This window comes from Marmota flaviventris, chromosome X (assembly GCF_047511675.1).
Source record: "Marmota flaviventris isolate mMarFla1 chromosome X, mMarFla1.hap1, whole genome shotgun sequence".
Lineage (NCBI taxonomy): Eukaryota > Metazoa > Chordata > Mammalia > Rodentia > Sciuridae > Marmota > Marmota flaviventris.
In genome coordinates, this window is record NC_092518.1 from 17,605,427 (window position 1) to 17,749,605 (window position 144,179).

At 38.0% G+C, this 144,179-nt stretch overlaps 2 protein-coding genes, 1 non-coding gene and 3 pseudogenes across 5 annotated transcripts; 4 read left to right on the forward strand and 2 right to left on the reverse strand.

Moving 5' to 3' along the window:
• The first annotated feature begins 27,998 nt into the window (after positions 1-27,998).
• On the forward strand, positions 27,999-42,647 carry Prdx4 (peroxiredoxin 4). 2 transcript variants are annotated; one of them, XM_027927352.3, is made up of 8 exons: positions 27,999-28,329; positions 31,632-31,749; positions 34,581-34,697; positions 36,530-36,652; positions 38,475-38,605; positions 40,162-40,196; positions 42,253-42,299; positions 42,535-42,647. In XM_027927352.3, exons 1-8 carry the CDS (start codon positions 28,086-28,088, stop codon positions 42,536-42,538), a joined length of 819 nt encoding a protein of 272 aa, XP_027783153.1. In that variant the 5' UTR covers positions 27,999-28,085; the 3' UTR covers positions 42,539-42,647. The 2 variants fall into 2 exon arrangements, with proteins under 2 accessions (XP_027783153.1, XP_027783152.1); XM_027927351.2 differs by lacking the exon at positions 42,253-42,299.
• Positions 42,648-62,119: 19,472 nt separating this feature from the next.
• On the forward strand, positions 62,120-63,574 carry LOC114086005 (E3 ubiquitin-protein ligase RNF168 pseudogene; annotated as a pseudogene).
• A 4,021-nt stretch (positions 63,575-67,595) lies between these two features.
• Positions 67,596-115,417, reverse strand: Acot9 (acyl-CoA thioesterase 9). 2 transcript variants are annotated; one of them, XM_027927347.2, is made up of 16 exons: positions 115,226-115,417; positions 106,493-106,590; positions 105,434-105,460; positions 104,572-104,617; positions 102,843-103,013; positions 102,589-102,626; positions 89,841-89,924; positions 89,362-89,465; positions 77,154-77,227; positions 72,208-72,275; positions 71,458-71,569; positions 71,210-71,300; positions 70,947-71,032; positions 68,705-68,792; positions 68,411-68,561; positions 67,596-67,899 (listed from the first exon to the last, which is right to left on the reverse strand). In XM_027927347.2, exons 1-16 carry the CDS (start codon positions 115,246-115,248, stop codon positions 67,811-67,813), a joined length of 1,350 nt encoding a protein of 449 aa, XP_027783148.1. In that variant the 5' UTR covers positions 115,249-115,417; the 3' UTR covers positions 67,596-67,810. The 2 variants fall into 2 exon arrangements, with proteins under 2 accessions (XP_027783148.1, XP_027783149.1); XM_027927348.2 differs by lacking the exon at positions 105,434-105,460.
• On the forward strand, positions 100,656-101,217 carry LOC114085983 (protein phosphatase 1B pseudogene; annotated as a pseudogene).
• LOC114085984 (mitochondrial ornithine transporter 1 pseudogene) lies at positions 107,077-108,302 on the forward strand (annotated as a pseudogene).
• Positions 115,418-134,802: 19,385 nt separating the features above from the next.
• Positions 134,803-134,874, reverse strand: Trnat-ugu (transfer RNA threonine (anticodon UGU)). The gene has a single exon. It is a non-coding gene; the product is annotated as a tRNA-Thr (tRNA).
• Positions 134,875-144,179: the final 9,305 nt, after the last annotated feature.

Below are 144,179 nucleotides of genomic sequence, written 5' to 3' on the forward strand. Positions count from 1 at the left end.
AAAAGTCATGGCAATAAAAGGACCATCAATCCTATTGAAAAGAAGGTGGCCTGGGAAAGGACATGTACCACCATGCCTGGTTTAAACCTACATTTCAATGTCACTTCCTTCCTGCTCCTTATCAGAATGGTCCTCAATGCATAATTAACCAACTATGATCAGGAGGGATTATTTTATCTATGGACATGACCACCAATCAAAATAATCAAACTCCAATCCCAGTGACACAGAAAGGAGGGAAAAAACAAATGAATGCTTTTCTTGGATGTATGGGTTTCTCTTCCTTTGAAACACCTACACCAGTCAAAAGAGATCTCAAGGACAAAGGCCAAAAATACCTTCTTGTCACCAAAGACTTTATCAATATGGTCTGTGACTGTACATCAATATTTTAGATGCTACAATGTTTTCTATTCAGCAGCTCTATTCTGGGGACAGGGGAACAGCAAAAAAAGGCCACAGAGAGGAAGGGAAAGTGCTTCATGACAACCTTTCAAGGGAGAGTTGGACATGGTCTTTGAGAAAATCTTTCACAGACCTCACATCCTCTCTTGTTCCAGAATGTTACGTAGACCTTTTGCCATGCTCAGATGAGCTGTGCTATAAGATTGCCCCTATATGGTCTATATGGATATGTGCAAGGTCATCAAGGCAAAATGTGTACGCAATGCTGTACACGTGGAAATATCAGGACTTTCTACACTGGGGACACCCATAAGTCAAAAGATCTTCCATTGTAGAGGAATCTGGTACTGCCCATCAGCCACCATGTATTTCTCTGCAAAATCTTACTTGTATGACTGGAGACTCACAATGGATATGGGGATGAGGGATGAGATGCAAGACTAACAGCTTCAGTAAGTTTCAATCATGGCCCAAAGTTAGAAGAATATAAAGACTAATGCATGAAAAGGAACAGAGACTAGACCTACCCCCATCGGAATATACAAAAGGAAGCTGACCAGGGAATGAACTGCCATTCTGCCTCCTACAGAAGGAGATTTTGTTTTCTCCATGTGGATCCTGAGAAAATGAGTGAATATCACAAAGCAATAAAACAGTGTGGTACTGGTATTAAAATAGACATAAATATCAATGAACTAAAATAAAGATCCTAGAAATAAACCTACACATATGTGGTCAACTAATCTTCAACAAATGTGTCACGAATACACAATGGGGCAAGGATAGTCTCTTCAATAAGCAATGTTGGGAAAACTGAATATATACACACACACACAAAGAATGAAATAGACCTTTATCTTATATAATACACAAAAACTGACATAAAATAAATGTAAGACTCAAAACCATAAAACTGCTAGAAGAAAAACATAGGGGGGAAACTATTTGACACTGGTTTTAGAAGTGATTTTTAGGATATAATGCCAAAAGCACAGGCAACAAAAGCAATAAAAAAGTGACACTGTGTCACACTAAAAAACATCCTGAAATAAAAAAGTGACTCCGTGTCAAACTAAAAAAACATTCAACAAAATGAAAGTGTAACCTTCAGAATGGGAGAAAATATTTGAAAACCATGTCTTATAAGGGGTAATATCCAAAATATATAAGGAACTACTACAACTTAACAGCAAAAAAAAAAAAAAACTCTTGTGGCTCAGCGGTACAGCGTTCACCTAGCATGTGAGAGGCCCTGGGTTCGATCCTCAGCACCCATATTAAATATTAAATAAATAAATAAAATAAAGGCATTGTGTCCAACTATAACTAAAAAAATTTAATAAAAACTCTTGAATTAAAAAAATAAGAAAAGGACCTAAACAAACATTAAAAAAAAAAGAAGATATATGAAAGATATACGAAAAGGTGACAGCATCTCTAATCATCATGGAAATGCAAATTAATATCACAAAATCTCAATGAGATATCACTTCACACCTATTATAATAGCCGTTAACAAAGAATCAAAAGTTAACAAATGTTGTCAATGATATGGAAAAAAATATTTTCTCCCATTCTGAAGGTTACACTTTCATTTTGTACACTGTTGGTGAGAATGTAAACTGGTACAGCTATTATGGAAAATAGTATGGAAGTTCCTCAAAAAATCAAAAATAGGACTACAATCTAATTCAGCAATCCCACTTCTGGGTATATAACCAAAGAAATTTAAAAAACAAAATAACAAAACAAAAAATATTAAAAAACAAAAATAAAAAACAAAGGAATTGAAATCAGTATCACACAAAGAGAGTTACATTCTCATGTCCACTGAAGCATTATTCATAATAGTCAAAATACAAAAATAAAATATAAGTGTTCATTAATGGACAAATAGATAAAGAAAATGTAATGCATATTACAATGGAAGATTCAGCCTTAAAAAAGAAATAAATCCTACCATTTGCAATAACATGAATAACATTATGCTAAATGAAAGAAGACAGATAAAGAAAGACAAATACTGAATGATCTCACTTCTATGTGGAATCTAAAAAAAATGAACTCACAGAAACAGAATAGAAGGATGGCTACCACAGGTTGCAGGCAGGGAGAAGAAGGTGATGGTTGGTCAAAAGGTACAAATTTTCAGTCAGTCGAAATGAATAATTTCTGGAGATCTAATGTATAGCATGGTGACAAAAGGTAACAATATTGTACCATATACTTATTATTTGCTAAGATGATAGATTTTAAATCTTCTCAATACATACACACAGGTAACTGTAAAGGTAGTGGTTATGTTATTTGGATCTATCATGATCATTTCACAACATCAAGTTGTACCCCTTAAATATATTTAATTTTATATGTCAATGGTAACTCAACAAAGCTACTTTTAAAAGTTTGTCTTATATCCCATGGAATCAGCAAAAAACAGGGATTAACAAATGAACGGGGGCTAGAATGCTCATGCTAGAAAATATAATAAGAGAATGACTTGAGAGTGAACTGTACCTCTACCACATGCACAAGAAAGAACTGTTTTCCAATGTCCAAATGTGGAGTTATGAAGTTGAGTAACTGTATTAAAATCACAGCACCCAAGAGAAACCCTTGCAAAGAAAAGAAGCATGACAAAGAGATGAGTCACAAAATGCTAGTGTGAAATAAATGGGAAGTCCTACACATGCTCTCTCAGGAAAAGAGATTTTTCAGAGGCTTTACCATGGGTTGAACTGTGTTCTCTGAAAATTTATATGTCCCAACACACAGTGTCCCAGAATGTTACCTTATTTGGAGATAGGAACTTCGCAGAGATAATCAAGTTCAAATGAGGACATTAGAGTGGCCCTGTTCCAATATGACTAGTTTCCTTATAAGAGGAAATTTGGACACAAATACAAAGAAAGAATGCCCTGTTAATGGGAAGATAGCCATCTATAAGCCAGAGAGGGGCATGGAAAAGATTCTTCTCTCACAGCCCTCAGAAGGAACCAACCAACTCTGCCAGCCCATTGATCTTTGACTTCTAGCCACCAAAACCATGAAAAAAAAAATTCTGTTGTTTAAAATACTGGGTTTGTGAAACTTTATTACAACAACCTTATAAGAGAAATATAGGCTTTGAAGGTCAAGACAATAAATGTCAAATACTGCCATAATTTAAAATGAGGTACTAGGATAGCTTGCAAAGAAATGGAAACAATGATATGCTGGCATTATCATTTATATGTGATAAATGAAAAAGTGGAACTCTTTAAACAGAGATGTGTGGTTACTAGGGTGGAATTAATCAGAAGATATTGGTCAAAGGGGACAAACTTTCAGTCATAAGATGAATAAATGATGAATAAGTTCTGGGGAGCTAAAGTACAGCATGGTGTCTAAAGTTGATAATAATGTATTGCATATTTGAAATTGCCAACAGGGTAGATTTTTTCATTTTTATGTTTTAGTTGTAGATGGACACAATGCATTTATTTTGTTTACTTATTTTGATGTGGTGCTGAGGATCAAACTCAGTGCTTCACATATGCTAGGTAAGCACTCTACCACTGAGCTACAACCCCAGCCTCACAGGGTAAATCTTAAGTGTTCTTACTACAAAAAAAGTACTACATGAGGTAATAGAGATATGAATTAGCTTGGGTAATAATTTCACAATGTATACCAAATAATCACATTGTATGCCTTAAATATTTACATTTTTTACTCATCGATCATAATTCAATGATGATCAAATTTTCCAAAGAAATGGTTCTCTGACTTAGGTTAGGACCCTAATATAACAAAGAAGCTGTGATATTTAATATCAGAAGCTATGCTAAAGTTTCACATTTATCATTTCATTTCAATTTCATACATAATAAGGTTATGAAATGTCTCTCATGGATATTTGAAAAAATGAGCCTCAGAGAGAATAAATACCCATCCCAATGACACAGGCATGATAAATGGCAGGCATCTACTGTAAGGAAGAATAATTTTTTCAATATTTGTATTGAAATTATTTGGATTGTATTATTCTGGGTTTTTTTTTTCTTTTTTAATATTTTTTAGTTGTAGTTGAACACAATACCTTTATTTTATTTATTTATTTTTATTTGGTGCTGAGGATCAAACCCAGTGCCTCGCACGTGCTAGGCGAGCACTCTACCACTGAGTCACAACCCCATCCCCTTTTCTTGTTTTTTTTTTCTTGTTTTTTTTTTTTTTTAGTTATACATAACATCAGGGCTTATTTTGACAAAATTATAAAGGGTTGGATTTCTACCTGCTTGAAAGTGACCATAGTACACTGTTGGGGTATTTTTGCTGATGGTGTCATCGGTGGTACAATTTTTCCAAAAGGAGCCATCACTGAACTACTTACAGAACTTGCCTGGACTATGTATCACTTGTATGCATTGTGAACTCACTTGTATGCATTGTGAACTATCAGTTGGAACTATCTGCAACTATCTGTTGCAGCGACTTGTGGTAGTGTTGGGGTATTTTTGCTGATGGTGTCATCTGTGGTACAATTTTTCCAAAAGGAGCCATCAATTGGCTTGGTGTATCCTCCTCCCTTCTGCTTGTGATGGTCGTTCAGCTAAAATTTGGGGGCCAACAGAGGTGAGGCAAAGAACCTCACCCCCCCGCTGGTACAAAGACCTATCCACAGGTGTGGCTGTATGCTGGACCGGTAGTCAATGATGGGTAATATCCAATTGCAATGGTACCAACCTAAGACAGGAGGCTGACGCCTTGAGGTCAGCTCATCCGATGACGGATAAGGACCATATGTACTATTGGACAACCTAAGGCAGGCATGGTCCCTAAGCCACATGCTTGTTGTTTAAACAGAGAGGGGGAGATGTTGAGAGCCACAGCCAAAAGGGACCCCAGCAAACTTCCAGCTGCCAGCAAACTTCCATCTGCCAGCAAACTTCCAGCTGCCAGCTGATGATTGGCTCACAGCAGCCCCAGCAAACTTCTAGCTGCCAACTGATTGGCTCCTCTGCGGTGATGCTCATTGGGCTGTTTCCCTGCCCTTTCAGACCACGGAGCTGCTCATTGGGGGACTTTTTTTGGCTCCGCCCACGCGACCCAGCCAATGGGCCTCAAGAGCAGGAGGAGGGAGGGAGGTTGAGAGGCTTGTGGGAAGCCGGTGGTGGCAGTTGGGCTCTGAGGGTTTTTCCTGAGGAGCTGTGTGGTGTGGTGTGTGTGTTCTAAAAATAAAGTTCGTTTCTTTTGACAAGTGGCTCCTGAATTGTGCCCAGCCAGACTGCAGCAGTACACTTTGTTGACAGTAACCAAATCACTATGGGAACTCCTGAGATTTCTTCCCATACCTGGGAAGAATAGATTCCTAAGCTAATTATTATACATAAAGAGAAGAAAGTTACTTTATCTTTATTCCTGTGAAAGCAGTTCAACAATAACACAATTACAAGCATGGTGAACAAATTTCCATTTGAATACACTACAAAAAAACTGGACAGCAAAGAGGTTATGAAGACTGCAAGACAGATACCATGTTTGTATAACTATGTCAAAATATACTCTACTGTCATATATAACTAAAAAGAACAAATAAAAAACAAAGACATTTCACAAGAAATTAAAGATATTTCTGCTCCTACCCTTTTCACTATCAACTGTTTTATTTTAGCCTATAGAACCAAATATATTCTTTTTCCAAACTGCATTGTGACCTTAGCAGCCTCTTAAATTAAGAAGTTAAAAATTCCATCAAGTAAATTTTTCAAAAGCACTTGCGGCCTGGAAAGCCCATTATATGCTGGAGCTGAGGCCAGAAGTCAATAAGGAGATAGCGCCCTCTGGGGGTTGCCATCACCTCTTTGCAAATGGGATTGTACTTACTAGCCTAGTATATCATGGTCCGAAAGGCAGAGTATAAAGAGAGGAAATTATTTTTTGCAAAGTTGGAGAACTACACATATGAATTATCTAGATATCAGAAAGTACAGTGAATTCAAAAGCTAACAAACACCAAGTCTTTTCAGGGTACCATTAAAATACAAAAGAGGTTCCCAGAAAATAACTACTCATTTAAATATCCCTTCTTGAATATATGGAGATAATTCAGTATAAAAAGTATTTCTAGGAACAATCAAAAAGGCTTCAAGTCTAAAAAGCATAAGTCTATCAACATGTGGCAAGGTTTGCATGTAACTTGACAAGTTGTCTGCTTGATACTTTAAATTGTCAAAACTAACACCAAGTCTTGATTTAGGGACAGGTCCTGAATGGTAGGCGAATTTCCATAGCTTGTATAGTCTATCAAGATGAACATGGGCAGGACATTTCTGATGAACTTATTGATTCCATTGATTTTCATCCCCCATGCATGAACAATTGTGCCTCTTGTTCAATAACCTGATTATATTTGCCACCAGAGAAACTGAGATTATACAGTCTTTCTATTGCCCAGCACCAGTACACATTGTCAGCCCATGGGCACCTCCCCTGAGGTGAATTAAAATGTATGAAGGTAATTGTGCTATTAGCTGGTAAATGTATCCAACTGGAGAACATCATGCTGAGAAAAATAAGCCAGGCTTAGAAAGTCATGGGAGAATGGCAGAGTAGAAGTCAGGGACCCAAGAGTGAGAGAGGAAGGGAGGCAAAGGGGAAGAAATGGGGAATAAATTTGACCAAATTATGCCATGTGTGTATGAATATATCATAATGCATTCCAATTTTATGAATAACTATAATGCACCAATTAAAAAAATAAATAAATAGAAGAAAGACCATTAAAGGAGAAAGGAGTATGGTAGGAAAGAGAACAGTACTAGGAATTGAAATGGAGAAAACTATATTATATGCATTTATGAATATGTCAAAATGAATGACACTGTTATGGACAGCTACAATGTACTAAAAATAAAAATAATATTTTTTAAAAATGTATGAATGTGAATTTAGAGAACCATTTCCAAGGCAAGCACCACAGCCCATATCTAAACCAAAAGAGTAGCATTCCCTTTTCACGCACCTATGCAAGCATGTTTTGAGAAAATTGTACAGTTTCCAGAGCCCACTACCCACCCAACCTACCTTTAATGGAGGATGCATCCATGAACAAGATTCAGGTATGCTCAGAAACCTGGATGCACCAAAGCCACAAGGAACATCTGGGTGCTGGCAGTCTCTACATCTGAGACAGCTATGCCTATAGGGTGACTGGACACTTTTTCCTGCACCTCTATGACATCTTTACTACCTGATATAATTCTGCCCTAGAAACACCAGTTTCCATTAAAAAATAGATTTTTTTGGCCAAAACTCACTTTGTTAGTGTTCTCATTTGGGACTCAATCCATAATTAAGAACTCGGGGTGCATCAATACCTGTCTGCCTCTGTCACCAATTTATCAATGAGGAATGCTATTTCCCATCCAGATCAGCTACTGCCACTTTCTTTAAAAGGACCTCCAGGTGACTTGACTCTATTGTAAAAATGTCTACATGGCTTGCTGAAGAGTTTATAAGGCAGGCCACTGGTCAATTTGAATGCCTTTCAAGTAATCTTATATAAAGGGCCAACAGGATTCCTATATAAGGTATGAAGTATGTGCAGCACTGAACAAGATATCATGTTCAGTGCCAAACTTGGTATTATAGAAATTTAAGATCGTTATTTTTTCCTGAATAGGCTCTGAGATTATACTCTGGGCATCAGCACACACAGTTCAACAGAATCATATCAAAATAACTGATTATTGATTCATGTCAGTGTTCATTTTCCAGTGCTAGTCACTTAAATATTTGACTGACAATTGAAAACAGACAATATGGTTGTCTTTGGCCTTTCCAATCAGAATAATGTCACAACTTAAAGGTAGCAGAACACCTCTGGTTACATTTCAGTCTTCTGTAGGTCAAATTCTATCCACTGATAGGAAATGACATGAAGGTTTAGGTCACTGTGAGGAAGCAAGGTGAATGTGTGTTGTAATCTGAGCACTATGAAGCCAAATGGGTTTTGAATAAAGGATGAAGTGGTACCTGAAGAAAGCATTAATATGTCCACCATCACAAGCCAGCCATTGTTACTCAACAATGGACTTTGGGAGCATTTTGATATCTTCAAGTAGAGCAATAAAAATGCTGTTTCCATATTGAGCTTGTGATATAGCACAGAGAGGCATCATATTACCATATGGGATTTTTGATCAACTAAGGAAACTCCTTTCATAAGACCCCAATATGGAATCCTATATTATTTTATGTATACCACATGGCTGGCAGGTTCGGGGTTACCTAATAATCCAACTACCACTATTCTGACATTTTCCCATTAGGAATATCCCTTACCATCAAGAGAGAAATTATACATACTGAACACAACTTTTCTCAAAATACAATCAGCAATATCAGCTATAATATGTTGCCTGCCTATTGGCCCCAAAGGACCAATAAACTTATATCAGTCTGTGATCCAATTAAACAGTTTCTTATACAACCAAAGTATTTTTATCATCTCCACTGGAACTTCTTAGACCCATAGTAACTTGTGCCCCCATGTCCATAAGGGCTGAATAGGTTTGACTACTTTAAGTCCCCAAAACACCTTGATGAATACATAAAGCATCCAATTCTAGTCAAAGGAGAAGGGGACACAACCTCTGCCCTAGACCTGATTGTTTTTATAAAGAGAAAGATCTGAATAGAAAGGTGGTGCCAAATGTGCTGAGATAAACAGCCATTTAGAAAGCACACATCTTAGCAAGGAGGTCTAAGTCTCTAGATCCTCCTTCTGTGATTAGCAATGTAGTTGTGGTCAGATTGGCTTGGAACATGGGATTGAACATTGACAACCTGGAGATCCTCACTCCTTATCTTCTAACACAAATAGAAGGACTCCCCTATCTGCTAGCCCAATGAACCAAGTGCCTAATAGTCTCACTGGATATTTGCCCATGCACATCCTTAATATCACTTCTTTATGATTCAACATAGGACTGTATCTCAGTATATTTCTGCATAAGTGTCTGCCTCTGTCACCAATTTATCAATGAGGAATGCTATTTCCCATCCAGATCCTATTCCCTACTTGTCTAATTGACCTACAGGATCTTGACTATATTTTTCCAAAAAGACACTATAACCTCATCAGACTCCAGGAAAAGGAGGTTTAAAATACCACATAATCAATCCATGAAAAGCAGGTGAGGCAGAGCCCCATACAGCTTACTCTTACTTTAAGACAACTGGGCCAACTTTGCAGCTGTTTTATAGTAACAACTGTTCTTTGAAGAACACAGAACACTTTAGTTGATGAAAAACAAGTTTCTATTCTTTGACAATGCATAGAAATAATAATCTGAGTAAAAGAACTTACATTATTTCAAGTATTATAATTTGCAGGTAATCCCTGAATTGTATAGGGAATCCTAAATCCCCTTGTTGATGTAGAGTCAAAGCCATAGGGAATGATACCTTCAACTTGCCAATCAATAAGACATCATAATACAGTGACAGCATTGAGCGTTAACATTTTTCACAGGATACAATATTTACATTCATAATTCTTCATCTAACACATTTCAAAACTAATTGCACATTACTACATGGTGCATACAATGAATTAGCTCACAAGCCTCTTAATGAAAAAAACACATTTAACTTTTTCTTTTTACTACTTGTTTTATCCAGCTGCCTTCAGACAATTTATAGAAACACAAACCATGAATATTTTTACACAGTCACTATAATACCAGATTCCAGAAGACCATCTAGTCTCCTTGGCTGGAAGCCCAGAAAATAAGGAAGAGGGGAACACACAGGGGGAACAACTGGCTCCAGTAAGCATGAGTGAGTTCACACATGCTTTTAGCTTTTTTCTGGGGTGACAAAAAATGTACTTTCAATTTGGAACTGGATTGGAACAAATTAAATTCCATATGTCAAAATGAACCCCAGTATTATGTATGACTATAATACACTAATAAAATTTTTAATATACTTTTTAAATTTTTTTAAAATGTTTATTTCATTTATTTATATGTGGTGCTGAGGATTGAACCCAGGGCCTCACACGTGCAAGGCGAGTATTCTACCGCTAAGCCACAATCCTAGTCCAAATTTTTAATATACTTTTAACAACAATTAGGCACCAACTGAACAGGTGATTTGTCTTCTTGCTGCCTAACTCTCCAAATTTTTCCAGCAAAAAGTATACATACTTGGATCACAGAGTATCTATTTTATCTTACCCCTAGCCTAGTCCACACATCTTGGAAGAGATTTGGATGTAGGAAAATGTTATGTTCCCCATTCGTCCACCTTATAGATAAGGAATGTGCTATCAGATCCTAAGGAGCCTTGATCTCTCCTAACATGACCTTTTTGTGCTACCTAACCACAAGAATCTCATCTCACCCAATGATACCACCATGGTAAACCCAGTGCCATGGATCCCTGATGAATGCTTTCTAACATGGAATACATAATCTCGTAGTGGGGAGACGTTATTGCCCCTCTTGCCTACCACTTAGGTGATAGGATGTCCTACCAGATGATGGAGAACCTATCTTACAAATAAATTTGGCCAGTGTGACCTCTTCCCTAATAAAAGCCAGATATGTCATCTCATGCACAAAGACATGGAAGGCTGAGGACAATGCCCAAATAATTATTCCACTAAAATTCTAAAAATAACTTGTGTGTATTAACACTTTAATTCTAATGAAGGGAATAAAAATAAGAATGATGTAAAAGTGCCATCTCCCTATGACCCTTGTTCCATATGCCAAAAGTACAACAGGTTAACAAAAGAGGATGAATGACCTCTGTGTGAACTGAAGGATCTCTCCTTGTGGAAGAGACACTTCTGGACTGCAACAAGAGGGTAGGCCACTACACTCAAGGGTAGGCAGGACAGAAATCTCCATATCCCAATAGACCCCAGAGAGGATGAGAAAACTGCTGTGTCCAAATGAGGACTATAATGACTGCCCTAAATGCAACATTTCAAAAAATTTCATTCATGCTCCCTGAACTCAGAGCAAAATAGCACCTAGTGTCTGATTCCTGTAGAGAGAAAAGTGGGGCTATAGATGCCCCAGACAGTAGAGACAGAAAGGGGCTGACGTAGGAAAGAACTGTACTTTCCCTAGCTGAAGAAGAAAGTGTGACTTATATGACCTGGAGTTAGAGGGATACTTGGACTAATGTGTAATTCATGTAAATTAAGTCAAGAACCTGGAGCTGGAACTGACTGCATCTGAAGGTACAAGAGAAGGTTAGCATGGAGCAAATGGCATTTCTACCATCTTCCGAAAGAACTGATTCTATGGCCCTGTGAAAATGAGTGGAATAACTGTCTTAACCATTGGATTAGACAGAGGGGAATGAAGGGAAGGGAGAGGAAGGGGAATAGGAAGGACAGTAGAATTAATCAGACATAATTTTCCTATCCTTGTATTTGAATACATGACCAGGGTAACTCTGTATCATATACAACCACAAGAATAGGGTCCTAATTAGAATAAGTTATACTCCATGTATGTGTAATATGCCAAAATACATTCTGCTGTCATGTATATTTTAAAAGAACAAATAAAATTTTTAAAAAGACTGTCTTATAGGGAGAGTAGTAAAAAAAAAAAAAACATATAGAAAGACAAAAACCTCAACAGAAGTCAGGGACACAAAAGTCTGAGTATTCAGAATGAGTCTAATTTCTCAACAGAATTTGGACTCATGGAGCCTTCAACTAAAGGGAGACAGGCACTAATATCAGACTCACATAGGAAGATAAGATACAAATAGAGCTTCTCTGCATAGGAAAGGCCCGTTTTTCTCAGGTTAATAGGTACACCTTTAGAAAGGAACAATGGTAGGTATCCCCCCCCCTCATAAGGGTGGGACAAACATACTCACACAGAAACATCCTCAAATATTTTTAGCGGTATTACTCAAATAGTCAAAAAGTAGAAACAGGAGCTGGGACTGTGGCTCAGTGGCAGAGCACTTGCCTCACATGTATAAGGCACTGGGTTGGATCTTCAGCACCACACAAAAATAAATAAGTAAAATAAAGGTATTGTGTCCATCTACAAATAAAATTTTTTTTAAAGTAGAAACAATCCAAATGTCCACCAGGTAGGGGCAGAGCAGAGCCGCCGCCCGCGCCTGCAAGGTAGGCAGACCTGCAACCAACCGGCAGAACAGACCCAGCGGCCTGTCGGCATGGTAGGCAGACCGCACGTCCCGGAGAAGGGGCCCAGTGGCCTGCTGGCCTAGTTGAATGATCACCCCATTTGGAGGAGGGGCACAGCCACCACCCGCGCCTGCAAGGTAGGCAGACCTGCAACCTGAAGAACAGGCCCAGCGGCCCGCCAGCATGGTAGACAGATCACCCCTATTGGAGGAGGGGCCCAGCAATTGCCCGCAAGGTAGGCAGACCACGCGACATGGAGAAGGGGCCCAGCGGTCAGCCAGCGTGATAGACAGATCACCCCAATGGGAGGAGGAACACAGCCACCGCCCACCCCTGCAAGGGAGACTTTGCAACTATACAAGAGCAATATAAATATATAGGGGGAAAATTCAATAACACAACAGTTTCACCAAGCAGAAAGAAACGCGAGCAGTATGAAAAGACAAGGAAAGAAAGGAACACAAGCAATGCAGGTCAACTCAACTTTAGAAGAGGTAATAGCTGCAGCAGATGGAATGTCAGATAAAGAATTCAGGATTTACATGCTTCAGATGATCTGGAGTCTCAAGGAAGACATTAGACAGCAAAATCAGACAATGAAAGATCACTTCGACAATGAATTACATAAACAAATCCAAGAAGCAAAAGATCAACTATACAGGGAGATAGAGGTTATAAAAAACAAACAAACAGAAATCCTAGAAATGCAGGAAGCAATAAACCAACTTAAAAACTCAAATGAGAATACTACCAGCAGAGTAGAACACTTAGAAGATAGAACATCAGACAATGAAGACAAAGTATTTCAACTTGAAAAGAACATAGACAGCTCAGCGAGACTCTTAAGAAACCACGAGGGGAACATCCAAGAAATATGGGATAACATAAAGAGACCAAACTTAAGGATACAGGAAGGTATAGAGGTCCAAACCAAAGGAATGAGCAATCTATTCAATGAAATAATATGAGAAAACTTCCCAGACTTGAAGAATGAGACAGAATCCCAAATCCTAGAAGCCTACAGGATGCCGAATGTGCAAAATCATAAGAGATCCACACCTAGACACATTATAATGAAGATGGCCAACATACAGAATAAGGAGAGAATTTTAAAAGCTACAAGAGAAAGGAAGCAGATTACATTTAGGGGTAAACCAATCAGGATAACAGCTGATCTTTCAACACAGACTCTGAAAGCTAGAAGATCCTGGAATAACATATTTCAAACACTGAAAGAAAATGGGTTCCAACCAAGAATTGTGTATCCAGTGAAAATAAGCTTCAGGATGGAAGATGAAATTAAAACCTTCCACGATAAACAAAAGTTAAAAGAATTTGCAGCTAGAAAACCATCTCTTCAAAACATCCTTGGCAAAACATTACAGGAAGAGGAAATGGAAAATAACAATGAAAACCAACAGTGGGAGGTAGGACAGTAAAGGGGGGGAAATAATCAAAGAGGAAAACAAACCATGTTTAGTAACAGAAATAAACAAATATGGCTGGAAGAACAACCCATATCTCAATAATAACCCTAAATGTTAATGGCTTAAACTCACCAATTAAGAGACACAGGCTAGTAGAATGGATCACAAAACAAGACCCAACAATATGCTGCCTACAGGAGACGCATTTGATAGGAAAAGACATACATAGGCTGAAGGTGAAAGGTTGGGAAAAATCATATCACTCATATGGACTTCGGAAACAAGCAGGAGTGTCCATACTCATATCAAATAAAATAGATTTCAAGCCAAAGTTAATCAAAAGGGATAAAGAGGGACACTACATACTGCTCAAGGGAACCATACACCAACAAGACATAACAGTCATAAATATATATGCCCCAAACAATGGTGCAGCTATGTTCATCAAACAAACTCTTCTCAAGTTCAAGAGTCTAATAGACCACCATACAATAATCATGGGAGACTTCAACACACCTCTCTCACCACTGGACAGATCTTCCAAACAAAAGTTGAATAAGGAAACTATAGAACTCAATAACACAATTAATAACCTAGACTTAATTGACATATATAGAACATACCACCCAACATCAAGCAGTTACACTTTTTTCTCAGCAGCACATGGATCCTTCTCAAAAATAGATCATATATTATGTCACAGGGCAACTCTTAGACAATATAAAGGAGTAGAGATAATACCATGCATCTTATCTGATCATAATGGAATGAAACTGAAAATCAACGAAAAAAGAAGGAAGGAAAAATCATGCATCACTTGGAGAATGAACAATAGGTTACTGAATGATCAATGGGTTATAGAAGACATCAAGGAGGAAATTAAAAAATTCTTAGAGATAAATGAAAACACAGACACAACATATCGGAATATATGGGACACATTGAAAGCAGTTCTAAGAGGAAAATTCATTGCTTGGAGTTCATTCCTTAAAAAAAGAAAAAACCAACAAATAAATGATCTCATACTTCATCTCAAAATCCTAGAAAAAGAAGAGCAAAACACCAGCAAAAGAAGTAGAAGGCAAGAAATAATTAAAATCAGAGCTGAAATTAATGAAATTGAAACAAAAAAACAATTGAAAAAACTGACAAAACTAAAAGTTGGTTCTTTGAAAAAATAAATAAAATCGACAGACCCTGAGCCATGCTAACGAAGAGAAGAAGAGAGAGAACTCAAATTACTAGCATACGGGATGAAAAAGGCAATATCACAACAGACACTTCAGAAATACAGAAGATAATTAGAAATTATTTTGAATCCTTATACTCCAATAAAATAGAAGATAGTGAAGGCATCGATAAATTTCTTAAGTCATATGATCTGCCCAGATTGAGTCAGGAGGATATAGACAACCTAAACAGACCAATATCAATTGAGGAAATAGAAGAAACCATCAAAAGACTACCAACTAAGAAAAGCCCAGGACCGGATGGGTATATAACACAGTTTTACAAAACCTTTAAAGAGGAACTAATACCAATACTTTTCAAGCTATTTCAGGAAATAGAAAAAGAGGGAGAACTTCCAAATTCATTCTACGAGGCCAACATCACCCTGATTCCTAAACCAGACAAAGACACTTCAAAGAAAGAAAACTACAGACCAATATCTCTAATGAACGTAGATGCAAAAATCCTCAATAAAATTCTGGCGAATCGGATACAAAAACATATCAAAAAAACAGTGCACCATGATCAAGTAGGATTCATCCCTGGGATGCAAGGCTGGTTCAATATACGGAAATCAATAAATGTTATTCACCACATCAATAGACTTAAAAATAAGAGCCATATGATCATCTCGATAGATGCGGAAAAAGCATTCGACAAAGTACAGCATCCCTTTATGTTCAAAACTCTAGAAAAACTAGGGATAACAGGAACATACCTCAATATTGTAAAAGCAATTTATGCTAAGCCTCAGGCTAGCATCATTCTGAATGGAGAAAAATTGAAGGCATTCCCTCTAAAATCTGGAACAAGACAGGGATGCCCTCTCTCACCACTTCTGTTCAACATAGTTCTCGAAACACTGGCCAGAGCAATTAGACAGACGAAAGAAATTAAAGGCATAAAAATAGGAAAAGAAGAACTTAAATTATCACTATTTGCAGATGATATGATTCTATACCTAGCAGACCCAAAAGGCTCTACAAAGAAACTATTAGAGCTAATAAATGAATTCAGCAAAGTGGCAGAATATAAAATCAACACGCATAAATCAAAGGCATTCCTGTATATCAGCGACAAATCCTCTGAAATGGAAATGAGGACAACCACTCCATTCACAATATCTTCAAAAAAAATAAAATACTTGGGAATCAACCTAACAAAAGAGGTGAAAGACTTATACAATGAAAACTACAGAACCCTAAAGAGAGAAATAGAAGAAGATCTTAGAAGATGGAAAAATATACGCTGTTCATGGATAGGCAGAACTAACATCATCAAAATGGCGATATTACCAAAAGTTCTCTATAGGTTTAATGCAATGCCAATCAAAATCCCAACGGCATTTCTTGTAGAAATAGAGAAAGCAATCATGAAATTCATATGGAAAAATAAAAGACCCAGAATAGCAAAAACAATGCTAAGCAGGAAGTGTGAATCAGGCGGTATAGCGATACCAGACTTCAAACTATACTACAGAGCAATAGTAACAAAAACAGCATGGTACTGGTACCAAAACAGGCAGGTGGACCAATGGTACAGAATAGAGGACACAGAAACCAATCCACAAAACTACAACTATCTTATATTTGATAAAGGGGCTAAAAGCATGCAATGGAGGAAGGATAGCATCTTCAACAAATGGTGCTGGGAAAACTGGAAATCCATATGCAACAAAATGAAGCTGAACCCCTTTCTCTCGCCATGCACAAAAGTTAATTCAAAATGGATCAAGGAGCTTGATATCAAATCAGAGACACGCCGTCTGATAGAAGAAAAAGTTGGCTACGATCTACATACTGTGGGGTCGGGCTCCAAATTCCTCAATAGGACACCCATAGCACAAAAGTTAATAACTAGAATCAACAAATGGGACTTACTCAAACTAAAAAGTTTTTTCTCAGCAAAAGAAACAATAAGAGAGGTAAATAGGGAGCCTACACCCTGGGAACAAATCTTTACTCCTCACACTTCAGATAGAGCCCTAATATCCAGAGTATACAAAGAACTCCAAAAATTAGACAATAAGATAACAAACAACCCAATCAACAAAGGGGCCAAGGACCTGAACAGACACTTCTCAGAGGAGGACATACAATCAATCAACAAGTACATGAAAAAATGCTCACCATCTCTAGCAGTCAGAGAAATGCAAATCAAAACCACCCTAAGATACCATCTCACTCCAGTAAGATTGGCAGCCATTATGAAGTCAAACAACAACAAGTGCTGGCGAGGATGTGGGGAAAAGGGTACACTTGTACATTGCTGGTGGGACTGCAGATTGGTGCAGCCAATTTGGAAAGCAGTTTGGAGATTTCTTGGAAAGCTGGGAATGGAACCACCATTTGACCCAGCTATTCCCCTTCTCGGTCTATTCCCTAAAGACCTAAAAAGAGCATACTACAGGGACACTGCTACATCGATGTTCATAGCAGCACAATTCACAATAGCAAGACTGTGGAACCAACCTAGATGCCCTTCAATAGACGAATGGATAAAAAAAAAATGTGGCATTTATACACAATGGAGTATTACTCTGCATTAAAAAATGACAAAATCATAGAATTTGCAGGGAAATGGATGGCATTAGAGCAGATTATGCTAAGTGAAGCTAGCCAATCCCTAAAAAACAAATGCCAAATGTCTTCTTTGATATAAGGAGAGTAACTAAGAACAGAGTAGGGAGGAAGAGCATGAGACGATGATTAACATTAAACAGGGATGAGAGGTGGGAGGGAAAGGGAGAGAGAAGGGAAATTGCATGGAAATGGAAGGAGACCCTCAGGGTTATACAAAATTACATACAAGAGGAAGTGAGGAGAAAGGGGAAAAAAACAAGGGGGAGAAATGAATGACACTAGAGGGGGTAGAGAGAGAAGAGGGGAGGGGAGGGGAGGAGAGGGGGGATAGTAGAGGATAGGAAAGGCAGCAGATTACAACAGACACTAGTATGGCAATATGTAAAACAGTGGATGTGTAACAGATGTGATTCTGCAATCTGTATACGGGGTAAAAATGGGAGTTCATAACCCACTAGAATCAAAGTGTGAAATATGATATATCAAGAACTATGTAATGTTTTGAACAACCAACAATAAAAATTAAAAAAAAAACAAACAAAAACAAATGTCCACCAGCTGATGAATTCACATATAAGATGTGGAATATCTTTATAAACTATTATTCACCCATAAAAAATACTGAAGTATTGACATGTGCTACAATATGGATGAATCTTGAAACATTGTGCTGCATGAAAGAAGCCATCCTCAAAACACCATATATTTATGATTCCATTTATAGGAAATATCTAGAATAGACAGATCCATATAATCAGTACATTACTAGTTGTCAAATGACAGGAAGTAGGAGGAACAGAGTGACTGCTAAGAGGTAGGGGCTATCATTTTGGGATGATAGAGATGTTCTCAAATGAGTTAGTGGTAATCACCAAACAATAGTGAAAATACTAAAAACCACTGAACTATACACTTTAAAATAGTAGTTTATGTATATTAATTATAATTCAAAAGTACAATAATAAATGTATACGAAACTCATGATTTGTGTGAGCAATTAATCAGGAACAGCTGAGCTAGGAGGTTCTGGCTTAGGGCTTCTCATGGGGCAGCAGTCAAGATGTCAGCTATAGCAGTCATCAGAATCAACAGGAGCTGAGATATCTGCTTACAAAGTCGTACAGTCACAAATCTGGCAAAGTGAAGCTGGTAGTTCATAGGAGGCCTCAGTAGCCACATGAGCCTCTCCAAAAGAGGCTGGAGTGTCTTTATGACTTTGTAGATGACTTCTAGAATAAGAGAGGGACAAATCTTTCTTTGTCACTACCTCAAGCAATTAACAAAATCTTCAGAAAGCTAGACTATTTGAGAGTCCATGGCAGGAAATCATAACACATGGTAACTTTTTAGGTAGACAGAACCTATTTCTAGCCCTTTAAATATGAAAGAAAAGAGGCTCCTTTAAAATCCCACTAGTTTAAAGACCCTGCTTGAAGGGTGGCAAAGAAGCTCATACTGGAGGTGATCCTCCAAGAACAACAAGGAGATGACTAACTCAAGAGACAGCTGAAGGCAGGTACATATGGTGGGACCTGCATGTATCTAACATCTCAGAGAAGAATAGGATAAAGAGATACTGGCTTTCTCTCTTCTTTATTGCTCCCCACCTTCCTGATTTTTACTCCTGGCTCTCTTTTTCTTCCATGTTTCTTGATTTTCTTCTGTTTTGTTGGTTCTCTCCCTTCCTTCTTTATCTTCTTCCTCCTATTCTTAACCACTTTCCCCAAGGAATATCCATTAAGAATGCAATAGGGGACTGGGGTTGTAGCTTAGTGGTAGATCACTTGCTTTGCATGCATGAGGCACTGGGTTCGAATCTCAACATCACATAAAAATAAATAAATAAAGATACTGTGTCCATCTACAACTAAAAAAAAATTAAAAAAAAAAAAGAAGAATGCAATGGTCCTCTGACTCAGGTTGTGGCCCTACTGGCAAAAGGAGGCTTTCTGAGGAAAAACTGGCCTCATAGAGTCCTTTTGTATACCATTTCCCCATTTTTATTCCTCATGTATAGCTTCATGCAATACATACATATACCTGCAAATGACCTATGCCTTAACAAGGATCTCCTACTTCCCTTTAATAACCAATTTCTCATCAATATTCTTATTAGTTATTTACCAGGAATAACGTGTGTGCCAGACACTCTTAATTATGGCTGGGAATACTATTGTGAGTAAAACAGACAGGGTCCCTTCCATTATTGTGTCCATAGCACAGAAATGTATAATAATCAACTTTGATATATATTAGAAAGGAAAAAGGCCAAAAATGATCTGGCTCTCATACTGACAAAAGAAACACAAAATTCTCATCCACCCCCAGACTGAAGACAGTACATTACAAAAAGGGTAGCCCACTGGAGCAACAATGAATTTGAACATCTAAATTTTAAGCCAGGTGCTGATTTCTAGCTTAGTACCCTTTCTTAGGTTCAAGTTTCTTTTTAAATAAAGAGGATACTTCATGTTACATGGTCCCAAAATTTCACCCATATCATAGGGTTCACCTTATCCCTACCAGTATCAAGATCTCCATCTTATTGTTTTTGAACATCTGAGATAATCATCTCCCTTCCTTAAACTACACATCTCTACTCAGGATATTTCTTTACCTAGTTACACCCACCTCATCTTCAGGGACTCAAACATCAACTTCCTCAGAAAAACCTACCCTAACCACTAAGTCACCCACCTTTATGCTACCCCAGACTAACTCTTGTGTTCTATTTCATAGGTCCTCAGCAGCCTATAAGTTCCCTTTGTTGTACTTAGTTTATATTTAAACATTTATTTGACTACTAACTTCACATCCATGAGTGTCACTACAATTTTAGCTTGATAATTGTTGTGATGTGTTTGTTTTATTATTGTTGGTTCCCAATGACTGTATGGCACATAGCAAATGCTTAAGAAGTAGTCCCAAAAGTAATTAATCTAGGATCCTTTTTAGCAATTATATCTCTAAGAATATGGCCAGGATATACTATGAAGGGATGGTGTCTCGATCCAAGAATAAATGAGGTGATGACAATGTTAGGCAATAGGTCAGGTGTGTGAGGAAGACATGTGGGAATGGATGGGCCTCTCAGGACCCCTGGTATCACATCCCCTCTTTGCCAGTATAAATATGAATACCTACCTTATGGCTATACCCTTCACTGTATGTATGTATGTATGTATGTATATATATATATATATATATATATATATGTTGTAGATTAACATAATACATTTATTTTGTTGATATGTGGTATCGAGGATTGAACCTAGTGCTTTATACATACAAGGCGAGCACTCTCACACTGAGCTACAACCCCAGCCCTATACCCTTCACTTTAAAAAAAATATGATTTTTTGCAAGATTTAAGTTTTTTATAGATTTTTTTAAAAGATTATTGTAAAACAAAAAAACATGTCCCTGGCTTATGAGACATGCTTGAAAGAGCCTTCTGGTCACTGGGCTCTCACTAACTCTAAGAAATGTAAATTGAGGTGAAAATCATGTTCGAAATTTCCCTTTCTCCTGTCCTCTGCCACTACCAAATCCCACTTACATATATAAATAATAAAGCAGCAAAACTCGTCCACATTGGTCTCTGAGTAACCTTCAATGTTCAAACAGTCTAGGACAACCATTCATTATTCTCTGCTTTATGGGCTTTTGCTGATCATACTACACTATCCTTACTCTTTTAAACTCCTATTTTTTAAACTGACTCTGATATTGTTTAATATGAATAAGAATAATAATGTTTTTACCAGAAACTTTATGAAGGCTTTACTTTTTATCTAAAACAGTAATGAATATTCATTAAACTCACAGTTTTTGTGTGTCACAAATTCAGGAGTGGCTGAGCTGGGGATTCTGGCCCACAGTCTCTCATGAAGCTGGCTGCAGTCAAGATGCCAACCAAGGCTAGAGTCATCAGAATCAACTGGATCAGAGGAAGCCTCAGTTTCATCCCAATGGGCCTCTCAAGGGGCTATTTAAATGTCCTCACAATCTGGTGTATGACTTCTTCTAGAATGAGAGAAGGACAACTGTTGCTTCCCCATTACCTCGAAAAAAAAAAAGAAAGCTTCTTAAAGGCTGATATATCCTGTAAGTTAAGGATTATAGGAACTAATGCCTGGTTCACACAAGAAAAACCTGAAGGCTGTGGCTAAGCTGCTCCTAGCAGAAGGGACAATAAAATAACATAAATTGAAGTATCAGAAAAATCTGTTTCCAGGGAACTAATATGAACCTTATAAAGAAAGTGACCCAAGATGGTCTTAAAAGGAAAAATAACTAAGTTTGCCACCCAGAGGGGTAAAAAGACTCCAACACAGGGGAAGGCCACAAAAGGCCTCGGGACTAAGGAAGAGTCTAAGTGGACAGTCAGAAGAAAGATGTTGGATGTGGCCAGAGCCTGAACTCTGAAGTCTCTAAAGGAGGCTGCAAATGTTCCCATAACAGTTTCAGATGAGGATTTCCTCCATAATATCAAGCCCAGGACCATACTGCAACTTTGCCACCCATACAAGGGTATGCCTTTCTCCCACAATGTCTGTGCTATCTGGGCCCCCATTAGAGGTCAGAAACAGTAGGTAAGCAAGTCAAGTTTACACATTGACACTTATGTGACTTGACTAACATTTGTGAGCACCTCTAGAATTTTAGCTATACAATAGCAGGAATGTGCCTATTTTTGTTACTACTGCTTCCAACGGCAGTGTCTAACACATAGTAGGTGTTCAAAAGAGTATTCCTGATCCCTCACACTATACACAAAAAGTACTCCAAATATAGTCAAACACCTAAATATAAAAACTATAACTATAAAATTCCTAAAAAGGAAACAAAGAGGGGCCAGGGACATAGCTCAGCTGGTAAAGTGCTTGCCTCACATGCACTGAGCCCAGGGTTCAAATCCCCAGCACCACCACCAAAAAAAAAAGCACTAAAAAGTAAACACAGGTATTTATTATCTTGTATTAAGCAATGACAACATATAAATGGAAATAAACACATAAAAAGATGCTTAAATATGGCACCAAAAGAACAAGCAACAAAAAATAGATGAATAAGGCTTCCTCAAAACTGAACTCTTACATCAAAGGACATTGTCAAGAAAGTGAAAAGATAACCTACAGAATTAAAGAAAATATTTGTAAATCATACATTTGACAAGGATTTAGTATCCAGAATATGTAAAAATTCTTATAGGCTAGGGGTAGAGCTCAGTGGTAGAGTGCTTCCCTAGCATGCAGGAAGCACTAGGTTGGATCCCCAGCACTGAAAAAAAAAAGAATAATTTTTTACAACTCAACAACAGAAAGAAAAACAACCCAATTATTAAATGGACAAAAGAATTGGGTAGACAGTCCTCCAAAGATAACATACAAATGGACAATAAACACATAAAAAGATGCTCAACATCATTAATCATTTAGGAAATGCAAGTCAAAATTACAATGAGATACAACCTTACACCCATGCAGATGACTTCAACCAAAAAAAAAAAAAAATGAACAATGACAAGCACTGAAGAGGATAAGGAGATATATATATATATATATATATATATATATATATATATATATATATACACACACACACATACATATACATATATATACACACACACACACACACACACACACACACACACACACACATACACACACATATAGTACTGGTGTGAATGAGAAAATGGTGCAACTGCTGTGGAAAACACTTTGGGAGAACCTCAAAAAGTTAACCATATGGTAGGTATATACCCAACAGAACAGAAAACATGTATTCACATACTTACACATCAATGTTCATAGCATCATCATTATTCATAAAAAATCTAATAGTATAAATAACTCAAATATATATCAATTTATGAATGAATAAAAATTGGTATATCCAACAATGGGATATCATTCAGTCATAAAAATGAGTGGAGGACTAATACAGGCTATAAAAATGAACCTTGAAAACATTAAGCTTAAGTGAAAGAAGCCACACACAAAAGGACAAATATCGTATTAACCTCCTTACATGAGGTACATAGAGTAGTCAAATTCAGAGACGGAAAGTAGAATGTTGTTTTCGAGGGCCAGAAGGGAGGAATAATTAGGAATTTTTGTTTGACAGGTACAGTTGTAGTTTGGGAAGATGAAAATTTTCTGGAGGATGGATGGTGGTGAAAAATGCATAATAGTGCAAATGTACTTAATGCCACTCATCTGAACATTTAAAAATGGTTAAAGTGGCAATACCTATATCTATATATCTATTATCTATATCTATATCCATATCCTTTATAAAAGGAATAAGTCCCAATACATGACACAACTTAGGCAAACATCGAAAGCATTATGCTTAAGTAAAAGAAACCAGACACAAAAGGCTACATATTGTATGACTCTATATGAAATGTCCAGGTAAAGCAATTAGAAAAAGAGAGGAGTTTAGTTGTTGCCAAGAGATGAGGGAAGGAGAGAATTGGGACTGAGTAATAAGCAAGTAGATTTTTCTTGGCAGGGGCGGGGGGCAAAAGATATGTTCTACAATCAGATTCTAGTGATATACAAAGAACACTGTGATTATACTAATAACCACTTAATTTTCCTCTAAAGAGGAAAAACCTGTTTTGTTAATTTTATCTCAATAAAAATTTGGACAAAAAGTCTTCCTCCAGAAAGAGTGACCTAAGCATAAGTTATGACCTAGTCTCAGAAGTCAAAAAACATTACTTCTGCCATATTCATTAGAAGTGAATCTCTAAATCTGGCCTGCATTCAAAGTTAGGCTTTTACATTTATCCTATCATTTCAGTTTCACAACATGGGGGGAAAGTATTAATGCCTTCCCTCTGCGGATAAAGAAACTGAGGTTCAGGGAGGTTAAATACATTTCACAAGGCCAACAAGTGATAGAACTCAGATTTGAACCTAGAAATGCTGACCTCACAACCTATGCTCATAACTGCCATCAGTGATGGTTCTTAACCAGATATGCCCATTTGTGAAACCAAAGATGCTTGAGGGCCCCCCAAGTATCTGTTAAATTACATTTCTGGGGCTATAAGTTCCAGCATTTGACTATTTTTAAACTCCTCAGGTGTGTCTGAGGTATACCCTGGGTTTACAGCCACCCCTGTGTCTAAAGGGTTTGTATTATTATTATTATGGGTAACTGACTCCAGCTAGATGGTAAGTGCCTTGAAGGCAAGGCCCCTACCTCAAGCTTCCTATAGATGTTCCTGTGACAGCACAATGCCTGCACAAATTTTATTGGATGAAAGGGTTCAGAGCAACTGCCACTCAGAATGTTGGCTTCCAAGGGGTTCCAATGGGATATGGAGTAGGTACCAGGGAGCTGGCCAACCTGGTCACTCTCCCCAGTGGGCAGAGGGTTCACTGGGGCCCACTTGGTGGGTAGTTCCTGCTACCAATTGGGGCATCTCAGCTGAGCCCAGGGCAAAGAGGTATAGGGAGATAACGTTCTCCCCAAGTGTTCCAAGGAATTCCCAGGTGCAAACTCAGGGGCTTGTGACTGTCCAACAGTCACCATGGATCACCGGGGCCGACCACGGAGCATAGGCCTGAACCGAATTGCTGGGACCCAGGTCCGAGCCCCCCGGGCACCACTTCCCTTGTATGTGGAACAGGAGGCCAGGGAAGGAGAAGAATGGGAGCGTGAGCTACCTCGTCAGAGGGCTCCTATCTGTGCACCCCCAGAAAGCGAAGAATTGCCAGAAAATGTTATGAGTAAGTACATCCTCTCCCTCCCCCAGCACCAGGGGCCCTGCCTTCATCTTTTACATCCTTTGCTGGCGGGAAACAGGGCCTTGAAGCAGAAAGCAGAGCATACCAGGGGCAGAAACTGGGCAAGGGATGAATTTGGAAAGGGCAGATTTTCCATCTGCCTCAAAGGACTGTCAATATATTTGAAAGCAAGTTGAAACTAATACAGACTGTTTGGAATATTAGAAGTTATTTGCAAAATAAGTGCTTACAATATCAAATGCTTACTCTGTACCAGTCCTTTGGGAAACAATGACCAAATCAATGTTGACTTTGGCCTCAAGGAGCTCATACTTTAATAGAAGACAAACTCTTTTGTGGGTTTCAGAAAGATGACAAGAACTCCCAGAAAGACAAATGGAGCCCTAAAGACATAAATGTTGCTGATGGCTCCCCTCCTTCTGGTATATGCTGTTTCTTTTCCCCTGTCCTCACCTTCCATCCCAGCCAACTGTTGGCTGATGGATTAAATGCTAGAAGATGTAACCAAGGAGTCCTGGGAACTTTTCTGGAACTTTTCAAGTTTTACTTTTGTTTTGCTGCTGGACACTGAACCTACTTCTTGGTGGGAATGCTCTCTACCACTGAGCTACACCCCCCAGCCCAAGTTTTAATGTTAAAAAAAAAAATACACACCTGAGACAGCTTAGGTCGCGAAACTGCCTGTTTGCCCTGTAGTTTCTTTGCTTCCAGAAGAGAAGAAATGGTCTAGAGATACTGCTTTTCAGGTTAGCCCTTTTTTCCTCCAAGTTTTCCCTGGATTGAAAAGGGCTATGACTAGAGAGGACAATCATGGCACTGCTTAGTCAGATCACTGCAAAGTAAAGAAGAAGAAATATCTATTAGAGGAATACAATGCAAGCCATTCAAGATCCATGATGCATGGAGTGGAACGGTGTTGCAATGGGGAGGCTTTGTGAAAGAATGAGAGGGTCTAACACAGTACTGAGGGCCTGACACTGGAGGTGGATCACCTTAAAGGTGGGAAGCCAGTCACCGGCCAAGTCTGGTAGGAAGAGAAAGGTGTAGAAGAGTAAATGTGACTAACAGTGCGGATAGTGGGAGGCCAGTCACAACAATGACTCACCAGCAAATTTTTGTGGAAAAGACGGGCCTAGAAAGTGCTGAGGGTGGGAGAATGGGAGAGTGAGATGGTGGGAGAGCGAGATGGTGGGAGAGCTCTCACAAGGTGACGCAACAAATCTGCAGAGCCTGTGCCTGCCCCCAGAGCACAGACGCAAACATTAGGTGGAGGGTGGAGCTTGCAGCGGGGAATCGTTGGTGGGTGAGGAGGGCGGGAGAGAGGCCAAGGGTGGGTAATGGGGTAATTGTCAGAAGCTGTGCTGGGAAAAGGGCTGTTCTGGGAAATTTTCCAGTCTTGATTTTAAAAAGAAAGACATTTTTGAGACAAGATTAAGTCATCAAAAACTGCCTGTCCTTATCTGCTGAAGGAGAGTAAATGGTTAGATTTATCTCCTTCAAGTTTTCCCAGGATTTAAAAGAGCTGCAGGGGAGAGTTATGACACTGTTCACACAAATCACTTCAAGGAAAACAAGAAAATGTCTATTAGATCTCAAAACTTTTTCTTCCTATCTGAAACTTTGTACTCTTTCACCTGTATGCCCTTACATCCTTCACCCACCCAAGTCTCTGGTAACCAGCATGATAAACACAAACAATAATAATGTATACTTCAAAGCAGCAGAGTATGCGGGGCTCAGTGGTGAATTCCTGTAATCCCAGCGACTCTCGGGAGGCTGACAGAGGATCGCGAGTTCTAAGCCAGCCTCAACAACTTAGCGAGGCCCTAAACAACTCAGGAAGACCTTGTCTCTAAAATATTAAAAAGCGCTGGGGATGTGGCTCAGTACTTAAGCACCCTTGGATTCAATCCCCAGTACCTCGGAGCGGGGGACAGTAAATTTTAAATGTTTCACCACAAAACTAAAAGGTAAATGAGGGGATGAATATGTGCATTTGTGCATTTGTTTAATTCAGTCATTCCAAATTAAACCCAATTTCAATTTGTCAATTGAAATTATAAGTGACTTTTTTAAAAGTCCATTAGAAATATAAAATGCAAGCCGTTTACAGGCATGTAGCTTCGTTTCAACCTTTGAATGGACAGTGTGCAGTGGTGAGGACCTGTGGAAGAGATTGGCGTGGAAGTATGTCTAAAATAATGCTAACAGCGGGACCCTGGTAATGCGAGTCAACCGCCGCCTAGAGGCAGCCATAACACAATTGACAACGCTCTCCTGGGCCCGCCCCAAAGCGCGTGCACAAAGGCTAGGGGGCGAGAGGGCGGGGTCAGCGCCCACGTGGCTGGGGGGGCGGAGTGGGGCGGAGTGGGGCGGAGCAAGTCTCGCGAGGCCGCGCCCTAACTCGCGCTGGTGCTGTGCACGCGGTTGTAACTGCCAGCGGCGGGAGAAGTGGCACTCCAGCTGAGAGACGTGATTTTTCGCTCGCTTGGTTATGGAGGTGCTGCCGCCGCGGCTTGTAGCCGCGAGGTCTCCGGCTCCTGGATGGAGCCGCAAGCTGCTTCTGCTGCCAGTGGTGCTGTTCCTGCTGCCGATCGGGGCTCTGAGGGGCTTGGAGACGGAGAGGCCCCGGACCCGCGAAAAAGAGTGCCACTTCTACGCTGGTGGACAAGTGTATCCCGGGGAGGCGTCCCGGGTATCAGTCGCAGACCACTCCCTGCACCTAACCAAAGCCAAGAGTAGGTGGTGCTTTCGAGGGTAGGAGTGGGGATGGGGAGAGCCCAAAGACACGTGTACCCTGCCTACAGATGCTACCCCGTGGTTGGGGGGGGGGGCGGTCTAAAGTTGGGCGGCACCCCCTGGACAGTGTCAGGGCCCTGGATCCTGGATCTGCCTGTTCCTCTCCTTGGGCAGGAAGTTGGAGGGGTGTGCCAGTTGTGGAGAAAGGGATTTTTTCCACCGATGAGATTTTGGAAGAGATAATGGTTACCCCAAAAGCCGCAGATGAGGGAAAGAGGGTGGCCCAAAGGGGGACTTGAGGATATTGTGCAAACTAAAACACTTCCTCAAACATCGTAAAGTGCCTGCAGCATGTCCAGTCTCTTTTCAAGTACTGTTTCAGGGGAAAAGTACATTGATAGGCTGAATAATGATTCACAGAAAGTTTAGTCAGACAGAAAAGTGGCTAAACAAAGTGTTCAGAAGGTCAAATATTTCATTTTTCTTCCTTTATCTTTTGCTGTTGTATCTTACAAAGAAGATTATTAAAAACCATCTTCCCCGAAAGCCACGTAGTCAGTTCATGGGTATTGTTCGTGTTTCTCAGAAAAGAACTGTTATAGTTTGTACTTAGGAGGGGGAAGGAGGGAAAAGAAGGTTGGAAGTAACACATCTGAGTTCATGATAAATCTCGAGGCAAATTTGTGTCCTGCCAATTTGGCTTTTGATTATTTGCATTTCTGTCCTGTGTACAAAGCTAATGGACACTTTCAGGAAGGACACGTCAGACTAAGTAGATAACTCAGAAAGCTGGGGCCTGCTGCATCTGGACATTAAGATTAGCCAAAAAGAAGTATCCTGGGAATACTGATATCTTTTACTTGCTTTTCAAGTAACCTCCTTTTCCTACGGATCATTTGACATTCTGTAGGTGTGTATTTGGTTTTTGTGGTTGCTACAGTATGTTCTTTGGCAGCATTTAGTGAAAAAAAGTAATGCTTCACAGTTGTGAATCCCGGAGATAAATGGGATGTTTTTAGGACTTAGGATGGAGTGGGAGTAATTGATAAATGAGAAAAACTGTTTTGCCTTCTTAAACATTTGTTCTTCTTTCATACTGAAAGTTAAATACTTTGGGATTTTTGTTTCTAGAAAGCCAGTCTTGCACTTTTAAAATCATATTTTCAAGTCCCATTGGTGTCACTTGCCTGGGAAGACATTTTGAAATATGTCAGGCAATTAAGTGTTTACTTACAGTACATATATTGTCCATAGAAAACAAATCCAAATCCACTCTAAAGCCACTTATGGAAGCAAAAAAAAAAAAATAGTAGTAATAGCTTTCCCTTTACCAGCAAACATTTTCAAATTATATGTATTTTTATATTTCTGGGTCCTGTGTAGAATTATCTAGAATTAGAGATAAAGGACTTTTATTCATAAAAAGGGATATATTATGGATATTTTTAAGGTCATATTTTAATATTACTTTTAGTAACAAAAACTTCATAACTTACTGTTTCCTTTCATGAACAAGGGGAAAAGGGGGTACAACACAACATGAACCAAATTTGTTTTTAAAAATACTGGAAGGTAAGACATCAAAATGTTAACAATAGTTAGGTTGATAGGGTTATGGAGAGAGGGAATTTAAATATTTTTTGGTTTTGTTACCAGGGATTGAACCCAGGGGCACATAACAACTGAGCCATATCCCCCAGCCCTTTTTATTTTTTTATTTTGAGACGGGATCTCACTAGGTTGTTTAAAACCTTGCTAAATTGCTGAGGCTGACTTTGAATTCATCCTCCTGCCTTAGCCTCTCGAGCTTCTGGGATTACATGAATGCATCACCATGCCTGGTTATATATTCTTTATACTTCTCTGCATTTAACTAAAATACTTGTAAATTATATAATTTATATTCAGGATATGTTAATTGTTTTTAATAGATGCAAAGAGTTACTCTGGAAATTCCATTTGTAGATTTTAGTAAAAAAGCAAAATTTCCAAAATCAATTTTCAGACAAAAAACATTTTCCCAATATGGTTTTCCTAATATTCTAAAATCATTAAGGAGTGTCACTGTGGTACATCATTAGAATTATCATAACCTCTCACTTGAGTGGTAATTTAAGTAATGTATATAAGCAAATATAGTTATAGCTAATTCTCTCTTCTGGCCTTTACCTAATCAGATCAGGATTATTAAATAAGGTAGGCTGCTGGCTCAAGGTAAGTAATCGCATGTTATATGTTAACTTCACAGAGACATTAATCTTCAGTTTGTCTCATTTCAGAGTAACCATAAATGCTCAGTGTTATACAAAAGTCTAAGCCTTATTTCTAGAAATTTTAGTCAAACTTGGAAAATCAAATATTGACTTCATTGTATGTGTTGGTTCTCAAAGTATAAGTGCTATCCATATGAAGGTACATTATTATCAAAGGGTGTTGGCTAGGGTTACAGTATGCTGTTACAAGAGAGTAGCACTAACCAGTTTCCATCAGGCCACTTGAAACCTGTTCAAGGGTGTCTTTTTTTCCAAAGTCCTCTAGGAAAATTATCCCGTTGTCTGGGGTTGTCCACTTCTGGCCTGATATATTTGCACATTTCTCCTCCTTGAGTGTAGCCCTGCCTGCAGCAGATCCTCCCTGTGTATCTGAGAAGCTGGACAAACTAAATTAGTACATCTGAAAGACTGCCATTATAGGAAAGAAAATCTAATGATTTGAATTTAGGAAGTTGATAACGTTGTGGGGGGAAGTTATAGTGAAATATCCAGTAAGATATAGTGCAGGGATGAAATGTAGAAAAAAAGGGTTTATTTTCATTAACCCCCCAACTAAAATTTAGCATTTCCTCCCATTATGGATGTCAGCAACAAACCACATTACCATCAGCAGTACTTGCTTGTAACCGCTGCCAATGTAATCAGATATTTTCATGCTATATTATGGTTATTACAGGAATCCTAAAACATTTACATTCATTATTTTATCATTAGATAGTCATTAGAACTCTTTCAGATCTTGCAGCTTAAGATAAAATAGCACATGTATTACTATATCACCAATTTTTAAATATTTTGATAGTTGCATTTCACTGTAATTCGTTTTCTTTACAATTCTATGTATTTTATATAGTCAGTAACTCTAAGTTGTAAGAAGTCTGTAAGCTTCACCAGACTGTCAATGAAGTCCAAAGGTTTAGAAGCTCTAATTTTTAAGGATTTTTCTAAAGACATCCATTTGCTATTCTGTCAGCTTCCTGTTTTATAAAATACCATGTTTTTTTTTTCTTTCTTTCTTTCTTTCTTAGTTTCCAAGCCAGCACCTTATTGGGAAGGAACAGCAGTGATAAATGGAGAATTTAAGGAGCTCAAATTAACAGATTATCGTGGAAAATACTTGGTCTTTTTCTTCTACCCACTTGATTTGTAAGTAATAACTTGTAAATAGCAACTAGTAAAAATAGTCAACCATTCATCATTCAAGAACATCAACTAAGAATTTTTTTAGCTGTTGGTTCTTTTAAAAATAAGCCAATTGAGGAATTTATTCAAAAAGATAACATCTACATTTCAGTCATAATCCATTTTCCTAAATAAATTTTTACTCACATATACCTATATAGTATTTTCATAATGGAATAATTAGAGAAAAGCTGCAATATATTCATTAAGCTACACATACTATGGCAAGAAAGTGGACTGATAATATTTTAGAATGCAGTTAGTAGCAAGATTCATGCCATAATTCTGCTTAATGGTTTTACCATTTTTATTCGTTGCTGTATCTGTTCCCTTCCTGTGATTTGAACACTTGCCTGAAAATATTAATATAATAGCTATTAATATGTTATGGTTCTTATAGGATTTTTTTCTTTAACTCTATGGTAATGTTTGTGAATGATCAGAAAATTGACTTCAAGTAAATACTCTTGTAGTTCTATCCTCATCAAGATCTTTAATTTGAAAACTACTACTCTTGAGTATTTTTCAAATCCCATGGAAGTCAAAAGAAACCAGAGAGTTATCCTATCCTCGATCGTTTTTTTAACCTGAATTTATTTTTTGGTTACAAAAAGTAAAATACTCCTCTATCTTTGCCACTGTGCCTTTTTCCATTAGGACTAATATGAATTATGTAAATGAAAATTAAACTTGGGTTGGGGGTGTAGTTCAGTGGTAGAGCACTTACCTCATAAGCACAGAGCCCCAGCACCACAAAAAAATTACTTTCAGAGAGAGTACACTTAAACTCATTTCTACAGATTTTTTTCTAGCCAAAGTCCAGCAAATTTTTCTTTAAATTTTAAATAGTAAATATTTTAGCCTTTTGATAATCCCAGTGCTCAACTTTACCACTGTAGCTCACAAGCAACTATAAACAAAACATAAATGCAGAACTGTTGCTCTGCTGCATTGAAAAAAGCTGGATTTGGCCTGTGGACCAGTTTCCCAACCCCTACACAAAGCCAAATCGGAAGAATTCTCATAAAAATTAGTACATTATGACTAAAATGAGTTATCTTTCTAATCAATTTGTACAACTAGCTAAAAAGAATAAGGTAATTTTCCACAGAGACCAGAATTAGAAATATTAATAAATATAAAAAATGATAGACCTTCTAAATTTAAGTTGTTATAAAGCCAGAAAGCTAATATACATGTTAAATGTATAAAATATTAACCCTGAATTTTGAGATTAGTCTTATATATGCTTTGTTTCCCTAGTGTTATTTAAAACTCCATAATAAATAAAGCATACCTCATTACAGCATAATATTCACAATGGTCTTCTGGGGTAAGGAGCTAAGATAGGTTCTTCCTGTTGTTTCTGTGTAATGCCAGTCTGGATCTAGTAAGAAAAGGAAGCTTTCTGGGGCATTTGCCATGGTCTGTATGGCAGGAGGAAAGTCACATGTAACCCTTCAGTCTGTACCAGGGTGTTTTTTGTTTTGTTTTTGTTGTTGTTGTTGTTGTTGTTTTATTTGTTTGTTTGGTTTTTGTTTTTGTTTTTTTGCTGTCTTCACTAAGAACTAAGGAAAATGTGTTTCTAGGTAGTATTTCTTGGGATGATAGGAAGGAAGGCGAAGAGGGGTTACCTTTTAGATAATATTAAAAATACATAATACTGCCCAGGTTTCCAGGGACATAATCCTAGATTAGAACTGACTTCTTTCACATGGAAGCACTATGCCTAAACAACTGAAACATTTTAAAATCCCGTACTGGGTTCAGTTAGGAACTTGTCCTGAGTCTGTGTTTTCCAAACTTTTGGCCATGACACAACAGCAATATATTTTTCATTACCACCAAATACATACATATATAGAGTAACACTCAGTCTATATACACCAGCATAGCCATGCTTGTTGTTAAAACATTGAAAGACTTCCATACTAAGTGGTAAATAGCCACTTGCCCAACCTCCTTCCCAAGTTGACCCTTCCACCTGATCTCGTTCAGAAAATTTCAAAGCTAAAGCCAGCTCCAAGTTAAGGTTGTTAAATATTTTGAATGTCACTGCTGAACACAGACATATTTATGCATTTATATAAACATGTATGTGTTTTCTAACTTACCCTTACTGTGTATGATGTATTCCCATATTTACTGTTTTATTTCACTTTTTTTAATGTTTATTGGAACTCACTAAATTAGATTAAGGAGTCCCTACCACAGTTGGAAAAATACTACCTTAGGTAATATTCTCTAATCATGCACTTCTCACCCATGACAGAATTAAGGTGTAAAATCCCTGGCTCTGCAGAACTGGGAGACAAGGTGGAAGAAGACCTGTCTCAAAGGGATCAGGGAAACTGGAGAACATTGCCTCATCTACAGAATACAGTAGATGCATCTGACTCACAGTTTGGGTTTAGGAATGTAAAAAAAACAATAATGAAATGATGTAAAATTTGTATAGATACCTTGGAAGCTATAATAAATACAAATTATTATTAAATAAAAGGTAATGAAATAGGGGTGCTGCTATAAGTGAGAATGGAATATTGGTTGATCACTGAGCCATTGAGTTATAAGAAGAAAGTTTGAGATGTAATTATGAACCCTGTAATATATATTTATTAAATATTTGATGAAATGGAAAATCTTTTGGACTATTTCATCTTGAGAAGACCCATGTATGAAATTGTTCTTAAAGTGCATTTTTATTTAGTAAAGGTGTTTGTAGAAATTGTCATGTGAAAATTCAGGTATATGGTTATTTTGAGAATACTAAATTATATTTTTTTAACTTTCAGCACATTTGTGTGTCCAACTGAAATCATCGCCTTTGGTGCTAGAATTGATGAATTTAGAGCTATAAATACTGAAGTGGTGGCATGTTCTGTTGATTCGCAGTTTACCCATTTGGCCTGGTCAGTATTTTGCATTTATATTTGTAGGAAGAGAGAATGGATTTAAATCATGGGCAGATAAATACTAACATGATATCATGCCATTTATCAGATATGGATAAATACTTATTAGGTATTATAGATATATGATAAATATTTATCAGATTTTTTCAGGAATAGATTTATCTGCATAATACAATGAGTTACTAGTTCCATGAAGTTCTTGTAAAAATGCTTAAGAATTGTATAGGACACTTCAAAATTGGGGAGAAGTTAAATGTAATAGTTATGATTTCCACAGCAAAAACTACTAGATTGTATAATTACTTTGTTTTGATCAATTGGGTAACCTTAATCTAGAGAAATAAAATCTTTAAAATATGCCACTTTTCTGTTAACAGTCCTCTGTTATGGTAGGTCAAACTCCCAATAGCTTTTTATAATTTTTAAGAAGCAATAATTTGGGACTGTGGCTCAGTGTAAGGCACTGGGTTCAATCCTCAGCACTTCATAAAAATAAAATAAAGGTATGTGTCCACCTACAACTAAAAAATATATTTAAAAAAAGAAGCAATAATTTTTAAAAATTTTATAAAGTAATTTTTAAAATGCATTAATCATGAAAGGATGTTCTACCTAACTAACTGCAAAGAACTGCAAATTAAAATAACAAGTGATGACATTTCTTTCGGTCTGACTGGCCAGTATTTAACAGATTGAAAAAAATTCATGCATTGTTGACAAAGGTGTGCAGAAATGGCACTCACACAGTCAATTCATTTCTGGAGAGCAGTTTGGCAACATGTCTCAAATTTGAAACATGATGTGGGTTTTTAAGATCCACAATTTTGGGCTCAGAATTTTGTGTATAATAAAAATCATTCAGAATTTTTTGGTTTTAAAACTTAAAGTTACAAATTCAAACAGAAGTTTTTCTCCACTTACAATTTTATTTATATATACACATTTATCACATATATGTGTATGAGTATATATGTATAACAAATTTTAATTGGTTGGAGAGCTGCAGTAACTCCCCTTGAGTTATTTTAAAATGCAGATACATATTTAATATATTTTCTCAAGTATCTGCTTTCAGACAAACCTCAAATAAGTAATGCTAATATGACAAATTCTTTTAAATATTATACAGAGCTTAATATTCAAATATATACTGATTATTTCTTTTTTTAAAATAGTGCTGGGGATTGAACCCAAAGTCTTGAACATGCTGGGCAAGCGCTCTACCACTGAGCCATATCCCCAGCCTGATTATTTTGTAATATCTACAGGCTTATTTGTTTCACCAGTTTAATGATTCTAAATCTTCTAGGATTAAAAGTCACGTCCACAATGAAAAAGTTATGTCATTCTATATGTCTTCCTATTAGGACACCAGCCCACAAGCCCTGTGATTTCAGGTTACAGAATATTTAAATCTGGGTATTGATGTATCTGATATTATGACTAACTTCCTTAATTCTAAGGAATCAGTTCTATGGTTATGCTTATGACAGTGCATATCCTTTGGTCTATCTGTTCGACTTATCAGACAAGTGTACAGAAATGATAGACTACAAGGACGTTTCCAGCAATGTTTATTAAAAAAATCCAGTCTAATGTCAATAGAGATGTATAAAATACATACATTAAAAATGTGTTTTATATGTCTATATTTAGTGCTTAAAGGATATGAATATATTGAGGAAAAAGGCAAGAAAACAAAGTATATTAGCCTGTTTTAGAGAGAGAATATATGTATGTGTGTACATGCATATGCAGAGAAAGAATGGTCACTGTTTTAGTTATGTCATTTGCTTAGCTCTAAGAAGTAAATGTTCTGTTTGTTGCAGGATTAATACCCCTCGAAAGCAAGGAGGACTTGGATCAATAAGATTTCCACTTCTTTCAGACTTGAACCATCAGATCTCAAAGGACTATGGTGTATATCTGGAGGACTCTGGCCACACTCTTAGGTAGCTTATATTAAGAAAAATTCAAGTACATTTATAATCCTCTGGAAATTGATGTTTTTTTTTTTACAAGTTAGAAGATATAAACTTTGATCAAGTAATATTATTTTTGTTCTATTTGTAGAAATGTTGTAGATACCCTTAACTATTATAGTGCATATGCTGTTAGAGATGGAAGTTTATTTAGAGATATTTGACCAACCCTTATTAATAAAAAAGACAGATTCATAGAGTTCCATGATCTTAAACAAAGTTATATAATTAGTTAATTTCAGAGCCCAGGCTTGAATCCATGTCCCCCAACTCCTTTTCCATTTCTCTTTTCCTTTTTTACAAACTGACTCTAGTAATTTGTTTTCTAAGTACAACTATAGTTAATTAGCAAATCTGTGTCTTTAGAATGGGAAAAATTAAGGCAGTATCTTACCCAGTAGCTCTCAGTGGGTTACTTGGGCTAACAAATGCTAATAGAATTCTATGAAAAATATCAATTTTGGCCTAAAAAACAGATGTACTTTTGTTGTAATTAACTTGCTTATTTGCTTTGAAGTGTCAATTGTTTTTTAATGTTTTATGTGGAAAGGTATTTTAAATCCTGTTTTTTTTAATTTTTTTGTAGTTGTAGATAGAATGCCTTTATTTTTTAATATTTTGTAGTTGTAGATGGACACGATATATTTATTTATTTTTATGTGGTGCTGAGGATTGAACCCATTGCCTCACACATTCAAGGCAGACACTCTGCCATTGAGCTACAATCCCAGCCCCAGAATGCCTTTGTTTTATTTATTTATTTTTATGTGATGCTAAGGATCAAACCCAGTGCCTCACACATGCAAGGCAAGTGCTCTGCCACTGAGCTACAGCCTCAGCCCTTAAGTCCTGTTTTTATAACAGCTTTAAAAAGTATACAATCAAGTGGGTTTTAGTATATTCAGAGTTGTGCAACCATCACCACAATTTTAGAACATTTTCTTTTTTTTTTTAAGAACATTTTCATTACTCTGAAAAGAAGCCCTATACCCATTAGCAGTCCCTCCCTATTTCCCCCAACCTCCTTCCCTGAGCCCTAGGCAAGCACTAATCTACTTTGTCTTTTACTTCTTATTCTGAATACTTCATATAAATGGAATCCTACAATATATGCCCTTTGACTACCCTCTTTCACTTGGCATACTGTTTTCAATGTTCATAGTATGTATTGCTACAGGTGGTTTCTCTCATTTTTGTACTTGCCAAATCCTTAATGTTTTCTGCTTTCATAAAATCTATTATTAAGTTGACTCCCAAAGAGTAACTATGCTGCTAAAGACTGAGAGTTTTAACATTTAGGATTATTTGAACATTGATCAAGTAAAATGATCTAATACCGTATTAGCTGTTTTATTTGTATCATTTCTTTTTAATTATTTATTTCTAACTATTACATTTCAAAGTCAAAAGCAAATTTTTTAAAAACATTTATTTTTTTTTAGTTGTAGTTGGACACAATAACTTTATTTTACTTATTTATTTTTATGTGGTGCTGAGGATTGAACCCAGGGTCTCACACATGCTAGGCGAGCACTCCACCACTGAGCCACAACCCCAGCCCTCAAAAGCAAATTTTTAAAACTATCATTTAACAGTGACAATCCCAAATTATACAGCAGATGAGGGAAAGTGTGTAGGGGTGAGCGAGAGTGTGTACCAGTAGAGTAGTGAATAGGTAGCGTATTTTGGGGTCTGTATAGCATCCTTCTATGTGGATGGTACAGGGATTCACATTAACTAATACTTAACTGAAAAGAAATGGTCTTACCCCTATCACTCTTGTCTTTCATAGAGGCCTCTTTATTATTGATGACAAAGGAATCCTGAGACAGATTACTCTGAATGACCTTCCTGTGGGTAGATCAGTGGATGAGACACTACGTTTGGTTCAAGCATTCCAGTATACTGACAAACATGGAGAAGGTACCCTTATTTTCTAAACTTTTGATTCTTTTACTGTGAGATAGCAACATAGTTAGTTTGGTTTCTTATCCTAAAAGTTATTTGGGTGGTTCCAAAGTATTCTGAGTGTTTTCAATTTATTAGGTTCTTTTAGCAAAACAAATTATTTACTGCTTTTAACAAAATATCACTAGTATGTTTTGCTTAATTATACAGATGCAAAAAATATTCATTATTTGGCTAGGCACAATGACACACACCTGAAATCCCAGTGGTTTAGGAGGCTGAGGCAGGAGGATCACAAGTTCAAAGCCAACCTCAGCAACTTAGTGACACCTGTTTCAAAATTAAAAAGACTGAGGAATATATGTATATACACATGTATTTATGTATTTTTTAATAAACTCAGAAAAAGGTTTCTGCTACTGCAATTTTTCAAATTATGTTTCTATAACCTTAAAATGTGTCAAGTGTCAACATGGCAATATTTTGTAATATAGGTCTTCTTTATATTATTGGATTTAGGGGTTTTTTGTTTGGTTGGTTTTTGTTTGTATTTGTATTTGTATTTCAGTACTGGAGATTAAAACCAGGGGTTCTCTACCATTGAGCTACATACTCAACCTTTTGTTTTCTTGTTTTTTGAGGCAGGGTCTGGCTGAGTTGCTGAGGCTAACCTCCAAATTTCAGTCCTCCTTCCTCAGCCTCCCAAAGTAGCTGAGATTACAGCTGTACACCACCACATGTGACTGGATTTAACATTTTTTGGATACTGGGCATTTAACCCAGGCATTTTACCACTAAACCATATATCCCCACCCCTTTTTATTTTTTATTTCAAGGCAAGGTCTCACTAAGTTGCTGAGGGCCTCACTAAATTGCTGAGGCTAGTCCGAATTTGCAATCCTCCCATCTCAGCCTCCCAAGTAGCTGGGATTACATGCATGTACCACACACTGGCTGGGTTTATCTATAATATACTCCTCAGAATTATTTAGTATCGTACTAGTAAGCTATCAGTTCATTCTTTTACTCCAAGTTTCAGCAGTAACAAAATGGAAGGGAAGCACTGTGCCACTGAGCTGCATCCCCAGCTCCCCAGCTCTTTTTCTTATTGCCCGGGCTGTCCTCAAATGTTTGATCCTCATGCCTCAGTCTCCCAAGAAGCTGGAATTACATGTGTGCACCACCATACCCAGCAGTCAGGGTGCATTCTAAAGTCTCTTGACATAGATTACAAAGGCAGACAAATTTAGTGGAAATTTATGAAGAGTCAGAGAAATTTTTGCTATGCCCAGGCTTTTCAGTTGATCAGATTTGCAAACTTTTCAACTTTATTAGATACCTTCAGTTTAGTTTCTTATATTACAAATGTAACTAAATTGATAATCTCCATGATTAAAATTCCTTAGTGTGTTCAGGCAAGCTAACAGAAATCAAGTGTTTGATGGTCTAGAAATGTTGTTATTTATATATTCTGTAATTTCAGTTTCATACGAAAACAAATTCAGGAGTTGCTTTTAAAAACACTAAATTCTATTTTTAAACTGTCTTTTGCTCATTTTTGTTCCTTTTAGTCTGCCCCGCTGGCTGGAAACCTGGTAGTGAAACAGTAAGTCATGTTGATTTTTCTGTTAAAGGCATGGCTGGAGCCAAAAAATTGCCTTGTAATAGAACTGTTTTGGCTTCATAAATGAAGCAAGCTAAGCACAAATCACAAAGTACAGACATTCTCTGGACTATAGGAAGAGTAATTGAAACTAAAGAAAGCAGAATATGGGGTTTAATACTGTGAATTTTAAAGCTAAGTATCCAAGAAATACACTATTCCAGGGGGAAAAACAGAGACTTAGTAGAATAAATTTAGAGGGCGTGTATGAAATTCTTCCTATATTATGAGCCGAGAAACAGTTACAGGCAAGACCTTTCTGTGTATAATAAAAAGCCTTTGAGAAAATCTGATCTAATAAACAGTGAAACTAAGGATTATCTCCATGTCATTTGAAGAAGAAAAAGATTGAAACCAGTACATTCTTTCATCAGGGAGACTACATAATTTGTAGATACATATTCAAAATACATTTAGAAACTTGCTTGAAACTTTGCTTAAGTAACAACCAAAAATCTTTGAATTTTTATCTTCTAAAAATCAAGTGTTTTATACAAACTGTAGTTAGGAAATTTAAAAATACTAGTGCATTAGAGGAAGAAATCATTATTTTAGAATAGGAAAATATAAATTTCTAAGACTTAATTCCTTGGCAATCCAAAAAGAAAGGTACCATTATCCATAAACATTCAGAAGGAGTAATTTACTCTTTAACCTCAGGTGTGCCCTTTTCTGTTCCTTGAACATGCTAAGCTAATTCCTGCCTCAGGGCCTTTGCCCTTGCTGTTCCTTCTGTATTGCTTTCTGTATTACTGGCTCCCTCTCTTCACTCACATTTCAGTTCAAATATCATCTTGAAATTCTTTCCTCACCACTATCTCCACCCCATGTTTTTAAGCATTTGCCACAATCTAAAATTAGAATTAGACTATAACTCCAAGGGTTCACTAATAAGTACTATCTAGCTATAGTAATAGTTTGAATAGTTATCATATAGCAGGTGTTCAGTATATGTGTGTTGAAAGAATGACCAAAACCCATAAATATATATAATTATTATTTGTCAATTAAGAATAAAAACAAAGTGTGATAATACATATGTATTTTTCTGAAGGAAGAATTCATAGTTTGATTCTCAAAGGGGCTTGTGACCCCTAAAAGTTATCAAGTAGATAGTGTGTTTTCTGAAATGTATAATACTCATCCTGTAATGCCTTTCATAGTTAATTTGTACTTCTTGGCAGTTCTCACTAATCTCTCAGGAGTTGGATACTTAGCACATGCCTGTGCTTGGTAGTGATATCATTTATCATTCACAGTTGGTTTTGATATAACTTCAGAGGGAAATATCCCCTACCTTGAATTACTTATCCAACAAATGCTTTGTAAGCTAGTTTTTAAGATAGCAGTTTCTGATTCATATTTCTATCTGTAAGCTTCCATAATCTATAAATATAAACTAACTTGTGACTTAATTTATAAAGAACCTAGTACTCAATGTACCTTTAGTGCATAACTTCAAATCCCCTTTAAGATCCATCAGATCTATGTAGAGATGACTCAGTTGGTATTGTAATATTAACTTTGATCTCAAAGGCAAAACTGTTTTGCAAATCTATTAGAAACTGATTCAAAATCTGTTAATTATAGTGATTACCATAGGTTATTTTTATATGCAAAGGTAGATGTACTTTAACCAACAAGTAACATAGTTAATGTGAGATCAAATTATATTGGAAAAAATAAAGTATATAAGTTCTTATGGCTATCATGCTCTTGGAAGGAGCATTTTTCTTTCAGAGTACTCATTCACTAAAATAGTTATTGAAGGTAATAATTGATATTGTTTTGAATCTTTGTTTTTTTTTTTTTTTTTTACTTTGTAGCTTGAGATTAAAAAGTTGCATTGTGGAGCTCCCAAAAATTCTCTTGATAAACCCATAATGAACACACTACTCCCTTTTCAAGTTATCGTAGCATATCATCATTTAATCAGCAAACAGTTTTAAAAATACATTAACATCTGTAGCCATGCTCTCAATGTGTTTGATTTAACTAGATCAAACCTGAAGATGCTATGAAAGCCTGGTGGCCAAGAGAAGAGCTGTAAGTAAATTTGGGGGTGCTTGAGTACAGATGTTAATTTATTTTAAAAAATAAATGTTTTACTTTTTGGGATAGCTGAGATTAGTAGGTAGGACATATCTAGTTTTTCTTAAGTATATATGATACAATTTGGTATACAAATGTAATTTTTTATCTTCAGTCAAGAGATAGGAAACTAATGCCAGACTATGACTTTTAAAAGGAATAATTTGCTTTTTTTGTTTTGTCTTAACAGATAATCCCAGATCCAACTGGAAAACTGAAGTATTTTGATAAACTAAATTGAAAACTACTTCATCAAGTTTTAATGTTTGAAAGTTCTCAATAAAGGTCACTGTTTTATTATCATTGTGTTATAGTAGTAATTTCTTGGAGAATATAAAAGTCCTAAGCAGTTATTTTCTATCTTTCCAAAGTAAGAATTGTGAGGATCTACGGTTGTGGCTCAGTGGTAGAGTACTTGCCTGGCATCTGTGAAGGCCCTAGGTTCAATCCTCAGCACTGCATATAAATAAATAAAGATCCAAAGTAAGAATTGTGAGATTGAATCAAATAGTAACAGCAATAATAACTAACATTTATGAAATATATTCCACATGCTGGGTATGATGTTAAGCAGGTTAGATGCATTTTCATTTAATACCCACAATTCTTTGAGTAGTTGTACAGATGAGGGAACTGAAACTCAGATAAATTACCCAAAGTCACATAGCTGGCTATCAAAAACAGACATCAAACCCAGACAGGCTGATTCTAGTTTCTGAACTCTTAGTACCCCTACCCCACTTTGGCTCACCTGTCCATACCTTTAAGGACAGCAGTGAAGAACAGGTTTCAAGTATGGTAACCTTCCCTAGCAATCTGATAGGGATGGCTGATGCCACAGCTCTCTGCACTGTAATAACATAAACCCCTCTGGCCCCATTTTTCCTAAAGTCACATTTTTAGCTTGTATCAAATTTATAAGCAGGTTATGTTTATATTTAGTTCAAAAAATGAAAGCTGAGTCTCTAAATATATATAGCTAGCTCTGAACAAATAGCCACATACAAAGCAGAACTCCAGTGCTACTTCATCACCCTGTTTACCACCCTGATATGGCAGCAACTTTATTGTAATTATTTATAGATGTACTCTGTAGTTTTCCTGGGAGATTTAATCTCATCCTGTCTTCATGCTAATCCCCTCTCCCTGGGGAAAGCCATCACTAGAAGTGACCACTCATGGTGGCAAAGAAGCAAAAGTAAGAGGAAGGGGCCTGAGATAAGATTTGATCTTCAGGAACATACTCCCAGTGACCTACTTAACTAGGTCCCACTCTTAAGTTTCTACCACCTCCCAAAAGTGCCAGTAGCTGGAGAGCAACCTTCAGGAAACATTCCAGATCCAAACCATAACAGGCATCTAGAGGATAAGGGCTAGGAATTCTAAACATCCTACAATGCACAGGATAGTCCCACAATAAGCCATATGGCCCAAGATATCAATAGTGATGAGTGAGAAACCCTGCTCTGGAGACAGTTGTCAACTAGCTGAAGAAAGTAGGAAACGTATCTGTTGCCTGTGCAGCTGCTCAAAATTATGCCATGACAAATACAGGAGCTTATTCCAAAATAATAAACAACCTGAAGTTTCTGTAGAACACATTGTCTTTTCATTGTACTAGTTATATAACATCTATACTTCCTTGCTTCTCCCTCAAATTCCTAGTCTTCTATTGAATGAAATATGCAGAGGGATACACTACTAATGTTTCAAGCTTTCCAGAGATAATGGTGTTCTGCTCTTTTAGGGATTTCTTAGTCTCCAGAATCTCACACAAGGGATCATTACTCATCCTGTCTCCCAACCATCATCACCATCACTATCATCTCTGTCCAAGAGCACATCTAACATATTTTAAACCACCCATCTATCAATAGACTCCAGGTTGTATATTTTTGTTCTTGAACACATTAACTGGTATTTTATTAATGAAACTTTTGTGTCCTACCCCCCATCTGATACCTGAAAGCCATCCTAACATTATTTTGTTACCTGTGAACTTTGAAAATACTATGTCTAAAATATCTTTTTTTTTTTTGCAGTGTTAGAGATCAAACCCATGGCCTCTCACATGCTAGGCAATTGTTTACCATTAAACTATACCCCCAACCCTCTGAAATATCTTTGAATACAGCTTTTTGATATATAAAATGTAATGAAATATATGTTTCAGGTAAATAGCTCCATAGATGTGTGTCTGTCAAGGGAAATATATATATATATATATATATATATATATAGAGAGAGAGAGAGAGAGAGAGAGAGAGAGAGAATGTATATACATTTGTAAATTTATACACACATGTATATATATACACTCAGACATTGATATAAACTCATTATATTTTTACCTAGCTTTTGAGAGAGAGAGAGAATGTATATACATTTGTAAATTTATACACACATGTATATATATATACACTCAGACATTGATATAAACTCATTATATTTTTACCTAGCTTTTGAAAAGGAAAGAAAATGTTTATCACAGTTAACTATGCATTTAGTTTTAGATAGCAAAAACGACTTTTACCAATATCATTACCAATATAATGTATATTTTGGCATAATGTAAGAACTGAAAACGTATATTTAAAAGATCCACCTTCCTGAAATGTAGGCTTAGAATTTTTTAAATTCTTTTTACTTGTAGATGAACACAATATCTATTTTATTTAGTTTTATGTAGTGCTGAGGATCAAACCCAGTGCCTCACATGTACGAGACAAGCACTCTTAACACTGAGCTACAACCCCAGCCCGGCTTAAAATTTTTTAAATCAAATTCAAGTGTCAATTCAGACACCAAAATTCACCTGAATCATGCATCTGTTCATACCAAAACTATCACCCACACATATACAAGGTACTTTGCTAGGCAATAGAGATTTTAAAAATGATACAAACCCTTCCCTCAAGAATCCCACAGGCTCCTAAATGAAAGCAGCACATAAAAAAAATAATTGAAGCCAGATGTGGTGGTACATGCCTGTAATCCCAACAACTCAGGATGCTGAGGCAGGAGGATCTTGAGTTCAAAGCCAGCCTCATCAACTTAGCGAGGCCCTTAGCAACTTAGGGAGACCCTGTCTCAAAATTTAAAAAAAAAAATTAAAAGGGGCTGGGGATGTGGCTCAATGGTCAAGTGCACCTAGGTTCAATCATCAGTACCCAAAAACAAACAAAAAAAGGAATTGTAATACAGTGTAATAAGTACTAAATACACCAACACCTGTGGAGACTGCAAGATAAGCATGAGTGAGTACAAAGAAATATAGGGATGAGGGAAAGTGTCAGGTGCCCTATTTCTCTGAAGGCCATATTTTTGCTTTCCAAGGTTTCAGTTAACCAAGTTTCAGTTACTCTCAGTCAACCAGTCCAAAACCATTAAATAGAAAATTCCAAAATAAACAATTCATAAGTTTAAAGTTTAGCACCATTTTGAGTAGTGATATGAAATCTTGTGCTTCCCACTCCATCCCACTCAGGACGTGAATCATCCCTTTGCCCAACATCCATACTGTATAACTTAGTAGCCAATATGAGTTATCAGATTGACTATTGAGGTATCAGTATGTCAGTGCTTGTATTTAAATAACCCTTATGAAGTAGCCTAACACTACATCACAATGCCTACCTCATTTACTTCCTTCATCTCATCACATAGGCATTGTAACGTGTCACATCACTACAGGACAAAGAAGGGTGAATACATTATAAGATATTTTGAGAGAGACTATATTTACATAACTTTTATTACACTATATTGTTATAATTGCTGTACATTATTATTGTTAATATCTTTTTAAAATATTTTAGTTGTAGATGTCACAATCCCTTTATTTTATTTATTTATTTTTATGTGATGCTGAGGATTGAACACAGTGCCTCATGCATACTAGGCAAGCACTCTACCACTGAGACACAACCCCAGCCCTTGTTGTTAATATCTTACTGTGCCTAAATGATAAACTTTATCATAGGTGTGTACATATAAAAAAAACAGTATATGTAGTTTTCAGTACCACTGGCAGTTTCAGACATCCACTGGAGGTCTTAGAATATATCCCCCTCAGATAAGGAGGGACTACAGTGCTTGTGACACAGCCTCAAGAGACAAAGCACCAACCTGGCACAGTGACACACACCTATAATCCCAGCTACTTGAGAGGCAGAGGCACGTGGATAGCCAGTTTGAGATCACTTAGTGAGACCTGTCTCAAAAAAAAAAAAAGAAAAGAAAAGTAAACTAAAAGAAGTTCAACATCCTAGCCATTAGGGAAATGAAAATCAAAATTACACCAAGACTTCATCTCATTCTTGTTAGAAAGTCAAAAATCTGGAAAGCAGTGTGGAGATTCCTTAGAAAATCTGGAATGGAACCACCATTTGACCCAGCTATCCCACTCCTCAGTTTATACCCAAAGGACTTAAAATCAGCATACTACAGGGACACAGCCACATCAATGTTTATAGCAGCACAATTCACAATAGCTAAATTGTGGAAACAACCTAGATGGCCTTCAATAGATGAATAGATAAAGAAACTGTATTATACATACACAATAGAATATTACACAGTATTAAAAGAGAAAATCACGGCATGTGCAGGTAAATGGATGGAGTTAGAGAATATCATGCTAAGTGAAGTAAGCCAATCACAAAAAAACAAAGGCCAAATGTTTTCTCTGATAAGTGGATGCTGATCCATAATGGGTGGGGGAGCATGGGAGGAATGGAGGAACTTTAGATAGGGCAAAGAGGAGAAAGGGGAATGGAGGGGGCATGGGGGTAGGAAAGATGGTGGAATGAGATGGACATCTTTACCCTAGATACTCGTATGAAGACACAAATGGTGTGACTCTACTTTGTGTACAACCAGAGAAATGAAAAATTGTGCTCCATATATGTACTATGAATTGAAATGCATTCTGCTTGTCATGTATAACAAATAAGAACAAATAAATTAATTAAAAATATAAGGATGCAGGGGGAAAATTTTTCATACACTGTTGGTGGGAATGTAAATTAATACAACCACTGTGGAAATCAGTATGGTGGTTCCTTAAAAGACAAAGAATGGGTTATACTGCTTTTTGGTAGAATTAAGAATTAAGATCAGCATACTACAGAAATACATGCACACAATATTTATTGCAGCACAATTCACATCAGCCAAGGTATGGAATCAATCTAGGTATCCTTCAACAGATGAATGAATAAAGAAAATACACACACAACAGAATTTTATTCAGCCATAAAGAATGGAACTTGTCATTTGCCGAAAAATGTATGGAACTTGAGAACATCAATGCTAACTAAAATAATCCAGACTCAGAAAGTCAAGGATTGTAAATTTTCTTTCATGTGCTGAAGCTAAAGAAGGAAAAAAAGGGAGATCATGAAAATAAGAAGGGATACCAATGGGGTAGAGGAAGGGGATCTGGGGGAAGGAGAACAAGGGGTACTGGGGATTAAAACTGGTCAAATTATGTCATGTGCATATACAAATATGTCATGATGAAATCTATTATATATAATAATTATGCAACTATAAAAAAAAGGTATAGGGATGTAGCTCAGTGGTAGAGCACCACTGGGCTCAATCTCCAGTATTGAGAGAGGGAGAAGGAAGGAAGGAGGCATGCAGAAAAAAGAGAGAACCGGCTCGTCTTCCTCTTCTGTAATTATCCACTACAAAATGTCACATACTTTGAAGTTGATTGGCTAGGCTTGGGGGTCCAGTGTGTGACCAAGGCTAGAAAGAAGTTAAGAATCAACTTTGTAGGGCTGGGGCTGTAACTCAGTGACAGAGCACTTGCCTTGCACATATGGGTTCAATCCTCAGCACCACATAAAAATAAAGGTATTGTATCAATCTACAACTAAAAATATTTTTTAAAAAGAATATACTCTGTGGTCTTGATTTCATTAACTTCAAGCTCTGGCCATTTGTACCATTCAGTCAGGACATTAGAAATGGGATTTGCAAGTTTTCTATTAAAGGAATTACATTGCACTGTAACCGCAAGGCCACAAGATGGCACCCAGTACAAGGAAATCAATAATTTGCAAAGTCCTGCAGCTTCTTCAGCCTAAACTAAAACAATTCTCAAATGCTTTTCTTTATACTCTAATGAAAGGGAGGAAGAAAGGGTAGGAGGGAAAGAAGAAAAGGGAAGAGAATAGGAAAGAAAGAACTTAGAAATTCAGGACAGTTTAAAACTACAAAATTAAGTAAGAATCAATATACTCATTCCATCCTATCTTGAAGTGTGAATTTTTCATATTTCCATTACGGTTTTGTTCATTTGTTTTTGCTATATTCCTTCCATACATTACAGAAAGTCAAACTTCTTGACCATGACACTGTTAAAAGTACACTTTACATCTTGTATCATGCACGTACACAACTCTTAACTATCATTAAGTACTATACATTTTTAATGTTCACACCCCACTAAATTTTGATCTGTTAATTTCAAACCCATCACTTGAAAATATATAGAGGGAGAGTCTTCAATTTACATTATATTACATTTATATTAAACATGTAAAATCAGGATCAGCAATGCCTGGCATGTCAATATCTTGGCATGAGTAATTTTTATTCTATTTCCATTATGCTTTTAGCCATACTATTCCCTCTGTCAACAGTTTACAATTTTGTTGGGCACAGTGGCAAGTGCCTGTGATCACAGCAACTCAGGAAACTTAGGCAAGAGGATTATAAATTCAAGATCAGCCTCAGCAATTTAGTGAGGCCCTAAGAAATTTAGAGACCCTGTCTCCAAATAAAAAATAAAATAAAAAGGGCTGGGGAAGTAGCTTAATGGTAAAATGTTCCTAGGTTCAAAACCCACTAATATAAAAAAAAAGGTACACAATTTCTGTAACATAAAAAAGAAACAAAATATACTCATCCTTTCTTTGGTTACTATAATCCTTTCTCTCAGCGTATTAATTCCTCAATGCCTCTAGTACACTAAGTGGTTTTCAGTAGGACTTGTTTTGTTCTAAGGCTCTAACTTTTTAGCATCCAATTTTAAATGGGATTTTTTAGATGATATGTAATATATTCATAAAAAATATTTCACCAAACAAACAACTGAATCAAGTGAAAAAAGTACATAGGCAATAAATCAGAGAACCCTGAAATAATAAAGGTGCCCTCCTTTATAGAGATGAAATAAGACCTGAAGAGATTAGTCCTCCACCCCACTCCCCAAACTAGTTAGTTGCAGAGACAGGTAAGACCTCACAGATTTAGACATTCAGGCCAGAACTACTACTCAAATATCACACTACCTGCCCAGAAACCAACATGCTGGACCAAAGGACCCCCAAACGTACCTTATATTGATCCCCTTAGATCAAATAATTTCAACATAATAGTTTCATCTAGAAGCAATGTGACTAGTCAAAGACCCTTAAACCCATTCTTGAACTTAGCAAATCCCTACTTGTAATTTCTTTCTTGTCACCTATTTTACAGTAAATTCATTAATGCCAAGGAAGAGGAAAGAAAACATTCACAAGTTAGACAATATCTAGAGTCTATCACAACTGTAGCAAAAGTTTTATTCTAAAAGAAGATTAAAACAGGGGCTAGGTTTGTGGCTCAGTGGTAGAGTGCTCACCTAGCATGTGTGAGGCACTGGGTTCGATCCTCAGCACCACATAAAAATAAAATAAAGGTACTGTGTCCATCTACAACAAAAAAAGATTTTTTAAAGATTAAAACAAAAGTCAAAAATATGTTAGCCATCTTTCTCTCATATGGTTGAGACCCAACTGCATTATGATAAAGATATAGATGGTATTAAATAACCCTTTATCATAAAAGCTGAAAAATATATAAGAAATGTGGCAAAGGACCAAGATTCTACACCTATTCTGGGCCTATCCCACTTAGATAAAGTTATAGGGTGGGATTTGGGAAGTTACTTTCCTTTTCTTAGCCTCAGTTTCCTTATTGGCAAAATATGGGTAATGATATTGACCTCAAAGAGTTACTATAAGGATTAAACAAGAGAATACACTCTAATGTCATTAATACATTTCCTGACACATAGTAAGAATCAAATATGTGTTAGCCATATATGAACATTGTTATTTTATGGTGATTATATCTTATAACTTTTTTTTGCCAAGTTCGTGCCATACTTCATTAACATACGAGTTGCCACAATGCTCTATAAACTAAATTTAAAAACTTGAATTCTGGGGCTGGGGTTGTGGCTCAGAGGTAGAGCACTTGCCTAGCACGTGCGAGGCCCTGGGTTCAATCCTCAGCGCCACATAAAAATAAATAAATAAATAAAGGTATTGTATACACCTAAAAAATAAATATTAAAAAAACTTGAATTTCTTCCAGATGTTTTCATGCTAAAACACAAAGCATTATTAAATTTTAGTCTGAAGACCTTTCAAAAACAAATCAGTAACACACACTTGTATTCTCTTTACCAAAATGGAGACAAATAAATTTTAAACTAACCTTTACCATCCTCCTAATGTAGTTCCATTCTTCTCATCTGTGAATTGGGTTATAATGCTAAAATATAATTACTCAGAATGTTATAAAATTAAATGCATTGTTATAAGTTAACATTTTATAAAACATCAGCAATGACAGCAAGCAGTTATATTCCTATTTAAAAGCAACTACTGCTAACCCTTAAAAACTAGAAAGGTCAGTCAGATCTAAAGAGGCATCCTAAATTTGGTTTTAAGAAATAGAACACTGGGGCTGAGGTTGTAGCTCACAGTGATAGAGCACTTGCCTAGTACGTGTGAGGTGCTAGGGTCAATTCTCAGCATTGCATATAAATAAGTAAATAAAATAAAATAAAGGTCAGTTAACAAAAAATATCTTAAAAAGAAACATAACACTAGTGAGAATATAAATTAGTACAGTCATTCTGGGAAAGAGTATGGAGGGTCATCAAAAAAAAAAAAAAAACAGAAATAGAATGTCCATATGATCCAGCAATTCCACTATTAGGTATATATCCAAAGGAATGCAATAAGTACATCAAAGAGACATCTGCACATGCATGTTTACTATAACATTATTCACAATAGCAATGTTATTTAGCCATAAAAAGAATGAAATTCTGTCATTTGCATATGTATGCAAATGGAGGGCATTGTGTTAAGCAAAATAAGTTAGTTATAGACAAATACCACAGTTCTTACATGTGGAAATTTAGTTAATATTGGCTGGGAATGTGGCTCAATAGTTAAGTGCCCCTGGATTTGATCCCCAGCACCCAAAAAATAAAAACGTTGTTATCATTAAAGAGACAGTAGAATAGGGGTTACCAGAGTCAAAGAAGGTTGTGAGGGAGGGAAGATAGAGAAAGGATGGTTAATGTATACAAGAGTGCAATTGGGTAGGAAGAATAAATTTTAATGTTCTATAGCACAGTGGGACAACTGTTGATGACAACAATTTTAATCACATATTTCAAAATAACTAGTAGAGGGTTGGCAGTGAAGTTTGGTGGAGAAGTATTTGGCTACCATGCATGAAGGTCTGGGTTCCATCCCAGCACTACAGAAAGAAAAGGAGGAAGAAGAAAGGAAAAGGGAAGGAGAGAAGGGGAGAAACAAGTTAGAATTAGTAGCAGAAAAAGATAAAAGTTTATAGTGGTACATTTGGCAATTGCCTTCATCTGATCATTACATAGAATGTGTGTGTGTGTGTGTATATATATATATATATATATATATATATATATATATATATATATATACTAAAATGCCACATTATACCCATAAATATATACTATATTTATACGTACCATAAATATGTGTCAATTAAAAATAAAAAATCTATTTATTAAAACACACTAATATGGGCTGGGGCTGTAGCTCAGTGGTAGAGCACTTTCCTTGCATGAGTGTGGCCCTGGGTTCAATCCTCAGCACCACATAAAAATAAATAATAAAAATAAAGATATTGGGGGCTGGGGATGTGGCTCAAGCAGTAGCGCGCTCCCCTGGCATGCGTGTGGCCCAGGTTCGATCCTCAGCACCACATACAAACAATGATGTTGTGTCCACCGAAAACTAAAAAAATAAATAAATAAATATTTTAAAAAAAGATATTGTATCCATCTACAACTAAAAAATATTTTAAATAAGAAACACTAATATTTGTTTCTTCAGAAAAAAGTGTATAATTTATTCCTTTTTAAACATTTTTTAGATGTTGATGGACCTTTATTTTATTTATTTATTTATTTATATGTAGTGCTGAGACTCAAACCCAGTGCCTCACACATGCTAGGCAAGTGCTCTACCACTCAGCCACAACCCCAGCCCCAATTTACTCTTTGGACAACATACAAGATTGCCTTTTCATGCTACAAAATACAATATAGAGTATGATCCCAGCTTTGTAAAAGTTATAAAAGTCCCTAGTGTGATCAGTTCGTTCGTAAGTATTAAAATATAGGTCTGTGGTCAAACAGATTTCATATAAGGTGATGTTTTAAAATGAAGGTCTCCTATCTCCCCTGACTCCGCGCTCTCCCTCTCTCCTCCTAACTCCATTCCCCTCTCCCCCTCCCCTACCCCACCTTTTTGTGGTAGTGGGATTGGACCCAGAAATGGTCTCCCACTGAGCTACATCCCTAGCTCTTTTTAAAATTAATTTGTCTTTATTGTTGCTGCTGCTACTATTGTTTTATATCACCATCTGTCCTAGCTGGTGATCTATGCTGTGTTCACAAATCTGACTATTCCAATAACTTAAGAAAATGGTGAAGAATACACACAAACACACAGAAGTGCCTTTTTAAATTCTGGGACAGCTCTCCAACCTTAGGGATCCATGGAAAAAGAGAGAGCCACTGGAATTCTTTATTCTTATATAAGGGACACAAAGGGGAGGTTCCATAGAACATTCTATTCCAAAAAGGGCAAAGGGGGAGGATTACAAAGGGACAGGTGAGTATAACTCAACCCCACCAGGTAACGCCTACTCCTGGAGCCATGCCTCATTATCTGAGCCGAAGTAAAGCCCATGTTATTGTGGGGCACAATAATTGTTCAGTATCTCTTGCTCAGGACTTAAGGGCGTGTATTTCCAAAGCAGCTCCTGACATATTCTCCCTTTCTTAATATAAAAAAAGAAACTGGGGAATTATATCTTCCTGTCACTGGATTCTTGGTCCGAGGTTGTAATGACCTACTATTGAGACACAAAAGGAATTAGTAGAAAACATATTATTCCAATAACATATCATATAGAATGTTTTAACATATTTTTAGGATTAAAGTCATTTAATTAACTTTGAAAAATGCAGGTTATTATTATTACTCTGCTAAAAACTCATCAGAAGATTCTTAATATTTTCCCAATTTTATTGGGAAGCATTGTGTTTGGCCATAGTAACAGACATATTTAATTTGCATGGCATTTAAGCCTTTCCTCAAACCATAAAGCAGAGGGCTCATTTGCATTATTCATTATATTGGCTTCTAAAGCATTTAACTTGGTCTCAATCCTTCCATCAGCACTTATCTGACTATGAAGGATCTTGGAAGTAATTTAAGTCAAATTATTAAGAAAATTCACATGTTGTAAGTTTTAAGACATAGCCATAAAGGCTGTAATTGTAGAAACAATGAATAATATTTAAAGTAGTCACTTCAAGGATCATGAGATCAAGAGCTTGCATAGGTCTGGTTAATGGCATGCACCTGTTTCAAATCCTGAATGTTAATTTCAGCATGCTAGCTGGCAATAGGACAAAGGAACATTGATGAAGGATCAGTGTCTTTTCCTTTATTATAACTAGAGATAAAGTTAGGAAAATTGCATTTTTATAGGTTACAGGTTATAGGTTTCTCTCAATTCTCACATATAAGGAGTCTTTTAGGTCTGTCAGTAATGTAAAAATTCTGGAGGCAGAAGTCAAACATCAAACATCCTTTTGGATGCCATCTTGCAGAGCACTAAAGTTTCTAGGAGTTATGGCATCCTCATGTAATTCTAGGAGACCAGCCTAAAATATATCCACTATTTCTAGACACCTTATGTTATACTGGCAAGGCATTTGCACAATCTATCCACTTAGGAAAGTTGCCAATTTCTACTGGAGAATGATTAGAGCAATAATACATTGGTGGATATTTTCTGTAAATAACTAGCATTTATAGGAAAAAATCTATTTCAACAATCTTTCTATTTTGACAATTGTCCAGATATACAGTCTTAATTTCTAAGAACCAGCATGATTGACTGGTTTAGGTTTCTCATATGCTATCTTTTTCTCAAAAGATACTCCCAGACAGCCTGTTTATTACCATAGGATCAACATATAGATATAACTGACCATTACAGTCAGTACAATTAATCCAGTTTCATGGGTGGATTTTCCAGTCCACACTGCAAGGCACATTAAAGGTGGACCTGAGAGGTGTCTCAAGAGTCTCTTCATAATTTTTACTTATCTGATAAGCTCATGAAACTTATAATAATATAATAATATTTAAAGTACTCACTGTTTACATGGCTGTAAATTCTGCAGCTGGAAATTTAACTTCCTGTGCCAAGTTTTTCAGTAATTTTCATGATGACAGGTTTAAACTCTCCTTTTGCATCTGATTTAATTTACCGAATCATGTTCAGCAACAGTAAGACTCTCAATATTACAATTTAAGAAAAAAATTTTAAATATTTTATAAGATCTAGTGTGTGCTATGAGGTCCTGTTTCCCCCCTTTTAAATATACTTATTAAAATTGAGAAAAAAGGCTGCCATAAGTCATAATATCATTAGTTTAAGTTATAGACAATAGTACAAATATTTAAATAATAAGAAAAAATTTAACATCTTTAGTTGGTCTTGAATCTTGACAAAGGTTATTTAAAAGGACTATGGCAAATAGAAACTTCATTTTTACTAATGTATGACTTAATTTTTTACTTTAATGGAATTACTAAAAATGAAGAATATAATAAAAATTTATATTTTGAAATTAGCTCTAGATTAACTTCAAATGACTATCTTAATTTGTAATGAGGCTAGAGACAGAGTGGTGGTCTTTACTAGGGGCATGAGAAAAATATAGACATCTATCCAAAATAGGAAGTACACATGTTAAATAAGCCTAGAGAAGTTATTTTTAACCAATAAAAAATGAATTAAAAAAATAGCCTTTTATTTACCAATTTATGAAAAACTGTCATTATTGTTATCAAACCCAATGTTGACCTAAGTATGAGGAGTTAGTATCTCAAATATTAACGGGTAAAAACAAGTCAACAGTATTGTTTAAGAAAGTGATCTAATTTAGAATTTTATATGATATTGAGCTAGCAATAACATTTTAGGGATATTTTGTCAAAACAATCTTTGTGTATAAAGAAATAGTTGTATGAGCATCCTTAACAACTTTATTTAATGTAGTAAAAATAACTAATAATTATATATAATTTTTGGCTTTACCAATTTTAAAAATACTAATGTATGGAGGGCATTACCTCATATTATTAATGTTGAGAAAAGATCTATCATGTTAAATTTCTTATTGAAATAAGCTATGAGCTGTTAAGCTGATTTATTTATGGCTGTGTGTCTAATATTTTAGGGTAAGTATTTTTAGGGTTATTTTCCTCAGTGACAAACTATTGACAGGGGCTCAAAGTATTGCCCTGTTTTAATTTTTAGAGGCTTTCAAAGTCTGTTTTTAACTTAGAAGAGGAGTAAAATTTTTACCCAGGAAATGTATTTCTCCTGGGGCCAAGACTAGCATTTTACTTCTTTTTCTGTCTCTATGTTTTTCTGTCTCCCATTTGATCTTCATTTAAACTGTGGTGTAATATCCAAACTTGGCTAAGACTATGTTAACTTCTGTAAATCCCTTGGAATGTCTAGGCTAACTGGATGATAAATTCATCTTTTGAAAATGGGTGGCACCCTATAAGTTTAAGGTGCTGTATTGTATCTTTAAGTATCTCTAGGAAAATAATAGGATTTTTCTAAAGTCTTACTAAAATTATTTTTGGCATTCTGTTTATCTGTTGGATATTAATCAATTTGGGGGAGTTATCTGTGCTCCAGACAATTAGGTTTGTTCCTATTCTGTGTTATTGACACATGGTTAAGATAAATTTCCTTTAAAATTGTTTTTTAAGATGGCCCTCTATTTTAAAGTTTACCTGAGTAACAGCATAATATCTCTCTAGATAAGTTTAGACATCTGGCATAATTTTGAAATATTACAATACATGAATTTGGATCTCTCGAAAATCTCCCTGAATTTGTTCTGGTCTATATTAAGTTTGAGAGGTCTCCTTTGATCTTTCTTTCTAGTAGATAATTTTAAGGTCTTCTCTGTTAATAGTAATTGGGGCTAGATATGAACATGAGATACTTTTTATTGATCATTGTAATTTTCCACTGTATACACTAGCTGATCCATTTTGATGTTACATGCAAATGGACAATTTAAAAAGAACCCTCAACCTCTTCCTGGAAGAAGGTTTCAAAATATCTCTATATCTCAGAATATTATCCTTTAAATAGGTGTCTGTAATTGCCTTTTAGAAAATATGATTAAGGTTACTTCCCAAGTGTAGGGAATATATACAAGTCTTACAATATTTCATGGATTATAGTTCCAGTCAGAGAATTTATATAATGCAAATGAATTACCCACAAAATTTGTAACTTTTATTGCTCAAAACTAATGTATGACTTTAATTTGGAGAGCTTGAGTTGTAATAAAATGTTCTCCCAAATCCCACAAATATTCAACAAACGGAAGAAATATGCAAGAAGCAGCAGTAATCATTACTGATGTCTTTGAATCAATCAAATTTAGTCTCCAAGGAGAAGTGTCAAAATTGGAATTTAAGTAAGCATTTTAAAATATTTATGGTCTGATAAATGATGTATGAATTTGATTCATTAAAAACTGTTCCTTGTTCAAACAGCAAGAATTATTAGGTATAAGCTTAATATTTTAATAAGCTCTGTCATGTCAGAACGTGGACAGAAAGCTTACATCAGCATAATAAAATCAGGGAAATAGCCTGAAATATCCTAGAACTGATCAGTCCAAATATTTATAGTCAGTCCAGTTATACATAAATCTATTTTTCAATTGTTTGAACTTTTTATGTCATCTGTCTAGATAAGTATATAAAGATTTCCCTATTTACAAAAATCCTTTCATCATTATAATTTAGAATATAAAGACCTTTTCTTTTACCCAAAGATGATTTCTTTCTTCTCCTTAGGATCTGCAATGTATATTTCCTCTCTGTAGAAGTATCTTCTTTTCCTTTTTTTAGAATTATTTCTTTTGATTATACTTTGGAACAATTTCTGTAAATCTGAGAATCTAAACAAATTATTGTACCTTGATAAGAAGAAATATCTCAATGAAACTGTAGTTAAAGCCTTTAGACATTTGTTGACAGAATCATATCTGTTTATCATCTTATAAAAGTTTGTACAATAATTTGAGAATTAGAGATTACTTGATGGTTGTATTATCTCTTGAAAGAAAATTTTTATAGTAAAATACATTTATCTTAAATATTTTTATATATTTTTTATTTTTTACCTATAGGTTGACACATATCTTTATTTTTTTATGTGGTGCTGAAAATCGAACCCAGGGCCTTGCACGTGTTAGTTGAGCACTCTACTTCTGAGCCACAATCCCAGCCCCTATCTTAAATATTTTTAACTATAAAAAGCAGAGCACCAGATAAATGCATGTATAAAGGTATAAATTACATGCTTCCTGTTGCGGGAAGGCAGTTAGAAGCAAATAGATACATATTAATTAAACAAATAGATACATGTGTTAATTATTCTATAAATTAAGGACTATAGATTATCCAACTACCTGGAAAAATATGCATTAAGAATAAAGGTATAGCTTATAATTATGTAAAGCTTATGAAACCACATGGCTCTTAAAATATTTGGATCCATTGCAATGTACTTTACATCTGAGTTTGCCCCGCAGGGGCAGGGCTTGTTGCCCAAGGCAGGGTCCCGCCAGCCCCGGGAGCTTCCCCAATGGGTTTGACTCAGTTCAATTTGACTGCCTTCCCCTGCCTGCAGTCCCTCTGCGACTGCATCACATGGGCGTTTCGCCATTCCCCTGGCGTCACAGAGGTTTGAGTAATGGCCCTGTGATCCCCTGGCTGATGGGCCAGCTGGCGTTAAGTTGGGATGGGGAAGCCAGGTTGCCGCTGGGTGCTGGGTCCCTCCCGCTGGGATGGGGCCTGTGCCCATGAAAAAGGGTCTGAATGGCAGGCCCTGAAAATAAGCCTCCAGAGACACTCTGTGCCCGCAGGTTACCATCCAGTACCCCGTTGCTCCCCCGACTCTGCTACTTCCGGGACCATGAGGACTCAGGAAGCCGCAGCTGCGCTTCAGTCCCTTTGGGCGGGCGCCATGGGCGGGTTAGCGTCCCCAAGAGTTTTAACCTCCCCTGGAGTCACTGTATTGCCCCACCTGAGTAGGACCCCATGGATGGGACCCTGCCTTATCTATGTGACCTGTCCTCAGAGGTTAGCCCGCTTGCCGAGCAGTTGTGCTTCCGTCTTTTGCACTCTCCCTTCGCAGCATGTGGGCACCCCAAAATTCCCCCAACTCAACAGCGGGTTCCAGTGGCAGATGCTGGTGCTAGCGGGCAGGCGTTTGGCACCCAGGCCAGGATATCTAAAGGTTAAAAGTATTGCCAGTGGCAGGTTGGAGCCCTGCATCTGTGTGACAGCAGCTGAGTTATAGTTCACTCGATTTTACATTTTGATAGGGATGCAGTGAGAGGCTCAGCAGATTTATTTGCCCAATTCAAGTTGTCTAAATAATTCTAGAAAGTAAGAATCAAATAAAAATTTGAAAAATACTTTACTTTTTTAGAAGCAGAAAACTTCTGGAATTTTACATCCCACAAATAAAACAATCTCTCTTCATTCTCTAAACATTAATTTACAGCACATAAATTCAAAAATTCTAATCTAAAACATTTCAAAACACAAAAAAACCCACATTAGTTTCACAATAAGTCATAAAAAGCGTACTTATGAGAGAGGGCTACACTTTAGCCATATACATTTTATCAGCTACCTTAAAACATCCCAGCGGCAACTCCATTTATCGCCATCTTTCCTAGCTGGCGACCTATGCTGGGTTCACAAATCCGACTATTGCATTAACTTAAGAAAACAGCGAAAAAAACACACAAACACAAAGAAGTGCCTTTTCAAAATCTGGGACAGCTCTCCAACCTTAGGGGCCCGTATAAAAAGAGGGAAAGCCACTGGAATTCTTTATTCTTATATAGGGGACACACAAGGGCAGGTTCCATGGTACATTCTATCCCAAAAAGGTTAAAGGGGGAGGATTACAAAGGGACAGGTGAGTGTAACTCAAACGCATCAAGGAACGCCTACTCCTGGAGCCATGCCTCATTATCCAAGCAGAGATAAATTTGCAGGGTGCAATAATTGTTCTCTTGCTTAAGGGCATGTATTTCCAGAGCAGCTCCAGACAGTTTTGTTTAGTTTTGTGTGTGTGTGTGTGTGTGTGTGTGTGTTTGTTTTTGTTTTTTTGGTACTGGGGATTGAACCACAGGTGCTTTGCCACTGAGCTACATCCCAGTCCTTTTTTTTTTTTTTTTTTTGGTGTGTGTGTGTGTGTGTGTGTGTGAGAGAGAGAGAGAGAGAGAGAGAGAGAGAGAGAGAGAGAGAGAGAGAGAGAGATGCTGAGGATTGAACCCAGAGCCTTGTGCATGGAAGGTAAGCACTCTACCAACTGAGCTATATCCCCAGCCCCCATCCTAGTCCTTTTTATTATTTTGAGAGTAGGTTTTGCTAAGTTGCTGAGGATCTTTTAAGATGCTGAGGTTGGCCTCAAACTTGTGATCCTCCTGCTTTCAACCCCCCAACTTGCTGGGATTATAGGAGTGCACCACTATTCCAGACTTGATTTACTTTGAGCTAGTCTCACTAAAATTGCCCAGGCTGGGTTGGAACTTGTCATCCTCCTGCCTCAGCCTTATGAGTAACTGGGATTAAAGATATGTGCCACCAGGTCAGCTGAAGCAGGTTTTCTTATGGCCCTATTTTCAATCTTTTGTAAACTGATATGCATTATAAAATACCCGTGAAGTATTAAAGTCATGCAGTATTTCCTAATGTTACCTGACAATAAAGCTTTTGTAAAAGAATATCTGTCTAACACCAGTGAGGAATTCACTGAAGAAAGACCAACAAAGCTTGAAATGACTTGGCCCTTCACTGTGTAACCCAAGATACTACCACTTTTTCAAAGTATTTTTCCACCAGCAATTTCTCAGTTGTCCAATCAATGCCATTTTCCCCTACCCACCTTTGTCAATTTCAGCGATACCATTGATCATTCCCTCCATGAAAAGCAGAGCAATGATGTGGTTAAGAACTGAAAATCTTTGGCTGCTTCTAGTCCCCTCCAGCTGCCATTGAAGGTATCCAACCAGTCTACTAGAGAGCATCACCCATTCAATACACCCCAGCTGAGGAGCCAGATGGTCCAGTCCCAGATGAGCTCCCAGCTGAACACAGTTGACTACCAAGGACTACCATATAAAGCAGAATAATCTCCTAGGTAAGCCCAGCCATCCCACAAAATCAAATATGGCTTTTGAGTTTACTGGCTTGCAGTACTGGGCATTGAATCCTGGGGCAAAAACACCACTATCTACATCCTCAGTACTTTTTATAATTATTTATTTGTTGTGGGGGGTACTGGGAATTGACCCCAGGGACATTTTGCCACTGAGTGATATCCCTAGCCCTTTTTAATTTTTTTCAGGGCCTTGTGCATGCTAGGCAAGTGCTCTGCCACTGAGCTAGATCCCCAACCTCCCCCTTTTTTTTTTAAGAGAGAGAGAGAGAGAATTTTAATATTTATTTTTTTAGTTTTCAGCGGACACAACATCTTTGTTTGTATGTGGTGCTGAGGATTGAACCCGGGCTGCAAGCATGCCAGGCGAGCGCGCTATCGCTTGAGCCACATCCCCAGCCCCCCAACCTCCCTTTTTAACTTTTTATTTTGAGACAGGTTCTCACAAAGTTGCTGAAAGACCTTGAACTTGCAATTCTCCTGTCACCGCCTCCTAAGATGCTGGAAAAACGTGTGTGCCATAGCATGCAAATATCTTTAGATACATAAACAACATACCAGCTGTGGTGGCAAGCATCTATAATTCAAGCCTAGCTTTGGCAACTTGGCAAAACCCTATCTAAAAAATAAAAAGGGCTCAAGGGCTGGGGATGTAGCCCAATGGTACCCCTGTGTCGAATCCCCAATGCTGCAAAGTAAACAACAGCAGCAACCTACTATCCTCAAAGACCATACATTGAAGAAATATGTTAGCCCAAATTAATTATTATTTGGTAATAAATGCCTAAAGAGAAATTGTGATTTCCGCACATCAATACAGAACAATTTCCAACCCTCAACAGGTGGAACCATGCTAGACACTATGCGGTACACTCACTGGTTTGTAAATTCTCAAATGTGGCTGACAGAAAGGAAGCCAGCATGCTGAGGATTGACAGACTGGGGTGGGGCTCGGTGGGATGGGGCACCACGAAACTCCAGCACGCCCCACAATAGGTGTCAAACGGAAGTTCCGGCTTCTCAGCGGAAACAGCATTTTTTCTGAGCCGCGGCCTCGTGGCGAAGCAATTATTTGACGAGAGCTTCTTCGTCTTCGGCTACTGATAAGTAGACCTTGTCAACAGATTGAAATGGCGCTATCCAAACACGCCATTCCTTCATTGTCCGAATACCAGTGCCAGATATGTCTGGAAATTCTAATAGAACCTGTGACTCTGCCTTGTAACCACACGCTGTGTAAGCCGTGCTTCCTGTCGACCATGGAAAAGGCGAATTTATGCTGTCCTTTCTGTCGCCTCTGGGTATCTTCATGGACTCGGTACCATACTCGAAGAAATTCTCTTGTCAATATGGAACTGTGGGAGATGATTCAAAAACACTACCCAAAGGAATGCCAGCTCAGAATTTCTGGGCAAGAATCAGAGAAAGAAGTTGAAGACTACCAACCAGTTCGCGTGTTAAGTACTCCCGGGGAACTGAGAAAAGAATATGAAGAGGAAATGAGCAAGATGGAGGCAGAGCGCCGGGCCCGGGAAGAAGAGCAATGCAAAGCTAGTGAAGAATACATACAGAAATTGTTGGCAGAGGAGGAGGAGCTAGAGAAAAAGACAAGACGGAGGCAGAGTGACCTGGACTTGAAAAAGGAGGAACAGGCAAGAAACCTAAGCGCCAACAGTTCCTCTGACGGAAGTATCTTGGCTTCTCCTCTGAATTCTGCAGAATCTGAACCAGTTGCAACAAAGTCACAAAAGAAAAGAAAGAACAAACAAAGACATATTGAAGACAGGTATTTGTCACCTCTGCATCAATTTGAGCCAGCATCACAGTCTGAGGTTGTACAAGAAGTCAGAAAAAACTACGTATCCAAGAACATGGACAGTGATGATAAAAGCCCAATGCAGCAAGAAATTGAAGAAAACATGCCAACAGTTTCTTCACGAATAGGCCTTGAAATTAAAAAACAAGGTGCAAAGTCTTCCATGGAGACACCTGTGCCACGGTTGTATGTCTCTGGTATGGAAAAACACCTTGAAGGTAAAGCCCAAACCAGCCCAAGCTGTTGTCATAAAGAGTTGTTTGTCGTGCTTGAAAGACTTAAACCTGGAGCTCACCACTCTATACAAGCTGCAGTCAAGCCTTATGGCAAAGCTCAGAGTAAGAGCACTACACCGAAAACTGGAAACAACACCTTTGAGAAACAAAAAGGGTCTCACCTACTGATCAGCAAAAATATTGCCAAAAGAAAAAATGAGGAATCTTCATCTGAAGCAGTCAACAATCCACGCCGTTCTGCAAAAAGAGAACTGTTCCAGAAATCTCCCTCGGATGAAGAGGAATCAGAAGTAAGCTTCACCCAAAAAATGATGACTTTGGAGCACCAACTTTTTGAGAGACATAAACAAGAAGAGGAGGATAGGTTGTTGGCGATACAACTTCAGAAGTCTGTGGATAAACAAGAAATGTATCCAAATCGGCAAAAAGGATCCCCAGATGGGTATCCTTTGCGAGCTGCATCCTCATCTCCATCCAACTTGGTAAGAGAAGGGAAGTCCAAAAAAAAAAGTCCAGAAAATAAACTGACATAAGGTATTCAACAGATTAAAATGAGCCCCCTTCTTTTAAGATCCAGGTGAATCGGATCAAAAAGATACGGATAATGACAAATTCTACTAGAGGTAATTATAATCTATCTAAAAGTGCTCATTTCTTACAGAAAAAATGTTTCTCAAAAGTGTGAGAAATATACAAAGTAATACATGGGTAAAGGGAGTATTTTCTGATGTACTGAAGCTGTATTATGAAGCTGTCTGTTCTGTCAGAATCCTTAAAAATTTATGGTTTAAAGCTTTATGAAATTGTCATCTGTTCTGTAAGCAAACGCAGTCTTTAAAGGACCATGCGATTACAGAGAATGTTCAAATATGTTTCTGTAAAAGGGAGTAATAAGGATCCATATCATTTCTGTTATTAATAGCTGTTTTAGGTGTAACTTAGTGGAAAGGTGCTTGTCCAGTATATGTGAGGTCCTAGGTTCAATCCAGGGCAAAAACATAGCAACAGAGTAAATGCCAGAGCTATGTTGCTGTCTTTTAAAACAGCCACTCTGGGGCCGGAGAGATGGCTCAGTTGGCCCTGGGTTCAAGCCCCAGCAAAACACACACACACACACACACACACACACACAGCTATTCTATTGTATTGCTAACAGCTGTGATTAACTAAGTTTGATTCTTATGGATATAAAAATATCTTTCACTTTTGTTCTCTATTCCCAATTCATTCACTAATTGTTACTTGTTAAAAAAAAATTTTTAAGAGTTTGTGAGTGTAATAGTGCTGGAGCACTTCTTGTGAGGTGCCCTGGGTTTCTTCCCCCAGCACAACCATCAATACAAACAAACAAAAAATAACACAATAGAAAAATGAAAATTTACTGTGAGAGCATTATATCACAGTATTTTTTATGTTGTGAAACTCGAAACACAACTATGTGTTTATTTCCTTATAGTATCATTTATATTGATATTGAACTTTTGTTTATAGACAGAAATAGAAAGCAAGATACTTGCATTTTGCCCTGTCTTATCCTGAAAATTAAATCAGAAGACAGTGTTTTTGTTTTGTGAAGTTTAACTTGGAGACTTTTTGATCTTTTGTTTAATTAATTTTAATTTATAGCAAACAGCTTTAACAGCATTTCTGCTGTTGTCCAAGCATACATCCTTTTGATGTAAAAATATGATAAAATGTCCTCAAAGTAGATCTAGCTTACATTTGTGTTTTTATGTTATTAAAGTTTTTTCTTTGACTTGGGTAAATGAAATTGTTAATTTTTGTATACTTGACAGATCTACATTTTTGGTGCATAATTATATGTACTGTAGGTTTTATTATATGAGTTATATTTGATAGACTGGGTGAATATGTGAAGAATTCTGTATTAATTTAAATTTTAGTTTTGCTTTTTCTCAGAAAAAAATGCATTGCATTGATTGTGGTGATGTGATATAATCAGAAAGTAGGCAAGTTTGTCTAAAACTAAAGTCTGCTCATCAATTTTTTTCTAAGAGCTATTTTACTATATGTTTTAGAATAGACATTGTTGGAACTCCTCAAAAGGGTTATAAATCTTAGAATAGCCCATTGTGTTATGTATTTTTTTATTTAACTAGGATATGTACATTTTTTATTTAACTAGGATATGTACATTAACTCTTCATTTGTCCAAAAGAAGCTTTCCTGACTGAAGTCGATTCTAAGATAAACTTTAATTTCCCAATTAGTATATATGACTTTTTGTTAATAATGAAATTTTGTTTTGATTATTAGAAAGTACTGCTATGTTTTCTTATTTTGTTGGAAGGGCATGAAAATGTTTTCTCATAGTTATGCAAATGTTGTGAATCTGAAAATTAAAAGAATTATTAAAAAATAAAAACTTCTTATGTGTTCCTTGAGAGTGAAAAAACACTAATAATCCAGAACCAATTGTTATATCCTTTATAATTTGCTGCATCTCATTACTTAAAGTCCTGTATTAAAAATTAAAACCCATAGTTCTTACTCCTGTATTGGTAGATGGTAACAATTTTGGGTTAAGATTCTGACCTCCAGAATGGCTTGAACAAATTAATTAAAAAGACAAAAGCAATTTCATTTCAATCTCAGGAGAATTCAAAGAAAGGAAATTAACAAATGTCATTTTTCACCTCTCAAAACAGCAAAGATGAATAAAAAAACAGCAAAGGTGTTTTCACAAGGAAAGACAAAATAGCAAAGTTCAGAAAAATTGCTGATAGGTGAGTTTGTGTAACTGTTCTAGAGGCTTATGTAAAATACATATAGAGCCAGACGTAGTGGTACTTGCTTGTATTCCCAGCCATTAGGGAGGCTGAGGCAAGAGAATCACAAGTTATAAGTCAGCCTTAGCAACTTAGAGAGGCCCTAACTTAGAGAGGCCCAACTTAGTGAGAACCCTGTCTCAAAAAATAAAAAGGGCTGATGTGGTTTAGTGGTTCAGTGCCCCTGTATTCAATCCCAGTACCACAGAAAAAGCAAATAAGTAAATAAAAATAAAATACATATTCAAAGCCTTCATACTATTGTATACATATTATTTAACCTAAATAGTTCACTTCTTTACACTTTGCCTAAGGAAATAATTTAGGAGTCAAATGTTTTAGATATTTAGGATAGTTCCTGCAGCACTGTTTATAATAGCAAAAAAAAGGTTCTAGAAAAAGCTTCATTGCACAGCAACAAATAGCTAATTATATAATGCATAATATATACAATAGTATGTATTAGATCTCTTAACTGAGCTCCACTTAACATACCCACAAAAGTTCCCAGAGCCCCCATTAGCCACCTAGACTCACCAGTTCCCACCATATTATAGGTAGTTATGAAAAATATACTGAAGGACCAGGTATATCTTTGGATGATATTACAATGTGCAGAAACAGGCTACTATAGTATAGCACTGGCTTGATCCCATTGAGTTAAATTGCATGCCTCTGAGAGAAAGCTGTTTGTTCCCAGGACTTTTTATGCCAGAGGTGAATGATATTGTGATTTTAATAAAATTACATAAATTAATATAAAAATTTTTAAAACACTCTAGCTAATTCCAAGTCAGAGGCACATTTGTGACCTGGAACCCATACCAAAGGAGACTATTTTCATCTCAGGAACAGCATTTTCAAAGATTTCTTTTTCCTTCTATGTAGTGTTTTGTTGTTGTTTTGATTTTTTTTTTTTTTTTTTTTGGTCTCTTCCAAATTTGATCATGTTTTCCTCCCTTCGGGTAATAAACTGTCTTGTCTTGGCTGCAGATTAATAGGAATGCTGGCTGGGGTTGTAACTCAACGTAGAGCATATGCAAGGCCCTGGTTTTGATCCCTAGCACACACACACAAAAAGTTTGGAATGCCTTCCTTTCCATTCCTAGGTGATATTGTAATATTGGGTTTGAGCAAGTTACTTAACCTATATGTGCTTCAGTTTTCTGAGTGGACTAATCCTACAAAAGTTACAGAACCTGCCTCACAATGCTGATTGGAAGAAATAAATAAGCTAATACATGTCAAGTACCGAGGGTGGTGTCTACCTAGCATATGGTAAGTGCTCTATAAGCTCATTCAGCTATTATTTTAAAATCAGATGTATCCTGCCCAACCCCTAGCACAGTGTGCTGAATAACTGTCTAATGAATGAAAGAATGAACAGATGCTCCTGTGTTTCTTCATCTATGCCATCTCTAAATACCTCCTAATGGAATTTTAAAACTAAATCTTCCCACAACTCTTTGCAGATGCCATATCCTTTGTTGGATCCTTTCACTCTAATTTTTCATATACCCTCTGCTAAAAAAAGCTGAGAAGTAAATGGAAGCAAATACAATCATGTAAGGTTGATGGGGTTTTAGATGACATAGGGGAATTGGTCAGGTTTAGAGAATGTCATCCAATTACCCTGGCAGGAAACTATATATTGATTGCTGCAGTATGAGTAAGAAAAGAATGTGTCCAACTGTATATAAAGGCATTCTGCCCTAATTCCTTTAGTAGATAGGGATGGAGGGCCAACATGTAGGTTCACAATTAATACAGTTTTTAAAGTATTTATTGTTTAATAACTTTATCATCTCAGCCTCACCCAGCTGCTCTCGTTCTGCTTTTCTGAATATCCTAAAAGCTGAATACATTCTCCTTGTATATTAAGGATAAGAAGCAATACTAAAACCAAATACACTTGATTGGCTTTCATTAGGCACTATGTCACTGCAGGTGGAGTGCTGGTTTGCAACAAGTGAGGTTTTCCTAGGGCTCCACACGGTAGTCTTTTCTCAAGCTCACAGGGACACTCATGGAGCTGAAATGCCGCTGCCCATCTAAATACAACATGGATTCTGAAACACAAGAAAGATAACCCTGGAGAAATTTGAAACATACTATAAAAGCATACAAACAAGACACTATTTGGGAACACTCAGGCAGCAGTAAGCATGCAAAACCAGCAATAGGGATGCACTACTGGGCTGGACGTGTGCAGCATTCCTAAGAAAACAGGTCATAACTCCCGTCCCTTTCCTTTGGGAGGACTAGGCTTTCACTACCAGTGGTTGCTTGTCTGCAGATAACCGGTGGGAAGAACAGCAACAGCCACCTGAGGACTATGGAGGCGTCTTTGGCCTTCATGGCTATAGAACCTCAAAAGCAAAATTTCTTAAGGACATGCTCTTGGACTGACAAGCATTGTTGCACTTCCTGTTACAATTTAAAAGAAGGCTGGGGATGTAGCTCAGCAGTAGAGCTCTTGCCTAGCATGTGTGAGGCCCTGGGTTCAATCCCAAGAATTGAAATTTTTTTTTCTTTAAAATTTCTTCCTTTCATTAGGGAAAAGCAATAATCACTGCTTACCTCCATATGTTTTAGGGTAAACCAAGGGCACTTCTTTTTCTGACATGAATGTAAAATGAAAGACATTGGTGGTCATATGCTCTTTATTCTGAAGAGAGGCCACTTCACTGTGTACTCTGACTTGAATGTAATTGTTCTGAGTAAAGCATACCTAACAGATTAGAAATGCTATAGTTAGTCAACTGCATTAAGAAGGGGAAGAAAGGCAGTCATAAAAGAATCAATGGCTTCAGAATATAGAAACCTCTCTTAAGCCCAACCGACATTAAAAAAAGCTTTTCACCTCTCACCTACCTGTGAAGAAAGAAAGAGCAATGAGCCAATTTCAACAGGTTTTTGAAACATGATATCATCCACTGCTACCACAAATGATCGGGAACCACTATTGGAGAAAAGTAGAATTTGGGTGAATTACAAAATTCAGATGATCTTGAATTTTCCCAACCAACAGAAGCAAAACAAAAATGAACAAAGAGGAGCTACAGTTCTGGCTCAGTGGTAGAGCACTTGCCTAGCATGTATGAGGCACTGGGTTCGTTTCTCAGCACTGTATATAAATAAATGAATAAAATAAAGGTCTGTCAACATCTAAAAAAATATTTTTAAAAAATGAACATAGAATAAATTTAGGGAAGGGGGAAATCATCACACCAGTGATGAATGGTAAGAGATGCCAATTCAACCACATAGGGCCAAAATCACTATATTTACCCTTTTACATGTTATTCCCATATTTTCTCAGGTCTTTAATGCACTAATTTACTAATTCAGGGCAACAGCCTTCTTAAAATGAAGGTCATGGGCTGGGGTTGTGGCTCAGTGGTAGAGCACTTGCCTAGCATGTGTGAGGCACTGGGTTTGATCCTCAGCACCACATATAAATAAATAAAGGTATTGTGTCCCTTTACAACTAAAAAATATTTTTAAAAAAATGAAGATCAAACTCAGCTGGTATCAGTGTGGTATTCATTTGAAAACAACAAAATAGATTCTACTACCATGTATAACTAAAAAGAACAAATTTAAAAAGTTTTAATGTTAAAAGAAACATTTCTGGGCTGGAAATGTAGCTTAATGGTTGAGTGCTTGCCTAACACGTGCAAATCCTTGGGTTCAATGCCTAGCACCACAAATAAGGAAATGAAAAGATATAACATATTCCTAAATATATCCAGACTGGTTCAAAACGTTTCTTTTCAGTGGGATGGTGTTATGGTTTAGATCTGAAATGTTACCCTGCTATGAAATGTTACCTGCTATGGTTTAGATATGAGTTGTCCCCCAAAATCTCATGAGAGAAAAAGCAATAATGTTCAGAGGTGAAATGAATAGATTTTGAGAATTGTAACCTAATCAATGGATTTATCCACTGATATGGATTAGCTGGGTGGTAATTGTAGGCAGGTAGCTGAATGGGCTATCAGGAAATAACTATAGGCAGGGGAGGTGTGGCTGGAGGAGGTAGGTCACAGGGGCATGCCTTTAGGGTTTATATTTTATCCCTGGTGAGCAAAGTTTTCTCTCACTGCTTCCTGATTGCTATGTCCTAAAGTGCTTTCCTTTCTCATACCCTTCTGCCATAATGTTCTGCCTCACCTCGAGCCCAGAGCTATGAAGTCAGCCAACCATGGAATAAATTTCTGAAAATGAACTAAAATAAACTGTTCCTCCTGTAAGTTGTTCTTTTTGTTGGCGGGGGGTGGTACCAGGGACTGAACTCAGGGCATTCAACCACTGAGCCATGTCCCCAGCCCTATTTTGTATTTTATTTAGAGACAGGGTCTCATTGAGTTGTTTAGTGCCTCACTTTTGCTGAGGCTGTCTTTGAACTCACGATCCTCCTGTCTCAGCCTCCCAAGTTGCTGGGATCACAGGCATGCACCACTGCATGTTGTTCTTATCAGGTATTTTGGTCACAGTGACACAAAGCTGACTAACAAAAGTAGTATAAATTGCTTCTCAGAATTAAGACCATTTATACACAATGGAATATTACTCAGCACTAAAAAAGAACAAAATCATGGCATTTGCAGGTAAATGGATGGCATTGGAGAAGATAATGCTAAGTGAAGTTAGCCAATCCAAAAAAAAAAAAACAAATGCTGAATGTTTTCTCTGATACAAGGGGCGTGACTCATAGTGGGGTAGGGAGGGAGAGCATGGGAAGATTACATTAATTCTAGATAGGGAAGAGGGGTGGAAGGGAAAGGGAGGAGGAAGGGGATTAGCAAGGATGGTGGAATGTGATGGACATCATTATACAAAATACATGTATGAAGATTTGAATTTGGGGCCAACATACTTATATACAAACAGAGATATGAAAAATTGTGGCATAAGGGTTATTAAGAATTGCAATGCAAAAAAAGAGTACATGTATAATGGCATAAGTTGGCATGAACATACTTTATATACAGAGGTATGAAAAATTGTGCTCTATATGTGTAATAAGGATTGTAATGCATTCCACTGTTGTCATGTATTTAAAAAATAAATAAATATTTTAAAAAATTAAGACCATTTAAATTTAACTTACCCCAAGTTGCAAGCAGTAGCCCATGCAAGTTCATATGCCTTCCTCATAAGGAAACCACCAAAGATACGATTGAAAATGTTCCGTTCCTATAGGACATAAGTAAAGATTGATAAAAAGAAGTTTATGTTCACCTTCATATACAGAACAAAGGAATTAACTACACCACAACATATAGTCAGTTTAAAAGGTCCATCAAATCTCAGACAAATATCATGACTGCAAAGCTAGTCTATTCAGAAGATTTCTCACAAATTTCTAAATACCTGAGGGTGGCAAACTTCCAAACTCTTCAGTTTTGTACTCTCCATCCACACTGCATTAGGAGGCAAAACTCGACTCTGAAAACTTATAGTCCTATACAAACAGAGATTGATTAAACCCTGTTAACAATATGTTTTCACTGTTGAGAAGGAAAACATTCACAAATAACTCCCAATACACTCAGGGAGGTTTGGCTCTGGAAAAGGCCAAAGCTTAAGTGCTTTCTTGGATTCTCGTCATCCTAACTTACTTTGGATCCAGTGTGCTAAGAAACATCTCATGTATGGTATTCCTCTCCTTGGCACTGGGAGCCATTTTGAGTAATGAAGTAGAACTGAAAGCAATTCTTTTCCCCTTATTCACTAGAACATAGGAGAATAAAAAGCTATGATTAGGAGGGTCACACTAAGGCACATGGGGTCCTGACCTGGGTGCCTTGGGGCCTAAAATGCAGTATTTTGAGGTTTCAAGATGCATTCTACTGTCATGTATAACTAATTAGAACAAATTAAAAAATAAAAATTAAAAAAAATTCTACCAGAATACTTATATCCAAGAGAAGGCTACAGAGGCCACATAAAATTTCTAGTGAGGGGCTCAGGACGTAGTTCAATGGCAGAGTGTTTGCATTGCATGCACAATGCCATGGTTCAATCCCCAACATGTCCCCTCCCCAAATTTCTTCAGTGAGTCTTTGCTTTCAGATGGAAATTATACCAGTTATCAGTTCAATGAGAGAAAACTTGTTATTATCCTGGTCTAGAGCCCTGACCAGCATTAAAAATGAGAAAACAAATGGCTTCACTTAACTTCATCTGGTCAAAAAAATTGCTCAAATCATGGAGTCCAAAGAACAAAAAAAAGGTATTTTCAATAAATTCTTGGTATGAGTAAGACATTTGATTGGTATGAGGATTCCAAAAATGATCTTAAATAATTTCTTCTGCAGTATAATTAATGTACTTCTTAAACTTATTTTATTATAAACAAGTTCATGTACATTCTCCTTGTCTAAAGAGCTCTTCTTCCTCCACATTTCCAGGGATGAGTGGATTTACAAATGCTGGCCTAAAGAGGAGAAAAGAAAAGAATCCAATTTAAGATGTGCCTTTATCTAATAAAAATTGAAGGTGAACAATTACTAGTTTTAAAGACTTCTGCCATTCATTTTGAATATTGCTTACACAAGAATATTGGAAAAATTAAGGAAGACTTCTGATTACATACTCATCAGTACAATGGAAAGTTCACATAAAATGAATACTGATGCTTTTGAAAAAGTGTAATTCTGATCACAAGAAAAAAGTCAAATACAGATGGTATAACATTCTATAAGACAATTAATTTAGACTCTTCAAAAATGTCAGTGTCTTAGAAAACAGAAAATTGGTAGGGGCACTCTTCTAAAGAACCATAACCAACTACAGCACAAAATCCTTGATCAGATCTTGAATGGAGGGGGGGAGCTATAAAGATATTTTAGGGACAACTGGTGAAATGTGAATGTGAATCATATTAAATAATATAACTGCATCACCGTTAAGTTTCTTGGCTATAACAAAGGCATTGAGGTTGTGTAGCAGAATTTTTTGTTTCTGTTAGATACATGCTTAACTACTAAGGGGTGAAGCAGTCTCAAACTTACTTTCAAATAATTCAGGAAAAATGTGTGTATATGTGTATTTATAGAGAGCAAGGAAGTAAGGCAAATGAGGTACAATGTTAACTGGTGAATTCAGGTGACAAGCACAATGGGGGTTCATTGCATTATTCTCCCTACTTTTCTGTAAGCATCAAATCTTTCAAAATAAAAAAGGGAAAAGAGCCCTGTTCTGTAGTAGAATCCAAAGGTTTTATGAAACAATAGTGGTAATAAAGAATTGAAATAGCAGCTTTGAAAACTGTAATGCATCGGCTAGAAGAGAAATTTGGACCAATGCCCAGGCTGTTTGAAAAGGAGTCAGGCCTGGGGCTGGGGATGCGGCTCAAGTGGTAGCACTACTCGCCTAGTATGTGTGAGGTACTGGGTTCAATTCTCAGCACCACATAAAAATAAAATAGCACCACATAAAAATAGAATAAAGATATTGTGTCCAGCTAAAACTAAAAAATAAATATCAAAAAAAAGGAAAGGAATCGGGCCAGCCACTGTCCACAGTAGGTCAGCTAAGGGATAGAGGGAAGGATAGGTATAGATGGGAGCTATCCTTAGCTATATTTCATCAGTATATATATTGGTATATATTCTTGGTATATTCCATTCTTGACTTGGTTTTCCAAGCAAGTTTGCTATACAATAGGAAAGAGTTCTCATTTCTTGCTGCTTAATCAAGTTTCTAGTACAAATGAGATCTCTCATAGGCTGCTGGATTCTGTCTTGCACAAGGAAAAATCTGATAACATTCCCTCTCAGCCCACAATTAGACAGTTTTCTGTTTGGATGCCTTGGATAAAACTGTTGTTGGGAGCCAAAAATTCAATTTAAGAGAAAAAAGATAAGTAAATGTCTGTACAGTTAAATTTGACTTGAAAATGACTGAATCTGCTCATGAGATTTTGTAGGAACTTTTTGCTGTTGTTGTTGTTTGATGTATATCCTAGCTCTGTATCCTGAAAAGCCCTAGAAACAGTGACAAAATCATAGCAATATATAGTTCCAGTGCCCAGATTTTGATCTCTGAATACTAGCTCCTTCTAAAAAGTACTTCAGGATTCCTTGGAAAAATGGCTGACTCCAGGCCTGGGCAGGAAGTGTAAAATTTGCCCAAGACTTCTTGTCACACCAGAGAGCAAGAAGGTATCAAAGACTTAGTGGAAAAAGGTGGAAAGGACATGGGAGCCCCTACTGACAAAAGATAGCACACACTGAGTGTTATGGATTAGATGTGATGTCCCCCAAATCTCACCTGTGAGACAATGCAAGAAGGTTTGGAGGAGAATGATTGGGTTATAGCCTTAGCCTAATATCTGAAGTGGTAGGGTGTGGCTGGAAGAGGTAGGAATTAGGGTGTGGCTTTGGTGTATATGTTTGTATCTGGAGAGTGGAGTCTCTTTCTGCTTCTTGATCGCCATGATGTGAGCTACTTCCCTCTGCCACACATTCCACCATGATGTTCAGTCTCATCTCGAGCCCCTCATGAAATGGAGCCAACCTTCTATGAACTAAGACCTCTGAAACTGTGAGCCCTCAAATAAAAATTTCCTCCCCTATAGTTGTTCAGTCAGATCCTTTAGTCACAGCAGCGAAAAAGCTGACTAAAACACTTGAGCATCAAGAACAATGACTATCGGCCGGGGTTGTGGCTCAGTGGTACAGTGCTTGCCTAGCATGCGTGAAGCACTGGGTTCGGTCCCCGGAACCACGTAAAAATAAAAAATAAAGGTATTATGCCCATCTACAACTAAAAAAAAGAGAACAATGACATTAATGTATTTAAATACACCTAATAAAACCATAGGTTCACAAATACTTTTTTTTTTTTTTTTTTTGGTACCAGCAATTGAACTCAGGGTTGCTTAACTGAGCCACATTCCCAGCCCTTTTTTGTGTTTTATTTTGAGACAGGGTCTTACTAAGTCCTTAGGGCCTCACTAAGTTGCTGAGGCTGGCTTTGAACTTATAATCTTCCTGCCTCAGCCTCCTGAGTTGTTGGGATTACAGGTATGAACAGCCATGCCCGGCTCACAAATAACCTTTTTTCAAAAGCAAAAAGGTGGGAAAACCATGTCACTAACTAATGAACTAATATCATTAAAATAGATTTGGGAAAAATTAAATATGAACGTAATGTTAGATTATATTAAGGACTTGCTATTTGTTAGGCATGACAATGATAATGTAATCTTGAGGTTTTTTTTGTTTTGTTTTCAGTAGTGGGAATCAATCCTAGGATCTCATGCATGTTAGGCAAGTGCTCTACCACTGAGATACATCTCCAGCCCAGTAATGTAATTATTTAAGAAAATATCCTCATTTTTGGCATCATAATACCTGATTTCAATACACATAGAGCTTCAGTAAACAAAACACCATGTACTGGCATCAAAACAGACACACAGAATAGACACAGAATAGAAGGCCTAGACACAAACCCACCTATCTATGGTCAACTGATTCTCAAAAAAGGTGCTAAGAACATGCACCACAGAAAGAACAATCTTTTCAATAAATGGATCTGGAAAAATTAGATATCCACATTCAAAAGAAGGAAACTAGACCCTTATCTCTCACCAGTTAGAAAAATCAACTGAAAATATATTAAAAACTTAAGTATAAGACATGAAACTGGCATAGGAAAACAGGTAAAACACTTCAGGACACTGGAATGGGCAAAGATTTTTTTAAAACATCCCAAAGAACAGGAAACAAAAGCAAAAATAAACAAATAGGAGTACACTAAACTAAAAAGTTTCTGCATAGCAAAGGAAATTATCAACAATATGGACATAACATAAAGAATAGGAGAGGGCTGGGGTTGTGGCTCAGTGGTAGAATGCTCGCCTAGCATGCACGAGGCACTGGGTTTGATCCTCAGCACCACATAAATGTAAAATAAAGATATTGTGTCCACCTAAAAAAATTTTTTAAAAATAAATATATTACAAAAAAGAATGGGAGAAAATACTTGCAAACTGTACATCTGACAAGAACTGTGCATCTGACAAGAGGTTGATATTCACAAAATACAAGGAACTCAAACAATTAAAAGAAATAAGTAATCCAACTAAAATACAAAAAATCTGAATAAACACTTCTCAAAAGAAGAGATACAAATGGCTAACAAATATATGAAAAAACGTTTAATATCATTAGCCACCAGAAAAATGCAAATCAAAACTATGAGATACCATGTCACCCCAATTAGAATGGCTATTATCAAAAAGTAGGGCTATGGGTGTGGTTCAGTGGTAGATTGCTTCCCTAGTATGTGTGAGACCCTAGGTTCAATTCCCAGCATTGCAAAACAAAAAATGCTGGTGATGTTATGGAGGAGAGTGAACTCTTGTTGGAAATTTTAATTAGAACAGCCATTATTCAGAACATAATACATAACATATTTTTAGAAATAGATTTATCAAGCTGGACACAGCAAGCTGGATACCTGCAATACCAGGTATTTGGGAGGCTGAGGCAGGAGAATCACAGGTTTGAGGCCAACTTGGGCAACTTAGCAAGACACTGTCTCAAAAAAGGGGAAATTAGGTATGTAGCTCAGTGACAGAGCTTCCCTAGGTTCAATCTACAGTATAAAAAAAGGGGGGTGGGGTGAAGAAAGAAGGAAAGTAGAAAGGGAAAGAAGGAATCTACTATATCTCTCTCCCACTTCTGTGTATATATTCAAAAAGGAAATAAAATCAGCATACAAAGGAGATATCTGAACACCCATGTTTATTATAGCACTATTCGCAATAGCTAAAATACAGAATCAGCCAAGATACACAGAAACTGATCAATGGATAAAGAATATGACATATTATTCAGTATATGGAGTATTATTCAGCCACATAGTCATTTGTAGTGAAATGGGTGAAAGCTAAACGAGATTACCTGAAAATAGATTAGTGATTACTAGAGATTGTTGGCAAAAGGATGGTTGGATTTGATCAGTGCATGCTGTATGCATATATGAAAATATCATACTGAACCCCATTAAGATGTGTAATTAATACATGAATACATGTTAATAAATAAAATATCCCCATTTTTATAAAGATGCCTACACTGAAGTATTTGGAGGTGAAATGTCATTATGTCTGAGATTTGCTTTAAAATATTATAATTTTCTTTAAAGAAAAAAATAAATGGAGTAAATTTGGCAAAAAATGTTACAATTACAGCTGCTAAGTCCAGATGATGAATGTATGGAAGTTCATTATAGTTTATTTCTAGTTTTATGTATCTTTCAAATTGTTCAAAATAAAGAATTATGGAAAAATAGCAGTTACCCTTTATTTTCAGCATCACGAGCCACCATTACGAATGTTGCATCCAAAACAGGACAAAATTCATTACCATGCAACTAAAAAACAAAGGAAAGAATGCAGATGTAAAAAAATGCATTAATTAGGAAAACCTACCACAACTCTGAAAGCATACATGTTTTGACAAAGTTTGAAAGTAAATAAAAGAGAAAAAATGCACTCATTAACCACCATCTGCTAAGGGGCTATCCAAGGAGCCAATGGTCTAGCAGAGGAGAAAGATAGTTCAAAGCCCAAACAGTACACTGTGAGAAAAGTTCTGGGATGGGCTTTGGGGTTGTGCAGGACTAGGATTCAATGGCAAAGGTCATGGAGGGACCTTCTGCATCATCAGCACTAAACTTGACTGCAACACACAGAATCTGGGCTTCTTTCTGGGCTTCCCCTTCCTCCTGATGGTATCTATCTACGTGGACCTGTGACCACATTCACAGACACTAGCATTGTCAGGGAATGTAGTGTGCCAATTGCCAGCATGGAGATGCCTCCTTAGCCAAGCACAGGACCTCTCAAGAAGGGGTAAATAGCCAGGTGTGGTGGTGAAGATTTATAATCCCAGTGGCTTGGGAGGCTGGGATCACAAATTCAAAAGCCAGCCTTAGCAATTTAGCGAGGCCCTAAGCAATTTGGCGAGACCCTATTTCTAAATACAAATACAAAAAAGGGCTGGGTATGTGGCTCAGTGGTTAAGCACCCCTGGGTTCAATCCCTGGTACCAGAAAAAAAAAAAAAAAGGCGGGGAGGGAAATAGCAGTGATGATTCTGTAGATTAAATCTTTACAATGTACAGGCCTTTGAGTTTTTCAGGTGTTTCTTTATCCCCTAAAAGTTTGTATTTCCGGGAAAGTCCTATAATAAAGTAGTGACAGAAGCTATTTATAACCTGAGGGTATATTCACTTTCTTCCTCAACAGATGATAGAGGACTCATCACTACTGCCAGTTCAAGTTCTTACCACCTTCCCCTCAACTGTGGAAACAATCTCACTGATCTCATTATGCCTCTGCCCTGTTCAAACCTTCCAATTATTTCTCCTTTTCTTCCAGCACTAATGCTAATCCTGTTAGCACAACATAAAAAGCCCAGGGCAACACAGCCTGGGATTCCTCTCTACTTGTTCACTAACACTGCCCTTATACCTGTACCTTTTACCCCAGTCACAGCTCACAAGTGAGAGGTGCTGGGATGCAGATGGCTGTGGATCATCTCCAAGTCATGTCTGCCTTTACCTGATGCCTTCTTCATATCATAGGTCTAATGCTTCAAAACACTCTGTTCCTCCCTGTCCCATGCCTGTTTCCCAGGCTGAGTTCATAAAGTGCTCCCTTGATGGGACTTCTCCATGTAAGAGAAGTAGATGCCATCTCTATGGGAGGCATTCTGAAATGTTTAGAGGCATTCTGAAATGTGTAGAGGCATTCTGAAATGTGTAGAGGCATTCTGAAATGTGTAGAGGCATTCTGAAATGTGTAGAGGCATTCTGAAATGTGTAGAGGCATTCTGAGGGGGAATCTACAGGGATGGTAATCAGGGAGATAAACACTTCACAATGCAGGGGATAGGCCCTCAGCACAAACAACTTTCCTGTTCAAAATGCTAATGGTGTTTCTGCTAAGAAATATTGTATAATAATATATCATATTCATTTATTTGTGTGGCTATCTCCCTACTGTATAGCAAACTCCTCATAGACAAAGACTATTTTTCTTCACATATGCATCTCTAGCACTCAGAACTAAAACTGCCAGAGAGCAAAAATAATCAATGTTTGCCAATCAATGATTGAAGCATGTCATTAATGGGCACTACTAGAATGTAAACTCCAAGGGAAAGGAACTTTGTTTATTTTGCTCACTGCTGTACGCTCAGCACAGAACATGTGCTCAATAAGTAATTGCTAAATGAAAGTTGAATGAGTGGATATCAGGAAGTAGGCAGGGAGACTCAAACCCAAGTCCTGCTGTTGAGGAACATATAGTCTAGAGGAAGAGAAATGACATGTTTGAGTACAGCTCTGTAGAACAGAAAGTAGCAGATGTTAGGAAAGAGGGTCAGAAAGCAGGTCCTGAGGAAGAGTCCTAGTAAAGGAACAAATGCTTTAAGCTGGGAGGATCAGGGAAAGGGTTGAACATGAAGTGACCCAGCAGCACAAAGGGAATGTGAATACACAGAGGTGCCAGAGCACAAGAAATTTCAGGCAAAGGAAAAAGCATAAGCAATGAGACTCACTATTTACATTATAGTTCATTATAGTGAACTTATTAATGCCAAGCACTGGGAATGCAAAGATGTGTAACTCCCTATTCTTAGGCTGCTTAGTGTCCACCATGAGAACTAAGAAGGTAAGTAAATGGTGAGTCAGAGGGAATATACTTGGAAAGGTAGGTTGAGGCTAGTTTAGGAAGCATCTTGGGACCTACCTAGTCAAAGGAGTTTAGATTTTAATCCACATGTAACAGTCATTGAAGGTTTTTTTTATTAGTTGTTTTTAGTTATGCATGACAATAGAATCCATTTTGAGAAGGGGAGTGATGTGATTCAGGATCAGCATTGGAAGATTTATCTGATAAAAATAGGTAAAATTCACGGACTGGGGCTGTAGCTCAATGATAGAGCACTTGCCTAGCATGTGTTAGGCACTGGGTTTGATCCTCAGCACAACATAAGAATAAATAAATAAAATAAAGGTATTGTGTCTGTCTACAACTAAAAATATTTTTAAATGGATAAAATTCAGAAAGAGGACAGACTAGAAGGAGTCACTCGCACAAGAGGCCATAAGGATTTAATTCAAACACAGGCGCCAAGAAGATAGGAAAGAAAGGATTCTGGTGACTGTCTGTAGGAGACGAATTGGCAAGACTTGGCAAAAGACTGCATAGGCAAGGGAAAAATTAAAGCCACAGCAAAGCTTTGGAGCTTGGGGAAATAGGAGGCTGGCAAAGGGGAGACTGGAGGAGGATCAGGATCTCATGATGCCTTTAGTCTGAAAGGCACTGAACTTGAGGTAGCAATAGCACATCAAGGTGGAGAGACAGAATGGACACTCAGAAAGGTGGCTGTGAAGGTCAAGTCTAGAATAAAGATTTGGGAATACCTCAATAATACTACTAATAAATTAACATTACTGCCAACAGTGGTTACTGTGTGACAGGCATAGCATTAAGCACTTCGTATAAATGGGGGGGTTTTCCTTCATTTCACCCATACTACAACATATAACATGGTATTGTGACTACACTTGAGAAAATAGAGACTTAGAGAAGATAAGTTGTTAACCCAAAAATAAGCAGCAGAGTTGGGATTATATCTCAGGTCTACCCAACCAGAGGCAAAATGCTTATCACCCCTGCCACCTCTCAGGAATAAAAAAGATCACTCAAGCAATGAATTATTATCAAATGGCCAATGATAAATGCAAGTTTAAAACAAAGGCCTTTACTTGTCTAGCTCTGATTTTCATTGATATGCTCTAAAAAATTCCTGTATATCTTTTTCCAAACTATTTGTCCAAGAGTTAAATTGTCAAGATTCCCTAGAAGGTAGGTCTTATGCCAAGATTGTGCTGTCCATGGCAGGGAACAGGCTAGCAATTAAAAGTGTGGACGAATTATAGACACATCCCTAGCAATTTTATTATGTTTTGTCTCAAAAATAGTATTACTAAAAGAAAGGACAAATTTAAAAAAAAAAAAAAAAAAAAAAAAACAGTATTACTAGGGCTGAGGATATATAACTCAGTGGTAGAACACTTGCCTAGCAAGTATGAGGTCCTGGGTTCAATCCCCAGTACTCATACACACACAAACACACAATATTACTGTTAATTACATCATGGAAGTTTAAGGATTCCATATCAAATTAAAAAATTACTTACCTATTTTGACAAATAACTACTAAATAGCAAGTTTCAGCTTTTCCTGAAAGCTGAAGTTTTTAACCACTAAAACATGAAATTCGGCCTGCGACCCACTGGCAGAAGAGGAGCAGCCGCCTGCTGAGAGGCTGAGCCGCCCCCTCCCCCTGCGCCAGCATAGTAGAGGGAACTGGGACCAAAGACAGAGCAGGCCCAGCGGCCTGCTGAGGGGCAGAGCCGCCCCCCACCCCCCTCGCCTGCCAGGTAGGGGAAGGGTGACCACCGACAGAAAAGGCCCAGTGGCCCAGGGCGGGACAGAGCTTCCAATCACTCCTGCAAGGTAGGCGGGCCTGCGACCCACCGGCAGAAGAGGAGCAGTCGCCTGCTGAGAGGCTGAGCCGCCCCCTCCCCCTGCGCCGGCATAGTAGAGGGAACTGGGACCAAAGACAGAGCAGGCCCAGCGGCCTGCTGAGGGGCAGAGCCGCCCCCCACCCCCCTCGCCTGCCAGGTAGGGGAAGGGTGACCACCGACAGAAAAGGCCCAGTGGCCCAGGGCGGGACAGAGCTTCCAATCACTCCTGCAAGGTAGGCGGGCCTGCGACCCACCAGCAGAAGAGGAGCAGTCGCCTGCTGAGAGGTTGAGCCGCCCCCTCCCCCTGCGCCGGCATAGTAGAGGGAACTGGGACCAAAGACAGAGCAGGCCCAGCGGCCTGCTGAGGGGCAGAGCCGCCCCCCACCCCCCTCGCCTGCCAGGTAGGGGAAGGGTGACCACCGACAGAAAAGGCCCAGTGGCCCAGGGCGGGACAGAGCTTCCAATCACTCCTGCAAGGTAGGCGGGCCTGCGACCCACTGGCAGAAGAGGAGCAGCCGCCCGCTGAGAGGCTGAGCCGCCCCCTCCCCCTGCGCCGGCATAGTAGAGGGAACTGGGACCAAACACAGAGCAGGCCCAGCGGCCTGCTGAGGGGCAGAGCCGCCCCCCACCCCCCTCGCCTGCCAGGTAGGGGAAGGGTGACCACCGACAGAAAAGGCCCAGTGGCCCGCGGCGGGACAGAGCTTCCAATCACTCCTGCAAGGTAGGCGGGCCTGCGACCCACCGGCAGAAGAGGAGCAGCGGCCTGCTGGGAGGCAGAGCCGCCCCCTCCCCCCCGCGCCTGCAAGGTAGTCGGAACTGAGACCACCATCAGAACAGGTCAGACCTGCAACCGAGAGACAGAACAGGCCCAGTGGCCTGAGGAAGGGTAGAGCTGCCCCCCCCCCACGCCTGCAAAGTAGGCGGACCTGCGACCCACTGGCAGTACAGCCCCAGAGGCCTGCAGAGGGGCAGTGCCGCTGCCTGCGCCTGCAAAGTAGGCAGAACTGCGACCACCGACAGAACAAGCCTAGCGGCCCGCAGAGGGACAGAGCCGCCGCCCGCGCCTGCAAGGACGGCGGACCTGCTACCGACTGGCAGAGCAGGCCCAGCGGCCTGCCGGCGTGGTAGGCACATTGCCCCAATTGGCGGAGGGGCAGAGCCGCCGCCCGTGCCTGCGAGGGAGACTTTGCAACTATACAAGACCAATATAAATATATAGGGGGAAAATTCAATAGCACAACAGTTTCACCAAGAAGAAAGGAACGCGAACAGTATGAAGAGACAAGGAAAGAAAGGACCACAAGCATTGCAGGTCAACTCAACTTTAGAAGAGGTAATAGCTGCAGCTGATGGAATGTCAGATAAAGAATTCAGGATATACATGCTTCAGATGATCTGGAGTCTCAAGGAAGACATCAGACAGCAAAATCAGACAATGAAAGATCACTTCAACAATGAATTACATAAACAAATCCAAGAAGCAAAAGATCAACTATACAGGGAAATAGAGGTTATAAAAAACAAACAAACAGAAATCCTAGAAATGCAGGAAGCAATAAGCCAACTTAAAAACTCAATTGAGAATACTACCAGCAGAGTAGAACACTTAGAAGACAGAACATCAGACAATGAAGATAAAGTATATCAACTTGAAAAGAACATAGACAGCTCAGCAAGACTGTTAAGAAACCATGAGCAGAACATCCAAGAAATATGGGATAACATCAAGAGACCAAATTTAAGAGTCATTGGGATACAGGAAGGAACAGAGTTTCAAACCAAAGGAATGAGCAATCTATTCAATGAAATAATTCGAGAAAACTTCCCAGATTTGAAGAATGAGACAGAACCCCAAATCCTAGAAGCCTACAGGACGCCGAATGTGCAAAATCATAAGAGACCCACACCTAGACACATTATAATGAAGATGCCCAACATACAGAACAAGGAGAGAATTTTAAAAGCTACAAGAGAAAGGAAGCAGATCACATTTAGGGGTAAGCCAATCAGGATAACAGCTGATCTTTCAACACAGACTCTGAAAGCTAGAAGATCCTGGAATAACATATTTCAAACACTGAAAGAAAATGGGTTCCAACCAAGAATTGTGTTTCCAGCGAAATTAAGCTTCAGGATGGAAGATGAAATTAAAACCTTCCACGATAAACAAAAGTTAAAAGAATTTGCAGCTAGAAAACCATCTCTTCAAAACATCCTTGGCAAAACATTACAGGAAGAGGAAATGGAAAATAACAATGAAAACCAACAGTGGGAGGTAGGACACTAAAGGGGGGAAAATAATCAAAGTGGAAAACAAACCATGTTTAGTAACATAAATAAACAAATATGGCTGGAAGAACAACCCATATCTCAATAATAACCCTAAATGTTAATGGCTTAAACTCACCAATTAAGAGACACAGGCTAGTAGAATGGATCACAAAACAAGACCCAACAATATGCTGCCTACAGGAGACGCATTTGATAGGAAAAGACATACATAGGCTGAAGGTGAAAGGTTGGGAAAAATCATATCACTCATATGGACTTCGGAAACAAGCAGGAGTATCCATACTCATATCAAATAAAATAGATTTTAAGCCAAAGTTAATCAAAAGGGATAAAGAGGGACACTACATACTGCTCAAGGGAACCATACACCAACAAGACATAACAATCATAAATATATATGCCCCAAACAATGGTGCAGCTATGTTCATCAAACAAACTCTTCTCAAGTTCAAGAGTCTAATAGACCACCATACAATAATCATGGGAGACTTCAACACACCTCTCTCACCACTGGACAGATCTTCCAAACAAAAGTTGAATAAGGAAACTATAGAACTCAATAACACAATTAATAACCTAGATTTAATTGACATATATAGAATATACCACCCAACATCAAACAGTTACACTTTTTTCTCAGCAGCACATGGATCCTTCTCAAAAATAGATCATATATTATGTCACAGGGAAACTCTTAGACAATACAAAGGAGTAGAGATAATACCATGCATCCTATCTGATCATAATGGAATGGAACTGAAAATCAACGATAAAAGAAGGAAGGAAAAAGAATATATCACTTGGAGAATGAACAATAGGTTACTGAATGATCAATGGGTTATAGAAGACATCAAGGAGGAAATTAAAAAATTCTTAGAGATTAATGAAAACACAGACACAACATATCGGAATCTATGGGACACATTGAAAGCAGTTCTAAGAGGAAAATTCATTGCTTGGAGTTCATTCCTTAAAAAAAGAAAAAACCAACAAATAAATGATCTCATACTTCATCTCAAAATCCTAGAAAAAGAAGAGCAAAACAACAGCAAAAGAAGTAGAAGGCAAGAAATAATTAAAATCAGAGCTGAAATCAATGAAATCGAAACAAAAGAAACAATTGAAAAAATTGACAAAACTAAAAGTTGGTTCTTTGAAAAAATAAACAAAATCGACAGACCCTTAGCCATGCTAGCGAAGAGAAGAAGAGAGAGAACTCAAATCACTAACATACGGGATGAAAGAGGCAATATCACAACAGACACTTCAGAAATACAGAAGATAATCAAAAATTATTTTGAATCCTTATACTCCAATAAATTAGAAGATAGTGAAGGCATAGATAAATTTCTTAAGTCATATGATCTGCCCAGATTGAGTCAGGAGGATATAGACAACCTAAACAGACCAATATCAATTGAGGAAATAGAAGAAACCATCAAAAGACTACCAACTAAGAAAAGCCCAGGACCGGATGGGTATACAGCAGAGTTTTACAAAACCTTTAAAGAGGAACTAATACCAATACTTTTCAAGCTACTTCGGGAAATAGAAAAAGAGGGAGAACTTCCAAATTCATTCTACGAGGCCAACATCACCCTGATACCTAAACCAGACAAAGACACTTCAAAGAAAGAAAACTACAGACCAATATCTCTAATGAACCTAGATGCAAAAATCCTCAATAAAATTCTGGCCACTCGGATACAAAGGCACATCAAAAAAATTGTGCACCATGATCAAGTAGGATTCATCCCTGGGATGCAAGGCTGGTTCAATATAAGGAAATCAATAAATGTTATTCACCACATCAATAGACTTAAAAATAAGAACCATATGATCATCTCGATAGATGCGGAAAAAGCATTCGACAAAGTACAGCATCCCTTTATGTTCAAAACTCTAGAAAAACTAGGGATAACAGGAACATACCTCAATATTGTAAAAGCAATCTATGCTAAGCCTCAGGCTAGCATCATTCTGAATGGAGAAAAATTGAAGGCATTCCCTCTAAAATCTGGAACAAGACAGGGATGCCCTCTCTCACCACTTCTGTTCAACATAGTTCTCGAAACACTGGCCAGAGCAATTAGACAGACGAAAGAAATTAAAGGCATCAAAATAGGAAAAGAAGAACTTAAATTATCACTATTTGCAGATGACATGATTCTATACCTAGCAGACCCAAAAGGGTCTACAAAGAAACTATTAGAGCTAATAAATGAATTCAGCAAAGTGGCAGGATATAAAATCAACACGCATAAATCAAAGGCATTCCTGTATATCAGCGACAAATCCTCTGAAATGGAAATGAGGACAACCACTCCATTCACAATATCTTCAAAAAAAATAAAATACTTGGGAATCAACCTAACAAAAGAGGTGAAAGACTTATACAATGAAAACTACAGAACCCTAAAGAGAGAAATAGAAGAAGATCTTAGAAGATGGAAAAATATACCCTGTTCATGGATAGGCAGAACTAACATCATCAAAATGGCGATATTACCAAAAGTTCTCTATAGGTTTAATGCAATGCCAATCAAAATCCCAACGGCATTTCTTGTAGAAATAGAGAAAGCAATCATGAAATTCATATGGAAAAATAAAAGACCCAGAATAGCAAAAACAATGCTAAGCAGGAAGTGTGAATCAGGCGGTATAGCGATACCAGACTTCAAACTATATTACAGAGCAATAGTAACAAAAACAGCATGGTACTGGTACCAAAACAGGCGGGTGGACCAATGGTACAGAATAGAGGACACAGAAACCAATCCACAAAACTACAACTATCTTATATTTGATAAAGGGTCTAAAAGCATGCAATGGAGGAAGGATAGCATCTTCAACAAATGGTGCTGGGAAAACTGGAAATCCATATGCAACAAAATGAAACTGAATCCCTTTCTCTCGCCATGCACAAAAGTTAATTCAAAATGGATCAAGGAGCTTGATATCAAATCAGAGACGCGCCGTCTGATAGAAGAAAAAGTTGGCTACGATCTACAGTCGGTGGGGTCGGGCTCCAAATTCCTCAATAGGACACCCATAGCACAAAAGTTAATAACTAGAATCAACAAATGGGACTTACTCAAACTAAAAAGTTTTTTCTCAGCAAAAGATACAATAAGAGAGGTAAATAGAGAGCCTACATCCTGGGAACAAATCTTTACTCCTCACACCTCAGATAGAGCCCTAATATCCAGAGTATACAAAGAGCTCAAAAAATTAGACAATAAGAGAACAAACAACCCAATCAACAAATGGGCCAAGGACCTGAACAGACACTTCTCAGAGGAGGACATACAGTCAATCAACAAGTACATGAAAAAATGCTCACCATCTCTAGCAGTCAGAGAAATGCAAATCAAAACCACCCTAAGATACCATCTCACTCCAGTTAGATTGGCAGCCATTATGAAGTCAAACAACAACAAGTGCTGGCGAGGATGTGGGGAAAAGGGTACACTTGTACATTGCTGGTGGGACTGCAAATTGGTGCAGCCAATTTGGAAAGCAGTATGGAGATTTCTTGGAAAGCTGGGAATGGAGCCACCATTTGACCCAGCTATTCCCCTTCTCGGTCTATTCCCTAAAGACCTAAAAAGAGCATGCTACAGGGACACTGCTACATCGATGTTCATAGCAGCACAATTCACAATAGCTAGACTGTGGAACCAACCTAGATGCCCTTCAATGGATGAATGGATAAAAAAAATGTGGCATTTATACACAATGGAGTATTACTCTGCATTAAAAAATGACAAAATCATAGAATTTACAGGGAAATGGATGGCATTAGAGCAGATTATGCTAAGTGAAGCTAGCCAATCCCTAAAAAACAAATGTCAAATGTCTTCTTTGATATAAGGAGAGTAGCTAAGAACAGAGTAGGGTCGAAGAGCATGAGAAGAAGATTAACATTAAACAGGGATGAGAGGTGGGAGGGAAAGGGAGAGAGAAGGGAAAATGCATGGAAATGGAAGGAGACCCTCAGAGGTATACAAAAGTACATACAAGAGGAAGTGAGGGGAAGGGGAAAAATAATACAAGGGGGACAAACGAATGTCAGTAAAGGGGGCAGAGAGAGAAGAGGGGAGGGGAGGGGAGGGGAGGGGAGGGGGGATAGTAGAGGATAGGAAAGACAGCAGAATACAACAGACACTAGTATGGCAATATGTAAATCAATGGATGTGTAACTGATGTGATTCTGCAATCTGTATATGGGGTAAAAATGGGAGCTCATAACCCACTTGAATCAAATTGTGAAATATGATATATCAAGAACTATGTAATGTTTTGAACAGCCAACAATAAAAAATTTAAAAAAAAAAAAAAAAAAAACATGAAATTCTTCATAATTCCATAGCAGAAAAAATGCATCTGGATAATACAACTATTGAATATCCTGGCATAACTGAATAAGTCACTCTTAAATTTTTCACAATGAAATCTTGGACATACTCTGAATTCTTTGATTTCTGTGCTATTATCCTCTTTGAGATACTTTTTTCTTGTCAATTTTCTTCATTTGTTTATAAAAGCTATTCTGGGCGCTGAGGTTGTGGCTCAGCAGTAAAGCACTTGCCTAGCACATGCAAGGCCCTGGGTTCGATCCTCAGCACCACATAAAAATGAATAAATAAAATAAAGGTATTGTGTCCAATTACAACTAAAAAATAAATATTAAAAAAAAGCTCTTCTGAGTTTTGCTCATCAGAGAAGCTCTCACTGCTATCCAAATGACTATTAAGGGTTGAATTGTGTCCCTGAAAAAGGTATGTGGAAGTCCTAAATCCCATATCCATGAATGTGATTTTATTTGAAAATAGGATCGTTGCAGACACAATCAGTTAAGATGAGGTCTGGAATAGGGTGGTCCCTTAATCCAATGATCGATGTCCTAACAAGAAAAAAAAAAAAAGACACAGAGACACAGACATGAGAACTAAGCCATGTGATGATGGAGGCATCATCATGAATAAAGTACTACAGCTACAAGCCAAGAATCACCAAGGATTGCAAGCAAAGTACAAGAAAAAAAGAATAGACAAGGAAGGATACTCTCCCACAAGTTTCAGAGGGGACATGGCCCTGCTGACATCTTGATTTTGGACTTACAGCCTCCAAACTATGAGATAATAAATTTCCATTGTTTTTAAGCCACAGTTTGTGGTACTTTGCAGTACAGCAGCCCTAGAAAATTAATACAATAATCAATCCCATTCATGGATTGATGAAGCCCTAACATAATTCAGACTTTCATGAAGCTTCTTGGGTAAAATGAGAAACAAGCATCTTAACATGGAGTTGAATATTATTGTTAAAGTACCATGATGTTTCATTCTTTTTTTTTTTTTTTCAGTGGTGCGGGTAATTAAACCCAGGGCCTCACACATGCTAAGCAAGTGCTCTATCACTGAACTATATACCCAGCCCAACATGAACTTTCAATTGTTTATCTAGAAGTAGTGAGCTACATACCTGCTATGGAACTGAACCTCTGAAACCATGAGCAAAAATAAACTATTCCTTCTCTAAGTCATTCTTGTCAGGTCTTTCTGTCACAGTGATGCAAAGCTGACTAATACAGATAGGTAAACAAGTTTTCCTTATGCTGAGACAGAGGGTTATATTTGAACAGTGGACAATCTTCACGTACATATGTACCTGGAACATTTGCATCTTCACTTCCATGGATGACTTTCCAACCCAGCTAACATGGCCACTGAATTTAATGTCCTGTTCTGGGCTTAAGCTTTTCTTACACATATCTGCAAAACAGAAATCAATCCATGTCCAAACCATATCCAAGAAATTTCTGTACTGTAAATGGACAATATCATTTGAAGATTTGGTAAACTCTACTACATTTCTTCTTATCTTAAAAACTAAAATAACTTTTTTGACATACAAAAGAAATTTTTATGTCATTTTGAGAAATGTAGACAATGCAAAAAATATAAAAATTAAAACTGGAATCATGCAAAATCCTACCTAATTATAATAAATATCTTGGTATATTGCATTCTAGATATTTTAATATGCATACATACATTAAAACTACACATAAAGGAGATTGTTTCATCTAATATCAATAATATAATTACTAAAAATTCTAAGTATTTATAGATATTGATATTGCTTACCAATCTTGTCCACCAAGGCTGTAACTATAGATAAAGGAGACATCTTCAATGAATCATTTTTGGTGTGCATGTAGCAAACAAGAACTGTAGGAAACCAGGAAAACATCAAATAAAGGAAGAGCAAAATTATTTCTCATCATTTACAAATTTCTCCAGAAATTCATTTAAAAAATCTTATCTTGTTTTGAAGACCAAATTCAATATTCCACTACTGATGTTAACCTAGGTCCAAAGAATTTAATAAACTGAAGATACTTGGAGGTCCTATAATCTGACTGCACCCTCAGTTTTAGATTTAATGAAGAAACCAAAGTTCAAAGCCCAGGCCCACCAAGTGTCCTACACCACTCCATAGAGAAACAGTACCTAAATTAGAATAAGAACCCAACAGGAGTCTGAGTATCAAGCAAACATCTTCAAAAGAGAGAAGCAAATCACAAGCACTCAGCTACCAATTTTCCTCTTGACTTCTAATCATGAAGCAATTATTTCACTTAGTTATCCCCCCTTCCCAATACCCTTGGCTCACACACTGTCCTATGATCCTTTATTATGTTAATAAGCATTTATATAGGCCAATCATGATTATATGCACCTTACAAATGTTAACTCATTTAAAGTTGTATTGTAATTACTTGTTAATTGGCTTACTTGGTCCCCCCCCCCCATGATCCATTCAAATGTCTATCACCTACCCTCAGAAGAGGGTATAGGCTCAATAAATATTTCTTGAGTAATATTAAATCCTTCCATCCATGCATCTGCTAAAGGTCACACTGGAAGCAAGAGAGACTAAAAGCAAGAAACTCCATTTGAGAGCCTTTCTGGTTCCCAGAAATCATGTGGGTCTGACCTATGACAGTGTCCTACTATGACAATAGTAGTAGAAATGAGAAAAGATTCAAGAGCTAATAAGGTAAACTTGACAAGACATGAATAAACCCAGGTTTCTCACTTGGATAAGTGAAAAAAAAAAGAATACAAACAAGCAGAATGGGCTATTTCCAAAGTGTGGATTAGCTTGAAGGAATTAAAGACTGGAATGATTTGAGCATCAAAATAAATGATAGTGAAATAAATCCCTCAATAAAATAAGAATCTGAGTCCTCAGTGATTTAAAAATAATAAATTGAAAGTTTGATGAAGAATGGGATATTTACAAGGTCTTAAAGTGCCTCTCTATAAGGTACTTATCTACTACAAAGGCAAAAGTAGTAACAGTATGGAAGTCTGGCAAACATCACCTTCATCAAGTAATCAAAGCTTACGTTATCAGTAATGGAATAAATCAAAATCATGTACCACTTGCAATAAGAGCATACCTTCTGTAACATTCCTGTAAAGATGCATATCCTGAAGCTAATCATGAGAAAGCATCAGACAAACACAAATAGGGGGACAATCTACAAAAGAACTGGCCTATACCTTTAAAATGTCAAGGTTATTAAGGTCAAGGAAAGATTGAGGAATTATTCCTGACACAACAATTAAATATAACATGTGATTCAGAATTGGATCTTTTCTGCCATAAAGAATTATTGGCCAAAGTTGAATGGGTTCTGAGGATTAGACAGTATAACATATCAGTAATAATTTCTTGATTTTGATGGTTGTATTGTGATTATATAGGAGAATGTCCTTCTTTGTAGGAACTATACATTAAAATATTTCAGGGTGATGTGGTATCATGTCAGAAACCTACTAAATATGACTCAAGGAAGAACAATTCTTTATACTGTATTCGCAACTTTTTTTCAAGTTCAAGACTTTTTTAAAAAAATTATCAGAGAGCTGGGGTTACAGCTCAGTGGTGGGGTGCATGCTTAGCATGTGTGAAGCCCTGGGTTCAATCCCCAGTGTTCTCCACACATAGCTAGATAGAAAGATAGATAGATAAAAGAAAGAAAAATTATTAGAAATGGTTATTCAGATTACAATTCCATTAACTAGGAATCTATTAACAGGGGGAAATTATGACAATTCAAAGGCAGTAGATGCTCTTCTTTTTCTGTTCTTTTAGAATGTCCTAATCTCTGCAGATTAGCGAATAAAATAGTGTGCTCCCACTCAACAGCTGAAAAGCTGCCTGTGTTCTGACCACCTTGTTCCCCTAGCAGGGGAGTTCCCTGCCCAAGTGGCTGGAGTCTCTGCTTCTCAGTGTTTGGTGGCTGCAAGATTGCCCAGAGAGAAGAGGCTGCGTAGAAGGTGGCAGCAGCAGTGGGGTGGAGATAAAGTGTGGCGGCAGCATGAGGGGCCAGACCCGGAAGCTGCAGAGGCAGTGGCGGAGACCTGAGCGCAAATCTGAGGCTGAGGCAGGGTTGCGCGCCTCTGGTGGAAGTCTGGGCTGAGCAAAGTGGGTGGGTGCCAGCAAGATGCTCTATATTACATATGGAAAATGACAAACCCCTAAAATAGTGAGACCTGGAAAAAGGTGAGTGAGAAAGAAAGCCATACACTGACAGCATCGATCCTTTCCCAATACATTCTTTCCCAGTGATAAAAACAAACCTTGGGGAGGAGTGTCCATCAAACCTAGGAAGGTAATCCTTCCCTAAACAAATCCTTTCCACATACCAACCCCTGACCCCAGGCCCTCCATCTGGTCCAGGAAGATAAATCCAGAGACTGACCAGTGACCCCACCCACACTCCCTCCCATTTTGCCCAGTAAAATAGACCTCAAATTCCTGAGTGCCCAAGCTGACATGCTCATTAATTAAGTCACTTCTCAGTATAACCTATATAAGCCAGTCCCTTCCTTTGTTTAGGGGCTCATTTTCCAGAGTGGGCCTATTCCTGTTCCTGAATAAAAGGCTGAGATGAACTGTGGAGTTTGCGTCTGACCAGTTCCTCTTGTGCTAATATTTGGTTCCTGGACCAGAACAGGAGTAAAGTGAAATTAACCCTTCCCCATCCTCCCTCACCCTTCCCCTTCCCCTGCAGTTAAATAACCATTGAAGCATCTGGCACACCCAAGGATCTCTAAGGTTGGGGGAACCCCCGGCCATGGCTCATGCAGCTATAGCTGCATCCTCAGACTGACTGCCCCCCTCACCGCCCTCCCCACCCTACAGAAAAAGACCCTCCACACCTCTGAGTCCACTTTGACTGAAAGGCTCCTGCCCGTAAGCAACCCTGGGCTAGGTTTCAGCGGCCTATTCTACGTGGTCAGAGCAAGGATTTGTACTGAATCCTTTATTGATGCTGAGGGCATCCACTTTCTGACCCCCTTCCCACACCCTTCTTTGCCTCCCCAATCTTTCCTTCCCTTACACACCCAGCAAATCTCACGGATCAGAGACCTCCTTTCCATTTTGTTCCTACATTCAACACCAGCCTTTACATTCGCCAGAGAGGATTAGACTCCATCCTGTCTCTAGCAGATAAGTATCCTGCTCTGAGACTCCACCTTTTGGCCAGCCTTTTGGCTAACGGGAACCCTGAGGTTCCCCCACCACTGAGATTGGGGTAAAAACGTTTCCCCAATCCCCAGTGGGAAAAGTCCAGTCCAGGACTGGCACACTAGTGACAAAATAGTGCAGAAGATGCTCTGCCCTAAACTGTCACCTCTGTCAAATCTCTCGAAATATGGGAACTACCCAGTCTGTCTTTCTACCGATTTTAAGACCCTCTACTCCCAAACTGACCTCAAAATTAAATGCCTTATTAAGGACAACACTCAAATTTGGCCACAATACAAATTAGATAATCAGCAATAACAGCTCAAGTATGAAACCTTTGATCAAGAAATTTGATCTCCAAAATTTAAAAATTACCTATTATCAATTGGCAAAATTGTCTAAAATTTACAGAATGGCAAGGTGGTCAGTTACCAAATGTACCAAGCCCTGTCTCAACTATGGGTAGCAGGGACAATGGAAAGTAGATTGTTCCCAGGGAAAACCCCTCCTAGTAGCCACCAACTTTTGAGACACAGTAGGAGCCCCAAGGTGGGTGGAGAATCTGGGGGAGTCAAGATCTGCGGGCCCTTCCCCTACTCCCCACAGGCCCTCTGCCTGATGAGCAACACCCATGAAGGTCTTTAAACCTCTGTGCAGGAATGCATTACGTACCTGGAGAGAGTGCAGTCAGCTTCCCAAGTCTCCTAACACATCCTAGGAGCCCCATGTTACAGGGATGGTGAATGCCCAAGCAGCAGGCAAATATTCCCTTTCTGAAGAGATTTTAAGGGCATAACTAGCTGGTAAATGTCCTCCCTTAACCCTGACCAGCCCAACAGTTTGTGGCATGTCTCAGTAAGGAGCATGACATAATAGCGTCACTCCTCAAAAGTAATGGGAAATAATGTTTCATAATTTTCTGCTTCCAAACTTGGCCTGATTATCAACCAGGGAAATAAAGGGTTAAAAAGCCCTAATCAGCCATCTCCCAGGCCAGACTGAACTGAAGTTTGCATTGGAATGCACAAGGAGAGCTCAATATGAGGCCTGAAACTAAAGAAAAAAAGTGTCCATTTAACTTTTCCCTGGATGTGACACAGAAAAATTATTTCAGCCCTCCCCACTCCTCTCTCTCTTTCTTGCTCTCATATTACTTTACTGAAATAAATTAATGGCCATATTATTTTTTCTAGGACTATATAAATTCTATATTTTTGGAGCTCATAATTTGGATTCTGCATGCCTAAGATAAAATTTCTAATAAGATGTATTTTATGCAACTATAAAGGTTTTTTTACACTCTGTTTTGTTCAGAAGCCAATATACAAAGGTTGACTCTTAATCTAACAGGTTTTAAAAAGCTATAAGGCCTTTGCTGGCTTGTTCAGTGTATTGTCTTGTCTACATATGTTTGTGTATCAAAACCAACATATAGAGCACTCATAAAATAAAATTCAAAAATATGGATCCAAATACCTTTGACTCACATGATTTAAAAGGTTCAATTTGAACTGGGTAAACAAATGAGAGTAAAGGGTGTCTTTAAAGTTACTAAGTGAATACTGCTCAATACATTCATCTGACATCTTGATTCTTATAGTCAGAAAGTAAATTAGACTTCAGATATATGGGATTAATCTTCATAAATGTATATAAATGTATTTGTTAGACACATCTGATTAATTTGCACAGTCAAAATGCTAACTGTAAAATATAATATCAATCACACTTAATTTCTTGAATTCCATGGAATGATATACTAAAACGTTGTTTATGTTTTCAGGAACTGGTAAACAAACTGATGTAATTTTATGTATAAAGGGTTCAAAAGTTTCAACTGTGTTTTCAATTATAGTACTGTAAATAACATAAAGTATTTCATCTTATTAAAAGTAATTTATCTAGGGCTGGGGTTGTGGCTCAGTGGTAGAGTGCTTGACTAGCATGTGCAAGGCCCTGGGTTCGATCCTCAGCACCACATAAAAATAAATAAATAAGATAAAGGTATAAAAAAAGGTAATTTATCTAAATTCAGAAATTTACAAGGGTTGTTTCAGAGTGTGAATTTAAAAAGGGGGGTCAACAGCTAAAGAAAATTAAAAGGTTCTAGATATGAAAGAAAATATATATATAGTAGAAGGAAGAAAATGTTTCTGGGTAACAAAGTCTTTGTGTGATGAAATAAACAACATGAGGATCTAAATAAATGATAAGAAAGTTTGTGTAAGTAAAGGGCAATTTCAACAAGTTTATGTGTAACTAAGTTGGTTATTACGTATGTGGAAAAATCAGTTAAAGCTATTTAAGGTTTTTCCCTAAGGTCAAATACTAATGGACTAATATAAAACCAAGGTTTAATCTATATGTTAACCTGACAAGGATTTCTTAAAACATTAATTTACTATAAACATTGCATCTATCAAGTTTTATTCTCTAGAGCAACTGGTCTTAAAGAAATTAGAGTTTATCCAACTCTGGTTAAACAACTGTTATTTTAGGTATTATACTACATTACAGATTCTAAATTTTTCTTTAAAAGCTAAACTTGGTTAATATAAAAAACATCAGTATAGCATACTAAATATGTTCATGTTTTCCAGGTATACCAGTCTTTAAAACAGGAGGTCTAAAATAAAAAACATTTTATAAACTGAGGTTCTCCAAACTAAAGTTGTCTGTAATGGTAATTTTAGACTTAAAAGAATAAGAAATTTGGCTGGACACAGTCACACATGCCTGTAATCCCAGTAGCTTGGGAGGCTGAGGCAGGAGGATCACAAGTTCAAAGCCAGCCTCAGCAATTTAGCGAGGCACTAAGCAACTCAGTGAGACCCTGTCTCTAAATAAAATACAAAATAGGGCTGAGGATGTGGCTCAGTGGTTGAGTGTCCCCTGAATTCAACCCTGGTATCCACCTCCCCCCAAAAACAAATTTAATTGGGGATTTATGTATATCATTTCATGTTGTGTAACTGAACCTAAATCTTATATTACTTTTTATACTGGGGTAAAATGTAATATATTTCTAAAAGATAATGAGAGCCTAATCTGTTTAAAGATTAATATTATGAAAGCATTTTGCAACTTTTCCTCACAAAATGAAAGTTAAAAGCTCTCTCAGCCTCTCTTTGATTCATGTTTTAAATGTGATGTTATATTGTGTTAGCTAATGTACATATAGACTCAGGAAATAATATGTGTAAACTTTGTAAAATGACATTTAAGAAAGAAGCAAAGATCAACTTCAGAACTAGAACACTTTACCTAAGATTTGTGAAAAACCCTACCTTACTTGAGATAAAGCTCTGCCTCCCACCTTACTGCATGTTACAATGGCTCCAAAATAGGCCAGACTTGAGCTCATTTAAAGTTGTGTTCAGAAGATCGATGTTTGTTTAAAGATTACTGTGATCTCAAACAGGGGATATAATTTATACCTCAGCCAAAATTCAAGATAGCTATTACACAAACTGAATGTTTTCATTCTTGTTAATTCATTATGTATTTTCCTTGTAAACTCTATAACTGTTACTTGTTAATGTTTTTCAGAGACACTGCTTAAAGAACAAACAGTCTGGGTTAATTTGAGATAATAAGCAATCACCTACAGGACAGATAGGATATAAAGCTAATTTCCAATGCTAACATTGGATCCCAATTAAATAATAGGAGTAAATGACTGTAAAGTTATAGACACTGAAGTTAAAGTACACTACTGTTACTTTAAGACTGGTGAAACTGCCTTGCTAGATGTTTAACACCAAGGCTCAAAGATTAAGGTTAGGGAAAAAAAAGGCCAAGAAAAACAATATTTGGCTCCTGCCCTCTGAGTTAGCCTGAACCCAGAGAATGAGAGAACTTCCCTAAGGAGCTTTGCAACTCTGGGCCACATGACCTCCTGATCAAGGAGATTAATGAGACCACTAGAGAATGGAAAGCCAATCAGTGCACCTGCTGAAAAGAGGAGGGTCATTGGAGAAGGGAGATATCCATGATTCTTCCAAGGGAAGCCACCTCATCAAGGAGATGGCACTAAAAGAGCTAAGAAGCTCTCTTAAGTTCCCTGAGACTGACCCCTGTGGAAACTCAGCTGACTCTTAACAGCAGATAGGAACAAGGTTAATTTGAGCAGCTTGGTCTTGAACACCTAGCAAAAACAGTTATAACAAAAATACAGCCATACCTGGGCACTTTAAAAGAAAAACAATAATTATTTTAAATAGAACTTAAGTTGTACACTTGTGTTAGTCTCACAGCCCTGGTGCCCCCAAACTTCTGAGATTTATGCTTTGCAAGGCTCATATTTGCCCCTGCCTACCAAAATTAAACTGACCTCTGTACCTTAATTTTTTTTTACTCCTCAAACTGACATTTAACCCCACAACCAAAGCCTACCCATTCCAATAATGGCACACACTAGAATAGGAGAGTCCCCAAATTATTCTCATACTCATAGGGCTAGAAACATCCACCAGGATTAACACAGGAACAGTGGGATTAGGAACCTCTATTCACTACAAAAGTAGTGAATAAAATTCACAGGTTATTGCAGATATTCAACAGATCACTGATTGGGTACCAATTTACAAAATCAATTGGACTCCCTGGCATCTGTCATCCTATAAAACCACTCAGGAAAGAATGCTATTTCTATATAAACCAATTGGAAGTGAATGGTGAGTCTCAATATGAGAAATCAAAAATCATCATCCATCTTAACTCTTCCCTTCATAAAAAATTCCACCCCACTGCATGTGTATTAAATCCCTATGTTGTATTATCTTGGCCCATTCAAATACAGTATAATGCTTCACAAAATATATATTATGTTAAATGTGAAGACCATATGTTGCAGCACTGTATTAATCAAACCATATGGAAGAACCCAGAACAAACTGCTATTCTTAAAATGCCAATAGCTATCTATCTCCCTGTAAAATTAAAAGAACCATGACAGGAAACACTTTCAGTAGTATTCATGCAAGAGTTGCTAAGACATGTAAAGCACCAGGCTAAATGATTTATTGGGTTGTTAACAGCTGGTATTATTGGTCTGACTAGCATCATTGCCTCTGCCTTCATGGCAGCAGTGGCCTTACCCAAGAGGCCCAAACAACACATTACCTTCAGCAATTCCATAAAAATTATACTGAAACCTGGCAAACTCAAGTACATATTGATCAGAAAATAAAAGATTTTGATCAGAAAATAAAAGATTCTGTTATATGACTGGGGGAACAAATACAAAATTTATGGTAGACCCAGGGTCTTCAATGCCATTATAATATTACTCACTTTTGTGTTACTAGAGTTCCATACAATGAAACTGAGGTTCGATGGCAAAGTGTACACAATCATATAATGGGACTTAAATCATTTCACAATGTTTATTTAGATGTATTAAAATCACAATCTCAGGTCCTGGCCATGGTTAATGACAAAACATCTAATTTTGATAATGAAGAAATTTGGTGCAGTTTAGCTTAAATTTCTTCCCTTACCCTTTCAGGTACTTTTCTACACATATAGCTGGATTATTTGCCCTAACTATACTGTTAATTGTATCCCTGTTCTTGTTTTGCATAATTTGTCGAGCAGGTTGGAAATAACTAAACCACCAGGAAAATATGGTTCCAAGGTAAATCATGCTTGCTATGTGCCACAGTCTGTCTGGGCACAATCAGGAGCCACTTGTCAAAAGAAACTAACTTTATTTTTAGAACCACACACGCCAAACAAAACAGCCTCTCAGGAAAAACCCTCAGAGCCTCAACTGCCACCACGGGCTTTCCACAAGCCTCTCTCTCCCACACAAGCTTCTCTCCACCTCCCACAATCCTCCTGCTCTTGAGGCCGATTGGCTGGGTCACGTGGGCGGAGCCAAAAAAGTCCCCCAATGAGCAGCTCCGTGGTCTGAAAGGGCAGGGAAACAGCCCAATGAGCATCACCGCAGAGGAGCCAATCAGCTAGATGTTGCTGGGGCCGCTGTGAGCCAATCATCAGCTGGCAGCTGGAAGTTTGCTGGCAGCTGGAAGTTTGCTGGGGCCCCTTCGGCTGTGGCTCTCAACAGCTATGCTCCAAAGGAACTGGATCCCTGAAGTCATGAGTATAACATCTCAAATCTGATTGGGCCTTAATTAAGAATAACAGAGTCCTCAGATATATTACATGCCAAAACCATTTTCCTAGCACTAACAAATTAGTTAATCTTCACCTTTCATGCTAGAATTATTCTCCTACCACTAGTAAGCTAGTCTTCATTTTAGATGCTAAAATTGTTTCCCCTAAGCTAACAAACTAGTTCATCTTCACACATTGTTATAATGTTTTTATTTTCCCCATTTTTAGTTTTACAATTTCTTAATAAAGTGATCAGCTCAGCCATAACAGCTGGGAAATATCTCAGGGCATCTCTCCTCCCACCACTCACTGCCTGATCTTCTGGAGCAACATAGAGAGAACTGACATCGCTCTCAATGGCTTCAGAACTTCCCCCACATATCCCCCTCTGCATGACCCTCATATTCACTTCCAGGACTCTGAAAGGAAGCCCCTCTTCCTTACATCACCCCCTCCCAGCATGAAGCAGTTAGAGACCTCGACACCCAATTTCCTCCTTCCTTTCACAGTCTAGAATATTAGATATGGAAAATGACAAACCCCAAATAGTGAGACCTGGGTAAAGGAGAGTGAGAAAGAAAGCCATACATTGAGAGCATTCCCAGTACATTCTTTCCCACTGATAAAACAAACCCTGGGGAGGAGGTGTCCATCAAACCTAGAAAGGTAGTCTCTGGGAAAAGGCCAAAGCATTAATCCTTCCCTAAACAAATCCTTTCCACATACCAACCACTGACCCCAGGCCCTCAATCTGGTCCAGTAAGATAAATCCCAGAGACTGACCAGTGATCCCACATTCCCTCCCATTTACTCAGTAAAACAGACCCCAAATTCCTGAGTGCCCAAACTGACATGCTTATTAATTAAGTCACTTCTCAGTATAACCTACATAAGCCCAGTCCCCTCCTTTGTTTGGGGGCTCATTTTCCACCAGGAGAGTGGGTCCATTCCCATGGGTTTAATCCCATTCCTGAATAAAAGGCTGAGATGATCCATGGACTTTGCATTGGGCCTAGTCTGGTCCTTTTGTGCTAACACCCTAGACCTTGCCTCCCTCACCTCAGGGTCTCACTGAATTGCTCAGGCTATCTTCAAACTTGGGATTCTTTTGCCTCAGCCACCCAAGTAGCTGATTTCATTACTAAACATGGGTGCATTTTTGGATAAACCCAAAACTGAAAAACATAATGCTCATGGTACTGGGAATGGTTAACATTATGACCAGAGCAGCATGCAAGGACAGAGAGTGGAAATGGAAGATGCACACACAGCTGTCGTAGGGAAGTCCAGATAACATGAATATTGTATTAGTTTGCTTTTCAAATCCCCCTAAGGTCTCAGACAAAGAGTCGGAAAAGGATTCAGAGTTGGATAAGCACTTGGAATCAAAGGTTGAAGAAATTATGGAGAAGTCTTATGAGGAAGGAATGCCTGATCTTGCGTATGTCATGTACATTTTGTCTGCAGAAAATACCTCAAATTTACCTCCTGAAGGTGGTCTTGCTGGCAAGTGCAATATTATTGAAGCTGTTTATAGTAGACTGAATCCACATAGAGAAAGTGATGGGGCCTCTGATGAAGCAGAGGAAAGTGGATCACAGGGAAAATTGGTGGAAGCTCTCAGGCAAATGAGACTTAATCATAGTTGGAAACTACCAACAACTTCTGGAGGAGATGCTGACTAGTTACAGGCTAGCTAAAGTAGAGGGAAAAGAAAGCCCTGCTGAACCAGTTGCTGTAGCTACTTCCTCAAACATTGATGCAAGAAACCCAGTGACAATGCAGGAAAGCGATACTGAATCAGAAAGTGGTCTTGCTGAATTAGACTGCTGTAATGAAGACACAGAACAAAGATGAGTGGTGGAAAATATTACTTTTTTGGTAATATTTTTGTGATCTTTGATTTGGTGATTTTTACTTAGGAAGTATAATGTGTACATTTATATAACCATTTTGTTATTTGAATCTTGGAAAATTAGTTTTATTATATTCAAATAGCCTTGTTTTTTAAAAAGGCCTTTGCATATATCTTTATAAGATAGTTTAAAATTGACTTTTATAGTATTTTGAATTTAATTAAATTATATGTCATCTCACCTTGTATGTAGGCTACCATTTATTAATGCCAGTAGTAAAATTCATATTTGAAAGGATTAGAAATGACTGATTAGAGAGATTACTGTATGTTGTGGAAAAACTTGTTAATGTAGAATTATACTGATTATTTTGCATATTAGTACATTCACAGCTTTGTAATAAATTTGTGTTTTCTTTAATAATTTTAGTTCTTAAAAAAATGGCTGATGCCAGCCTGGAATTTTTCTTTCAAGGTTGATGATTTGTGTTTTGTTTGATTTGTTTATATTTAACATCTCTGTAGTTTTAGCTTTAGAAGTTGTGAGATACTGGATATGTGGTTATTTTTTCTTTCTTTTTATTTTTTTTGAAACATAAGTTTTGAAACCTATGTATTATTCAAACAGCTTTTGTTTGTATAGTCTGTATTGCCTAACTACACACACCAAAATGTATGTCAACCAAGTGTTTAGAATAAAATTATAAGTGTTTAAGCCCAAATAAAGCATGTGATGTGGAATAATCTAAAAGAAAGAATAAAATAGCTGGGCAGAGTGGCACATATATATAATCCCAGCAACTCAGGAGGCTGAGGCAGGAAGATTGCCAGTTCGAGGCCAGCCTGGGCAATTTAGTGAAACCCTGTTTCAAATTTTAAAAACAATTTTTTAAAGGTCTAGGGATGTAACTCAGTGGTAAAGTATCTAAGTTCAATCTCTAGAACCAAACATACACACACATAAAAATAAAATAAAAATTTAAAAGGCCCTTTGTAGTCACAGGATCCAATGTATAAGTATGCATTAGAAATACTAAATAAACCAAGAGTGGTAACACACACCTATAATACCAGCTATTCAGGAGGCTGAGGCAGGAGTACCCCAAGTTCAAGGTCAGCCACTTAACTAAACTCTGTCTCAAAAAAAATTTTTAAGAACTTGGGATATAGCTCAGTGGAAGACTGCTTGTTTAGCATGCATGAGGCCCTGGGTTCAATCCCACAGTACTGCAAAAAAAAAAAGAAAAAGAAAAAGAAAGAAAAGAGAGAGAGAGAGAGAGAGAGAGAGAGAGAGAGAGAGAGAGAGAGAGAGAGAGAGAAGAAATAGAAAACAGAAAAAAATAGAGAAAGAAATACTAAAATAGTACCAGTACCTCCTAAGCTGTCAAGATCCTCAAGAATCCTGCCAAATCTGTGAAATAAAGCAAACTATGAATTAAATGAAAATCATGAGGCACTTTAGGGCAATAAAAATCGATTCTAAAATCATTTGTGGTCATAGTTACACAACTCTCTCAATATACCAAAAACCACATAATTACATAGTTTATATAGGTGAATTGTATGCTTGTGAATTTTCTTAAAACAATTATAAAAATAAAAATAAATAAAAAATACACCATGTTACCTTACAGTATTTTGAACAGTTAAATATTTCTCTCGTAATTCAGGCTCACTACCCAAAGGCAAGAGAACTTCAATATAACTGTCCTTCATTCTCCTAGGTGGCAGTTCCTTCTGTGACTTAGCCAAAAAACTGTGAAGTAACTTCCTTTCCTCCATTGCTTTCACATGGTCTCTGAGAAGAAAAGATGAAACTTTTTACAAACAAGAGCAGCAGTATCCCACAATTCCAGTGATATCCAGGCCAGTCAGATACCATCAAAGGAGGAAAGAAGGAGTCTAGACCTACTTCATCTCTTCCTTCCCTTCTTTCCCTCCCACTACTTGGTGAAACTGAAATTTTCTGGTAACTTTTCTTAGGTTTATAGATAAGAAAAACATACTTAGAAGTTATTCAGATATATCCAAATGGATCATATATTCGCCTTGATCAAAGAGTTTATTAAAAGAATATAATATTTAAATCAAACTAAAAATACACAGAGATGGACAGAATAGTCTATATGTGAGATAAAGAATAGCCTGTTCCCTGAACTCCAGGTTGCCATTTCTCACTTTGAAAATTCTCAGATTCTCTGTGCCCAGGCTGGCTGGCTGGCTGGCTTGCTCTCTTTCTCTCTCCCCCTCTCTCCTTCTCTCTCCCCTTCAATTTTATGAATGAGAGACTAAGGAGGGAAAATGGACTATATCCAAATGAAGTATGAAAGACAGAACAAAAGGTAAAGAGGAAAATAACATGAAAAAGAGACAAAGGAGAGGAACAAGAAGAAAATATTTAGGAGGAAAAGAAAGGAGAAACATAGGGATAAAGAACTGAAATATTCACAATATTATTAACTAACTAAGATGTCTTTCTAAGCTTAACTTATGAAGTATTATTGCCAGAATGTTTAACCTGCAAAAAATATAGATATAGAAACAAGTTAAATGATACTAAGGAAACCCAGAATAGGGAACATTCTCAAAACAAATGGCTTGGTCTCTTTAAAGTCAAACAAATGGGGGGAAAAGGGGAGGATAACTGTCATTTGTTCAGGATTAGGGGAGAATAAAGTTGAGGAAATCTGAATGTGGATGACTATTACATTACTGGAGAATTGCTGTCTATTTCATTACATAAGAGAATGTCTTATTTGTTGGAGATACATAAAGGCTGATCTTGTCAGCCAATACATGTATATTGGTAAATTTGTATTGAATCCAGATAGTGAGTATTCATTCCTTCTACTTTTAAGTAAATTGAAATTTTTCGTATTGAAATTTTTAAAATGTGTCATTCAGCCAACTGCAGTGTGTTACCTATAACCCCAGCAACTGGGGAGGCTGAGGCAGGAGGATCACTAGTTTAAGGCCAGCCTCAGCAACTTATTGAGGCCCTAAGCAACTTAGTGAGACCTTGTCTCAAAATAAAAAAATAAAAAGGGCTGGGGATGTAGCTCAGTGGTACATATTCCATAAGCATGTCAAAAATGTTGTTATGAGAATCAGTGAGGTAATGTACCTGAATGCACTTTGAAAAATGAATACATGCAAATAATATTATTTTATGACAATGTTGCATCAACTTATCATTGTACTAAAATGTTCATCTTTTCCCCAATTAAAAAGCCTCTCAACCTATCTCAACCTATCTCCAAATGCAGGGTTTCCCATCCCTACAATAGGACTATCAACTGAGTCCAAATATAGTGTAACCTTTGGATGAAAGAATGAACGAACACAAGAGTACATACTTCCAGTTTGTAGATGCTCCTACTATCTCCCGCAACTTATCTCGAACTAAAACAAAAATGAAGAGGTTAGTCTATGAAACAAAGAAATATGAGAAGTAGATTATGACAATGAGCTTAAGAACTATGAAAAGCAATTCATGCACTCAAGACTTTAAGACTCAAATTCCCATTTAATACCTTAACAGCTCAGAGAAGGAATCAGGCCTCTGCTCCCTGAAAATGTGAAACAATTATACTATCTTTTTTTTTTAATATTTATTTATTTTTTTTAGTTTTCGGCGGACACAACATCTTTGTTTGTATGTGGTGCTGAGGATCGAACCTGGGCCGCACGCATGCTAGGCAAGCGCGCTACCGCTTGAGCCACATCCCCAGCCCCCAATTATACTATCTTCTTATTTCAAATAAAAATATCTTTGTGCTAATCATTGGCATTTATATAAACAAACAAAAAATGTTAATTATTCATCCAATGGGGTTTTATCACTGTCAGGAGTCAAGTCCCTTTAAGATGGAAATATTTTGAACAGGATTCCCACTCATCCTCATATAGGCATGGTTCAGGAGCCAATAGTAATATTCATATCTGATATATATAGCTATACATAGCATATATGCACATATATGCTAATTGTTATTATATATAAGTATATATACATGTATACTAATATACATTTATTACTATGTATATACATACTAATTGTTAGAACAGTTAAGCCAGAAAAATTAAGCAAAGATGTAAATCAAGGTAAAGTTAAAAATGCAATTTAATTTTAGTTAATGCCCACTATGCAAGAGTGAATTAGCTTAAAACAAAATGTAAGATCATAACAGAAAAATTGACACTAATTACCACACACACCATGATTCACATGTACTGGTGAACATGCTATATGGATAAAGGGAAAATCAATTAGATAATCAGCAGTAACTCAAAACTAAAAAATAAGTCTATCATATTTCATATATTAAGTTCAGGAGTTTTTTCTAGCATTTCAAAATATATATTCCAGTTATGGGGTATTAACTTAAAATTATCCTTGGTCCTTCAATAACTAAATGATCAAAACCAAATATGGTTAGATTAACACGGACTTTAACTTTCATGAAAAAAATGTACTGTTTTCTATGAAACAATTGTATAAGCACCACAAATTTGGTACACACTTAAATCACAGTTAAATCATAAAGAACTGCAAAAAATGATCGTCAGTAAATAAGTCATTTCTATTTTTTTCCTCTTGAGTTCCTAAATAAAATAATGGAGATATAATATCCCAATGTACAGAAAAATTATGCTCACTGACATGAAATGATTCTTACTAGTTTAGTCAGTAAGAAGAAAGGCAGGTACTGAGGGGTCAATAAGAAAAGTAGAATTTTAAAATTTTATTAACATATTTAGTAAATATGTGTATACACACATATTTACTTGGACCCTTTAATGAAGCCACAATTTTAACTATAATGAATACTCTAAAGGTAACCCATAGTTGGCATATCATATTAGTAAGTGAAGTTAACTCTATTAAGCATAGATTAATAGGGTTCCTCTAAGAAAACTATGGACTACAAATCATTAGTTGGTACAGCTAATGAATCCACCTCTTATTCAAGCATTAGATCTCTCCCATGTCTCTTCCATGACTTCAGGACTTACACACAGTAAATAGAAATCATTTAAGTAAAATAATTCATTCCTCAAGGCTCCCAGAAACAACAACTCAAATTCTAAATGTGATTTCTACCCAAAGTTATTTTGCAGCTATTGTAGTCATTTTATAAACGAGATGTTTATGAAACATCTACCTTTAATATGTGTGTCTCATTAGCCCTAAACTAGCATCCTTTACCCCATTCAAATAAAAGTAAAACAGGGTTTTCTACTGCGTAAGCATAAAAGGTCAACACCCATGCTTGCCTTCTTGAATGTGGAAGATTCCCTGTTTCCCAGGATCCTGGGATCCTTGAGTCAGTCCTCTGCCAGGAGTAAGCAGCTCTTTGCTCAAGGCACAAAGCCTGTAAAACAAAATAAAACATAGTTTTATAGTTAGTTCCAGGGCTTCTCCCCTGGCAATCTCAAAGACCTACACCTCCTCCAGAGTATCTGGCTATACCACATCCTTAGTATATACTATCTTAGAGGAATCTGTAGTTGTTTCACAAGTATATACATATTTGTATTTAAGGGTAGTCTATAAATCATCTCTCCAACTAGAATAAATATATATTTTTTAATTCATTTTAGTTGTCCATGGACTTTTATTTAATTTATTTATTCATATGTGTTGCTGGGAATAAAACTCAGTGCCTCACACATGCTAGGCAAGCACTCTACCATTAAGCTATACCCCCAGCCCACTAGAACAAATGTTTCTTGAGAGCAGAGAAAATTATCTAATTATATACAAAAAATAAATAACAGATATGAACCAGTTTTAAGGATATAATCTTGCTCTTTCAATTTTATTGGCTTCAGAAGTCCAGAATTGATGTGGCAAAAAAATGAGTAAATTAATTTTGAGGAGAATTAAGCGGCTGCTTTGGCTGCACTGGAGGAGCAAAGAGAGCAGCGGAGCCAGAGCAGGACATGGGAGGCCAGCGTGGCAGGATATGTGGTGCCCATCATAAATTCCTAAGAGTTGCATTCCACATAGCCCAGCAGCACCATGAAATTCAATCCTGCCATCCAAGCTGCTTGTGACCTCAAGGCAGGGGCTGCAGTGATCTGAAGAATGCAGCTGCTGGGGTCCTTCACCTCTCCCTTCACTGCACTGGTGCTCTGCCCCACTGAGCTCATCAAGTGCCGGCTACAGACCATGTATGAAATGGTGAAGTCAGGGAGGATAGCCAAGAACCAGAATACAGTTTGATCTGTTGTGAAGACTACACTTAGAAAGGATGGCCCCTTGGGCTTCTACCATGGATTCTTGTCGGAAGCCGCTCTGGAAATATATGCCCTTATATCCTAAGGAAGAGATACTGAATAATTATTGTGCCCCACAATAACTTGGGCTTTACCTCCACTAGGATAATGAGGCATGGCTCCAGGTGTAGGCGTCACCCAGTGGAGTTGAGTTACACTCATCTGTTCCTTTGTGTTCCTCCCCCTTTGTCCTTTTTGGGATAGAATGTTCCATGGAACCTCTCCTTGTGTGTCTCCTACATAATAAAGAATTCCAGTGGCTCTCTCTTTTTCCATGGACCTCTAAGGTTGGAGAGCCTTCCCAGATTTTGAAAAGGTACTTCTGGGTGTTTGTATGTTCTGTGTGCCATTTTCTTAAGTTATTGGAAAGTCAGATTTGTGAACCCAGCATAGGTCACCAGCTAGGATAGATGGCAATAGACCCTCAAGCACTTTACTTGGAGAAGTACTGGGATATTTCTTCATCTTTGGTGGCTATTAATTAAGCCGGTCATTTTTTGCATCAGTGATGGAGAGCAAAAGATGAACTAGGCCCTGTGTCTTTGATGTTAAGTGGTGGAATTTGCCTGTGCCTTGCTGTGTACCCAGTGAATGTATCAAATCCAGAATTCAAGTTCTTTCCATGTCTGGAAAACAGGAGGGATTTATCAAAACCTTTCTAGGTGTTATGAAAAATGAAGGAATAACGGCCTTATATTCTGGACTGAAACCTACTATGATTCGTGTGTTCCCTGCCAATGGGTCACTATTCTTGGCCTATGAATACAGCAAGAAGTTGATGATGATCCAGCTGGAAGCATACTGAAGTGTCCTGGTGGGCCTGGATCCAGGCACAGGCATTTGAGGACTACTGTTCATCTCAGGGTTTCACAGAGTATAAGAAGAATATGGACTTATTTTGAACTCTTGGGAATTTTGTCTTTGTCTTCCCTTCTCCTACCCTAAGTCTTAAACTTTATGGAAGGACCTCTATTTTACATCATATAATTTCTGCCCACATTGTATTGCTCTTACCGTTGATAGTATATGCAGGGTGGCTGATGGCCCTGTGCATCTAACTTGAAAGGCTGAATATAGTTTCATCAGGGCATTATTTCTGCATAAATTTGTCTGTATACATGCTTCTTGGATAGTTATATGTTGGGGGAAACATAATTTGGTTTCATGTTTAATCTCAAATATCAAAAAACCCAGAGGTTACCATTTTTCACTAAATGGTTAAAAATGATTGCTTAAACCATTCTAGATGTGTCTCCAAAGTCCACTAAACCTGAGAGGTTAAAGTTTTCACATGGGACCTGAAAACTAAAATATCCATCTAGATATTAGTAGAATATACCTGCATACTGGTGTGGCTTCAACATTCTTGATCAAGCTTCAGAGTAGGCATCTGGGATTTTCCCAAGAAGCTTTACTCTTAAAATAGTGCCATTCATTTTCTAGGTGGGCTCACATTCCACACTTGACTATGTTTGGTATAGCCTAAAAGATGAGGCCTTTGGGAAGCAGCGGTGGCCTTCACCAACTTCCCTTTTTCTCCTTTCCCAAACAGTCTCCCCTGTTCTGGGTCGTAGATTGAGGAAAGGGCCAGGAAATGGGCTATGCTGTGCTATTTGATGATATCTGACAGCAGCTCTTAACGTAATTCCATCTCTGGGTTGAATTATGGGATGTTCTTTTGGCCCAGATCCAGGGCTGCTGATCGACTTTGGACCACCCATTGTCCTCTCTGCCTCACCTGTCAGAAGTCCTTCCAGGAACAGAGAGTGCCAAAGTCAAAAGAGGCCTTTGTTCCCTATTCGGTGATAAAGTAATGATATTCATGGGTGAAGCCCTATTCTCTCAGAACTAGAAAGAGTTTTGTGCTTATATTTCACAGTGAATGATGGCAGGACTGATCCATCCTAAAGTTTACCTTAGAATCCACAACTACTTGCTTTTTCAGTGTTGGAGCCATCTGCATTTGGGGCTGGCAGTTTATGAATTCTAATGAGCATACATGGAGTGTGAATTTACAAAGCAGTGTAACTTAAGAAAAGCAATTTTATTAAAGTAGGTGGTATGTAATACATGTTCCAACCAGAACAAAAACCACAGTTCATCTGATCCCCATAGATTTGAGATGGGCAGCTGTGGTATAAGAGGGTCATTCTTGTCACCACTAAAGTCAGCCTTATCATTCTATGCTACTCCAAGACCAGCAGAGCACTCTCAGTAAAAAGTGTTCTTAAACAGCCTGTAGAGCCAAAATCAGGAAGGCTGACAATTTTAATGAGTCTTACCTTGTATGTCTGTCCCTGTGGGCAGAATGTAAATGCTGAGCAACACCTCCAGTTTCCTTCAGCTTTCTGCTATCAGACAAGCCTCTGTCAACTCTTAGCCATGGTATCAGGAGAATAGGGTCAGGGAAGCAAGGTACTACCAAATTGGCAGGGTGGAGAGCCAGGGACATTTAGTGTAGGGATTCTTGTCATGCCTGATGTGCTCCAGAGCTAGAGCTGGTCATTCATTTACCTTTTCTTTATGAGTAAACCATTTTTTCTACTTTCCTCTCCATACAAAAATGCTCAATAGCTGCTGAATGGTGCTTCATCTGAACAGGCATGAATTGCAGCAAAATAGAACATGGGATGGGCTTCTAAGCAGAGAACTGCTTTAGAATCCACAGCCTCCTGCCTGGTGCCCAGGAGCTAGTCCATGTTAGCTCTTTAGGCAGTAGATCTTCTCACAGGCTGTCCCCTCCTCCAGCCACACCTCCCCTGCATATAGTTATCTCCTGATAGCCCACCCATTCAGCTACCTGCCTACAATTACCACCCAGCTAATCCATATCAGTGGCCACAGAGGTAAAGAAGCTAACAGCCTGACCATGCTGCTTATTAGCTTAGTGACTTTGGGTAAGTTATCTAACCTCCTAAAGCCTCAGTTTCCTCCTTTGTAAAATGAGGATAATAATAGTATCTATCCCCTAGAACTGTCATAGGGAAAAAGAAGGTAACCACATATTAAACCTTTCGGGACATTCTTAGTATACTAAGAAGTCCTCAGAAACTTTAGATATTATTATTCCAGGAAGCCAGGTTTCTCCAAAGTCTCCTCTATAGGTCAAAGAGAAAGACCCAGAAATTTAGAAAGTAAGCCAGACACTATCATTCACCATCTCTGAGTGCAGAATCAATGGTGATAGTAAAGAAAAGTTGATGACAAAACCACAATAAGTATACATTGGAGAAAAGATAGCTTCTTCAACAAATGGTGTGAGGAAAACTGGAAATCCATATGTAGCAGAATGAGATTAGACCCCTATCTCTCACCCCGCACCAAACTGAACTCAAAGTGTATCAAAGACCTAGGAATTAGACCAGAGACTCTACATCTACTAGAAGAAAATGTATGCCCAGCACTCCATCATGTCAGCCTAGGAATTGACTTCCTCAACAACACTCCTACAGTGCAAGAAGTAAAATCAAGAATCAATAAATGGGATGGTATCAAAATAAAAAGCTTCTTCACAACAAAGGAAACAATCAAAAGCATGAAGAAAGAGCCTACAGAGTGGGAGAAAATCTGTGCCACCTGCACCTCAGATAGAGCATTAATCTCCATGATATATAAAAAATTCAAAACACTTTTAACACCAAAAAAACCCAGTTAGTAAATGGGCAAAGGAACTGAACAGACACTTCACAGAAGAAGAAATATGAATGGTCAAAAAATATATGAAGCCAGGTACAGTGGTGCACGCTTATAATCCCAACAGCTCAGGAAGCTGAAACAGGAGGATCACGAGTTCAAAGTCAGCCTCAGCAACAGTGAGGTGCTAAGCAACTCAGTGAGACCCTGTCTCTAAATAAAATACAAAATAGGACTGGGGATGTGGCTCAGGGGTCAAGTGCCCCTGCGTTCAATCCCCTGTACCCTCCCCCAAAATGGAAAAATGTTTGACATCTCTAGTAATTAGAGAAATGCAAATTAAAACTAAACTGGGATTCCATCTCACTCCAATCAGAATGGCAATTATCAAGAATGCAAGTATTTCAAGAGCGTTGTAATGTTTTGAACAACTAATAATAAAAAAAGAAGAAAAAAAAGAATGCAAGTACCAATAAATGTTGGTGAAAAATATGGAGAAAAAGGTACATTCATACATTGCTAGTGGACTGCAAATTGGTACAACCACTCTGGAAAGAAGGATGAAAATCCTCAGAAAACTTGGAATGGAACCACCATTTGACCCAGCTATCCCGCTCCTTGGTCTATATCCAAAGGACTTAAAATCAGCATACTATAATGACACAGCCACATCAATGTTTATAGCAGCTCAATTCACAATAGCTAAATTATGAACCAACGTAGGTGCCCTTTAACAGATATGGATAAAGAAACTGTGGTATACATACACAATGGAATATTACTCAACAATAAAGAAGAATGAAATTACGGTATCTGCCAGTAAATGGACGGAACTAGAGACTATCATGCTAAGTGACATAAGCCAATCCCCAAAAAAACCAAAGGCCAAATGTTCTCTCCAATATGTGGATGTGAAAAACAATAAGGGGGATGGGGGGACAGAAGTACTTTGGATTAGGCAAAGGGAATGAAGGGAAGGGAGGGAGACTCTGACATCTGTAACTTCACATCACGTACAACCACAAGAATGGGAAGTTATACTCCATGTATGTATGTCAAAGTACATTCTACTGTCATGTATAAGTAAAAAGAACAAATTAAAAAAAAATTTTAAATAGAGCTTAAGTGTAGCTCAGTGGTGGAGCACTTGCCTAGCACATGTGAGGCTGCGGGTTCAATCCTCAGCACCACATAAAAAATAAATAAAGGTATTTTGATCATCTATAACTAAAAAAATATTTTAAAAATAAAGAAATAAAAAGAAAAAGGAAGAAATGAAGGAAGGAATTGATGAATGGAGAAACACTTGGGTCAATTTATTTGGAAAAAGATGGTCCTATAACCCTATTCTTTGCATGCAGCCTTAAGAAACTGAAAAATATATTCCTGCAGCACAACAAAGGCATTTTTAAAAATTGAACCCTTTTTAAAAATTGCTGCTTATGGGCTAGAGTTGTGGCTCAGTGGTAGAGTACTTGCCTAGCATGTGTGAGGCACTGGGTTCAAGTCTCAGCACCACATATAAATAAATGAATAAAATAAAGGTTCATCAACATCTAAATTTTTTTAAAAATTGCTGCTTATATCAACTATAAATCAATATAACAAATTATCATACTATAAACATAGCATTCAAGTAATGGTAATTTGCACTACAATTTGGTAATCCATCTGCTGATAAAAATGGGGACCTCTGTGCCAGGGGTTGTAGGAATACATTTTTTCCCTACACAAAATGGTATACACTACTTCAAGAGATCCATACACCACTTCCTTTTAACACCCCATGGGCCTCTATATTAAAAAAGTCTAGTTAAAACCAACATGAGGAAACTGAGGCTTAATTTTCAGATGATATTCCCCAGTGACAGTCAATTAGCACACTGGCAGAGTCCATATAGAACTCACTTCATACCCCCCCACCCAACACATACACATTGCACTTTTCACAATTTCAGGTTATTTCCCTTATATATAGTCATGCACCACGTGAGGCAAACAATGGGACACATATTTTAATTTTTTAAAGTTTACAGAATAAGGATACAAAAAATGAAAGTATTTTTTCACAGCTGTACAACATGTTTGTGTTTTAAGCTGACTGACTCATCCAAAGCAACTTCCAGTCCTACAAGCTCCATTCGTGGTAAGTGCCCTATGCAAATGTACCGTTTTTTAATCTTTTCTATCATATTTTTACTGTGTCCTTTCTACATTTAGACACATAATATTTACATTTCATTAAATTGCCTACAGTATTTAGTACTGTACCATATTGTACAGGTTTGTATATTATACAGTCTAGATATGTAGTAGGCTATACTATCTAGGTTTATATAAATAAACTCTATCATGTTTGCACAATGACAGAATCACCTAACACAATTCCCAGAACATATCCCCACTGTTAAGCAATGCATGATTGTATAAGCTAGCACTGAGGTAGAGGTGGGAGAAGGTTTAATACCCCACATCTCAATTCCTCAGGGTCACTGGCTTATCCCCTGAAAATTCCACAGGAGTCTCACAACAAAACTCCTAAGCTTTTAGAAGAAAATGTCATGAGACCTTTGAAACACTTGGGCACCAGAAACCCATGATGGAACCTTTCCAAAGAAAGAAGACCAAGAATCTCAACCTCTCCTTGACTTGCCTAAGAAGTCACAGCTTAGCTCCATCTTGGGTCCCAAGTTCAGAGTGGCTGGCAAGGAAGAATTTTCAGTGCAATATAAGCAATGCCATTAAAAGGCCCTCTACTCTAAGGAAATACATCAATTTAGAGACTAAACAAAGTCAAGTGACTCTTCCATGAATCTAAAAAAAATAGAAACTACACAGGTTGCACACAACCTAACCATTCAGTTTGTATTCATTTATGAGCTCTTTCTCTCACTAGACTCTGACAAAATACCTGCTTACATTTCAACAGAACTCACAAGAAAGGAATTCAGGGTTTCCAGTTCAGTGCACGGAAAGACTTCCAAACTGGAGGAGAGGAATTCAAGGGAAGACACATGGACAAAATTGTGGAGTTTGCAGAAGTCTTTCATATCGTATCTAATGCAAATGTTAAGTCAGCTGTGGTCCTTGTTGTAATAATTTTCAACCTGTCTTCAAATGGTATAGAAAAGGCTTTTATTTTTTCTAAGTGTTATGAGAGAAAGAGAGAGGTAGAAAGATATACCATCCATCCCTTTAAACTAACAGCAAGGTTCCCAAGAACAGTGAGAGAGATCCAGGACCCCCCCCCCCCCCACACACACACACACACAAGAACTGATGAGATCATTGTCAGTCAGAACTACTGTGGATCATTGTCCCAGAATGACTTCAGAAACTAGAGCAGGTGTAAGTCCCCTGGAACTCAGTCAAGCAGAAAGAACCTGGAAGGGTGGGTTGGATGGAGAGAGCCAGAAATGTCCCCAGAGTCTAAAGCCCTCAGTCCTTAACTGTGCCAGCTGGGAAAATGACATATACTAAAAGGCATTCATTTTCCTTGCCCAAGTGGTCCAGTCAAAGCACCACCCTTATGAGGGCCCTTCTGCTGATTAAAGGTGTAGTTCCAACCCGCATTGGGGCTCTAGTCACACAGTCTAATGTCCTGAGAGCCAAAATGTGTCCTGCAATCTTGGCTTACGTTACGATACACTCGGATTCTAAGTGTGCCAAGCGCTTAAGCCTAAAAACAAAGATGAGTAAAGGGCTGGCAAGGTAAGGTGGAACTCCAGATACTGGTTTTCTGACAAGGGGCTACCCCAAAACAGTTTCCAACCACACCCCTGATGAGCAATCAGAAAGGAATTTCAGGGAACTCCCAACTTCCTCCCTTAAAAGTATGGCTTGGCTTTTAATATCAAAATTCCGCACCAGATATCACTAAAGTTGGGCGGGTGTGCCCCAACCCCAGGCCAATAGGTCTGTTTCTGGGCGGAGTCGCGGTGAACAGGCACCCTTTCCCTCCAGGCCCAAATGCCACAACATAGGTTCCACCCGCCTCGACCCGCTTCTTCCGCCCAGGTCCTCTCAGAGCTCCAAGAAAGGGCGTGGGCACTCTCAGCCAGCGCCCTGACAGCTCTCCCACGTCCTGCTACCTACCGCAATGCTGCCCGCCTCATCATGCTTGGCTGCTTGGCACTCAGTTGGAGAACCAAGCCCCGCGTACTGATCGGCAGAGGACTGACTACTGAAGTAACAGAAGTGCGAGAGTCCGGGCGCGAGCACGAGTGAAAACCGCAGTTGGAATCTCGGTACTCTAGGCTACGCGGGGCAGCGTTGACAGGCCGGGGGCGGGGCCGCGCGGCGTGGGGGCGGGACCACCACGCTGTGCCTGGCAGCCCCTCTGTCCATTCATTGGTGGAAAGCTGGAGCCCGCCTCTACAGAGCTTCCACGCAATCAGCTGCGCCCGGCGTATTGCTAACCCAAGGACAGGCCTCTTCCCGCCCTTGTTGAGTGAATGAACCACGAAGTACTGCCGAAGCGTGACACGGAGGCAAGGCGGGGAGAGGCCTGACCTGCAAAATTCTCCCTATCCCTGGCCCTGGTGCCTCTACTCCTAGTCTGAGGTTCTTGCCCTTGGCTGCACGTTGGAATCTCCTGAGCAGCTTTCCGACGATGTACTGATGGCTGAGACCCACCCTCTGGAGATTCTGATTTGGTCATGGATGCAGCCTGGGCTTTGAGATGTCTGAAAGTGCCGCAGTTGATGCTAACATAACCAAAAGTGATCTAATGAGGGAAATTTTTTCTTCTCGGTCTGCCCCTTAGTGTATGAATGTTGGATATCTTGGCTAATCCAGAATTACAAGGCCAGTGAGTTCAGATGATTTTACCCTAGGACCTGAATTTACATTTCATTCAATGAATTTTTATTTAGCTGTTTGCCTAGTGCCAGACACTGTTGTAGATATTAGGGATGCAAAAAAATGAAAATAATCACTGCCATTAGGGGGCTTATGTTTCAGGAAAGAAAAATCAGCAAACAAGTCAGCAATAACAATTTCAAATGTGGTAAAGCATCTAAAAAGGAAATATAACAAGGTAATGAGAATATATGTTAAGTATTGCTTTGCTTTTAAAGATACTAATTTCCTAGGAGGTAGGAGTCATATATGATTCTTCAGAATATCCCATATTAATAAAAATATTATTTGAATTAAGCTAGCTGATTTTTATTATTTTATGACTTATAAATGGACTATACTCTTTGGCGTTCACTTTCCTCTTTTCCTAAGCTTCCCTGCTTTTTTATCAGTGTCATCCAGAACATTCACCTTTGGACCTTCAGAAATCTCCCCTCATTTCTGTTCATATTCTCTATACCGTTTCAGTGATTGTTTTGTTTTGCTTTGTGTCAGCTATATTTCTTTTTTTAATTTATTTTTTATTAGTTCTAATCAGTTATGCATGACAGCTGAAAGCTTTTCCATTCATTGTACACAAATGGAGCACAACTTTTCATTTCTCTGGTCGTACACAATGTAGAGTCGAACCACATGTGTAGGCATACATGTACCTAGGGTAATGACATTTGTCTCATTCTACTATCTTTCCTAACCCCATTTTCCCTCCCTTTCCCTCCCTCCCCTTGACCCAATCCAAGTGCCTCCATTCTCCCCAGCCCCTCCATTATGGATCACCATGCACTTATCAGAGAGAATATTTGGCCTTTGCTTTTTGGGATCGGCTTACTTTATTCTCCAACTCCATCCATTTACCTGCAAATGCCATAATTTTATTTTCTTTTAATGCTGAGTAATATTCCATTGTGTATACATACCACAGTTTCTTTATCCATTCATCTATTGGAGGGCATCTCGGTTGGTTCCACATTTAATCTGCCACATTTAGCACACAGGGCAATAATACTATATTGAATCATACTCTTTTGTTCTTTTTTAACTTGAATTTTTGGTTGAACAAATAGAAAGCTCAGGGAGAAAGTTAAATTTAAGAGATTTTTTTAGGTTACATATATGGCATAATAGGTAAGGACAGCTCATGATTTTTGAGAAATTAAGTCACCTTCCATCAACTTCCAATATATAGCCAGACACATTCTCACCAGTATATAAACAGCATTGATTTCATCTGGGACCATTGGAACCAGGACTTGATGCCATGAAAATGCCTTCTCTCCTTTGTTTATCTTTGCTTTCCTTTGCATACTGGCTTCATTCCTTTTTCTCCCTGTATAATGGCTTTCTCCACATGGTAGAAGAGGCTTCCAAATTTAACATCTCAAAACACAGCCACATGCATAGAACTTGACCCAAATTTCTGCATCCCAAGTACAAAAACTTCTAAGAAGATATTTATTGGGATCAGGCACCCACTCCTAGATTGTCAATTGTGGCAGCAGGGCAAGGTCTTGTTGATTTACCAGGAACCCTCTCTCCCAGTCCCATGGCCAAGTACTGGATCACAATCTACTAATGTGGCTATTTCCATAAGTAACCATAGAGATGGAGATATGGAGCACTTTCTTAGAAAAGGAGTTCTGAGCAACCAACCCCATAGGAGTCAGATGTTATTTGGAGGGGGGAAATTATCTTATCACTTATACCACCATAGTTTTAACCTCACAGATGCCCCCACTAAACCCAGTCAGCTCAGCATTCATCCATGCATCTGTATCTCAATTTGCAGCATGCATAAAATTCTTTAAATGGGGGCTGGGATTGAGGCTCAGTGGTAGAGCACTCGCCTAGCATGTGTGAGGCCCTGGGTTCGATCCTCAGCACCATGTACAAATAAATAAAATAAAGGTATTGTGGCCACCTACAACTAAAAATATATTTTTTTAAATTCTTTAAATGGCTTAGCAAACCTAATTTTTGTGTGTTGTTGTTGTTGTTGTTAAGCATATATGCCGCATCACATTTTGGATAGCAAGGATGGAAAGCAAAGTGGACACAAAATCAGACCAGAAAACATGTAATCATGTAATGGTAAGACTAGTCACCATCCTTATGTAACAGATTCTCCAACCCACCTTTTTGTTTTCCTGTTATGTCCCATTAGTTCTATTTTTTGTGGTCTCAGGGAAATAGATGGTATCAACTGCATACTGCATAATTAAAATTAAAAGCATCTAATCATACACTGACAGATATATAAGATATTATTAGTGTCATTATTACAAGTAGAACAAAACCTAATAATACATTATCAGTTCACTGATGTATTGTCATTACTGAACCAGGTCCAGAAGTTCATCCCACAGGAAAAAAATAAAAGTCTGAGAGACAAGTGTGGGGGAGAAAGGAAGGCTTTATTCAGTGGCCAAATAATGGAGAAGTGGTAACTTAGCTCAAAAATCAGCTTCTCTACTCCAGGGAGTCGGGGGGTTACAGATATAGGATAGGAATAGTGGGGGAGAGAGGCTAACAGAAGGGAGGAATATCCATGGTTTGAGGGAGGAGAATAAGCAGGGATCTTTCAGGAACTCAGGTGCCACCTCCTTTCACTCCCTTCATGGTTTGGTGTTTCTTACCATAGTGGGTGGGGTCTTTAGATTTGAAATAGAATCTGACCCAAAGGAAAAAAGGAGACAGGCATAATATGGGCAGAGAGAGAGACAGAGAGAGAGAGAGAGACCCCAAGTGATTTCATCTCATTCCAATCACCCATCAGACATCTATAGGCCTAAGTGATGAGTCAATGTTTTCAGCAAAAGCAGCCTTCAGTTAGTTCCCTGAAGGGTAACCTAGGCAACTTTTAGCATCATAACACACACATCAGAGCATTGCCCAGCTGTGTGATTTCCAAAATGAGTAATTTTTTAAGTCAGCTAAGAGCAAGTAAAGGAAGAGGGTTTATTTAGGTTCTTACCAAGTAATATTATGAGTGAAAAATATCAATAACCATCTCTCTTTGGGCTGCTGAACCATATGTAATTCTGAATATCTGATTTTAGGTAGAGAATGTTCTTGAAAAACTATGTCACCAATTTTCAGGCAAACTGATTTATATTATAATTTCATAAGATAGGGAAACTACTTTTTAAATATTAGCTTATGGGATGGGAATGTGGCTCAAGTGGTAGCGCGCTCACCTGGCATGCGTGCAGCCCGGGTTCGATCCTCAGCACCACATACAAACAAAGATGTTGTGTCCGCCGATAACTAAAAAATAAATATTAAAAATTCTCTCTCTCTCTCTCTCCCTCCCTCTCTCTTAAAAAAATATTAGCTTATTTCCTGAATTACATAGTGTAAGCACGATGCACAAATGACGGAGGCAGGAAGCAGACTCAGATCAGCAAGCTTTTCTTTATTCTGCAGTGAAGTCAACCAATTAGGCACAGGAGGACTCATTTTCTGGGTATGGAAATGGCCTGCAGGTTATATAAAGAGTCTGGGTTTTATAGTTTACAGTGAGGATGAATTAATCATTGTAGACTGTGGACATGCCATTCGGACAGTCAGGGACCTAGTTGTGCAGGTTAAAATTTTAACTCAGGAAGGCAGTTGTAAAAAAGTTTGAAACTCATTGTCACTGGGAAAAGTTCACAACTCAGTGTTCACTGCTTATCTTCCATCCTCTGAGACCCATTGTTACCTAGAGCTTCACCATTTGCTTTTCTCCTTCCAGGACTCATTGGCAATGGGAAAGGGTAGAAGTCCAGGGCCCAGTGTTTCAGTATTTGCCTCCTCCCTTCAGGACCCAATGTGCTTGGGAAGGGTGAATGTTTGCTTTCGGTGGAGATACTGGTGATGAACCCAGGAAGGGATAAACCCGGGAAGGGATGAAAGTTGCTTTAAAGTTGGCTTTTTCCCTCGGGGCCCATTGTTACTGGGAAATGATGTACGGGGAGATGTTTAATGTTTGGTTAATTTCCCCTCCCGCCTCCTGAGTCATACTGTCCCTCTGTTTTTCCCGGGGAGCTGTCTTGTAGGAATATTATTTTCCATAACCCTTCATATAGATCCAGAAAGAGTTCCAGAATAAAGTAGGAGGGAAAGGAGGAAACAGTTGAAAAGTATTTTCCCCACAAACATTAAAGAAAAAAATGGAAAGACCAATAGACACGTGAAAGTGCTTAGTCTTATATACCCTCTCACTCTAACAGAAGCAAAATCCAGCTCAGATGTGTTAGTCAGCTTTCTGCTGCTGTTGACAAAATAGCTAAGATAAACAACTTAAAAGGAGAAAAGATTTATTTTGGCTCACAGTTGCAGAGGCTGAAGCCTTTGGTCCTAATGCTTTGGGCCTGTGGTGAGGTTGAATATTATGACAGTGAGTGCATGGTGGAGCAAACCTGCTCACCTCATGGCAGCAGGGAAGTGAGAGAGGGGAAGGTCTAGGGTCCCAAAATATTTTTCAAGTCTCATCCCCAATGACCTACTTCCTCCAACTATGCCCCACCTCTAAATTTTCCACCACCTTCCAATAGTCCCATCAATTGAGGACCAAACCTTCAATGCAGGAGTTTTGGAGGGTTTTTTAAGACCCAAATCATAGGCACTGGGGTTGTGACTCAGTGGTAGAGCACTTGCCTAGCACCTGTGAAGCGCTGGGTTTGATCCTCAGCACCACATAAAATAAAGGTATTGTGTTCATGTATAACTAAAAATATATTAAATAAATTTTTAAAAAGGCATTGTGTCCATCCACAACTAAAAAAGTCTGTAACACTAGGAAATTTATAAACATGGGTGATTTTCATTTCTACCTTTCCCGAGTCCCATTTTTATGATTGCTCATCAAATACAAGCATAGAAAGGTTCTTGCCTTTAGGAATGCTCTTTTTCCTCTAACAATTTTCTCATGCTTAAAAATGGCAAACATTTGGGCTGGGGTTGTAGCTCAGTGGTAGAGCACTTGCCTTGCGTGCATGAGGCTCTGGGTTCAATCCTCAGCACCACATAAAAATAAATAAAGTAAAGGTATTGTGTCCATCTACAACTAAAAATGTTTTTTTTAAAAAAAAATGGCAATCATTTAAAATGTAATATTATGAGTGACATGGAGATCAGAGATCTCTTTAGGATAGGACATCTTCATTTCAGGGTATCAACTGCAATAAAGATGTTTCAATAATATAGGGTTTAAACAGTAAAATTTCATGCTCCTCTACTCATGCTTAACCTTCCAATCAGTCTTTTCCTAATCACGCCCAACCTCCCTCTTACTTAATCCAATTTCTCTAAAAGATTATAGCCAGGGAGCTGGAGCTGGGGCTCAGCAGTAGCGCACTTGCCTGGCATATGTGAGGCACTGGGTATGATTCTCAGCACCACATATAAATAAATAAAATAAAGGTCTATCAACAACTAAAAAAAAAGCATGGTGGTTCACACTTGTAATCCCAGCAGCTTGGGAGGCTGAGGCAGGAGGATCCAAGTTCAAAGCCAGCCTCAGCAACTTAGCAAGGCTCTAAGCAACTTAGTGAAACCCTGTCTCAAAATAAAAAATAAAAAGGGCTGGGGTTGTGGCTTAGTGGTTAAGAGCCCCCTGAGTTCAATTCCCAGTACCAAAAAAAAAAAAAAAAGATAAGATTATACAGTATTTGTCTTGCTTTGTCTGACTTATTTCATTTAACATAATGTCCTCCAGCTTCTTCATTTATTGCAAATGTTTGGAGTTTTTTTTTTTTTTTTTTTTTAATGGAATGGCATTTTCTTTTTCCATTCATCCATTGATGGCCAGTTAAGTTTATTCCACATCTTTGTTATTGTAAATGATGCTACAATAAACATAGGAGTACAGATGTCTCTTTAACACACTGATTTCATTGCTCTGAATATATACCAAAGAGTGGGATTTCTGGGTCATATGGAAGTTCTATTTTTAATTTTTTTGAGAAAACTCCATACTGTTTTCCACAATGATTGTACTAATTTCCATTCTCATCAGCAGTGTATAACACTTGTTACCCTTTGTCTTCTTTTAAGTTGAAAAGCAAATCTTTATAATCTAGAAATATACTCTTTAAAAATCCCCCACAAAAGATGTTATTCTCTTATTTCCTCAACTTCTTCAACACTTCTGATATCAAGAGCATCATTACATGTTATTAAAATTTACTCAGATATCCAAACAACATCCCATCTACGTATTCTGTATTTGCAAGCTGCATATACACATACGTTTACGTAGCCATCTACAGATATAGGTATCATCATCACTAGTTTTCCTGTTAATCTAATGAGAAAAGATTTGGGATTGAAGACAGTAAACCTCATAGTGACTATGGGAGAATGCCATAGGCTGCTTGCTGCTGTCCCAGCTGCCACTTGTCCCTTGGGACTGGAACATGTCTTTTTTCACAATAGCCATTTTAACAGGTGTGAGATGATATCTTATTGTGGTTTTATTTTGCATTATATGATATTACTGATCTTGAGGGGGTTTTGGTTTTGTTTTGTTTTTGATTTTGCAGTACTGGGAATTAAACCCAAGGGCCTCATACATACTAGGCAAACACTGTACCACTGAGCTACATGACTGGTTATTTCTTATTTTTTTATTTTATTTCAAGAAGGGTGTAAGTTTCCAGGGCTGGCTTCAAACTTGTAATCCTTCTGCCTCAGTCTACTGAGTAGCTGGGGTTACAGGTGTGTGCCACCACACTCAGCCAACATTGAGGATTTTTTTCATGAACGTGTTGGCTATTTGTATGTCTTCTTTTGAGAAATGTCAACATAGGTACTTTTCCCATTTTTAAATCAGGTTACTTGTCTTCTTGCTATTGTGTTGTTTGAGGTCCCGATATATTTTGGATATTATACCCTTATCAGATATGTAGTTTACAAATACTTTTTTCCCACTCTGTAGGTTGACTCTTCATTCTGTTGTTTCCTTTGTTGTGAAGAAGCTTTTTAGCCTCACATAATCTTATTTATCTATTTTTGCTTTTTTTATTCATATCTGAAAAGTCAGTAGACAAATCATTGTCATAGAGCTTTTCCCTTGTGTTTTCTTCTAGTAGCTTCACAGTTTTGGATCTTAAGTTTTTAATCATTTTGAGTTAAGGGTATAATTTTATTCTTATTTTTCAAATATTCTTTAGTTGTAGATGGACACAATATCTTTATTTTATTTTTTTTTTATTTTTATATGGTGCTGAGGACCGAACCCAGTGCCTCATGCGTGAGAGGCAAGTGTTCTACCACTAAGCCACAGCCGCAGCCCCAATTTTATTCTTCTTATGTAGATATGTAGTCTTTCCAACACCATTATTGAAGAGATTATCCTTGCCGCATTGTGTTTTTTTGCTTCTTTGTGGAATATCAGTTGCTATAGCTGTGTGGATTTATTTCCAGAGAACTTTTGAAACTTACTTTACAGTGAAGACTTGTATACTTTACAGATGCTAAAATAATGCTGACAGTTTGAATTTAACATGCTCTTTGGAGTAAAGATGAATTTTATGCTGTTTGGAGATGGGGCTGCATGAAATCAGGGTGGTAACTTTGACCTCAGTCTATCTGGATAATCTTTATATTTAATATTCATGGGATTGTTAGGCTGCTTTGTTCTGTTTATATAGGTAATTTACTAATACCTTATATAAGTCACTACACCGCTTCTGCTTGGCCTTATCTGGGAGATACAGAAAGCAAGCCTGGAGGGAGAAAAGATCCTTATTTTACAATTCAAACGTCTCTTCAATGTGACATTTCTTCCTTGACTCCTGTTCTTGCAATTATCCACAATTCCTGACTCCCTGTGTATTGTTTGGTTCCTCTTTCTCCCTCATATGTCTCTGGAAGTTCTTGCAAGACTTCTCTGAGAAGGTAGATACAGATTAGGCATAGATAACAGGCATAGAGATAGAAATTAGTTTCTATCACTGCTACAAAAAATTATCACAAGGGATATATACTGAGCCGGGCATGGCAGCACATGCAGGTAATCCCAGCAACTTGGGAGGTTGAAACAGAAGGATCATAAATTTGAGGACAGTGTTGGCAACATAGTGAGTTTCTGTCTCAAAATAAAAAGTGCTAAGGGTATACAGTTCAGTGGTAAAGCACCCCTGGGTTTAATCCCAGTACTGAGGAGAGTAGGGAGAACTCAATCTTTTGTACTATACTAGAATAAACGTCTCAGACAAAGCCTGCCAGAGCTTGAGTCTGGGCACATGGTATCTAGTGTTGGGAAACTAGAGAGTGTCATTCATGGATAGCCCAAATTGAATGTGTTATGGTTGGAGCTACTCCACTTCTAACAGATATACATGGGTTCCATTCTGGGACTGTAAGTGCCAAGAAATATTAAGGGTGATAAGTGAGGGAGTGGATAGGAGGGAATTAGAAGGAGATTCACTGTAGATGGAGCTTATCTGTGAGGCTAAGAATTCTCTTGAATCATTCCTGCACCAAAAGTACCACCAAGACCAAGGTACTTGTGGTATTACCTCTCCATGCCCAAAGGTGATCTGCTGATTCTCTGTATTCCAAATCCAGTTCACCTAGCTCATGTCACAGAGAACTAAATTCAGCCAGATTCAATCTCTACTAGTTCCTTGAGCTTTCTTTCCTGAATGCTGATGCCAATACCATTGTGTGTCCTACCCATATGCATCCCACTGACACCTTCACTACAAAAACCACACAAGGATTCAGTAACATTTGACAGACTAAGAATACAAGAATGGATAAGGTAGAGTGCTAGACCAGGAAAATCATAAAGCCTGAATGAAGGAGGAATGTAGAAACAAATCAATATAATGTAATGACATTAACTCTATGTTTTAGTCAGGTTTTTCATAGCTATAACCAAAAGACAAGACAAGAATAATGTAAAGGAGGAAAAGTTTATTTTGGCAGGGCTGGAGTTGTGGCTCAGGGGTAGGGCACTTGCCTAGCATGTGTGAGGCACTGGGTTCAATCCCTGGCACCACATTAAAAATAAAGACAAATTGTGTCCATCTACAACAACAAAAAAAATTATTTAAAAAAAAGTTTATTTTGGCTCAAGGTTTCAAAGGTCTCAGTCCATAGACAGCCAACTCCATAGCTCTGGGCCTGAGATGAGGCAGAACATCATGGCAGAAGGATGTGATAGAGGAAAGCAGTCCAGGACATGGCAACCAGGAAGCAGAGAGAGAACTCCACTCACCAGGGACAAAATATAAAACCCAAAGGCATGTACCAGTGGCCTATATCCTCCAGCCACACCCTACATTTACTACCCAGTTCATCTATATCAGGGAATTAGTCCACTGATTAGATTACAGCTATAATTATAGCTGTATATATCTAATCATTTCACCTCTGAATGCTCATGGATTTTCTTACACATGAGCTTTTAGGGGACACTTCATATCTAAACCATAACACTCTAATAGAGAAATATGCAAAGCACTTGTAATACAGCAAGAGCTGACTCTAAACAGTATGACATGGACAATGTTTTTCTCATGCATAATAAGTGCTAGTTTTCTATTGTTGCTGTAACAAATTATCACAAATATAGTGGCTTAAACCAACACAAACTGATTATCTTACTGTTCTATAGTTCAGGAGCCTAACGCAAGTCTTACCAGGCTAAAATCAAGATGTCAAAGGCATTCCTGTATATCAGCGACAAATCCTCTGAAATGGAAATGAGGACAACCACTCCATTCACAATATCCTCAAAAAAAATAAAATAAAATACTTGGGAATCAACCTAACAAAAGAGGTGAAAGACTTATACAATGAAAACTACAGAACCCTAAAGAGAGAAATAGAAGAAGATCTTAGAAGATGGAAAAATATACCCTGTTCATGGATAGGCAGAACTAACAACATCAAAATGGCGATATTACCAAAAGTTCTCTATAGGTTTAATGCAATGCCAATCAAAATCCCAAAGGCATTTCTTGTAGAAATAGAGAAAGCAATCATGAAATTCATATGGAAAAATAAAAGACCCAGAATAGCAAAAACAATGCTAAGCAGGAAGTGTGAATCAGGCGGTATAGCGATACCAGACTTCAAACTATACTACAGAGCAATAGTAACAAAAACAGCATGGTACTGGTACCAAAACAGGCGGGTGGACCAATGGTACAGAATAGAGGACACAGAAACCAATCCACAAAACTACAACTATCTTATATTTGATAAAGGGGCTAAAAGCATGCAATGGAGGAAGGATAGCATCTTCAACAAATGGTGCTGGGAAAACTGGAAATCCATATGCAACAAAATGAAACTGAATCCCTTTCTCTCGCCATGCACAAAAGTTAATTCAAAATGGATCAAGGAGCTTGATATCAAATCAGAGACACGCCGTCTGATAGAAGAAGAAGTTGGCTACGATCTACATACTGTGGGGTCGGGCTCCAAATTCCTCAATAGGACACCCATAGCACAAAAGTTAATAACTAGAATCAACAAATGGGACTTACTCAAACTAAAAAGTTTTTTCTCAGCAAAAGAAACAATAAGAGAGGTAAATAGGGAGCCTACACCCTGGGAACAAATCTTTACTCCTCACACTTCAGATAGAGCCCTAATATCCAGAGTATACAAAGAACTCAAAAAATTAGACAATAAGATAACAAATAACCCAATCAACAAATGGGCCAAGGACCTGAACAGACACTTCTCAGAGGAGGACACACAATCAATCAACAAGTACATGAAAAAATGCTCACCATCTCTAGCAGTCAGAGAAATGCAAATCAAAACCACCCTAAGATACCATCTCACTCCAGTAAGATTGGCAGCCATTATGAAGTCAAACAACAACAAGTGCTGGCAAGGATGTGGGGAAAAGGGTACACTTGTACATTGCTGGTGGGACTGCACATTGGTGCAGCCAATTTGGAAAGCAGTATGGAGATTTCTTGGAAAGCTGGGAATGGAACCACCATTTGACCCAGCTATTCCCCTTCTTGGTCTATTCCCTAAAGACCTAAAAAGAGCATACTACAGGGACACTGCTACATTGATGTTCATAGCAGCACAATTCACAATAGCAAGACTGTGGAACCAACCTAGATGCCCTTCAATAGACGAATGGATAAAAAAAATGTGGCATTTATACACAATGGAGTATTACTCTGCATTTAAAAATGACAAAATCATAGAATTTGCAGGGAAATGGATGGCATTAGAGCAGATTATGCTAAGTGAAGCTAGCCAATCCCTAAAAAACAAATGCCAAATGTCTTCTTTGATATAAGGAGAGTAACTAAGAACAGAGTAGGGACGAAGAGCATGAGAAGAAGATTAACATTAAACAGGGATGAGAGGTGGGAGGGAAAGGGAGAGAGAAGGGAAATTGCATGGAAATGGAAGGAGACCCTCAGGGTTATACAAAATTACATACAAGAGGAAGTGAGGGGAAAGGGAAAAATAATACAAGGGGGAGAAATGAATGAAAGTAGAGGGGGTAGAGAGAGAGGAGGGGAGGGGAGGGGAGGGGAGGGGGGATAGTAGAGGATAGGAAAGGCAGCAGAATACAACAGACACTAGTATGGCAATATGTAAATCAATGGATGTGTAACTGATGTGATTCTGCAATCTGTATACGGGGTAAAAATGGGAGTTCATAACCCACTTGAATCAAAGTGTGAAATATGATATATCAAGAACTATGTAAAGTTTTGAACAACCAACAATAAAATTTTTTAAAAAAAGATGTCAATGGGCTGTTCCTTCCAGGAGGCTCTAGGAAATAATCCATTTCTTTGTCCTTTATCATCTCTGGAGGTTGCCTGCACTCCTTGGTTCATGAACTCTTTCACCATCTTCAAAGTCACTTTTTGACTTCTCTCTTCAACTTTTAAGAAGTCTTGTGATTACATTGGACCCACCAGGATAATCTCCTTAGCTTAAGGTCAACTGATTGGCAATCTTAATACCATCTGTAACCTTAATTCCCCCTGTGTCATGTAACCTAAGATATTGATGAGTTCTGGGATTAGGATGGGGATGTCTTTAAGGATCCATTATCCTGCCTAACATACCCACAGAAAAAAATTCTATAAATATATAAAAACACACATATATTCACTGGGCTGGGGTCGTGGCTGAGTGGTAGAGCACTTGCCTAGCATGTGTGAGGCTCTGGGTTTGATTCTCAGCACTACATATAAACAAATAAATAAATAAGTGTCCATCAATAACTAATAAAATATTTTTTAAAAACACATATATATTCACATCCCTGGTAACAACTGGCATTTCAAAAATAAAACTCAAACATTAGCAGTCTTTCCAATCTCCACTGATGCAGTTGACCCCTCCATCGTGGCTCCAGTCCCTCAGACTTCTGGTAGAATTTCCACAGCTTCCTCCTCTTTTCCCTTCAACCTTTGGGGTAGTGGATTCCAGCTGTTAAAGTCTTCGGGTGCCTTGTCATCCCTTGTTTGTTCCCTTAACCCTAATCATACCTTTGTAAATAGTGCTATTTTTAAAACTTCCTCACTTGAACCATCTGGGGTGAATTGTTTTCTGCCAAGACATTGACCAGATTTTTCTCGCTGCCCAATGTTCCATACTTACTCCCAAACTTCAAGGATGGGTTCTCCAGGAAGACAGAGTAAGGAATGTGAGAGGTTTACTGGGGTGACACCTGTGAAACATAAAGAAGAGAGGGAGAAGGAGCAGCAATGAAATCCTTTAATTCATGTACAAGAATGAAACCTGAGAAAGAAGATGTTCTAGGAAAGATATGTGCGTGGGGAAAGCCTCTGACTGCAGAGCAGCTCTAAGAAAGTCTCAGCCCATCAAATAGGGAGCTTGGTACATAGGTGGCCCTGTAATTTTAACAGGGTGGAATGGGCTACCTCTGTAGCCTCTGAAGGTTCAGAGTTCTGGCAAATTCCAAATGGGTTTTCTAAGATGCAGAAGAATCCTGCAAAGACCAGAAATGATGAACACTTACACCACTGCCATGCCCATTCTTTGTTTAGGAGATGTCTGAGAAACATGTGCCCTCAGCTCAAATGCTGAGGCAGATCCTGAAGGCCATCAACTAACTCTACCCCTTGTGGCAGGTTCTCTTCTGTAGGGATGTCCAAATGGGACACCTCCACGGCTGCTGCAGATCACCCCTTGCACTGGGCAGATCTGATTCTGCATACATGTTCAGAGAACAACTCCTCTATGATTCTTATGATTCTCTCTTACTTAAGAGAAACTCAGAAGAAGGAGGTTAGTAGGACCTACTACAGTCCCCATCATTGCAGTCAGTCTTGGGGTTGCAACTGATTCTCATCTACTACTGTTCCTCTTGCCAGCACATTCCTATGGCTTTAATGAATTATATGTCCTCTGGGTTCTCCTATGAGCTATAATCCTCTAGTAGAACTTTTGGCCTCACAAAATGTACCCATTATAGCATGTTGATTTCCTCAGCCTTTTAATCCCTTCTTCTACCATCCACTGGAGCAACTCAGGAATTTCCACTTTGCTTGGCATGAGCCAACATTATCTCTAAGCCATGTGTGTATGTATGTGTATGTATGTGTGTGTGTGTATGTGTGTGTGTGTTGTTGGGGATCAAACCCAGAACTTTGCACATGCTAGATAAGCGCTCTACCTCTGAACTATGCTTCCACCTGCCTCACAAGGCTTTTAAGGGCCCTATAGCAGTATTTGTTCTATCCCATGGGGTCCCTGCCAGAGTGTTAAATGCTATACTCCAAAAGAATACTCTTAAGTCAGAGAAGTCTTGTTTATGCAGTCTTATGCTCTAGTCACCAAGCACCTTCAATATCCAACCCCAGTGGTACACTCTAGCTTATGCTAGTGCATACTAGTTAATTCTTACAGCTCCTTTGTAAAATCTGTTTTTCCCTTTATCAAGTCTTTCGCATCTCCAAATGGTTACACTGGAATTTAACTCTAGTGTTAAGTCTAGCAGCCAGGAAGAAATGTAGGGGCAGCTTTGAAAGGGGGAGAAGAGGCCCTGACAGTATGTTCCCACAAGCAGCAAGGACTAGATCTTAATGGGGTAGGGTGGCCCACCTCTATAGGCTCTAAGGATTCAGAGGGTTTGCAGAATTAAGTCCTCATGGGCACCCACCCTAATATTATCATCTCATGTTTTAGGGTCTCAGGTTTTCCTAACTAGAGACCTGACCTCAGCATTACAGACAAGTCTCTGTTGAGCATTCAATCATTGTTAAAGCTTGATGATGCAACTATCAGATCTGCGGTTTATTCCTGGTTTCCTGGGTTTGCTGCTCAGCTGGGTTTCCTCTCCTACTGCAAGAGAGAAAGAATGTCTGTAAGCTACCAAAGAACCCCTCTGATTTGCACACTTACTATTCAGATGTCTGTTAACTACCCTCCATTTCTCATTATAATGGATTTTAAATATGTTCACAATTTCTTTGACACTCCTTTCAAAAGGTGGAGCTTAATTTCCCTCTCCCTGAATATCAGCTGGACCTAATGACTCACTTCTAGTAAATAGAATATGGTACAAGTGAAGGCTTGTGGATTACACTACTAAATCATAAAATATATTGCAGTTTCCTCCTTGCTCTCTTGGACTGCTCACTAGGAGGCAAGACAGTTGCCATTCCATTTGTATATTCAAGTAGCTCTATGGAGAGGCCCATGTGACAAGCAATTGAGGCCTCCTGCCAACAGCTATGTGAATGAAATATCTTGGAAGTTGGTCTCAAAGTCCTTCTAAAATGTATTGTCACCATTTCTGTTCTTTTAAAAGCAGCTAAACTAACATGATTGTCCCCATTTAGTATCATGAACCATGATTAAAAGAACAAAATCATAGATACAGATATCTTATTGATTATGTTTCACTGCAGAATCCTGACTAATACAGTGGCCATAAGTTGCCCCAAAATATCCTCTATCCACTAAACTTAGCCTAAAGGAAAGCCATGCAGTCAATTCAGGTTGACCCACATTCAAGTCAGCATTCTCAAACACGTATAAATAAGTCTTATGATGCAGCCACATCAATGTTTATAGCAGCTCAATTCACAATAGCTAGACTATGGAACCAACCTAGGTGTCCCTCAATAGATGAATGGATAAAGAAAATGTGGTATATATAGTCAATGGAATATTACTCAGCTTTAAGAAGAGTAAAATTATGGCATCTGCCAGTAAATGGTTGGAATTGGAGAATATCATGCTAAGCGAAATAAGCCAATCCCACAAAACCAAAGGCCGAATGTTTTCTCTAATATGTGGATGCTGATTCACAATAAGGCGGGGGGTGGGGGGCACTAGGGAAGAATACTGTTACCTTAGATTAGGTAGAGGGAAGTGATGGGAGAGAAGGAGAGGGGATGTGGGGATAGGAAAGATAGTATAATGAAACAGACATTATAACTGTATGTATATATGTGACTGCATGACCAATATGTACACTCAGAAAAATGAGAAATTATATCCCATCTATGTATGATATATCAAAGTGCATAAATGCATTCTACTATCATGTATAACTAATTAAAACAAATAAACAATTTTTTAAAAAAGTTTATTGTCAAAGTTTGGAGCTATGAGCATCCCTAAACTCTAACTGCAATTGTAACATGTATAATACATTGAAGCCCCATGCTTGGGGGCCAGTCTCTGAGACAACATGCAAATTGCCAGTTGAGAAAAAGGACAGAGTTACAGTAAGCAATTTATGTATAAACAACCATGACTGAAATATTGTCCCATAAGCAGTTTTATCCAACAATGTAGGAGACTATGGTTCAGTTCATTTAAATGTGGTTTGCTGAGGCTCCATGCTTTGCTTCCTGCTCATCTGACCCACACTGTCCATCATTATTTGTTTGGGGGTAAAAGTGGGAGAGAAGAGGGATCAAGACATGAAAACTCAGCCAAGCGTGGTGGCACATGCCTGTAATCCCAGCAGCTTTGGAGACTGAGGCAGGAGGATTGCAAGTTCAAAGTCACCCTCAGCAACAGTGAGGTGCTAAGCAACTCAGTGAGACCCTGTCTCAAAATATAAAAGAGGGCTTGGGATGTGGCTCAGTAGCTGAATACCCCTGAGTTCAATCCCTGGTACCAAAAAAAAAAAAAAAGACATGAAATGAAACCTCACTGTTTGACTCAGCTCAACAATGATATAAACAGTAAATTTCAGAGCAGTAAGGAATTTAGAAAACTATCTTATTCCTTTCTCTCCTCTTCTTATATGTACAATGTAATTGTTTGCTTTGGTTTTGGTTTGGTTGGGGATTTTTTGGAGTTTTTTTGTTTTGTTTTGGTGGTGGTATTGGGGACTGAACCCAGGGCCTCATGTCATATATTTTTTTAACAAAATTTTTACAAAGAAACTCTGACTTAAGGAAGTCAAAAGACTTGCCTTGGGCTATAGTGGCAGAGCCAGAAATAAAATCCACGGCGCCGAAAACCCAGCCAAGACATTTTTTCAGCCCCATTTGCTGTCTCAAAAAGACTGTGAATGTACAAAACAGCAATTTGTATGACTGAGCACACGTTATGAGACAACAGGATCTGTTTTGTGATTAGTAAATCAAGCTGTGGTCTTTCAGAAAAGAAAGACATAGTACAAGAAGATATACAAGGTAATCAAACTTCTTACATTAATCAGTTAGGTAAATTTTGTTTGTGGTTTAGGGCACAGACAGACAGGACAATTTCATCCTGGTCTCCCTTCTGACTCAAGAGTGCTAATTTTTATGGAAGTAACGTAAATACTTGTGGTAAGATAGTAAGAGTCAAATGCTTCCTGGAAGCCATTTTAGGAAGAAAAAAAAAATAGAATCTTGGAATTGGCAAGGACTCTTAAAAATCAGTTTCCTCAAGCCTGTCCCATGAAGTAGAAGTATCCTTTTGCAACCTTTCCCCAGATGTTCCCCTTTCTTTAAGGGCATTCTCTTAATATAGAGTTAATATATTTTCCTGGGCCAGGCATGGTGGCACATGCCTATAATCCCAGCAACTTGGGAGGCTGAGACAGGAGGATCATGAGTTCAAAGCCAGCCTCAGCAATAATGAGACCCTGTCTCAAAATTTTAAAAAAGGGCTGGGGATGTGGCTCAGTGGTTAAGCACCCCAGGGTTCAATCCCTAGTACCAAAAAATATTTTTTATATTTGCTTCCTGGTAGCTGCCCTTGACATGACACAGAACAAGTCTAATTCCACTCTATTGTACAGCTCTTTATGGTTTGTTTGTTTTTTAATCCTTGCCTTGTTACTTTTCCTTCTTCTTTTTGTCCTGGAGATTGAACCCAGGGGTACTTTACCACTAAACTAAATTTCCTGTCCTTTTTTTTAATTTTTCATTTTGAGAAAAGATCTCACTAAATTGCTGAGGTTGGCCTTGAATTTGCAATCCTCTGGCCTCAGCCTCTCGAGTCCTGGGATTATGTCATGTGCCACAGTACTGGGCTTCCCCTCCATCTTCTTGAATTCAGGCTAAATATTGCTAATTTCTTCAATTACAGTGTGGTTTTCATCCCTAAACCCAGGTAACAGTCCACAAAGGCTGTTATCGACATTTATTCCACACACACAAGTATAAGATACTGGCTGACTCTATTCCATGTGTCTGGGGGGAAGATATGACTGCCGTTGTAATGAGAACAATAACAAACATTGGGTAAATGTTTCAACACAAGTACAGAACAGGGCAGATTGTTCTATACCCTCCCATGCCAATCCTCTATTTCATGCTTAACTCCTCACCTTCCTTGTCACTTGAGAGACCCAACCCTGATTGTTCTGATATCTGAAGCCCAGGCTATAGCTGACCTCACAAAGAGGCAGTTGGTCAAGTAGGGCTGGAAATAGGGTAAGGTGAGCAACATATATGCCTTGAATACAAAATTTGATTTAAAAAAAATTGCACTGAAATATTATTTATCTTACCATTTTATTGTGTGCATACCCCCCTTACATTTTGTAACTGAAGTGAATGACTCACTTGACCCACTCTAAGCTTGGCCCTAATTCACATGTTGGGCTGACCAGTGAGGCCAGGAGCCCAAGAGATGGGAGTTAGTCAAGAGACAAGAGTTCATTTTGAGTGATAGCCTTCCAATTCAGTTAAAAGATTTATCTGACTCCCCCACCCCTATCCCTGCACACACCAGAATTTATTGGATTTCATCAGGGAAGGGACTGCAACTCCATGTGTCACCTCCTGCCAGAGTTTTAGCCTTAGCCCTTCATGTCCATTTCTGTCTTAATCCAGGGCTTAGATATATAAGCACTGGGCAAGAAGAAGTCAGGAAACAAGGTAAATACTAACAGTTGAAAGCACCAAAGCTGGAACCCTCCATTGCCAAGGAGTGTATTAGTCCCAAAGCACAAGGGGTAAGGCCTTTTGGTTAAAAGCAATGCATTTTCCAAGGTGGTAGGAGTGGTTACATTTGGCTTCAGCAAACTCATAAAAGAACACCACTAGTGGCTAGGGTTGTAGCCCAGTGGTAGAGTGCTTGCCAAGCATGTGTGAGGCACTGGGTTCAATTCTCAGCACTGCATATAAATAAATAAAATAAAGGTCCATTGACAACTTAAACAAATTTTACAAATACCACCAAAAGAGACTCTTAATAGTTTTTATTTTTAAAAGGGGGGTTCTTGTTGAATTTTTATATTTCAATGGATGGCTAATGTAGTTAAGCCCCCAAAATAAATATTACAGGATTGGCTGGGTGTGATGGCAAATTATACAATATGTGTGAACTTTCATGGTTGTTCTTTCAGATAATGTTTGCAAGGGTCTTCCATATTTAGCATGTGTTGTTACCTCATTTTTTTTTGGTGGTACTGGGGATTGAACCCAGGGCCTCATGCATACAAGGCAAGCACTCTACCAACTGAGCTGTATCCCTAGCCCCTCATTTTTTTATAGCTGAATAATATTCCATAGTATGGATATATTGCATTTTTATCCATTCATTAGTCAATAGACACTTAAGTTGTTTCCACTTTTGAGCTATTATCAACACTGCTATGAATATTCATGTACATGATTTTGAGTCATTCTTCTCATCTATAACTTGAATATGTTGCCATGCCTGGTTTCCAAGTCCTAACCAATATGTCATATTAGAAAGAAGTTATTTTATATTTTTACCTCAACACCATAATTGCAAACTATATTTAAAACTTGAATCTGTGCTATAATTTATATATCCATATAAGAGTATTCAACTAGATAATCACTAGTGTATTTTCTAGCACCAGGAAAATCTTCCCAGTGACTCCTAGAACTTTGCTTCAGAAATACTACTTCTCAACATTTTAGGTTTACATACCTTGAGTTTGTTTTCCTCAGGGTTATGATTCTATGCCTGATTGTCAGGGGCCACCCTGAACAGGAGCTGGGCATGAACCCTTAGCCTTGAGTAATGAGGGTGTGGAACTGGCATCGAATGCAGTGCTAGGCAGGTGGGCCTCACCTTCCTTCTGCAAAGAAGTACAGCTCTGGAGTTGGATATCACCCAATGGGACTGGGCTACACCCGCTGTGTTTGCTGTAACACAATCCCTTGCCTTATTTGGGTGGAATTTCCTATCTAAAGTCTTTCCCCTAAATAAAAACAGGGGTTTAGGGTGTGCTCGCTCTCTTGCCTCTTGCCTTCCTTGCTCCCCTTGCCCTCCAGCGTGGGAGCTGAGGTCTCCAAGCCCCGTCCCTGACCCCTGAAAAAGGTATTTCTGTGTTTGTGTGGTTTCTTAGTTGCCACCTGGTCTTATTGAAATTCAGTCAAATATGTCTTTTTTTGTATGTTGTGGGGCTGGGAATCAAACCCAGGACTTTGTGCATGCTAGGCAAGCACTCTACCACTAAGCTACACCTCGAGCTCCAGATGTCTTTAGTTCTCCATTTTCTTTCAAATTATTATCCTCTCCCACAAGGAGTCAACTTCCTTTCTCATCCCTCTTTTCTTAGCTTCTTTTCAGAATCATCTGCAAACCAGTTTATGGATGGTTTTTATTTGACCAAGAGGCTCTTATAATCTGAGCTACAGAAAATAAAGTTAATGAATTTAAGAATTTTTCTAATGAACTCTATCTTCACTTCTTTAAAAATAATCAAGAAAACCAATGTATTATTCAATTCCATTGAATTCATTTATTGAGCACCTATGTGCTAGGTACTATGCTGGGTGCTGAGCCTACACATATCAAACAGGTACAGTTCATGGAACAGGTCCCTGGGCATGTTAGCCAAAGAGAGAGGGAATGTTGGACCAACTCCAGGGCATCACTTTGAGCACTTCTCAGGCAGTAGGTGTGTGGATGAGGGTAAGAGAAGGATGGAGGTGGTGATAACACAGATGAGGAAAGTGAGCTAAGCTTTAGGCCATGTGGATAGCAGGTAGCAGGTGTTGATTCCCAGCTGTGTGGGAAGTTGTGCCCAGTGAGTTAGAACTGCCAATGTTTCAAGAAAAGCCAGAAATCTAGTTTTTAATGTGAAAAACTTTACTTCTTAAGTGTCTTCTCAATTTAGAACACATTGATAAGTTCCTTATTTATACTTAGTGCATTTCTGTCTCTCTTATGTTTGACAATTAGAAAAGATTAAGAAGACCAGTAGACAGGTGAACATAAAAAAAAATAAATAAACAAACAGGGAGAGTTCCTAACTTCTAGGAATTCATCATCTGGAGAGAAAAAAAAAACAGAAATGGAACTGAATGCATTGTAATAACTGTTCCAGTGACATGTGCAATACAATCTCGGAAGCAGCAGCAAACAATTCTTTCTACCAGTAAGTATGGGAGGAGTCTTGGTGAGGAGGCAGGATAGTGGCCTGGAAAGACATAGAGAGAAGGTGACGATATTTGCTAAATTTCTTCCCTTAGGGAAAATGAAACCAAATTATCTAAATTGAATTTTCCAGTTTCATAACTAAACCCTTTATAAATAAACCAGGAAAGTTTTCAAAAAAATTATTTGTCTCTATATCTCACATTATCATACCCCTAGATACCAGCCTAATTAAAATCTGTCACTTTCATTAAAGGTACACATGGTTCAGTTGTCTATCTCCTATGCAATGTCACTATCACTGCCAACACAGATGGATCTTGTGTTGGAGGCAACTAGAGCTTTGTGTTCTCAGTGGAAGTGAGCTCCATAAGCAAGAGAAGTCTGCTTCACTCAGAGAACTTAGTTCCACACTCTAGAACTTAGCATGCCTTACTCAGGATAGTTCTGAGATGAATCCCAATTCACAAAGGGAGATTTATTGCTTTCTGACATGAACTTTGTCTCTGGGTAACATAGTTCTCAAACTATCTCTTCCATATACCATGTTTGTACAAGCCAAAACACACATATCAAGTGCCTATTTTGGGTGAGAAATTCTGCTAGACACTGGAGTTCTAAGAGTAAAAGCAGATGGAGCATGCAGCTCAGTAGTAAAGTATTTGCCTAATATGCACAAGGCCCTGGGTTCCATCCCCAACACATACATACATACATAAAAGAAAGAGTGAAAACAGCCAGGTATAGTGGTACATACCTGTAACCCCAGTGATTTGGGAGGCTGAGGCAGGAGGATTGCAAGTTTGAGGCCACTATGGGCAACTTAGCAAGACCCTATCTCAAAATAAAGAATAAAAAGGGCTAGGAATATAGCTCAGCGGTAGAGCCCCCCTTATTTCAATCCCCAACACCACAAAAAGTAAATAAATAAATACAAAACAACACTCCCTGCCACAGAAGGGCTCATATCTGGCTTCCTGAATCATTTCACAGATGAGGAAACCAAGGCTCTGAACATCCTGTTTTTTTCTCTCTAATCTGGTCATGCTGTGCTCCCTTTATTGATTACCTTCCTCACTTCATGGATTTTCAGGGCCCAACTAAAACTCTACCTCTAAGAGGATTTCCTGATTCCTATAATCATTATTAGCTTATAATTAGCTTATATTTTCTCTAAATTTCTATTTCACAAAGTCTGTACCTGAAAATTCATTTAATTATTCTTTACTTTGTGTTATTTCTTCAGTAATTTTAAAAAATTCTTTATAGTTGTAAATGGACAGCATGCCTTTATTTTATTTATTTTTTTATGTAGTGCTAAGAATCGAACCCAGTGCCTCACACATGCTAGGCAAGAATTCTGCCACTGAGCTACAGCCCCAGCCCTCTTCAATAATTGTGTCTATTTTAGTACTCCACTGATATTATAAGCTTCTTGAAGATAGGAATTATTTTCTAAACTTTACTTCTGGGCACATAGTTAGTTCTCAATATTTATTTATTTTGTTGGGTGATAGAAACAAGATTTTGAGCAGACTAATAATGGAGAGAAGAATGGTAAGCAATGGTTCCATCTTCAAGGGCTAGTTTGGTTTAAATATAGCATTCAAATTCCAGCTGACCTGGGTTTAAAGAACATTCCATAAGAGAATGATATGGAAACAAAAGGATCCATGTTATAAATCATATCCATGGTCCATCCAATTGAAAATTGGCTCCATCACAGTGACACAAGGATGATTTATTATATGGGAAAACATCATCTGTTATGTCAACCTCAAAAGCCACCTTCCAGAGAATTCTAAATTTAATGTACTGATCTATTATCTGGGCATTAATCTAAACTCTTCAAGATGTTTTAAAATTAAAAGTAACTTCACAGGCTGGGATTATGCCTAGCATGTTTGAGGCACTGGGTTTGATTCTCTGCACATATAAATAAATAAATTAAAGTTCTACCAACAACTAAAAACAAATTTTTAAAGTAACTTATTTTTCTTACTGCTATAAAGCGTTGTTTTCATCCAGGCACAGGAGTACACACTCCTAATTCCAGCTACTCTGGAGACTGAGGCAAGAGGGAGGATCACAAGTTTCTGGCCCACCTGGGCAACTTAGAGAGACCCTCCCTCAAAATAAAAAATAAAAAGGGTTAGGGTTGCAGCTCAGGGTAGCTAAGTGGTAAAACACCTCTGGTTTCAATCCCCAGTACCAAAACAAACAAACAAATAAACAAACCCGGAGGATGTTTTCTGCTGCCTCCTACTGTTCAGTTGTTAACAGAAGAGGGCATTTAGTAGAGAAAGAGACAGTAACTCTGTAGCATTATAATGCATGAGACAGCATGAGTACTGGTAGTGGGAAAGACCTGAGTTTTTGAAGCTTACCCTCTCTGAAGGAAGACTATAAAAAGCCTCTTTATTTCCTTCTCTCTTCAACTTACTTGCAGGATTAAAGCCCAAGGAAATCCTCACCCTTTTCCTACTTCCTAGACTCTCATCAAGAAAGAACTGGATGACTGATGCCTTGTTGAAGGCCAAGGATAGAAGAAGCCCAAGATCTGGGTTTACCCCTATGCACTGGAAAAAGACAAGTCCCCTAGCCTTTTCTCCTTTCTGATGGTAAGTTTGCAATGGACCATTTGATCTATATTGCATCTATATTTTTCCATACAGCAGAATTTTCCCCTAGTACTTCTACAAAACTTTCTTTCATATTAGAAAAGGTTTTTTTGAAAGGAAGAAAAATTAATAAGCCCCCATCATGAGCAGCTTATCTCCAACTTACCTATGTGGGGGCAAAGTATTCTCAAATTTTGAAAACCTCCCTTCTAGCTTTTAGTCAGCCAGAATTTGGCATGGTGTAGGAAGGCATCCAACAGTGATCTCTTTCATTGAAGACGATTTTGTTGTTGTTGTTGTTGTTGTCGGGTTTTGGGGTTTTGTTTGTTGGTTGGTTGGTTGGTGCTAGGGATTGAACCCATGACCTCCCACATACTAGGCAAGCACTTTATTACTGAGTTATACCTCCAGCCCAAAGAAAGGTTTCACTAAAGAGGTTAGAAGAACTCAGGAGGGAGAAGAGAATCCTGCTGGTAGAACCAAAGAGTTTACCCAGTCTCCAAAGGTCTACCATGATTCCTGGCACAGTATCTAATACACCATAATTACACAATATGAATTGACCAAATAACTAAATAGCAACAGTGATAACTACCATATGTTCAGTGCTTAGCTCATTGCTTAATGTGTTGCAAATACATAATAAAGATATGTTGAACAAATGAGGAAATAGTAGTAGAGAAAGTATTGTTTACTGAGCACTTATTGATGAATTAATTTATTTAATCCTTACAAAAACCATAGGAGATCAGTATTCCTATTATTTCCATTTTGTAGATAAGGAAATCATGATTTAGAGACATTGAGTAACTTTTCCAAGTCAATATGGCCAGCAAGTGATGGCTAGCAAGCATTTCCCAAATAGCTATTATCAGACTGCAGTTAGTTGTGTCCTTCCCCACCATCAGGTACAGTTTTGTACCCCAGACTTGCTGTGAAGAAAAGTATGATAAGGGTAGATCTGGGGAAGTTGGCTCATGACCCTAGCCATGTATAATAACAATAACTTCCAGGCTAGCCTCAGCACTTAGAAAGACCTTGTCACAAAATAAAAAATGGCAGAGATATGAAAAATTGTGGTATATATGTGTATTAAGAATTGTAATGCAAAAAAAGAAGTACATGTATAAAGGCATAAATTGGCATGAACATACTTTATATACAGAGATATGAAAAACTGTGCTCATATGTATAATAAAAATTATAATGCACAGAACTGTGAAAAAATAATAATAATAACAATAACTGCTGGGACAAGAGGATTCTGTACAGTAGGGGTACCAAACTGAGAAATGAGACATCATCTAGAAACCTAAATGATCATGGGACCTCAAACTTAAATCCTTAAGTTCCCCTCTCATGTATATATTTAGCTCTTCGCAAGCCTTCAGTCAATACATCTCCCTTTTGACTTGTCTCTATATATGAACAAATGCATTCTACATTTATTTTACTTTGGTAAATTATAAAGTAATGAATAACCTATGGTGCTCATTTAATTGATGGGTTATCATCAAATAGCTCCCCAACATATTACAAACAAAATATCTTGAAAATTGTCATTTTAAAACCCTATGTCTGAGGCTGGGGTTGTAGCTCAGTGGTAGAGCCCTTGCCTAGCCCATAGGAGACCCTGGGTTAGATTTCACAGCACTGAAAAAAACAAAAAACTGTGTCTGCATTTTAATTTTCCTAATATAGGTCTCTTTTCTATCTCAAATTAGTAAATAAGGAACTATTCTGTTTTTGCAAGAAAGTTCATACGGTGTTCTCTGAAATAGCAAAAAAAAAAAAAAAAGTCAATCTAATCATCCATCAATAGGAATCTTTTTAACCCTGAATTCTCTGAAAAATTATTTTATTTTTATGTATTGTTATTATTATTGTTGTTGCTATTTTGCAGTTCTGAGGATGAACCCAGGGCCTCCTCACACATTCTAAGCAAGTGCTTTACTACTAAGCAACATGCTCAGCCCTGGGAATGATTTTTTTTTTTTTTTATTGTTGGTTGTTCAAAACATTACATAGTTCTTGATATATCATATTTCACACGTTGCTTCAAGTGGGTTATGAACTCCCATTTTTAGCTCATATACAGATTGCAGAATCACATCAATTACACATCCATTGATTTACATATTGCCATACTAGTGACTGTCGTGTTCTGCTACCTTTCCTATCCTCTACTATCCCCCCTCCCCTCCCCTCCCCACCCCTCTTCTCTCTCTACCCCCTCTACTGACCTTCATTTCTCCCCCTTGTATTATTTTTCCCTTTCCCCTCATTTCCTCTTGTATGTTCTTTTGTATAACCCTGAGGGTCTCCTTCCATTTCCATGCAATTTCCCTTTTCTCTCCCTTTCCCTCCCACCTCTCATCTCTGTTTAATGTTAATCTTCTTCTCATGCTATTCGTCCCTACTCTGATCTTAGTTACTCTCCTTATATCAAAGAAGACATTTGGCATTTGTTTTTTAGGGATTGGCTAGCTTCACTTAGCATAATCTGCTCTAGTGCCATCCATTTCCCTGCAAATTCTATGATTTTGTCATTTTTTAATGCAGAGTAATACTCCATTGTGTATAAATGCCACATTTTTTTAATCCATTCGTCTATTGAAGGGCATCTAGGTTGGATCCACAGTCTTGCTATTGTGAATTGAGCTGCTATGAACATCAATGTAGCAGTGTCCCTGTAGCATGCTCTTTTTAGGTCTTTAGGGAATAGACCAAGAAGGGGAATCGCTGGGTCAAATGGTGGCTCCATTCCCAGCTTTCCAAGAAATCTCCATACTGCTTTCCAAATTGGCTGCACCAACTTGCAGTCCCACCAGCAATGTACAAGTGTACCCTTTTTCCCACATCCTCACCAGCACTTGTTGTTGTTTGACTTCATAATGGCTGCCAATCTTACTGGAGTGAGATGGTATCTTAGGGTGGTTTTGATTTGCATTTCTCTGACTGCTAGAGATGGTGAGCATTTTTTCATGTACTTGTTGATTGATTGTATGTCCTCCTCTGAGAAGTGTCTTTTCAGGTCCTTGGCCCATTTGTTGATTGGGTTGTTTGTTATCTTATTGTCTAATTTTTGGAGTTCTTTGTATACTCTGGATATTAGGGCTCTATCTGAAGTGTGAGGAGTAAAGATTTGTTCCCAGGATGTAGGCTCTCTATTTACCTCTCTTATTGTTTCTTTTGCTGAGAAAAAACTTTTTAGTTTGAGTAAGTCCCATTTGTTGATTCTAGTTATTAACTTTTGTGCTATGGGTGTCCTATTGAGGAATTTGGAGCCCGACCCCACCGACTGTAGATCGTAGCCAACTTCTTCTTCTATCAGACGGCGTGTCTCTGATTTGATATCAAGCTCCTTGATCCATTTTGAATTAACTTTTGTGCATGGCGAGAGAAAGGGATTCAGTTTCATTTTGTTGCATATGGATTTCCAGTTTTCCCAGCACCATTTGTTGAAGATGCTATCCTTCCTCCATTGCATGCTTTTAGCCCCTTTATCAAATATAAGATAGTTGTAGTTTTGTGGATTGGTTTCTGTGTCCTCTATTCTGTACCATTGGTCCACCCGCCTGTTTTGGTACCAGTACCATGCTGTTTTTGTTACTATTGCTCTGTAGTATAGTTTGAAGTCTGGTATCGCTATACCGCCTGATTCACACTTCCTGCTTAGCATTGTTTTTGCTATTCTGGGTCTTTTATTTTTCCATATGAATTTCATGATTGCTTTCTCTATTTCTACAAGAAATGCCGTTGGGATTTTGATTGGCATTGCATTAAACCTATAGAGAACTTTTGGTAATATCGCCATTTTGATGATGTTAGTTCTGCCTATCCATGAACAGGGTATATTTTTCCATCTTCTAAGATCTTCTTCTATTTCTCTCTTTAGGGTTCTGTAGTTTTCATTGTATAAGTCTTTCACCTCTTTTGTTAGGTTGATTCCCAAGTATTTTATTTTTTTTGAAGATATTGTGAATGGAGTGGTTGTCCTCATTTCCATTTCAGAGGATTTGTCGCTGATATACAGGAATGCCTTTGATTTATGCATGTTGATTTCATATCCTGCCACTTTGCTGAATTCATTTATTAGCTCTAATAGTTTCTTTGTAGACCCTTTTGGGTCTGCTAGGTATAGAATCATATCATCTGCAAATAGTAATAATTTAAGTTCTTCTTTTCCTATTTTTATGCCTTTAATTTCTTTCGTCTGTCTAATTGCTCTGGCCAGTGTTTCGAGAACTATGTTGAACAGAAGTGGTGAGAGAGGGCATCCCTGTCTTGTTCCAGATTTTAGAGGGAATGCCTTCAATTTTTCTCCATTCAGAATGATGCTAGCCTGAGGCTTAGCATAGATTGCTTTTACAATATTGAGGTATGTTCCTGTTATCCCTAGTTTTTCTAGAGTTTTGAACATAAAGGGATGCTGTACTTTGTCGAATGCTTTTTCCGCATCTATTGAGATGATCATATGGTTCTTATTTTTAAGTCTATTGATGTGGTGAATAACATTTATTGATTTCCGTATATTGAACCAGCCTTGCATCCCAGGGATGAATCCTACTTGATCATGGTGCACAATTTTTTTGATATGTTTTTGTATCCGATTCGCCAGAATTTTATTGAGGATTTTTGCATCTAGGTTCATTAGAGATATTGGTCTGAAGTTTTCTTTCTTTGAAGTGTCTTTGTCTGGTTTAGGTATCAGGGTGATGTTGGCCTCATAGAATGAATTTGGAAGTTCTCCCTCCTTTTCTATTTCCTGAAGTAGCTTGAAAAGTATTGGTATTAGTTCT

Excerpts from the sequence above, each read along its gene's own strand:
- Prdx4 (XM_027927352.3), top strand. The coding sequence starts at position 28,086 with ATGGAGGTGCTGCCGCCGCGGCTTGTAGCCGCGAGGTCTCCGGCTCCT. Across the intron at positions 31,750-34,580 it reads TTCTTCTACCCACTTGATTT|CACATTTGTGTGTCCAACTG; the intron begins GTAAGTAATAAC and ends TTTAACTTTCAG. Across the intron at positions 38,606-40,161 it reads TACTGACAAACATGGAGAAG|TCTGCCCCGCTGGCTGGAAA; the intron begins GTACCCTTATTT and ends TGTTCCTTTTAG.
- Acot9 (XM_027927347.2), bottom strand. The coding sequence starts at position 115,248 with ATGATGAGGCGGGCAGCATTGCG. Across the intron at positions 106,591-115,225 it reads ATGAGGCGGGCAGCATTGCG|GCTTTGTGCCTTGAGCAAAG; the intron begins GTAGGTAGCAGG and ends TTTGTTTTACAG. Across the intron at positions 71,033-71,209 it reads TGGAAGTTTGCCACCCTCAG|GAACGGAACATTTTCAATCG; the intron begins GTATTTAGAAAT and ends TATGTCCTATAG.